The following is a 106,975-nucleotide window of genomic DNA, read 5'->3' as shown; positions in this document are numbered from 1 at the left end:
AATGAGCATGAAATTTTGGCAATTTAATTTGTTCAAGAGTACTTGATTGCATATCATGTTCGCACAGGCTGGAAGTGACTGACAGACCACGGTATGCAACTTGAAATTGGCTGATTCCAGATCCTGTAGCCTTACGACCTGAAATCAAGAATAGGGTCCCTACCCAATTTTTTTTGAGTATAAGATGGACATAATCTGAATTTAAAACATGTTTTCTATGTAAAAATTGAGATATGTAAGAATTACAACTTGGCACGCATAGACATTCCTTCCCCACAGAAAGTTCTTGGTCTTCAAATCACTGTTACTTTCCAGTATTATCTCATTAAAGCTAAGGCTTGCATAGTGCTTCAATGCCATAGTCTACACATTTTTAGGGGGATAGTTTTCCAAAATATTTAACCACAGTAGCATCAATATTTCTAAAAGAATCTATTTAGAAAAGTACTATCTGCCTTAAAAGGTTAACAGTCTGATGGCAAAAGTTTATGAACATAAAATCCCACTTAGAAGCTGAGAGCCATTTTGTGCCTCCTTGGCAATAGGAGATACAGATCACTCAGAAACAGGTATCTAGGGCCTGGTGTGGTGGTGCAGTGGTTAAGGTCCTCGCCTTGCATGCGCGGGATCCCATAGGGGTGCCGGTTCTAATCCCGGCAGCCCTGCTTCCCATCCAGCTCCCTGCCTGTGGCCTGGGAAAGCAGTCGAGGGCAGCCCAAAGCTTTGGGATCCTGCACCCGCATGGGAGACCCGGAAGTGGCTCCTGGCTTTGGATTGGCTCAGCTCCAGCCATTGCGGCTGCCTGGGGAGTGAATCATTAGACAGAAGATCTTCCTCTCTGTCTCTCCTCTCTGTATATCTGCCTTTCCGATAAAAATAAAAGGGCATCTATAAAATAAAAGGGCATCTATAAAAAAAAACCAACAGGTTGCTGCAGTGGTGTAGCAAGCTAACCTGTGTGGTGCCAGCATCCCATGTGGGCGTCAGTTTGTGTCCCAACTGTCCCACTGCCCATCCAGCTTTCTGCTTATGGCCTGAGAAGATAGCAGAGGACGGTTCAAGTCCTTGGGCCCCCGTACCCACGGAGAAGATCTGGAAGAAGCTCTTGACTCCCAGCTCCAGCTGTTGCAGCCATTTGGAGAGTGAACCAGCAGAAGGAAGATCTGCCTGTCCCTCTCTGACTTTCAAGTAAAAATAAATAAATCTGTAGGGGGGGAAAAAACAGGAGAGGTTTCATTTTCATTGAATTCAGTTTCCAGATTCAAAAGCAGGTGTTTTACCTTAAGGCAGGATTTCCTCCTGTGTCCCTTCCAAGGGGCATGTCAAGCATCTGGTCTTCCGGTCCTCCGGTGCACATGCTCTGAGAAATTCAATTCTGTGTGGTCCAAACGTACAATATGCCATATATGTTGAAAACAGTTCCTAAAGATTTTTTTTAAAACACATTGTGGGGAATAATTCCATCTTTCCCATAGAAGGTCCATTCAGATTTCACCATGGCTTTACATTTTCACTTCTTAGAATGCAGTGTGGATTTTCAAGTCATCGTCAATCTGAGGACCATCCCTTCACCTGTAGCCTTAAACATCTGAGACTCCAAGGGTTTTAGCTGTGACACAGTACCCACAAGTGTTGGCTTCCGGCATACACACTTGGGTGGAAATGTGCCACCCACAACAAAGGAGAGAAAAACACCAGACTTTGCAAAACTCTCCTCATTTACCACTAGCCCCACTCATGCAAGTCTCAAGGTGTCTCACTGAAGTACAAGGTTACTGTACCCTTCTATAAGAATATACAGCTAAAGAAAAACTGCATATGCAAATCATACCATATTCATTTTTTTATTTAACTTGGGGTGGAATGGGGACAGCATACATTTTATTTGTACAGTATTTAACAATCACTTAACCAAGGTGGGGTTCGTGGTTTTTTTTTTTTTTTTTTTTTTTAGATTTCTGTTAAATACTTGCAGAAAAAAATAGCAAGTACGATTTGACAGTAGTACAACAACCTGTGCCCAAAAACACTGACAGGAAATACAGAGTAAAGCTAAAGTAAGTGCTTACCAATATCTGAGAGGTAACAAATAGGACATGGGTTGAGACTGCATAAAAAACGTACTGCTGGTTGAATATCTGAGGTAAATGATGTTCAATCAAAATGCTACTTGTATCATTTTGCCCATAGATTGGTAATATTTTACGCACGTTATACCAAATGTTTCTAAAAAGTAATTTTTTCAAAAAGTAAAAAAGAGAAACTTGAAATTATCTATGGTGAAGCTTAAAAAAAAAAAACCTAATCAGTTTATCCCACCTATCATCTGGCCATGGCCTTCTGCTTTTACTTGGTGTAGCTACGTAGGAAGGGGACAGAAGAGATTCACTTCTTAATTTCATGATACAGGATTCTTAGTTTCTAAGTTTTAAACTTTTTTTCTTCCTGATTGTATTTTCAAAACATCAGCATGAGAGTGCAAGTTCATGGGACCAACAATTGTGAGGCACAGTCTCTGTTCTGGACTTGACACGGTACCTGTAATAAACATTCAAACAAGAATCACGTATCACATGCTGAAAACTTCCTAGCATCTAAAATACATACAAGAGCTGCGCAGGGCATAGACTTCAGATAAAGCCGAACACTGGTTACCCCATCGGTCCTATGGCAGTTGATCATAAAGCATTCCCCACAAGGTCTGGGCAAGGTAAAGAGTTAAGAGCAGCAGTTCCAAAAGAGATCAGAAAGGCAAAACACAGGACGAATCATGAGGAGCACCATACACATGAGGAAAAGTTCATGGGGGTCTCAGTTTGCCCCAAACAAATCACCATTTTTCTCATTCTTTGATCTTTTTTTTCCCAGTATCCCTAGTTCAAACTTGCTAATAACTTGCTCACTTGGTACTAACTGTAAACCAAACACTGAATGCCCTGCAAAAGAAAGTTTTAACAAGACTAGGTATCAGGACAGGTAGTCACTGGAACATTCTTATTTTACTGCTTATAAAACGGTTTCTATTCATACAGTTCTCAAAAGGATACAAGTTTCAAAATTGATTAGCTATAAGACTTAAGCATAATACCCAGGATTTCTAAAACCTGTTCCTAACATGAAGAGAAAGCATTTTATGTTCTGAGTAACTGATTTTGTAAAATTTCTCTAGTGCTCACGTACGCCAAACATTCACTATAATACCCCTTGTTGTTTAATTTTTTTACTTTTAAAAAGAGCATCAAATGTTTATAATAGGTAGAAAAGTTGCCACCAGGAGATTAACAATTTTGCATGCTCAATCTTTCCCTTCCTTGATTAATTTTAAAGTGGAAATAACCAAATCAGGAAATTGAGAGGCCAAGTGCTTTTTGAACTGAAGACCTGAATTCATCACTGAAATGAGGGTTCTTAGGAACACAGTAAGAACTTGGGTACATCTGTGACCAGGAACACAGTTCTCTAGGCTGTGTGGCACACCAACCAGAATGTTATTCTTTCCTTCCCTGCTTACAGTCTGTCGACCTATGTGTTGTATATAAATACTGTAATTTATTATTCCCAGAGACTAAGTGCATATTAATATGTAAAATGTAGTGTACTGTGTGGCTAAATAACCATTTGGAAATAACACATTCACAGTGAGATCCTGATAGTGACTTGTAAAAAATTCTTTCATAAAATTAAACTGTGGATTTTTTAGATGTCCTGACAATAGCACATAATACTGGATATTTGTCGGTTGTTGGTGAGCAAGCTAGATGTTTAGGAAATAGCTTTACTTTGGCCTTGTGTAAATTTTAGGAAGAATCCAATTATATATTCTAAATTGACTTCACAACCACTTTGGCACCTGCCTACCATCCACTCCACTTTGTTAGCAAGGATAAGGCAAAAACTACCCTAACGTCAGTTACCGATGAAAGCAGTTCTGGGCAGGAGGCTAGACTGTTACCTATACATTGGTTGCCTGTAAATGTCATTGCATATTTTAAGTTACAGATTTAACTTGTTATCCCTGATTTGTTTCAAAGCAGTAACATCTGAAATCTGTGCTTAAAGTTTAATATCTCTATACTAGATAATTTTTTACATACCACAGACATCAAATATTACTCTGACAAGATGGCACCAAGCAGGAGTATAATGATAAGTTACAAGTCTCACAGCAGAAAGTGAGAGATTTGGGGTAATGACACTTCCTGAGGTGATCCTAAAACAGTGATTAAGAATGTCCCACACACTGTTCAGTGAAAAGAAATACACTACAATTTTACATATATAAATAGGGAAAAATCTATTTTAAAAACAAAAATGAAGAGCTTTCCAGTGTCATAGCTCATGTAAAAAAAATTAAATCATGCCTTAAATTTTCAAAGACTCCCCAAACACAGCAAATTTTTAAAAATACTTAGGAAATAATGCATTCTTTCGGGATCTGGATATAAGATGGAACTTTTAAACTTGAGAGGAAGGGGGAGATGACACCATTTTTTCCTTTCAAAGTACATTACTATTTGCCCCTAAATTACAAGCCAGCACAAGAAAAAGCTAAAACACTGTTTTTACGAATGGCCACATAACATTGGCACTAAGCATAGCTTACCTGTTTTGCTTAAATAACACAGTGAATTTGTAATACCTTGTTACAAAACATGGATTGGTTTATTATTCAAATTTTGTTAGTGTTTTCAATTTTATAATTTAGCAACCGTGGAACTGAGGTATACCTTGTTGAGGGAGGTTAAAGTAATGCGTGGAAGCCTCTTCACTGTACCCCACTTGCTGACTTTGTTTATGTACACAGAACAGCAGCACACTCAACATTCACAAGCTGTGTCATATTGGCATTACAATAGTCATTGATAGAAACAACAACAGCAAATGCAATAAAAACAAGTTACCCTTTTTAAAATCTGAAATGAAGTTTTTGATTTAAAAAAAAAAATAGCAGTAGTTCATTTAAGGAATTAGTGTCTTCTGACAGACATTAAGAAATCTGATGTCAGTTTTCACTCAATTAGCCAGGTCCAAAAGATACTTGATTTGGAGAGGGCCACACTCTTCGCGTGAGCTTTCTCAGAAGCTTTTTTAGAGTTTGCAACTTGTCTTAGTCTCATGTCCTTCACATCTGTGCTGTAGGCAATGCAACATCTCCCAGAACCACATCTTCCAACAAGGGTCTTCTTTATGTTTCCAGGATCCATCCTACTTCGATTCACACAGAAAATAAACTGTAAGCAGTTTCATTAGCTTAGCAGCTCCAGTTCAGAGTCCCATTTCTCAGTGTGTACAGATGGTGTAACCATCATAGACTAGATTCTTTGGGAGGAAAGTCAACATTTGTCACCATCGTGACCACTGTTACAATGTCCTCTGTGGTAATGATATTTGTTAGTCTTTGCATCTGAGTAATTCTTTCACCTACACATCCAGCTGATAACCTGGCTTCTGCATCATGATCCCAACATTCTTCTATCGTTTCACAGAGCATCGCCATTCCCTAAAAGGAGACAGACACTGTCAAACACGACAGCAATTTGTTTTGGGAAAGTAAAGAATTTTGTCAAGAGGCTCAAAAGTTAAAGTTTCAAGACTTAAAACACTGACTTTTCTTGAGTACCATGTACAGGACAATGAAGAAAAACAAAAGGCTCTGGGAACTATCCTAACAAACATTTCTGACCTCTGAAATCCGCAGCAGTCTGTGCAGACACTGCATCATTTGAGTGCCATGCCTTGAACTGAATCCAAAAACAAGGTTAAAAGAAATCTTCCCTTTTACCATTTTCTTAGCTTAACATCAGCTTTTCTATCCTGGATATAAAAGCAATCGTGGAAGGCCATCCTTGAGAATTTTCTATGCATTTTTATCTGTGTTTCTAGTTTTATTTAGAGCAAACTGGCCCAAGTGATTCTGTGCCGTTTCATCCTTCATCTAGTCTAGTTTTAAAGCATGCCTAAGCACTTGAATGTCTTCCACGCCCAAATCAGAGGTGAGGGAAACCAAGTGCTGCATGAGCTTACTTAAACGGCAGTTACTGGAAGGTGGCGATTGGGCAGCCAGGGTGCCCGGCGACCGGGACCAACTGCACAGTCCTTGCACACATGCCTAACTGCTGCACCTAGAACTCCAGCAGAGAAGAGCCTGGCTGAACATCACCCTCTCAGAAACTCCTCCCGGAAGAGAAACATGCAGAGAGAAAAATCATTCCTCTGAAAAATGTTTGATTGGAATTTCAAATAGAAAGCTAGCTCTGTAACTTACAGCATGTTTCTGCCAATAATCTCTTAAAACAGGCCTCTTTTTTTTATGCACAACAACTTCCTGCATGTCTTCAAGAGAAGGATGCTGGCCAATTTCCTCCTCAAATGGCAACATGTACTCATCTACAGGTCCTGAAATGTAAAAAGGAAAAATCATTAAAATCCTCCTGCCTTCCAAAGTAGTACAAACTTTCTAAAATGCACTCTTTCACCTTTTCTAAAGGTGTTCAGATGGCCTAATGACAGAAGGCTGTTTTTACATTGTATTTTCACCAAATTTACGTGACTTTGCATAATGCCCTGAGAGGAAGGCACCCATTCCTTCACTGTAAACAGTGGCGGCTCCAGCTCTGGAGACTTGGGGCCCACCCCTCAAGTCACGTCGACTCTGTGGCATAATTACACCGTGCAGGCCCCACACGAGGCTCTGCTCTCACATCTCCACTGCCCTGCCTCACAAGAGCTGTCCAACACACTTTTTTTAAATCATTCTCTCCAACAGGAGTTTCCAACACATCAGAATGTGCCTTCACAGATACGATTTATTCAACAACAGGATCTTTTCCTTTGGCCTACCTGGATAAGTAAGCAAAAAATATTTAAGGAGTAATAATGTTTGATAGGCACTTTTCCCAACCAGTAATTAGCATATCCTCCAAAGACAATGGTGACATTACCTCTGCTTATAGATTTAACAGCTCAGGAAACATCAGAGCATGGTTAGTGTGGAGTCTGAACCTCTTTCTGGAGTCTGCAATCTCTGCCTTGTTCCTTCTTGACAGACTCAAGTCATCACTAAGCAACATCTGTGACCAGAAGGATTGTATGTGTGCACACAAACTTTGTGCAATACTCTTGATTAAAACAATGAATCCTGAAAGCGTTGTCTAAGTCAACTCTACAGCCTCTGCCAGCCCCTCCAACGACATAGAACACTGGCAAGTCAGGGCACTCAGCCATTGCGTAGTTCACAGGGCAGCTGCACTGGCATTAAGAGGCAGCTTACACAGATCTGCCTCTACACAGATCTGAGTCAATGCTACCAACATTCCAGAAGCCTGGTATGTACCACAAGGCTTGAAAGTTATCAAATGTAACCATTAACAAATGTTAAAACACTAACTTTAGCAATATTATCATACCATCCTAGTACCCCGAGTTTTGACTTAAACAGAAACACCTGACTGCATAAATAAAAATTCCATAATATATGCAAGATATTCAAGAAAAGCCAGCATCTACTCTTGTTCCATAAAACTTCCCTACTGGAGCTGGTGCTGTGGCAGAGCCCTGCAGTGCTACCATATTTGTGCCATTTTGAGTCCTAGCTGCTCCACTCACAATCCAGTCCTTGCTAATGCATGCAAGAAAGCAAAAAAAAGAAAAAGGTCGAAATTCTTTGGGCCCTGTACCCACACAGGAGACCGGGAGGAAACTCTTGCCTCCTGTCTTCATGTTGAACCATCCTTAGCCACTGTCATTGTCTGGGGGAGTAACCATGTATCTATCTCAGCTATTGCTTTCATCCAAAACTATATGGTGAATGCTTCCATATTGGGCACTGACCTTACTCCATAGTTAATTGTCCAGAACGTATTTTATCACCTTAAATAAACAGTATTACTTGAAGGTATCTGTATCCCTAATGACCTGATATAACACAAGTATATTTTAAAGTTCTTTCATTTCCTATTCATCTGCCACCTGGCCTACTTCTAGAAATGTATATAATGAATGTAATGCCTTTTCCACTTTGAGTCAAAACCCCACTCAGGCTATTCCTGCGCTGCTGCAGCGGGACTTCGATGCTGGATCCACTTCTAAGCCACACACCCACTCATGGACGAATCAATGAGTTTCTCAGTATTACACTAAGCAGTTTCTTTAAATATAACCTAACTCAAATTTCATCTTCCAGAGGTAGACTGTGCTAGAAGCTACTGCAGAGCCCAGAAAGTAACATTCTTAGGAACACAGATTATGTCCACTATGCCACTGTAAAAATTCCACACAGTTGGCCCAGTGTGGTAGCCTAGCAAGCCGTCGCCTTGCACACGCCAGCATCCCGTATGGCCGCTGCTTCTAATCCCAGCAGCCCCACTTGCCATCCAGCTCCCTACTTGTGGTCTGGGAAAGCAGTCAAGGATGGCCCAAAGCCTTGGGACCCTGCACCCATGCAGGAGAACCAGAAGAGGCTCTTGGCTTCAGATTGGCTCAGCTCCAGCCACTGCGGCCACCTGGGGAATGATTACTGGAAGGAAGATCTTCCTCTCTATATATCTGATTTTCCAATAAAAAACAAATCTTTTTTTAAAAATTCTACACAGCTTGTTCCTTGGACTTTGACAACTGCAGGAAGCCTTTAGGAAGTTCTATAAAATTATAAAACATATGTCAAGATCATTTACATCTGTTTGAAAGTTCAGTGGTCAGGAAGTTTGCCTTATGATTTTCCCAAGCAGTGCTACATCGCATCAGAGGAAAGAGTAGAGCCTCAAAGCAATAACTAGAGTAACTAGAACACTAGTTGGTCAATGATAAGAACACAGTTTGTGGGTCTACAAGACTGTAATAAACAGCAAATGTTTCTAGGACTTAATCAGGACGTTCACAGAACAAAAACTAGGAACTCTATAACCAAGGTGCTGTGGTAGAGAGCACACTGTGATTTAGGTCAGACCTTCGAAGCTTGAGGAAAGTGGAATGTAACCTGCAGCGTATCCACAAGCATGCTGCCAGTGCTGTGTCTTAGATGACAGCATGTAAATTAACCATAGGTGGATGCCGGCATCGCTGAGTGTGCCAAGGACCACGTCACAGGTCCTTCTCACCATGAGCTCTAGTGGAGAACTGAGAAGACAGGAGCTACACTTGATCCAAAGTATCAGCCCTTTTCTTAGATCTGGATCAGAGTTGAAAATGAGGTTTTCCACCATTTACCAGATGGAAATCAAAGCAACTAAGCTATTTCATTTCTGAGCCTCAATTTCCTCATCTCTTAAATAACCACTGACTACCACCAAAGCTATTGCAGCATGAAGCTGACGAGTATGTGAGGTATCCAGCGAAACACCTGGCAAGGTAAACAATCAAGATACAGGAGTTCTTTTTTTTTCCCCTGTCCCAGCCTCGCTTCCCTGCTGGTAGAATTCTCTACTTCCTTTTGGCATTTTAAAAATTCTTTTTCAAAATTTGGAAATACTATCTTGAAGTGTAATCATTCCTTCTCATACATGAATAGTAGGTACATGTACCTTTTTAAAAATAGATTTTTGCCCTTACCATCTGCAGCAGTACAGCGAGAAGCCAGTTCCCACAGGACTAATCCCATGGCGTACATATCTATCCTCAAAAATGCATCCCTTTGGAAGTTTATAGCACCCTCTAATACCTCTGGAGCCATGTACCTCCGGGTACCAACCTGGAAAAGATGTTGAAAGCAAACAGTACTTATTCATTAGCTTTACAGACTAACATTTAATGATTTTGTAACAGAATCAAAACTAAATGTGGTCTAGTATCAGTGTAAAGTAACTTAAATCATGATTACTAGAACTTAAATCATGACCATGAAATTAACAGTAAGATCTTATCTGGGCATACTTAAAAAATCTGAAATATAGCAGATAACAGATAATATGCTGATACAGCTTGGAACTTTTTTTCTCCTCTTACTGAAAGTCATTGCAAGAACTGAATCATGATTACCTCCTGGGACAAGGATGCAACAGAAGAAAGCTGAATCCTTCAACTGTACCTCTGGAAACTGCTTGAAACATATCATTACAAAAATAAAACCTGTTCTCAGGGAGTCTTGTTCTCTGTTAAAACTAAATATTATAAAATGTTGACAGTGAATGAACCAAGTAAGAGATGGATAAACTTTTAAAATTAAAGAGCTCTATTTGTACAAAATCAGTGTATCTATTTATTCACGAATTCTTCTTAGAGTCCTTTATTTATATCTGTCCTTAACAATTTGGTATTTCTTAGTACTGTAACCATGGTTACTAAGCCAGCACAGCTTTTGGTTGGTGCTTAACAACAGTCATATCTGAAATGTTCTAAATTAAAAAAAAAGTCTTTGTGAGGGAGCTGGGTAAACCAAATCTAACTGAACTTGAGTAAATTTAAGGAACAGTTCAGACAGTGGTACCTCCCAAAAGCTCCATCCATGGGCAGCTGCAATCAAATGCCTCTCTCTAATATATATATATAATAAATATTATACATGTGTGTATGTATATACACATATATATATATACACATACATACACAAACACACACATAGAACAGAACTTTTTAAAATAAGGACAAATCATTAAGACCATACAGTTCAAGTTTAACTCAGATCACTTTAAAGATAGAAAAACAAGCTCTTGCCAGCCTACTTTAACTGCACTAAAACAATTTTTTCTCAAATACTATGGTATGGCTTATCATTTTAGTGTAAAAAAAACACTTTTTTGTTTTTTATAAATCAACAGTAGGCAAGATTTGAATTTCTTCCCCAATATTATAAAAGGTGCAGTATGTAACTCCATTCCTACAGCTGTGGAACTTTGTCGCCCAGAAAATCTAACATAAGGGCCACTGCTACAAGCAATTAGTTCCTCTGACCTCTTCAGGTAACTCAGTCCTGAGAAGTTAAAAGACACATGGATGGAATCCCAAACTTTTTCCCAAATAACAGGAGGTCTCATGAAATATCAAAGGACTAAACAGTCCCCTAAATTTAGCACCATGATGTATTAACCATCATGTGTTCCTAGGCTTCCTACCTCATCTCCATTTCAGCAGTATTTCTCTACAAAGCAATCTCTATTCCCAGATGTCTTACATCATGTTCACTGTCAACTTTTCTACAGCTATAAAAACCACTAACCGGGCCTGGCGCGGTGGCACAGTGGTTAAGGTCCTCACCTTGCACGCCCGGGATGCCATATGGGCCCCGGTTCTATCCCAGCAACCCCGCTTCCCATTCCAGCTCCCTGCCTGTGGCCCGGGAAAGCAGTCGAGGACAGCCCAAAGCTTTGGGACCCTGCACCCCCGTGTGGGAGACCCGGAAGAGGCTCCTGGCTTCTGATCGGCATAGCATTGGCCGTTGCGCTGCGCTCACTTGGGGAGTGAATCATCGGACAGAAGATCTTCCTCTCTGTCTCTCCTCTCTGTATATCCGCCTTTCCAATAAAAAATAATAAAAATAAATCTTTAAAAAAAAAAACACTAACCATTGTTCCAAATTTAAGGAAAAAAAGGAAAATGCACAGAATTAGCTAACCAAATAATATACATGATTCAATTTTGTAGAAATGTCACTTTTCTGGTCAAACTGGTTTAATTTCTTTTTTAAGATTTCTTTATTTTTAATTGGAAAGGCAGATCAGATTTATGAAGAGGAGAGACAGAAAGATCTTCCCTTTGCTGGTTCACTCCCCAAACTGCTGCAATGGCTGGAGCTGAGCTGATCCAAAACCAGGAGCCAGAAGCTTGTTCTGAGTCTCCCATGTGGGTGCAGGGTCCCAAGGCTTTGGACCATCCTCCACTGCTTTCCAAGGGTACAAGCAGGGAGCCGGATGGGAAGCAGGGCCGCCAGGATTAGAAGCGGCAGTCATACGGGATCCTGGCATGTGCAAGGCAAGGCCTTACTCAAGCCATAAGCAAGGACTAGGATAGGAAGTGAAAGCAGCTGGGAATGAACTGCCACATGGGGCCAAGGAGCTTGCAAGGTGACGATCTGGTCACTGAGCCAGGTCAATGACCACACCAAACTGATTTTCTTGAATAAAAGGTGATCTATGCACCTAGTTTCTAAGAATAAATAAACGGATGGTGTTTGTATTGCCTCTCTGACCTTCCTGAAGTTTTCACATCTGAGATCTTTTTGTAGAGTCACTTTTAACTAGTATCAGACACCTCAACCATGGAGTTGTAAAACTCCTATGAAAAACTGAAAGAACTTGAAAAACCACTGCACCTGGGACATTGGTTTAATTGGCTAATCATCCCCCTGCAAATGCCAGGATCCTATATGCACACAGGTTTGTGTCCCAGCTGCTCCACTTCCCATTCAGCTCCCTGTTTATGGCCTGAGAAAGTAGCAGAGGATGGCACAAGGCCTTGGGACCCTGCATCGGCATGAGAAACCTAGAAGTTCAGCTCAGCTCTTGGCCACTGCAGCCATTGAGGAGTGAAGAAGCAACTGAACATCTTTCAGTTTCCTTCTCTCTTTAAATCTGCTTTTCCAATTAAAAACAAATACACAAATCCTTAAAAGAAAAGAAAAAAAGAAAGAAAGAAAAGCCATCAAGCTCATTTAAGAGTTAAGGAATCAAAAGCAAGAAGAGTTGTATGGAAAACTGGGCAAAGGATCTTAAAACACTTCAGCAAGAACAGTAATGGAATAGTCTTTCACTCCTCTTAAAGACATTGAAAGAATCAACAGTTAAAACCACAGAGTACTAAGGACTCCCTAAGAAAGAGGTATATTAAGGGGTTCTGTTTTCTTGTTTGATCAGCATTTTTAAAAAGCATCTCATGGCATTCGTGTGAAGATTGTTTTACCAAGCACTCAATTCCCCCTTAGCTTCCACCACCATGTACAATTCCCTTCATATTTAACACACAACTCCGTCAGACATTATTTAATCACCGCTTCCACAATTTTAGACTATCTCAATTCTGCTATGTCACTCTAAGAAAATGTGAAACTGCTTATTTCTTCTGAAATTTCCCATCACAATCCTTACCTGTCCATGGGTATCACCTGCAGATTTGCCAGCCTCAAACTTTAATGCCAAGCCAAAGTCAGCAATGCACGCTGTCAGATTGTTTTTTAACAGCACATTTTTACTTTTGATGTCCCTTACAAAAGAGAAAAAGTATTCAAATTAAGCTTTTAAATGTTACCTTTTGAAACTTTTTTATTGAAAATGTGAAAATACACATGCTGCAAAGAGCTACTTAAAAGCATAAACCACTGCAAAAGGGTCAGAAGAAGCATGCGAGTCCCACAGAAGCTGAAGCACGAACGCTGCCCACCACAGGGCAGCAGGAGGGAATCCTCCCCATAAGGCAGTTTTCTAAAGACCATGTCATTTGTACGACTCCACCTACCAACCATAAAACTGAATTTTGTTAAAACAATAACAATATTTTGGACTTAACAGTTAAAAACTTCAGCAGGATCAGAAATAAAAAGCCAAAGAATTTTCAAAAACATACCTCAAATTGAGCCTTTTGCCTACTGGCAGACACCTATAGCTTAGAATGGTCCCTTACTATCTTTGCTTTTATATTCATACACCTGGTTGTAAACAGGCATCTCTAGGAATATTAATGAATAGGAAAATTTTTACCATATGCACATACTGCTCTAACTAGATCCTGGGGATCCAAAAACGGTAACTAAAGCAATTAAGCCTCTTTCTCTACATATTCTTGAGGTTACAATTAAAAGCATGTAGTTAAATTCGTGCATACACAAATACCTACACCAAAAATGAGACAGAGGGCCCAGCACGGTAGCCTAGTGGCTAAATCCTCACCTTGCACCCACTGGGATCCCATATGGGCACGGGTTTATGTAGCAGCTGGTCCACTTCCCATCAAGCTGCCTGATCATGGCCTAAGAAAGCAATTGATGACAGCCCAAAGCCTTGCGACCCTACACCCACAAGCCAGAAGACCTGGAGGAAGCTCCTGGCTCCTGGCTCCTGGCTCCTGGCTCCTGGCTCCTGGCTCCTGGCTTCGGATTGGCTCTGCTCCGGCCATTGTGGCCACTTAATGGAGTAAACCATCGGATAGAACATCTTTCTGTATCTCCCTCTCTCTATAAACCTTTTTAGTTTAAAAAAAAAAAATGAGATAGAGGGACAGATTCTAAAAAAAACTCTTGATAAATTTTGTACAAATCAGTTTTAAACTCAAAAGATTTCCAGGGTCTCTCTTCTCTTTCCAAAAGCTATTCAAGGGATCGAAAGGATAGCGTTCCCTTTATGGCTATGGTAGGACAAGAAACAGCCAGCGAAAGTGATTAGACTGTATATTGGAAGATGAAAACAATGGTGGGTGCTTGCTGAGAAATAAGTTATTAAAAGCTTGGATGATCAGAACCCACGTATTAGAAGTGTATTTAAGCAATGCCTCTCAGCAACATCAAACACCACCTGGTGGCATTTATTACACATCTGCTAAGTCACTGCAGTTAGAGCTGACTCTGAAACCAACTATCTTTAAACTGCAGATAACATGCCGAATCCAATGTTCAAGGAATCTATCACTGGTAAATGGAATCCCATATTTAACACAATTGAGCCTAGCACAATTTCTTCACTGAACAACTGTTAAAATGATGTCTCCCTTTACATTATTAGCTCAAGGTGAAAATCATGTATCATTAAAACCACAAGCAAAGATCAAGTCTCTTTTACTTATATCCCCTGATCCCACTGCCATTTTTAAAGTAAATCATGTTTTAAAGCAAAATAAAAATTCTCCCCTGAGATACAGAAAATACACTTTTTTAGAATCCTGCTTTCAAAATGGAGACAAACCCCAAGGACATAAACAACTTCAGTTAAAAGGAATTAAGTTTAAAATGTATTTGTAGAGTATTTTTCATAATGCACATTTGAAAAATTTCTAGAGATCCTTCATACATATATTAAAATAAAACTTCTGCACCAAAATTAATTTCTTTTTTAAAGCCATTTTTCACCAGCTTCTTGTAGCACCCTCACAATTCTTGGCCAGTCTTGAGGTCAATAAAAAAAAAAAAAAAAAGAGAGAGAGAGAAAGAAAATCTGCCTTGATAGTATGACTGAATAACTAGGGAAAAGTAATTTTCACTCCAAAAGTTTAAAATTAACATAACATACCTATGCTAAATTACATTAGAAAACAACAAAAACAACATAAATACAGCTCTACCTGTGAGATATGGCGGGTTTGTGGCCATCTTTTAGGCCAGGTATGTCCTCGTGTAAATATGCCAGTCCTCTTGCCATTGTCTCTGCAATATGACACAATTCGTTCCAAGAGACCACATTAGCCTTGAGGAAGTCTGACAGTGAACCCTAAAAAAAGGAGGGGGAAAAACAAAACAAGCAAGTTAAGCTCTTGACAAAGTTACAGGGATAAGCTAGCTATAAGATCCTGGAAAATGGAATTGCTTTAAAAAAAAAAACATATCTATGCATTTGTCTCATAATACATATTTGAAGAACTTCTTCAAACATAAATAATACACAAATTAACCTTAGTTATGTATGCTTTTTAAAAATTTCTGTACAAAATTGTGTTTTAATTACATTTTCCATAAGCCTTTTTAAGTATACACACGTTTTAGTAATAATCACCTTCTAAGCTAGAGAAAGATCAAAGACTGTGTACATTTCCCGACTTCTTTTCCCATCAGTCTAGATTGATGTTAGGGTTGTGAGACAGAAATATGAAGTTGAAAGAACAGTTTATATAATCAAAACAGATTATGAATCATATGAAAATTATCAAGCATTATCTATACAAAAAATAAGTATTTATAAAAGAGGTAAATTCCTGCACAAGAAACCAGGAAGAAAAGTCAGTATCAATTATATCAGCAGACTGCTCTTGGCCTTTTGGCTAAGATCAAGAGTAATAATATTGGCAGACAGGTTAAAATGGCATCATCTTTGCTCTTCAACTAAGTCATTCTGAAAGAATGACTTACATATTCAAGTTAAATACTAACTGACTATAATAATGTGGTATCTCCAAACTTAAGACTCGAGGTTTGTGTTTCAGCACCAGTTAGGCGGGGCGACTCCGATTTTACTAAAATAAATTAGTAAGCGGCCTCACCTTCTCATGAAACGCAGTGATCAGCCAGAGATCCACATCGACACTGGTGCCCCGTTTTTCGGCACCAATGAACTGAAGTATATTCTCGTGCTTCATCCCTGGCAAACTGTAGACCTCGTATTCATTTTGCCATGACTGTTTATCCTGGAGTTTAAAAAAAGAAAAAACAGTGAGAAGGCAAAGAATAAAGGTTAATAAACCATGTTTGGGAGATTACTCAAATTCCAAAGTAAAACAAAAACCCACGTATTAAAAGACTGTTTAGTCATGCCCTACTTTTTAATGAGCAAAAACTCTTGACAACAGGTGAAAGCTCCATGTTAAATGTCTGTGCTGCTCCAATCCCTCAGAACGGCTTTCTCTGTGTTGGTAGTTTATAAACACAGGAGAATCACAAGTGCTGCGCCGCTCCTCCTGACAACAGCAACATACCACTACTACAAGTTTCAGATTTGAAGTGTCTTGTATTATTATTGAGGATACTATTCCTGAAAAATGGAATTCAGATGGAAGGACTTCACCTAAATCCAAGCAATTTTTTCAAACACACTTTCAAAAATGTGTAACATGCCTTGTTAAGTCAAGGAGAGAGCAAGGAGCATAAACACAATATGACAATGTAGGCACCACATGCTTTAAGCCTACAAGTGGTCAATGTCAGCTACATATCAACTCAGGAGAAATAACGTATTCACTAAGAAAGCCACAAATGCTAAAGAATAGGAATGAGGGACCCAAACTAAGTTTAAATCCTAGCTCTCCCATGAACCTTTAGCAAGTTACATAAACATTATCACGTTTTCTCTTAAAAACCAGGATTTGTAGTGTCTGTCTCAGAAGGCTGTTGTATTACATATATAAAAGGGCAATATAAGTGAGCGAGAATTCCCACAGGTCAAACACATCAACCTAACACAGAAAGCACTCAGTAAAATGTGAGCTGCAATTACTATCACTCTTAAATTAACATTATCCCAAATGTCCATCTACAATGTTAAGATATTGCAGGTACTGAAATAATTCTGCCCTGATCTCATTTACAAATCCTGGCAAAACAAAATAAACTCTTTCAGAGCTATACTGAATTTACTATACTGTACTTTGGAGTTATCTGCATTGCTAACCAAAAAGAAAGGCAATACACCTGCTTCACAGATTCTGTGAGAGAAGCTTCATGGAACGTAAGGATGCTAAAATCTAAGCAGATTTAAGGCAGAAATGGCTTAAATCTTTGGAATACATGACAGTCACAGTCCAGGTGGAGTGCTAGAACCTGCATCAGCTAATCCAGGCACCACCTCAATCGTTAGGAGCTAACATGTGTCTACGCATCAGGGAACAAGAGAAAAGGCACTTCAGAGGAGCACTGGATCAGAATTTATGAGAGCAACAGCCACCTTTGAAAGAAAAGCAATCCAATCCCAAATCAAGTATTTTGAGTCTAGATTGTATGCCTCTGAAATTTTACCAAATAACAACAACAACAAATTACCTATTCAAAGTGCAATGAAAACAAGGCAATCTGGTAATATACCTCTAAATATTATTTCTAAACAAAAACATACTACTCTTTGCTCTTATGTTTACTTCTGCTGAAAATGTAAAGGGGATATTAAAATTTAACCATTAAGAAAATTAGGTTTAACTTAATTGGAATCCTCATCTTGATTCAGCATATCTGTGGATTTCCTACTGGCAAAAGATATCCGTACATGTTCACTCTATGTAATTCCAACACTTCAAACAAGCATAATGATTGGTTTATTAATAATTCCATTTCTCACAAAGAAAGGCAAACCCAAAAGCCAAATGCTTTTCCCAAGTCTAAAAAGAACCACGGTAGAAGATCAGGTCTGTATTTACAGGCTTTCTGATTTAAAAATAATATATCCAGTTCTGTATTTTAGAAACATATATGCAGTTAGGAAAACTGTAGGAAACATACCTGTATTGGAAATATCTTGACAGCCACATATTCATTGAGCAACTGGGCTTTCCAAACACAACCAAATCTTCCCCTTGCCTTTACTTCTAGTAACTGCAGTGGCTTCAAACCTAGTAATGGAGAAGGTGGGGGTGGTCCTGGGTCCTAGAGATAAACAACGATAATTCTGTAAGTAAGCAGAATGTACCACCTATCAATTCTGCAAATGAGGAAGAAAGTCGAGTTACTGAATAATCAACTGACAGAAACAGCAAGCACATGGAAGACATAAGCGTCAGTCTTTCCAGAAGTGAGCTCTCTCCAGCATCACTAAATACCAATTGCAATCACAAGGCAGGCAGCTTGATTTTTTCATAATTACTCTTTTGGTACTACTGCTATATCCTTACAGCAGGAGAAAAGATTCAAAAGGTTTTTGGTTCAGTCTCACTATTTTTTCCTAATATTATTGTCTGAGAACTTTAGAACAGCCCTACTAGTATTTCACTGGTTTGTACTAGTTATAATTCCTTGGAGGACAAGGATTTGAAAATCACCAGAAACAGCAGATCACAGCTGTGATTCAAAGCAGACAAGCTTCAAATTTCAAACTCACTACCTTCTCTAGTGACTATTTCAGTTTGTTTTTCCTTCATTAAACTCAGAAATACGAATAACATTTTTAATCATTCTGCAGCAATGTATAACAAGTACAAAATGCTTCAAAGAAATACACGGTGATAGCCAAACCGCTTTGTTTATTCTAACTATTCAACACAATGACAATTCACCCCTTTTCTCATAATGGTTTCCCAAAATTGCTCTGACATGAAAGTGACTTCTGTTTCTGGGGCTGATGGGCAAATAAAGTACAAATAAAATCCCGAAAAAGAAGTGGTCATCACAGTAGAGAAGAAGATTTGGTGAGTGAAAGAGAAGTAAACTGCTAATGGTTTTCAGGAGCACACATACAGCATGTCAGTAAGAGAACTGAGCACTGCAGGTACAGTCGCAAGGGAGAACTCGCCATGTAAGGCAGAATGGCAATACTTCATTGAGAGCATTCCATCAGTTCATTATCTGCAATTAACGCAAGAAGCCTTTTGGAAGTCTTCCAGTACAGGCCTTGGGAACATCTCAAGAGTTGTTCAGCGAGTACCGTGAGGAGAACTGCAATTTCTGTAGCAAGAACGACAGTGATGAAGAGACTAGCTGGCACCTCAATCGCTTGGGAATGGTATGTGTCACCCTGGATCAACATACCTCCCCAGGCTCACCCCAAGGACCAGTAAGACTTTCTGTGGGCATAATTCAGTCCATGGTGCCACTCTGGAGTTTAAAAAGTTTATGTCTACATTAAGAAGGTCAACAATGACACAATCATTATAAGATACTAAATGATGGGGGAGGGAGTAGTAGTCCCCAGGAGACGGGGGGATGGCGGCAGAAACAACTGTAATTTCTCCTGAACTAGATCTTCAGAAAATGGCAGGAAATTCCCATTTTAAAGCAGTAAGATAAATTTTAAGAATTACTGTGACTCATTTCAGAGATATTTATTTTAAAATCTATGCAAAGTTATTTTCCTTTCAATTGAAAATAAGGAGTCAGTAAAGCTAACATGTTTTCATTTAGCAGACAAGTCAAATAGCAATCTTTTAATTCTTGGTGGGAGAGGGACATAAGAATCTCTGTAGAGTTTTGTTTGTTTTGTTTTAATAAAAAAACACTCTATCTCATTCTTCAATGGATCAGTCCTACCTGTTCTAAGAGACTACTGATTCAGAAATACTGCTTCAAGGAAAGTGGAGATGGGAGAGAGGATTAAAAATCACTTTTCCAGAAGGAAAGAAAACCATTCAGTACTCATGTAAAAATGCAATTACATAACAGCCTTAAGGAATCTTTAGGCTACACATTAAAAGAAAGACTTTTCAAAGCAGGGAGGCCAAAAATTAAATCATACAGGTATGGCCTGAAAGCCGAAGACAAAAATAACCAACAGGTATTACAGCTCTAAACTGAAACACTGTGATGTTTAGTAACTTGTGTATAAATTGATATTCTCTAGATCACACACACACACACTACCTATCCTGTTATTCTACAAGTGCTAACAACATGGATTGATTCAATCTATAAAAATAGGATGTGTCTTAATCCCAATCTCTAAGAAAATGTCAGCTACTGGGCCCAGCGCGGTGGTGCAGTGGTTAAGGACCTCGCCTTGCACGCCCGGGATCCCATATGGGCCCCGGTTCTATCCCAGCAGCCCCGCTTCCCTTCCAGCTCCCTGCTTGTGGCCTGGGAAAGCAGTCGAGGACAGCCCAAAGCTTTGGGACCCTGCACCCGCATGGGAGACCCGGAAGAGGCTCCTGGCTTCGGATGGGCATAGTATCGGCCGTTGCACTCACTTGGGGAGTGAATCATCGGATGGAAGATCTTCCTCTCTGTCTCTCCTCTCTGTATATCCACCTTTCCAATAAAAATAATAATAATAAAAATAAATCTTTAAAAAAAAGAAAATGTCAGCTACTAAAAGTATAATTTCATAAAAAACAACAAAGTTACCATAAGTTTTCAAGGCTCTATTCAGCAAATTCCTAAGCCATCACTGTTTCAGAAACAACTCCTGGATTACCCTCTCAATATAGCAACTATATTCAATATTGTATTGTAGTAATTAAAAGATAGTATTGTCAAAAATTACTTTAAATTCGTAAGCTTTATCAAAAAACAATACTGGCCAATTTTCCAAGAATGAGAGAAAGATCTATCTACAAAAGCACATTCATGCAGAGTGTCAAAGCCTTTAGAAACACACAGTGTTTTTAATGTAATTTGAAGAGGTATTTAGAGGTAACACTTCAATGTCATCTGAGAAACATGTCTTTGCTCTGCTACCCAGAAACTGTTTTTACTGGGATAGTTAGAAGGACTCCAGAATTTCTAAGACCTATACTCAGGCCTCCAGTTCCTTGGCAATATCTCAGTTGCTTTGCAACATTAAAGCAACAGGTATTAGAACATGACCCTGGTTACATTTATTTCTTATTTGCATGTGAAGACCACAGCATTAGAGGATTTTGTGTTGAGAAAACATTTTGGAATGAAAGTGACAGGAAAACAGAGCCTTCACTCCAATGCTACCATCCCATATTGTTACTCTAATCAATAAGGAAGATACGATTCAAGGTGGGGGGCCACTGCAAAGTTACCAGTGACCATTCTACCTCTTCCACAAGCTCCACCTGAAGGCTGAATTCTGCTCTAACTATAGCCTGGAGCCTCCAGAGAGCTCATCAGCGCTCAGTTGCACCTCTGCACCCACTTCCTCCGCCGAAGACAGCAGCAACAGAACTAACCTAAAATACGGAGTTCACATTAAAAGAAAATGCAATGGATCACAAAGCCAACCCATGTTTAAAATCAGTATATACTGGCCTTTAAGTTAATTGCACATTATAAAAATTAGCCAATATGAGCTTTTTAAAGGCTAACAGAGCAATTAGGCATCAATTTCTAATCCTGTAAGATAGCTGTTTGTATCTTCCACCTCAGATAAGTATAAATAATGTTAATAATTCTTTGAAACAAAAAGCTGTTACTATGTCAAATCAATCCTATTTTTAATACTAAAGAGAAGAAAAAAACTTTTATAACACAAATTTGTTAAGTGATATCGGATGCACAGAAAAGTAATAATAACAACAAAAATCTAAGGACAAGATGATTATAAGGCATCCACAAAAGTTCCACAACCATGAGCAAACATCAATGCATCTTACCTCTATCATTATATGAAAGGCATGCTTGTGAAGAAAAAACACAGGCAAAAGAAATTATGATTTATATCCAGAATGAAATGAAAAATGACACATAAGTTACAAAAGTGAAGAAAGAGAATAATGATTTAGCTCTTTAAGATCTTGGTTGTGATCAAATGTATTGTACTTTTAAATATGGATTTGGACAACTTCCCTTAAAAACATAGGAAAGTAGCATAAGAAATCTTGGTTATTACCTACTAGATTAGGGAATAATAAATAAATTCTTGACTCTAACATAACCCAAGTTATATGATCCTATAGACTTGAAGTCAACACATGAACTTACTTATTTTCTGAGAGATGATCTATGTATTTTTTCTCAGATCTAGAGTCTAGAAAATTCAAAAGGCAATTTAACCAAAGACGTGTGTTACATCAGGCTTCTGGTCAGCAGAGGGCAGCATTGCCTTTGATAAAATCAGCTCTGCGCTGAAGAAATTCACAGAAAGCTAGAATAAATCTTTAAGACCACACTTTCTGATAGCTGTTTTTAAGACTGAAACTCTGTAATTTGCTACTTCCTGACCTGCCTCATTCTCTTTTCATGGAGGACAGCAGAATTCTACTGCTGACAAAAATGTTCTTAGTGGCTATTTCATTGTGTACAACATAAATAATGCACCATGGGAAGAAAATAAGATGAGGGAAGAACAAGATCATCAGATTTAAACAGTGACAGACAAGACTTATTTTTAACCTATATACTCAGCCACATCAAGTAAAAAAATGTGTTCAGTGATGATCCTGGGAATGGGCATACATATTCATCATAACTTAAGGCCACTTCAACACTATTAGAGAATAAGATTTTCATTTTCAGTCATCACAAAACAGGTAAAAGCCAAAGCTGAAGATTAACAGAAATCCTGTCACTAGAGTGAAGAAGGCAGGCTAAGAACCCCTCCAACACATGACTTTATTCTCCAGTTTGCAACATTTCTAGAGAACATATAGCACTGACAAGAACTGCCGACTCATTTATCATGCCCCTTGCGCCTTGGTTATTTTTCCTTCCTGATATTTTCCTGTGAGAATGATTCAGGGCTGGGGTAATTCATCCGAATGGCTGAGATGTTCCTACTAGCCAAACTTCAGTACTCCAGAGCAGAATTCATCCCTTAAAACAAATGCAAGCCAACCGAGTGACTAAGGCTTCCCAAGGCTCAAGAATCTCTTTGATCTTGTGAAAATACAGGTGTTTTTGGAGATCAAGATGCCATGGACTAACATCCTGCAAGGAAGTACACCCAAACAGATAAATGCATTACAAGTTTAAAAAAAAATCCTCACTCAATACACTTCTCAGCAAACCAACATTAGAGTAAGCTACCAAGAGAACCGGGATAATCTAGAAGCATCAAAAACAGAGGCCAGTATGCAAACCAAGCAACAAAATAAGCAAGGTCAAGATAAAAAATTTTTTTAAAAAGCACTCACTGAAATAAACACAGTTTTAAAAGTCCAAGCGTATCTCCAGTTAATTTATTTCTCAATATAAACATGAAAATTAGCAAAATGGTCCAATAAAATAAGAGACACCAACAACACTCATCAACAATGAGTAGAATGTGACAAAATAAAGGTCAAAACAAAAACCCAAGAAAAATAAAAATCACAGTCACAGGACAGAATACAAACAACACAGTTTGAATTCACTACATGAAAAATATAACTGAATATTATATACTTTAAATATAGCTAACAATAAAAAGCATTAATGTCATTAGGATTTCAGATAGAAAAATACTTGCTGTTTACCACTAAGGTAGGAAAGAAATTATTGCAAAACATCAGAAAAGAATGGACAGAGGTTCTCATTCATTCATTCATTCATTCATTCACTCATTCGTTCTACTCAGCATATGTTTCCTGCTTGCCTGGTCTATGTTAGGCATTATCTACCTACCTGAGCTCTAATGAAGCTTACAGTTTTGGGAGACCCAACCAATCAATGACTTACAATGATGACTGTATCATAAGTAAGAGTAATTTGGGACCTTGACTATTTGGAAGAGAAACCCGCCTTCTCAAGGGAAGAGGCTCGGGAGAAGAACTAGAAGCCAGCAGAGAAGGTTGGACAAACAGTACTGGCACGTGTTCAGGATTTCTGGCCTACGTGGCCAAGTGGGAAAGTGATTCTGCCTACTGAGAGAAAAGTTTGAGAGACACAATATGGTCCTTGAACAGTAACTGTTTAGAGGCAGGAAAGTGGAGGAATTTAATAGATAAATATAATATTATCTATACTGCAGATCATTCGGGTTTTGTTTACATACTATAAGTAAATACGTACATGCGATATGCATTAAAATTTTCTTTTATTTACTACTTAAACTATGAACGACAGATGGAGTAGCTGACCTTTTATTGCATACTTCATTCAATAGTCTCTTAAGGCCATGAAAAACTAAGGTCTTCAACTGAAGGCTCAAGAAACTGACAAATTCTGAATTTCCTCTTGGTCATCTAATTATATTACCTTCTAAAATATTTTAGAAACGCACATTTTTAAAAACATTATTGCTGGGCCCAGAGCAGTAGCCTAATGGTGGTTGCCTTGCATGCCAGGATCCCACATGGGCACCAGTTTGTGTTCCAGCTGCTCCATGTCCCATCCAGCTCCCTGCTTGTGGCCTGGGAAAGTAGCAGAGGATGGCCCAAAGCCTTGGGACCCTCACCACCTGGGAGACCCGGAAGAAGCTCCTGGCTCCTGGCCTTGGATGAGCTCATCTCCAGCCACTGAGGCCACTTGGGGAGTGAGCCAGTGGATGGAAGATCACTGTCTCTATTTCTCTCTCTCTGTAACTCTGACTTTTCAATAAAAATAAATACTTCTAAAACATTATTGCCAAAGAGAACAGAAATAGAATCCATAAAGAAATAATACAATGTATGTTCAAGGACAAATGTACATGACGTACCAAAGGCAAGATACATAATGGTACTTGAAAAAACAATTAAGGAATAATATGCATCATGAAAAATCTTTTATAAAGAGCTTAAACTTTCTCCACCATAAAAACTTACCCTTGAGTTCCATTTCCTATAAACTGTTTGGAATACCCTAGTACATAAATAAGCTCAATAGCACTGAGAGTATCCTGTCAAAGGCACAGTCAAGATCTACACAATTTTGTTTTCATTCATTTCTGCTTGCTACAACTTCTCCTGTCTTCCTCCTCCTAAAAGCAAAACAAAGACCAAGGCAGTTTAACAATGCTTCTGCACAAGTTACTTAGGTGGTTACTGGCATCTCAGGATAGCCAGCCCTGGAGTAGTAAGTCTAAAGGCATGCCTAATTCTCCTGTCGGCCCAGTGCTCAAGAGCAAGCAGGCTTAGGAAGAGCTATAGAAGAAATTTTAAAATTTACTTGAGCATTTGAATCCTGCAAACCAAGAAGGAAATAAGGGAAAGACCATGTCATATACAAAGCATGATACTACAAAGCTATACATATTTAATATGATTTATATATTTGATCCTCTTATTATATTTTACCTTTTTGTGTATGAATTTTTAAAACTTTGTTTCAGAACTAATTATTAATTAAATAATTTAGTCGGTGGACAATAATCCTTGGCTATGAATGCCCAAGCTTCACGACTCACTAGGAAACTCTAACTTTAGCGATATGGACTTCAATTTTCTTATCCACCAACTGGACTTGATAAAGCAGAAGCTACTACATACAGGTATAAAGCATTTTGTGCATTGTTTGATCCAGTACTCAAAATGAAATAGCTTCTTTCCCTATACTAATTTCAAAGTACTAATTTTAAAAGAATATCAATACAACAGTCTTCATAAAAGTCTTGTTTTTGTGTTTAATTCTGAAGTTGTTGATCTGTTAGCAATAGTGGCTAACACTTCACTGACCAATACTAAACAAGGCCCACACAGCGGGTTCTGTTCCAATCATCCTCTCCCTCCACTCTGCCCAAAACTGTTGAAGCAACTCCTTCCCTCTTTAGCAGCTGCAAAGTCAACCAACCCACCTGGTTTTAGCCTGTTTTAACTGAAGACTAGAAAGTTCCTGTGCCACTATCATGTCCTGTCTAGTGGGAATCAGGTACAAAGCAGGCACTCCACGGCATTAATAAGTAGGTAAGCACAAAAAAATAACAAAACCATTGCAGCCCTTCAACTATAAATAAGCAGCTTTCGTATAGAAATTGACTTTTTCATTCCATTATCTTAAGTTAACGGAAAAAAGAAAACTTAACAGTAATGAAGGAACCAATCTAGGTTAAGATCCAGGAAATAAAGAAAATACAAAAAAAAAAAATAAAATCAAAAATAAAAATCAAACTTACTTCCTCCTATCTACCCTCTCCTTGGTAGAGAAACAAGACAAATTATATTTTCTGATCTTTACACATCAATTCCATTAGCAAATTGGCAGTGCTGGTCCAGTACAGGTCAAACAAAAACTAAAATCAAGATTTAAAATTTTAAACAGAAGTCACTTGTAGAAATAAGATATGTCCATTAATCGAATATATAGCTTTTATTTGTTATCAGTTGTTGACATGGCTCACATTTTCACTTACAACCTTACTCCTTTTCATTTTTGATATGAAATGTTAGCCAATTTCCAAATAGCCATGTCTGAGGTTCTGTATTTCTATTTTAAATATTTGTTTACTTTTGTTGGAAAGGTAGATTTACAGAAAAAAGAAATGACAGAAAAAGATCTTCCATCCACTGGTTCACCCCAGTGGCCACAATGGCTAGAGCCAAGCCAAGCCGAAGGCAATAACCAGGAGTCTGCTCTAGGCCTTTCATGTGGGTGCAGGGTCCCAAGGCTTTGGGCCATCCTCTACTGCTTTTCCAGGGCACAAACAGGGAGCTGGATGGGACATGGAGCAGCCAGGACAAGAACCAGCACCCATATGGGATCCTGGCACTTGCAGGGGGAGGATTAGTCAATTCAGTTATTGTCCCAGGCCCTGAGGCTATTGTATTTGTAAGCAGAATAAATTACCTATGTTCAATGAAGGTAATTTCTAAGGGTAATTTATGACGCTTCTCCCTACAGTTTAGAAGTATTAAGAAAGTTGTAATGTAAATTACTGATACAAAAATAATATACTGCTAGAATAGTACATTCATAGGAGCCTTGTATTATTATTAGGCATGCATCTACCAAAAAAATTGTTCAAGAGTAAGACAGTAGCATTATTTTTTTCCACTTTTTTCTTAAGACAACAGGACTACATCACCACAGTTTAAACATGATAAAATAAAAATTAAAAAACTGTAAACTGTGGGTTCTACCTCTTATAACAAAACCGCCATAAACTTTAAGCTATTAAAATCCTACACTGCACATGTTCATGTGTACTATTTCTACCCAAATTAAAAATCTTTTGGTATTTCATGTGTTTACAAGAGATCCTTCAAATTCAACTGAAAAACATCACCGAGGTAATGAAACAGATTAAAAAACACACTGAGTTTAAAAAACTGTTCTCCAAATACTGTTAAATTAAAAGGAACTAGCTGTACAAATTTTTACAAGGTTATAAAAAAGAAACATTCACATACTCAAACAATGGAGACTGGAGAAAGCGGCCTACGATACATACCAATGTGTAAAAATTTATTTTCAGAAAGTGATAAAGGCATATCAGCAAATCATTCTTCATGCACTTTCAAAAAAATTTGTCTCCATATAAAAAGCATGTGTTTATATCTAGTGGTTTAAGGAGAGTTTTTAAAGAAAGGGAGAAACCAAGAGAAAAATGAGAGTAAGACAAAGTGTTTAAAACTCCAACTACTTAGATCTATAATGTAACTCTCCTGGTATTGTAGTCAGTCTATTTCTATTGTTTCTACGAATCTCAGACTTAGTCTGCAACTATATTTTACCATTACCTTTCTAAATATCCTGCATCACGTCCAGATGAGGAAGCAGCATGTTTTCTTAAACTGCCTTGGGTAAATAATGCTATGCTACATTTTCAGTATCATCTTCATTTTAAATGGGCACAAATACGGACCCTTACAGGGAAACTCCCACAGAGCATTTAGAGGAGGCTTAGATTCTCAGAAGATAGTAATCTGGCACAGCATGAATTAACAACCTATTATTACTTTAATATCAAGGTCAACAGGATCATTTCATATGCCCAACTCAGGTATCCTAAACATCTGAAAGTCTTCAGGCCTTATCAAACCAACACCTAGGTAAAATGTCATGAAGTAACGACCAAAGATGCTGATGTCATTTTTAACAGCATTAATGTTGTAGTACTTAAGGGCTATTTCTATAGCCTTTAAGAATGAACAAGAAGTCAACTTCGTACCTAGTTAAAGGCTGGTCATATCTTTCTCCTAAAATTTAATTTCTAATCAAGTGTTTATTTTTTAATCAGGACAAATATAGATTTTATAAGCAGGAAACTTGACCTCACATGTGGTTATAAAAGCAATGCAAACAGTTTTACTGAAACCACATTAACTCTAACCACAATAAAACTTTTTAATAATAGAGGCCATCAATTCCCTCATATTCATGACTCACTGCCACTGGAAAAACCAGTTTGTATTCAGTTTACTCAGTGGTATTATAAAAGCATCTTCTTACATGTGAAAAGACAGTGTCAGTACAGGCAAAGAAAAGTAATCGAGGTAACACAAATTGATAGAATGCTTCAATCTGCAATTACTGAAAGAACTGAATAATGTCATTATTCTATAAAGCCTCAAATTCTTCAACTTACTTCACATCCTTTAAAAATACGGCCTCTAGTTATCTCCAAGCAAAGTCCTAAAGCAATTAAATGATTTTAAAGGAATCACTGGCCTTGTTATCACCAACTCAAAATCTAACTCCAAGTGCAAAAACCCAACTCAGTAATTCAGCACTTTACAAAATAGCCATTAAATACATATATTACATAAAATATAATAAAAATATGATATAGACCACGTCTTCAAGGGATAAGTTTGGAGAGAGAATGGAACATAGACAAAAATCACAACGAGCCCTTCTCAAATGGAGTTGCTCATCTGAATCACAGCTGGAAATGATTTAAGTACTGTTTCTTCAATTGCTTCAGGACTAGCACTAACACAACCCTGAGTGCATAGGATGAATGGCTTACATTGTGATGGGAAGAAAGAGCTAGAAGACAAAGTATGGAGAAACATTTGCCATGCTACAACCAATGGTTCTTTGCAGTGGATCACAGTTTGGTTCCACGTATTTTGAAGCACGGAAATTCCATTTTTACAAAGTAAAATTGCTGTTCTAGTAACAGCTCAGATGAATAAAGAGAACTAGCAGAAAGAAGATCAACCAGGAAACGCCAGCACCATGGCATAAAGAGTTAAGCCACCACCTGCAATCCTATAATTAGATCCCCACTGATTCACTTTTGATCCAGCTTCCAACTAATGTGTCTGGGGCCAGCATGATGATTCAACTGGCAATCCTCTATCTTCAAGTGCCAGCATCCCATATAGGCACTGGGTTGTATCCCAACTGCTCCACTTCCCATCCAGCTGCTTGCTTATGGTCTGGGAAAGCAACTGGAGGACGGCCCAAAATCTTGGGACTCTGCACCCATGTGGGAGACCAGGAAGGAGTTCCTGGCTTCATATCAGCTCAGCTCAGCTCCAGCTATTGCGGCCATTTGGGAAGAGATGTAGTGGATGGCCATTTGAGGAGTTAACTAGTGGATTGAAAATCAATCTCTTTCTCTCCCTCTCCTCCCACCCCTCCGCCTTTCTCTCTCTCTTATTGTACACAAATCTTAAAAAATAAAATAAAAACATGGTCCTAATACTTGGCCCTCTGTGAAAGACGTGAGAGAGCAGGGTAGAGTTTTTTTACCCTTGGCTTGAGCCTGACCCAGATCTGACTGTTGCAGCCATTTGCGGAATGAACCAAAGGATGGAAGATCCCTCACACTCTTTCTAACTCTGTCTGTCAAATAAAAATAAAAATCATTAAAACAAACAAACAAATCTTAAGGGATGGGGAGGCAGCTAGCAACACTGTGGTAGAGAGCAAGTAAAATTGCTTCAAGTCCCGATGCTCCATTTTGATTCATCTCCCTGCTGAAAACCTGGGAAAACAGCAAAAGAGAGTCCAAGTGGCTGGATCACCATTGGAGACTCGGAAGAAGCTCCTTGCTCTGGGGCCTCAGACCAGCCCAGCTCCATGATCCATTGTGGCCCTTTAGGGGCTGAGTCAGCAGATGGAAGTTCTCTGTCTTTCTCTTCCTATCTCTTCCTTTCTCTCTAACTCAGCCTGTCAAATAAATAAAATTTTTTAAAATAAGGATCATAAAGGCAATCTCATCTTCAAGTATAACAATGCCCTGAATTACAATAGGTATCAATCAGGATGAAAATGTAAGTGATCACAACTTGGTAAATGACAGAGCTAAAAATAGCTGTCACCAAGATACACAAAATGGGGAGAAACTGAAAGCACGTAACAATGGTAGAAGCACAGCAGTTAAGGGTTACAAGGAAATATGAATGGTTTTGATTAAAAAGAAAAAAAAAACTTTTTTCTATACCTTTTACTGTGTGAGATTTATTTTAAGTAAATGTTTTTGATGACTAAGAACCATAAACACAAGATTTCAAAGTACTAATATCTATTATTTCTTCCAGATAAATTAGCAAAATCTGAAAAATTTTAAGCCACTCATTGTCTCAGAGATGCAGAAAACCATCATTTAATAGCCAGAAGCAGCCTAATGATCATGAGACCAATATTCTACAAGCCAACTAATTCAACCAGCCTTTAACCAAAGCTCTAATGAAAAGTTTCCTGAAGAAAAGACAGGACAAATTTTATGTTGCTGTCTGAAAATATTTAAAGCAGGTGGAAGGAAAACATTCTAGAAACCCCTAGCAACAACAGAAGATCTTTTGCTACCAGGGCTTGCAGTATGCAATATTAAGGTGAGAATATGAACAAGTGGTGAAATAGGAACTCACTGTAACTTCAACGTACAACATGTCTCTCCTAACTTCTGCCCTTCAAAAATTCTTGAACAACTTAGCAGGCACTGGCAGCAGCAACCCAGGAATGTTTATCTATAAGTCAATCATATGTTCATAGACCCTATTACTAAATGTACTGTAACAATCTTTCAAACAAAAACTGTATTATGTATTATGTATATGTCCTTCAATCTATGACTTGCTTTTGTCCCATTTAGAACAACGCTAACTTGAAATGATGTGGTTGTTCATTTTACTAGCCACACAAACTATCTAATACTGAAAGGCAGGAAAATAAATGAGCCTACAGAATTGAGACTGCAAAGAAGTGTAATAAATGAGATAAAACACAGAAGCATCTGCTCTCTGAAAGGCACAACAACATAACCAGGAAGAGTGGAAGCCCAGCAGCCAGCGGGCCTTGGTTCGAATCTCAGCTCTGACACTCAGAAGTTCTTCTATGTCTCAACTTCTTTATCTCTGAAATGGGGATTCACAGCCCTATGAGGTGATATTAAATCAATGTTGTGCAGGCCTGCACCTGAGAAGCTTCCAATAGCATGCCAGGCCCTGTTCTACATTTTCAGGCTGGAGTGCAGCCTGAAGTGTACAAGCATACACATACATGTCAGTATATGCCAGGACTGATCTTCATGGCCAATCTCACACCCTGGAAATGCTTCATCAATAAATGTAACTATAGACTGTTATTTTCAAATGAAAGATAAAACTACACCACTTATAACTGGATGGTCACTAAACAGCCATGCAAAGCTTCAGTTTGCATTAATGTCTCATCAGAAAGTGAGATAAAAACACATGATATTGTAATTTTTAGAGACAGCATTCTAAGGTGATAAAAATGGAGCTCCACATTGACTGTAACACTCATTTTCCACAACATAGGCAAAGGGAAAGCAAAAAGGCAAATTTGTCATATTTCTCACAATAAAGCTTCACTATGCCAAGTCACTGAATACAAAATCCATAAACATAGCCCTTATTTTTTCAACAAATACACAGTTCATGTATGCTCATGACAGATGAGTGCAAGTATCAAGTAAATGTGAACAATAATATTAACAACAACAAATATCTAAAACCCACAGAGGTGATGCTCATGGGAGAGGTCTGGTTCTTATTTACAGTAATAAAAGTATCCTTCCTTTTTTGAAAGGCTAAATCCTTGAATTAACTAGCATTTCTAAATAACATGGCCTCGTATATAAGAAATCAAAGCCTTTTGAAAAATGTTTTAGCTTGGCTTTCATTAGTGCAAACCACATAAGGTGACACTGTTATTTTAAAACTCCTTTTTAAAAACTTTAAACGTATTCATAAACATGGTTTCTAGGGCCCAACGTGGTAGCCTACTGACTAAAGGCCTCTCCTTGAATGCACTGAGATCCCATTGGGCGCTGGTTCTAATCCCAGCAGCCCAGCTTCCCATCCAGCTCCCTGCTTGTGGACTGAGAAAGCAGTCAAGGATGGCCCATAGCCTTGGGTGGGGGGACGACCCACAGCCTTGGATCCTGAACCTGCATGAGAGACCTAGAAAAACTCCTGGTTCCTAGCTTTGGATTGCCTTAGCTCTGGCTGTTGTGGCCACTTGAGGAGTGAATCATCGGACGGAAGATCTTCCTCTCTGTCTCTCCTCCTCTCTGTATATCTGACTTTCCAATAAAAATAAAACAAATCTTAAAAAAAAAAAAACATCGTTTCTAGCTATTTTGTATCATATCACAAAACTAGGGTAAGTCAGTACTGAATACTTTCTTTCTCTTCTAAACTTATATATTAAAATATTTTTAAAGTTACCACTGACAGAGGGAAATTGCTATCTAGTCTATGCACATTTGAGACAAACTATACAGGTTTTTCTATGTTAGAATACTTTTCACATATGATGTTTAATAAATCCAAATGTAATTACTAATGTTGCAAGAGTATAAAATATCTGACACAAATATTCAGTGCAGTGTTTAAGACATCACTTGGGCTACTTGCATTCCACATTGGAGTGTCTGGGATCCAGTCCCTTGCAGCTCCACTTCTAATTTCAGGGAACCCTGTGGAAGCCACTCTGACTTGATTACCTGGATCCCTGTCTCCCTAAAGGGAGGCCTTGATTGAGTCCCTGGCTCCCAGATGTCCCGGCCCAGCCCCAGCTGTTGTAATTATTTGTCCAACACCAGTACATGGGAGATTTCATTCTCTGCCCTTTTCTTTCTCTTCCTCCCCCACCCCCTGTTAATGAATAATTTTTTAAGTTAAAAATATTTAACTTCTGCAAAATACAAAGTATATTTAACTAATTTACAGTGCAAGGTGTTCTACCTTTGGGTTTATTTCTCCATATACACATCTTAGAAAGATTAAGGGGATCAATGATTTAATGCTACCAGATTGCTGCAAGTACTAAAAAAAGGTATGTTATGTAAATAAAGCTTAGAGAGAAAGAGTTGTTTTTGTCATTAAATTATAGGACTTCACCATTTTTTTCTGTCAAGTTTTAACCATTAATCCTACTGGTATTAAAGAAACAAAGTTAAACCAAGAGATCCTCAAGGCCAAGGTAATCTGATATTAAAAAGTTAAACACAGTAAAAACTAGAAATTAGACATGACTCAAGCTAGCAAAACCCAAATTTATCAGCTTTCTGCGCATGCAGAATATCAACTACTTCCACGAAAAGGCATTGTTAAACACAGACCAATTATCTACGATGGCCTAGGAGGAAAATTCAATGAATATAATCTATCTTCAGAAATATCTGTGGTAGAACACAGGACAATCAAGTACACTAAAAAAAGTTCAGTCTTCAGTACATATGTGATGGGTGAAGATAAAAAATATAATCCAACTACCAACAACATATGGTAAGAAATGCTGCTCCTCTACTTTTCTTTCCTAAAACAACATTTTGGTTGTATATCTTTCTTAAGGCTTTACCAAATCCCTTTTTTCACTCTTTATTTGGATACCTTTTGGGCCCAACTCTACACGTAAAAGGGGATTTATAGATGGAGGAAAAAAACAAAAAGGGAAGAAACACTTATGCCATCACTTTTTCTCTATCATCAACTACTTTCCAAGAAGTGCAAGTGAGTATTCCACAGTTGTATTAAAATAAAAACTCCCAAAAGCACAGGAATGGGAAACTCCTCATTCTACTAGACTTCACTCCTTAAGAAGTTTGCGATGCAGCAAATTCACAAGTTTACCAAATTAGCTGTTATCCCCGTGACACTAAACATTCAAAAATTTAGTTCAAAAGAAACCGATTTGTATTAATCTAGTTTGTTTCATGAAAATATTATTTCCTAAAAATATAAAGTTTAAAAGGGAACAAAATGCAGGACAATCACTTACTTGAGTTGGAACAAGCACAGGAGGGTAGGCCATTTTGTGACGCCTATACAACCAAAACACGCAAATGACAATGCCCACAATTAACATAAGCGGCACCAAGAAATAGAGCAGGATGCTGTAGTAGGGTGGCTTAGGCGTAACTGGATTTGAAGTGGCTGTAGAAAAAGGAGGGAGAAAACAACTGAGATTTTTTCCTCCAAAATTCTATTTCAGAAGAGAAAACAGAATGAACCAGTTGGAGTAACACATTCTATCATTAATTTTCTACCATTTTTCATTTCCAAACTACAAACTGAACAAAACTACATATTTTCTCTATGAACTTACGCTGAGTCACTTCCATCTCCGGAAAATAAGAAAACTTTTCGTTACACATGTTGCCCTCGCAGCAACAAAAATACACTTCAGGGCTGTCTTTTTTTTCTATACAGTCAGTCCTACAAACAAACAGAGGAATAATAGTTAAATTCCCACTGTGTTGCCCCTATAACAGGTTTTTTCTTCACAGAGATAAAATGAGTTGTTAATATTCAACACTAAAATTTCTATTAATAACCCATGATCAATTTTTTTATATTTCTTTTTACAATTTTATAGGTATAGGGCTTCCTCCCTTCCCCCTTCTGTGCCCCTTCTCTCCATGCACAGTGTCTCCTGTGTTTTGCAGTAAAATAGTCTATCAGGTGTAGTCTTGATTACAACTTTCTGCTATAGAAAGCTTAATATTTTGTTATCCAGGTATATTTAAAACGCCAAAATTGCTTCTAAATCTGTTACTATCATCAAACAAACAAAAAAATGCATCAGTTGATTTTATCACAATCACACTGACTCTTGGAGAGTATAGCTTTAATTTTGTTTTTAATGGAATTCTAAAGTAATCATCATTTTTGTTTCCTTAAGAATTAGGAAAGTTTGAAGAGTAACCTATAAAGCCAATGAAGCAATTTAGTCTAAGATTGCTTTGCTCACAGGAAATACAGCTTTCTCATTTCATGAATGCAGGAACTGAAAACCACACATAAAACTATCTGTCTGGATAACACACATATTTAAATGTGCACACTAAGTGCTACAAGCTCACATTTCTTGGGCAGAAAACATTTCAACACCCGAGCCCCAACCTAGGTTTGGGAATTAATAGTGCTACCAACAGCAGATTTAAATTCCCTGGATGCAATGAGCATAACTGAGACACAGAACAAAGACAAAATAAAAATGTAACAACAATATATAGGATCAATAACCCAAATAAATTAGAATTAGGTCCATTTGAAAAAAAAGGGAGGGGGGGACAGCCTTCTAAATAGAAGTCTCAAAACATAAATGTAAGCTCTAGAACTAGCTCTGCTCAAAAAGCAAGAAAGAGCTATGCCAAATTTTTAATCAACCTTTTAAACATTACAAATAAATATCAGGTGCACGTAAAGATACATCTTACCAATAAAGCAAATTTTTGATGAATATTAGGATAATAAGGTTGAATTCAACTCCCAAGTGAGAAGCTCAAGAAACATGAGGGAGACAGTAGTTGTTAACAGAACGAAATTTTAAAATATAATCTATGACTATACCAATATCTAGTTACCAGAAGATAAAAAGACAAAATGAATGCTAACTGTTAATTTAGAAACAAAAATGCACAAGTTTAAAAACTAATACTTAGAATCACACCTCAAACTGTAGAAAATCAATATAGTTACATACACTAAATCAAGGAAACTACTTGTCACCACCCAATTTCATTATTTTATTATTATCTTTCATATGCTGACTTTTCTTGCAATTTTTGCTTTTTTTATTCTCTTAATAAATTATTTTTCAGCCAAAATCAGAGCATAAAAGCAAAACTTCACATACTTTCAAATTGGCCTTCAACCCCAAAGAAAGCTGCTAAAGTGATTATCACTCCAAGAGAAAGCATCTGCACTACTAATGTACCCCCAGATCTCTAATGCTTTAGCACTGCTTGAATTCCATATAATGAAAATACTGGTTTTACTTCGTTTTCGGTACAGAACAGAAGAGTTCTTTATTTGATCTCAAGCTGACAGCTTTGGTCAAAGATGCCCCTTCAAACTTCATCTCCCCTCTTCCTGAATTTGTTCTATCTCTCATAATATCACGTATCACTTGATAACTACTTCTGCTAGTAAACAGGTTAATCAGAAATGCGGCTAAAATATATAGCCAAACAGGAATAATCCCTGGAAAACTCACAGACTTAGAACTATACGCTCAATACTAAATACATATACCTAAATGACCATTCTCAAGAATAATGTAAATTGTTGTTGGTGTTGTGTTGTGAGTTTTCATCGGAGGGAATGATATTCTGCCAGCTCTATTTTCAGACCAGGGATGGTCTCCCAATGAAACTGTTGAACTTATCTGAACAATAAGAGGCTGGATTCTACGCACGGTACATGCTTGCAATGAGGGAATCATGACTTGTTATGAACTGTACTACTGCAACAATGTGGAGGAATCCAACATGGGGGGAGGGCATGGGGAGTCGTTGGGGGAATCCCAGAGCCTATGAAACTGTATCACAAAATGAAATAAAATACTATTATTAATAATAATAATAATAATAATAATAAATAATTTCTCAACAAAATGGAACTAACTCTCAGGTTTAGTCAATGTATCAGTCACACACAGGTGAAAATAATCAATTGAGGGGCTTGACAAGAGGACCCGCAGGTATCTACAGGTCAGTATATACCACAGCACTTACAGGCCACAAAATGCCCCAGCACCCACCCTAGTGAAAATCTTGTGGCCCAAGCAGTTAAAGTGGGTAGCCCAGTGTTTATGGCTCTCTTCACAAACAGAACCCAGGTAGTCAATAACATGGCCACTGCATTTTATTTCTGAATACAGCAATTTCAACAATGTTTTTTAAATAGAATGTAGCTTTCTATAAGGACTCTGTTCAGATGCAGTTTCCAATGTTAAATTAAAACATTTCTGGAGGTAAAGAGCAAAGGCTTACTATTCTGCAAGAAAAAAAAGGGGGAGGGGAGGGTAAAGAGAAGGTAACAGGATTAATAACTTCTACATATATACAACAAATTTAACAAAAATTAAATACTATGATTTAAGTTTTATTCCACAAGGGCAGAATTTTTAAAAATCAATACTAAAAAATCGTTTGTTCTTTCTCAAAATTGGTATTAAAAAGTATAATCCTAACAACATGGGGAAAGAAGTGATTTTTTTTCTAAAAGTTCTCACTTCTTAGTAGGTTATTTAAAGATATCAACGGTAAATATAAATATGCCATATTTGGGGCCAGTGCAGTGGTGTAACAGTCTAATCCTCCAACTACCAATGCCAGAATCCCATTTGGATGCCAGTTAGTTCATACCCCAGCTGTTCCACTTCCCAACCTGGCTCCCTGCTTATAGCCTAGGAAAGCAGAAGAGCATAGCCCAAGTTCTTGGGTTCCTGTATGCACATGGGAGATCCAGAAGAAGCTCCTGGCTTCTGGCTCCTGGCTCCAGACCAGCCAGCTCTTGCTGTTGTAGCCATGTATGTAGTAAACTAGCATATGGAAGGTTTTCTCTCTTTCTATCTCTCTTTTCCCCCCCTCTCTTTCTGCGTGTGTGTGTGTATTCCTCCCTCTATGTAATTTTGACTTTCAAGGTAAAATAAATTAATCTTTAATATATATTCCATGGGATATATTACAGTGTTCTTCATACTCATTTAAAAAATTTATGTGAAAATCAAGGTATTAATTTTTCTGCTTTAAAAGTAAGAAATGAGATTCACTTAAGATTTTCATAACAAGTAAAATGCATCCTTACCTGTCATAGCAGTTGATATCATCCAGCCAACAACCTTGTTTCACTATTTCAATGGAACCAGAAATATTCTTCCAGGTAGCAAAACAATGCCGCCGCTTATCTTTGTCACCGTAACAGGGTTCAACACCAGTCTGATTAGTTTTGTCTCTCTCCCAATTAGCGTTAAAGAAAAGACACTCCTGAGTTTCTGATCTACCAAGAATAGCACCTATAAGACAAATGACAATACAATATAACTTTATTAGCTCTAAAGTAACAGATTGTCTTATAACACAGCAACTTTAGATATTTCTAAAAACATTTTCAGGTTAAGCTCTGAGTTTTAAGCAGCAGAATAATCCTAATTTTGGGAAGTGACAAAATATTTCCAAAGATTTATCCGCACAACGCCAGTTTCATTTAAGAATATCCTTGATTTAAAAAGCAGGGGGATGTGTTAACTTTATTAAAACACTGAAGTAGACTATTTTCAATATTCTGTAGGAAAAAAGTAGGGACTAAGCAAATGAATCCTGCAGAGTAAAACACAATGACTGCCTCAAGAAAAAGTTCTTATGTAATCAAGCTGTACACTCACAAACCACACTATTTAGACTTAGAGATCTAGCAAACATGTTCTGACAAGTGAACCAAGCGGACCTGTTACTTCAGGTAAAGCAAGAAATAGCATGAACTAGTAATTAATGATAATATGAGAGACTTAAAGCATCAATAAGTATTATGGAAGACATGCCTACAACCAGTATGATACCTTCCTAATATTTAAGAACCCTTTATGAAGTTAGTGAAGATATTAACTATATGATTTTTATAACAATGAAATATGCAAATATTTAGAAGCTCTATATATTTCAGAGAATTAATATTTACCAATTGAACTATGTGTGATGTTACAAAAGCATTCATTGCAAACAAAAAATCAATTCAATCAATGTGTTAATGGATCGATAAATTTCAATGTTACAAAGGACAGAAGTTCATTAAAGGGTTCAGCTGGAGCCGGAGCTGCTGGCGGCTTCCTTCCACCTCTGCAGAGCTAGCTTCACTCTCTTCCATGAGCCCTGGGTTATGCAGACTTGTGCTGGGGCTGTCTGAGCAGACTTAATATCGTGCATGTGTTTCGGTCCAAGGGCAGGTAGGGAGAGGGATTGAGGGCAAGGCCTCTGGCTAGTGTGGTATGCCTGTGGGCAGGACCTGGAATCTTATGCGTGTGATTGTATTCGAGGAAGATGGAGAGGTAAGGTCTCAGACTTGGATGCATGCCAGAGGAGTGGGTCTGAGAACCCATCTATGATCTTGGGTCAAAGGTGTGTAGGCAGAGCTCCAGGCCAGCATGCCACCATACCAGAAGACTGGGCTTGGAAAGACCAGCCTGGGGTGGCAATGTGCTACCATGTGCAGGGAGTATATAATGCTCACAGAAGGGAGTACAGAGATGTGAGGGAGGTAGGGAGGGAGGACTACTAAGGAAGTAGGGTGCAGGTGAGGAATGACTTCTGGGGGATTTTCACTGATGATGCCACTGTATTTGCAGGTAAGCAAGAGAGATGAAACTGAGCAGTTTGAAAGGGGGAAGCCCAAGGACCTTTCTGGGTCAGACTAGTGTACCCATCCAAGTGGGAGACCTGAGTCTGGGCTAGTTCGTATTGACCATCACTAACCACCACCCACCAGTACACACAAAAACTAGGTATGGAGGCCCACCTGGCAGGGCTAGATCACAGTACCTGCCAGTGAGTGTCGAACAGAGGATAGGTCAAGTTAGGCTGGGCCATGACACTGATCTGCATATGAGAGAACAAGGTCTGGGGGCAGATTCTGTCAGGGATATGTGGGTCCACGCCTAAGGAACTGCAATGTCCACTGGTTTGCTTAGGAGCAGGGGATAGTGATGAGCTGAACTAGGCATGGCCATGGAAGCCTCTAACACTCATGGGTACCAGGGTTGGGAATAGGCCAGGCTGGTCCAGGCTACTACACCCACAGGTGCACCCAAGAATAGGGTGCAGGACAGGACTGAACATCCACCAGCTCATACAAAGGTCAGAACAGAGATGACACATTATGCCAGGTAAGGGTCTAGTACCTGCTGGCACATGTGAGATCTGGGTCTGGGAACGAGACTGGTAGGGACCTTGGGGAACTCTCCCGGAGGAACATAGCTCTGCAGGTAAGCATGTGAGTCAGGCCTGGATGTTGGTCAAGCCAAACAAGGTAGCTCCACTCAAAGACAAGCATGTGGGCTGGCTCTGTAGGGGTCAGACCAGGCCGGGCCAAGCCAGTATCAGCCCACTGGCATGTGCAGGAGCCAGGCTGTAGTGCAGGACACCATGGGCTAGGCTATTACACCTACCATTTTGCATGAGCCAAAGATAGGGCAGACTGGGCAGGGCTAGGTTGCAGTACCCACCAGCAAGAGTTGGGACTTAGAGCAGCCTGGGACAGACCAGGCTGCAGCATCCGATGGCAAAGGCCAAGACAGGGAGTGAGCTATGCTGAACTGGTTTGGGGCAACCACTGGCAAGCTCAAGACACTTGGGTGTGAACAGTCCTGGTTGAGGAGCTAAGGGGACACCTAGGCTGGGTTGGGGTCCCATGGTGAGCACAAGAACCGGAATGGGGGTGGCAATCTGGGCTGCGAAGTCCCTCAGCATGGGGTGGACTGGGTCTGGGGTATGCCAGACTGGGCTAGACTCCAGCACTTACTGGTGCTCATGTGAGTCAGGGTGAGGGTAGGATGGGCTGAGCTTAGTCTCAGTACCCAATGAACCATGCAAGAGTTTTGTCAGGATGTGGACCAGGTATGGCCGGGCTGCAGCATCCAAGAGTAAGATCTGGAATGATCTGGGCCAGCTGGATGAAGCTACTGTTCCTGCCATGGCAGGGGGTAGACTAAGTCAGTCTGGGCCTAGGACCCATCTATGTGTGTGAGAGATGGATCCTGCCATTGGGAGGAGACCTGACAGAGAGGAGCTTGGGGAACTCCTCTGTTAGGATACAGTCCTTGCAGATGAGTGCAAGAACCAAGGGAGAGAGCAGCCCAGACCAGGCCAGGTTACAGTATCAACTGGCAAATATGTGGGTCAGGCCTCATGGCAGGCCAGGCAGGGCAAGTTTATAACACCCACTGGCAGATCTGAGAATTAGGACGAGGTGCAGGACAGGCCAGGTCAGGCTTTAACACTAGCCATTTCACATGAGGGCTAGGACTGGGGGCTAGCTAGGCTGCAGCACCCACCAGTACAAGCTGGCACTGAAGACAGACTGGGCTGAGCAAGGATACAACACCCAACGGCTAATGCCAAGGTGAGGCAGGCCATGCTAGACTGAACCACAGCATTCACCAGCACATGTGAGTCTGGCAATGGTGGGGGGCAGGAGGAAGTCTAGCAAGCCCAATCGATGGTGCTGTGGGTGAACACCTAGCTGAGCCACCACCCCCACTGGTGAGCATGAGAACTGGAAGTGGGGCAGACCAGGCTAGGCAAGTCACAATACCTGTTGGCTTACATATGAACTGGATTAAGTGGAGAACCAGGGTGGGCTAAATAAATGTATCCACTGGTACATGCATAAGTCAGAGTACGTGCAGGCTGGTTGGGCTTTGCCGCAGCATCATCTAGCAAGTGCTGGGTCTGGGGGCAAATCCTGCCAAGTTAGTCTGTAGAACCACCTGGAGAGTGCAAGATCCAGGACTGGGAGTGGTCCCAGTAGGGAAACTGTGCACTTCTCTGATGGGTTGTAATTTCTACTGGTAAGCCTGAGAACCAAGGCAGGGAGCCGGCCTAGTTAGACAGGCGATGGTGGCCACCATACAAGTGTGGGCTAAAAGGTGGGGTTACTTGGGCTGAACTAGGCTTCAATGTCCATGGCTACATAGAAGAGCTGAATGGGATATTGAACAGACTGGATAAGTCTGCTACACACACTGACAAACACAGAAACCAGGGCTTAAAGCAGGCCTAGTTTGGGTTACTGGAGGTTGCTCCAACTAGGCTACATGTGCGGTGGGCAGTGCTGGGTGGGCTGCAGCACCCATTGGTTTATATAGGAGACGGGGCTGGAAACAGAACTCACCCAGCAATTATAATTACCAATGTGTGCGTAGGCTGATGTGAGTGATGGACTGAGCTGAACCCTATTGTAAAGCACACACAAGAGTCAGGTCTAGGATTATTTCAGATGAGGTTTCTTTGCGGATCCCCCAACTGAACTGCTGGACTTAGAACTCCAACCATGGGGAGAACTGCAGTATCTGTAATCTGACTGGGGAGTGCATATGTTAGAATTGGACCTCCTCAGTGGCTTAGAAGGAGTAGTGGACGGGTATCCAGATGCACATGGAGGATATGGAAGTCCACTGGGGCCAGCAGAAGACATGTAGTAAAATAGCAGAGGAAGGAGGACAGAACAAATTGGACAACTACCCCAGCTAACCTTTGACGGCAAATATCTGGGCGAATGGAGACTCTAAGGTGGACTATGTCAGCCAAAGCACCTTGGAAAGATTTTCTCATCCTTGGATTGATGAGCTAGACAGCCTTTCAGAACTACCAAAACCACTTCAGCCTAATCCTAGGATCATGTTCCACACTGGGGACCCTGGGATGACATAGTTGTCCGTTCCCCATCCCTGGATACTGAGGCAGTTGAGAGGCTGGGTGTGGCTTCTCCCATTATTTCCCCCCATTCCCCAGGCTCAGGAAAGAAAAAAAATTTTTGGAAACAGTAGTCTGACCCACTTTTCCCTAACCCTCCGCCCTTCCCACCCTGATCAACTTCATAAACATCATCCGAAATAGTTAGAAAGAAACAAAGGTTTCAGATCCTGCACTGAACCTAACTTTCAGGAAATTATATCTTATTTGGAAAAGCAAGAGAGCTAGAATACTCAAAACAATTCTGAAGAAGTAGTAAAAATAATTAACACTCCCAAAATTTAAAGCTCATTATAAAACTGTAGCAATGACACTGTGGTCTTAGCAAGCAGACAGACACTTAAATTGAACACAGAATCAAACACGTAAAAGCCGACTATATTTATAGTCAATTCATATTTTTTAAAAAATGATAGTGTTTAAAAAAAAAAGGTAAATTTATTTCAGAGTGTTGAAGACAGCCTTCAATCCTCTGGTTCACTCCCTCAATGTTTGCAACAGTCAGGGCTGTTGCCAGCTGAAGTCAGGAGCTTGATTCAGGTCTCCTATGTGAATGGTAGGAGCCTACATACTTGGTCCATCTTTCTCTGCTTTCCCAGGCCAATGACCAATGTGCTGCATCAGAAGTAGAGCAGCCAGGACACAACCCAACAAGCAAGCCCCATTCACAGTCTTTTCAACAACTAATGCTAGGAAAACTAGATATTGACATTCAAAATAGGGGCAAAGGGACCAACATTATCCTATTCATGCTATATGTAAAGAAAAAAATGTAAACGTATCACAGAATTAAAAATAAAATCCAACTATTAAACCTCCAAAAGAAAACATGAAAAATTCACGCAACCTTAATTACAAAAAATTTCTGCAAATACCAGCCATATAAATGATAAAGAACTGATAAACTGAACCTCATTAAAATGAAAACTTCTACACTTTTTAAGTGAAAAGGGGAAAGAAGTCACAGACTACAAAAAGATAATCACAGGCTTCCAGAAAATAGCATATTTCAAATATACAAAGACCTCTCAAAATAACAGCACAATATCAAACATTCTTTTTTTTAATTTATTTACTTATTTATTTACTTTATTGGAAAGGCAGATGTACAAAGAGGAGGAGAGACAGAAAGGAAGATCTTCCACCCAATGATTCACTCCCCAAGTGGCCACAACAGCCAGTGCTGCACTGATCCGGAGCCAGGAGCCAGGAACTTCTTTCCGGGTCTCCCACATGGCTGCAGGGTCCCAAGGCTTTGGGCCATACTCTACTGCTTTTCCAGACCACAAACAAGAAGCTGGATGGGAAGTGGAGCTGCCAGGATCAGAACCGGTGCCCATATGGGATCCCGGGCGTTCAAGGAAAGGACCTTAAACATTATGTTATCGCACCGGGCCTATTTATTTATTTGTTTATTTATAATGGGAAGAAGATTCGAACAGATGTTTTGCTGAAGCAGAGCTAAGAACAGAAAAATTCTACATGAAAAGCTACCAGGGAGTAGGGGGGAGTGTTGGAGGGCAGTTACTGTTGTGGCACAGAGGTCTAAGCCACTACTTTCAATACTGGCATCCCATGCAGATTCAGTTTTTCTGCTCCCACAGCTCCACTTCTGTTTCAGCTGCTTACACATGCACTTGGTAATCCAATGAGAGACAGTTCAAGTGCTTGGCTGTTACCTCCATGTGGAAGACTTGATGGAGTCCCTGGCTCCTGGCTTTGCCCTCATCCTACCCTGACATTTGCAGCCATTTGGGCATTGAACCACCAGATGAAGATCTCTCTCCATTTGTCTCTCTGTAACTCTGCCTTTCAAATACATAAATAAATCTCAGGAAAGTTACTTGGGGAAAGCACTGTGCTCTAATGGGTTAACTTGGTACTTGAGACACCAGCATCCCTTTTGGCCTAATTGTTCTACTTCCAATCTTAATTGTTTCACTTCCAATCCAGCTCCCTGCTTTAAAGGTGCCTAGGAAAGCAAAAGACAGACTAATATTTGGGTCCCTACACCCACACAGAAGATACCAAAGCAGGTCCTAGCTCCTGGCTTTGGTTTGGCCCAGGTCTTACTGTTGTGGCCATGTGGAGACTGAACCAGCAGATGGAAGCTCTCCATCTCTTCCTCTTTCTGTGTGTATCTCTGCCTTTCAAATAAATAAATCCATCTTTTAAAACAAAGCTGCTCATCATCATCAAGCATTAGGGAAATACAAACTAAAACTAAAACAAAATACTTATTAGAATGTCTAACAGTGGTCTGGTGTTTGGCACCATGAGTAAATTGCCTAATCACATCCTGGAGTGCCCAATCTGAATTCCACCTGCTCCACTATTGATTCAACAGATTGGTGACTCACGCCCTGGAAGGCATCAGCTAATGGCGCTAACACCTGGATCCCTGTCACACCTGCCACCCACATGGGAAACTCAGACTGAGTTTCTAGGTTGTGGCTTCAGCCCAGCCAAATCCTGGCTGGTGTGGGCATTTGAGGAGCAAATCAGCAAACGGAGGAACTCTTTCTATCCATATCTATGCCTTCTTCTCTCCTTTCCTCCCTCTCCCATTCCTTTCAAACACAATGAATTAAAAAAAAAAAAAAGAAGAGAAGCAAATTACAAATGATATCAAGTGTTGCTAAAAATCCAGACAACACACTTTCATTCTTTGGTGGTGGGGATGCAGAACAGTCCAGCTACCTAAAAAGAAGTCATAATTTGTTATAGTTAAATGTACACCTGACATAATACTCAGCACTCACATTTCTAGATATTCAATAAACAAATGAAAACATAGGCCCATGCAAATATCTGCACAAAGATGTTTACAGTGGCCTTATTTATTAATCCCAAAATTAGAAACAACCCATTGTCCATTACTGATGAATGGATAAGCAAACATCCATGCACTAAGAAAGCATGAAGTACCAGGACTTTCAACAACGCGGATATATCTCAAACCTATTAAGTGAAAAAGAGAGTCAAATGCTGATACACTGATGTTTGCATTTATACGATCCTGGAAAAGGCAAAACTGCAGATACAGAAATATCAGATGTTGCTAGAAGCTGAGGGTGATGGGAAGAGAAGTAAATACAATCAGCATGAGGAATTTTTTGAGATGATGAAAATATGCCACACAAGTTGAGCTGGTTTTATATGACTGCACAAGGTACTTTAAAAAGTTTGTAGACAAATAAAATTTGAAAATAAACACTTCATTGCAAAAATACTTTGAAATTCGTTCACCCATATCCAACTACAATGAGAAGAGGATGCAGAATCTAGCTATCTTCTACTACAATATTCATTAAAGAGAACTTGTAAACATTTCACTAATTCCATTTTGGAAAATATTTTTCATAGAAATCTGATTTACTAACATACAATGGATTTGTTATTGCTATTATAACACAAATTAATATTTTAAGTGTTCTGTCTTCATTTCTAACACAAATGTCAACAGCTACAACCCACATAAGGAAAAGTAAAGCTCTTCTAGGTTCTAAAATCTTAGAATTTATGAAAGTCTGAGAACAACTGTTCCACTAGCAGACCTAATTGTTAGATATTGGTGTCTGTGACCAGTAATGGTGCCATGAAGTCTCTCCCAGCTCTGGAAGAAACAGAATAAAATAATATATAAAAAGCATGCTGGTAATGATGTCAACTATATCCTGAGAGTTGACTCCACATCAACTGTATTCCTAAACTATCTGTATGTGACATTTTCCAAATTTTTCCTTTTTAGAAACCTGTTGAAATTACAAGCAAGCTGTTTCCTCTCCCATTATTAATAAACCCAAAACCAATCACTCACTTCCCCTATTGTAATCTTAAAACAGGGATGGCAAGCTTTCCTCTCCTTAAGACCAGACTGCAAATTTTATAGGCATTGTAAGCGACAGTCTTTTGCAATTCCCCAACTCCTCATGATTATATTTCAATCAAATTTTAATAATGGACACCAAAAAATTGAATTTCATACAACTTTTATATCTTATACCCGTATCATGTTTCTTAAAAAATTTTAACTATTGAAAAATACAAATATCACTCTTAGATCTAGGCTTAGAGTTTCTGTTGTATTTGTTACCCAAAGCTCAAATATTGTACAGTATGATCCCAAGTATGGTAGTACTGTAATAGCAGACCACCCAGAAGTAGGGCCTGGGGGAAGTGATTAGGTCAAGTTCCATCCTCATGAAGGAATTAATGCAAGTATTACAGATGAGAATTTCTCCCCGAGAATGGACTGGTACTCAGCTGAATTCATTTTCTACCACTGTGACACCCTCTGCAATGAGGCTCTGACCAGAGCCAAGGAGATGCCAGCATCACATTCTTCAATCCTTCCAACTGTGAACTAAGTAAACTTCTTTTCTGTATATATAAGCCACACTCAGGTACAATGGAACACCAACACAAGAAAGACTAACACAGTCAGTTCTGGCCCCACAGCTTACATACATGGCCTGCCACGCCCATGTTAAACAACACTCTCACTTCCAACAATCTGGAAAAGTTGACTTTTTCTTTTGGTTATATATCACTGGGCAAGGGAATCTTGTAAATTAATATCCACTTAATTCATGTTTGAAAATTATGTTCAACTTGGAAAAGAAGAGTCCACTGAAGCATCACAACAGCCTTTAAACTAAACAAAACCTGAAACAAAACTGAACTTTGCCTAGAATAGAAGTGCCAAAGAGGTTTCACTTTGGTGTCAACTTACGTACAGTGGCTACCTGGAGCACCATACTAAAAAGAATTTTCAGAATTTTTACAGAAAAGATTTTGTAGAACAGGAGGGAGAGAAACATCAGCATCTTAAATTCATCTCATGTAATACACACAAAAAGATAAACTAGTAGCATTTATTTATGAAAAATATTTCCCAATAATTATTTTTTAATCGTGAACACAAAAAAACTCAACTGCATTTGTATTTGCTGACAATAAAAAAAATCACACTGAATTTATACTATCAGTTACATATAAACTGAAAGTTATATCAGTTACAATTGTCCCAAATATATAACACTCTAATATACACATACAGAATCCATATTATGAAGATTACAAAATTTTGAGGAGGAATTCTAAAGCCTAAATAGTCTGAGAGGCATGCCATTTAATGGACTGGAAGACAATATAATAAAGAAGTCCATTCTTAGGGTCAGAGCTGTGGCATAGCACATTAAAAGTCAGCCCACAATGCCAGCATCCCACACGGGTATGGGTTCAAGTCCTGGGTTGTACCCTTCCAATTCAGCTCCCTGTTAATGGCCTGAGAAAACAGCAGAGGATGGCACAAGTGCTTGGGACTCTGCACCCACACGGGATGACCAAGAAACTGTTCCTGGCTCTCAGCTCTGTGTGTTTGAGTCCCCTTGTCTCCCAAACAAAAATTAAATCTTTTTAAAAGAGATTTATGTATTCTTATTGGAAAGGCAGATTTATTGAGAGAAGGAGAGACATAGAGAAAGATCATCCATCCATTGGTTCACTTCCCAAGTGGCTGCAACAGCTGAGCTGAACTGATCTGAAGCCAGGAGCCAGAAGCTTCTTATGACTCTACCACACAGGCTTTAGCACGTCCTCAACCGCTTTCCCAGGCTACAAGGAGGGAGCTGGAAGGGAGGTGGAACATGTGGGATATGAACCAGCATCCATATAGGATCCTGGTGCATGCAAGGCGAGGATTTAGTCAGTAGGCTACCATGTTGGGCCCAAAAATTTAATATTAGAAATGAAAAATATATCAGTAATCCCCTAAATTGGTAAATAGGTTTGGTGCAGTTCATGTCAAAATCTCAGCAAATTTCTTTGCTGATACAAACAAGATCAAGATTTTCAGATTTTCAAGAAAGAGAAAAAAATTCAGAGATTAAAGAGAGAGACATCACTCTCACTTTCCTGATGTTAAGTTTAAAATGTAGCTGCGGTCATCAGCATGCTAGTAAAGACACTCAAAAGTCAGTAAACCTAATAAAGAATTATGAAACGGATTCACATGAGTCAGCCCAACTGACTACTGATAAATAAGCAAAAGCAAATTCAATAGAAGGCAACTAGCTTTTAAGAACATGGTGGATAAAGGCAGTTCTATCTCCTGTGACACTGCCATTCCATACAGGCATCGGTTCCTTTCCCAGCTGCTCCACTTCCAATCTAGCTCCCTGCTAATGCACCTGGGAAAGCAGCAGAAGATGGTCCAAGTATTTGAGTCCCTGTTACATAAGAGACCCAGGCTGAGTTCCTGGATTTTGGCTTTATCCTGGACCAGACCCAGCCATTGTGGCCATTTGGGGAGTGAATCAGCACATCAAAGACCTTTCTGTCTTTAAAAATGGTGCTGAAGCAACTAAGACATGAATCAAGCAAATACTTCCTGAGCATCCACTCCCTTGTTATATTCCTTGAAAACACCTTCCAAAATAAACAGTATATACATGTACGGGACAAGTGTCAAGCTCTCCCAAAGTACAAGTAAAACCCTAAAAACCCTTTCATCAGAATTCCTCCTTCTCCCAGTTCTCATTACTTGAAAACTTACATCACATAAAATAATATTTTTTAAGGTGTCATTTCTTTTTTACTGAGAGACACAGGGAGCTCCTATCTGCCTACTCACTCCCCAGATCCCTGTAATGACCAGGGCTAGGTCAAGGTCAAAGCCAGGAACCAGGAATGCTATGTGGCAATAACTCAATAAAGTAAATCGCCAGTGTTGTTGAGGAGTCTTCCTTACCAGGAAGCCAGAAATGAATCGAATCTAAGCACTTTAATCTAAACTGGTAGCTTCACCACTGGCTGAATACCTGCCCCCACAGTAAATATATTCATTGCTGCTAACTAGTTGTCTATACCGGGGTACCTCAAAAATTCACAGAAGGGTAGGGAGATGGTATAGAGGTTAAGTCATCGCTTGAGATACCTCCACCACATTATCACAGTACCTGGTTTTGGTCACACTACTCTGCTACCAACCCCAGCTTCCTGCTAATGTATGCCATGGGAGGCAGCAGGTGATGGCTAACAAACCTGGCTCCCAGCTACCCACGAAGCTGGCCTTGGTATGGCCCAGCCTTGGCTGCTAATGGGTAATTGAGGAATGAACCATCAATAGAAGATTTGCTCTTGCTCTAACTTTCAAATACATTTTTTTTAAGTTCGTAGGAGCAAATTAAGAAACAAGTTTGTTATGTGTAAAAATTTTTTAAATCAACCTTTTTTTTTCATGCTATGCCTTTAACCATCAACTTTCTGAAGAGCTGTTATAAGCATAGGTGTGAGATTCTTTTTGCACCAAAACAATATTTAGGGGAAAAGATTATATTTATTTGAAAGGCTATATGTAGAGAGAGAGGCATAGACAAAAAGAGATCTTATATCTGCTGGTTCACTTCTCAAATGTATGCAACAATCAGATGTGGGACAGGCTGAAGCCTGGAACCAGGAACTTAATCCAGGTATCCAAGGCTCCAAGTACTTGAGACAGCACCTGCTATTTCCCCAGGCATATTTTAGTAGGGAGCTGGATCAATGTGGAGCAGACAAGACTCAAACCAACACTCAGATATGGGATGCCCAGAACACAAGCACCAACAGAACCCATTCTGCAACAACACTGCCCCCAAATTAACCTTTTAAGTCCATTTCCCACTCACCCTTTGGAATGCCCATATGCCTTTTTACATGTGAAAATGTAACTAAGTGTTCTCACCAAAAAACATATGTATGTATGATACATTATATACTTCAAAACATATTATATATGCCAAATATACATAATGTTGATTTTTCAATTAAAATTCAAAAAAAAGCAATTAATACCTGCTATACCCACAAGAAACTGAACAAGTAGCAAAGGACTGATCTGATATCTATTCATGTAGGCAAAGGTAACAGGTGATGATAGACTGATGGGCATGCCCTCCATCACACTGTCAGTTTCTTGCTGACAAATGTGTTTTATTTACACTTCAATCACTAATATCTAGCATAATACTTAAAACTCAGAAAGCACTCAATATTTGGTGAATTAAGTAACAAATACCTATTGTCAACCACAGAATCTCTGGATCTAGCTTAATTTAAAACTAACAATTTTTTTTTTTATAATTCTTGCATATGTTACATTCTCTAATAACATTTCCAATAATTTCTCTCTTAGATATCATTTGTCTTCTGGGGAAACATAGGCAGTGGTGGCTGGGTTATGTAACTCTTGCTATGATGGAAACATCTGATCACTAGCATTATGAAGCATACACACATAACCTGCAGCTCTGAATCAAATAAATGCAATACAAATATTCCCAAAAATAACATTAGGTTTAAGACCATCAGTTTTATTTGCACTGCAAACACAAACATTACTTAATGAATGTTAAAATGCAAAAACACAGTGAAAAAACAGCTGAATAAAAACACATCAACTACTAAACTGATCAATGAAATTAAAGGATCACTCACAATTCTGAGTCACTTTATATTTTTTCCGATTAGCTGACAAAGACGTGCGATGAATCTTTCACCTCACAATATCCTTAGGTATGTAACAAACAATAAACAGCAAAAAAAGGAAAAAGACTTGTTTGGGCAATTTCAAAATCTGAGAGTCACTTACTAGAAAAATAATGATACTTGAGACTATCAATAAGCCAGAAAATAAAATGATAGTAGAAGTAGTTCTGCAACTGAATGCTTTCCCCACACTTGCACCTCCCACAGACAACTTTGCCCTCTAAATTAATTAATAAGTTCTGATAATAATAAACTCAACTTTGGTAGAAAATCAAGACTGCTGTGTGGTATTCCAACCACCCAGAAACTTACAAGCTATTACAAATGAATGAGCTACAGGCAATACTCTACATGAGGAATCCACAATTTTCCTCAGTAAGATTTTTTTTAATTCTGACCAAGTTGCAACATACAAACCTTTTAAATAGTTATGTATCACTGAACGACAGGGCTGTGTTCTAAGAAAAGTGTCCGGTGATTTCAACCTTGCACAAATACCGCCCAGGGCACTTGGTATGTACCCTTGTATACAGAGTCTGTGTTATGTAACACATGACTGTATACCTACATGACAATCCAATGGATACTTATTTTTATTGATTGTATGAATATTAAGCACAAGGCAATTTTATTCAAACTTATCATTCACGTTAAACACTATCTTGCTACTCATCCAAGTCCAATTAAAAATTTCTCTAAAACAAATTATTGCAATAAACTATTTGTAATATTTTTTAAAGTTATCATTTAAGACTATTTTTAGAACACAATATCTAAGTAACTCTTTGCCACTGAGTAACATCTAATCTAGTTAAGCTGTTGGTCACCTCCCTTGTCCTCAAAGCCTAGAATGATAAGGAAAGAAAAAGGCTGACGGCAGCAATGGAACCAGAGTATGAGAGACAGAGAAGGAGACGAGCAAAGTATCACACTGACAAACTGCCCTTAGTGGACAGATGTGTCATATTTTCTAAGCATTTTTTGTTTGAAAGGCAGAGTTAAAGAGAGACAGAGAAAAGAAAAAAAAGAAAGGGAACATGGGAGTTGAACCAAAGGTGGAGCAGCAGGACTCAAACTAGCACCTATTTAAAACGGCAGCATCACAGGTGGAAGCTTTACCCACTATACCACAACACTGGCCCCAAAAATGTTATATTCTCTTTTTTTAAGTTTTTTTTTTTTATTGGAAAGGCAGACATACAGAGGGAAGGAGATAAAGAAAGATCTTCCATCTGTTAGTTCACTTCCCAAGTGGCCACAACAGCCAGAGCTGAGCTGAGCTGTAGTCAAGAGCCAGGAGTTTCTTCTGGGTCTCCCGCGTGGGTACAGGGTCCCAAGACTTTGGGCCATGTTCCACTGCTTTCCTAGGCTACAAGCAAGGAGCTGGAAGGGAAGCAGAGCAGCAATGACACAAACCGATGCTCACATGGGATCCTGGGCATGCAAGGCGAGGATTTAACCACTACGCTATCACATCCACCCCAAGAAGCTATATTCGCTAGTACTGGATAAATCAGAATAGATTTGGAAGACATTAAAAGACCACAGTGGGGACAGCTCAGTGGCAGTGCACAGTAATCACTGGTTTGTGTCCCTGCTGCTCCACTGCCGACCCAGCTCACTACTTATGGCCTTGGAAGGCAGCAGAAAATGGACCAAGTCCTTTGGCACCAGCATCTACCTGGGAGACCTGGAAGAAATTCTAGCTCCAGAATTCAGATTGGCTTAGCTTTGGTCATTGCAGCGTATCTGGAGAATGAACCAGCAGATGGAAGATCCTTCTGTCTCTCCTTTGCTCTGCTAATCTGGCTTTAAAATAAAAAATAAATCTTTACACAAAATGTCAAAAAGAGTTTAAGTGATATTTTCAAGATTTATCAGAAACAGTGAGCTGTTTGGAAATGGAAAGAAATTCAGGAAGCCATAATGAGTAAAAACCAGTATGCTCTATAATACACATGCTGACTACAGGCCACAGGTTTCAAAAGCATTGGCAAATTAAAATACAGAGATTAAGTTTTGCTTACTATAATCTCTTATTTCCTCTGAATATAGTAAGAGGCAAAAGTTATTAGCTCTATCAGGTTGAGTGGCTATTTGTAAATGATGATCTTTCTTTCGCCTCCTGACAAAACCATATGGCTTCCTCACATATTCATCCTGTTTTTATGTGGCTCTCTTCTTGATAGTGAGTCTCACTGTCATGAAAAATAAGCTGTCCAGGAGAAGTTAGGTATCTTCAAAGACACAGGAGAAAACTGGTTTTGCCCACAGCCACAAAAACGTGTGAGGTATCTATAAATGCCCAGACCTTAAGATTAAAATTGTTCTACACAGTTCTCTGGCACTCATTCAAAAGACAATTTACATCAAAACAGGTACAAGTAGATACAAGTTTTCTGTTGGTAGATGTTCATCTTTGGAGGGCCAGGAATGGGGGAGGGAGTGGGGTAGGTCACTGAAACTATGGCGAGAGGCCAATCAATGCATCTATCAGAATTAATGAGCTATTTTTAAAAACATGCAAAAGTAAAAAATTACACATAAAATACAGAAGAGTAGGAGATGAAAGGTAAACTACTAAAATCAGAACAAAGCTCCTAACAGATGAAGGAAACACACACACACACACACACACACACACACACACACACACACACACACGTCTTCTAAAAACAACTTACAAGTTTCATTTTAACTAGACAAAAAAAAATTACCCTCATTAGAGATTTTAGTGTCTTATTTGCTGAAGAAGATATGGGCCAGCTTTTTTTAGTCAATCATCAATCTCCAACATATAAGGAGTATAAATGAATCACTTCTGCTTCCTACTATGTGAAATAGCATCCTTGAGGAACTAGCAACATCTAGCGGAAAACTTAAACCAAGGCGGCGGGGAGGGGGGAGGGCATGGTGGGGGGGTGGATGCAAATAACCTCATCAAAGCAATCTCATAAACTAGCCATGGTAGAAAGTTAAATAGCAATATCACTAGATTACAGTTAAAAATGCAAGCTGATAAGTCACCAGGGTATTAGTCACCAACTAACAGAATCACTAAACTATCTCTAATTTCTTTTAAAGATTTATTTCTTTGCTTATTTATTTTAAAAGATTTATTTACAGATTTACAGAGAAAAGGAGAGACAAAGAAAGATCATCCATCACTGGTTCACTTCCCAAATGGCCACAACAGCTAGAGCTGAGCTGATCCGAAGCCAGGAACCAGAAGCTTCTTCCAGATCTGCCATGTGGGTGCAGGGGTTCCAAGGTTTTGGGCCATCCTCTACTGCTTTCCCAGGCCACAGGCAGGGAGCTGGAAGGGAAGTGGAGCAGCTGGGACATGAAGTGGATCCCATACTGGATCCCGCATTTGCAAGGTGAGGAACAACATCTTTTTTTTTCATACTGACAATTATGTTGTTTTAACTAAAACGAAGTATTAAATAAACAAATCAAAACTTATTTATCATTTTTGTGTTACATACTTTCCCACATAGGGGCAGGGACCAAGGACTCGGGCCCACCTCCTTAACTTTCCCAGCTATTATCAAGGAGTTGGTTCAGAAGTGGAAGTGCCAGAACTTGAAATGGTGCCCAGACAAGATGCTGGCACCACAGGCTGAGGTTTAGCTTGCTAGGCCATTGTGCCAGCCCTCAAATATGCTTACATGAAAACTGTAACTCCAGGTAAATATAGAAAGGTACGTTTCTATTAACAAAATTTTTAAAGTTCATTCCTTAAGCTCTTCTCTAAATACAGGTGTTCCACATTAAGGTTTGTGCAATAAAAAATACCAAACTTCATTCAATTACTGAATAAAAAGACATTCATTAGGTTTGCTAAAAAAAAAAAGCCTAAAATAACAAAAAAAAATTTCTTTAAAAAACACAGAAGCCATATGAAGGCATTTGGTCACAGGGCTAACAACTTCAAAGGTAACTAACTACCCATACTCTGAAGGAATAAACCGACATCTGGGTGGGCAAAAACACACTTCTTCAAGTTTGTATTATTTGGTTTGTAGCCCACAACAAAGCACTGACTTCATCATTAGAAACCAAAGAACCCCACTGTGCTAAGTACAAAACGTATGTACAAAGCACCAGGACCCAGGAAAAGCACAAACCATGCACGCTCTGCATGTAGTATCCAAGTGAGTGCCACTTGGGACCACATCAAGATTGCTTTGCTATAATAGGCCAAGAAAGGCTAACAAATTTCCAAACCTTAAACTCCTGTGCCTTTTTGATCATTTAAAAAGCGGAGGTGATCCTAAAAGAAAATCTGCTTTCTTAAACAGATGTAAAATCTACTTATATTTTTTAATCAATGTAAGTAGGCTTCTTTACATTACAGCAGAGAGCTCTTCAATAACTAGAACAAAGCAAAAAAAAAAAAAAAAAAGACTGCAGTACTTTCCCCTTTCCCCACCCCCACCCCTAGCTGTTGATGCACTATGTGGCCAGTACTTTAACACCCAAGTTCTAAACAGAAATAACAAAAAAAAAAAAAAAATCATTTCAAACTATAACCTCAAATCTCCAACCTACAATCAGGGAAAGATGGGGGGGAAAGACAAAAAAAAAATATGATTTCCAAAACAAAACACAGAAGGTAAGAGAGAAGCTCACAAATCTTCAGGTACATCTGAACCTCCGTGAAAGCCTAAAGTTGTCCTGTGAATCAGGAAGGCAACAATGATAACCACATCACACAAGCCCAGGGAAGTTCAAGAACTTATTATCAATGCAGTTAAAACAAAAAAATCAGGAAAAGCCAACTTTTATACTGGAACCGCATTTGGAAGGTAAAATATTAATGAAAATATAAAAACTAAGTGAGATATCCTAAATCGCCATAGGGAAATGCCTACCAGCTGCCACAGCCTGACAGTAACCAAGCAGCAGCCACATCAACGCGTTACTGGTAGACAGCAAGGACACCTTAAAATGTAAACAAACACTATAAAAGCATACATACCAGCCATAAAGAAAACACCGGTTTATACTAGTACTTAATAAAACAATAAAAACCAAGCCTGTCAGATAAAGTTGTATAATTGAAACCAAAAAGAACAGATTAAAAAATTAAAGTCATGAGCAACAAAATCAAAAAATATAAGCTAATTTTTTAAAGGAAGTAGGTGTCATTAGAACAGAAAGATAAACTCATTACTTAAGGCACCTCTTTCTCTTCCCAGGCTGCTAACAGTAAATGGACGCTTTAACTGGTTTCCCAGTGCTTACTTTATCCCATCCAATCAGCTTGTCATGTACAAGTCTGACAAATCCCTAATTAAAGCAAACAAAATCAAGTCACTCCCAACTCAAAAGACATTCAAAGTCTCCCACTGCGCTTAGCTTTAAAATTCAAACTTGCTAATAAATCTTTTAAGGCTTTCTACAATTTGGCTCCTCCTTAGCCTCAACTCATCTAACAAATGAACTCGATTCTCTGAAGACAAACTCTCCCACTCCCTTTTTATTCAGTGTGACAACACAACGGAGTAAAACATTGAGAAAAGTTATGCTATGGTTGAAACACCTGTCTTTCACAAAACCTGTTGAAACAGAACTGGCAATTTAACAGTACTAACAGGTGAGGCTAGATGACCAAGCCATGAACGGCTGCTATTACAGACAGCGCTTTTCGAAGCAGCACTTCCTCTCTCCTGCCCTCCCACCATGTGAGGACCCAAGACCCAAATCAGGTGTTTCACCTTCACCTTGGGCTTTCCAGCCTCACTGACTCACAGGGGGAACAAATTTCTGTTCTTTATACATTACCCAGCCCAACAGCTGCATAAAATCAACAAAGCTGGGGAAAAATATGATTAGTTTATGATATGAGGAAAAAAAGCTGCAGAATATAATTTTTAACTTGCAAGTAGTTCTTAAACCACTAAGAACAAAATTTGATTGCATTAGTAAGTTTTTGAGAGATGATTTGCTCTCTTACTTGCCCAACAACACTGAACCCTACAATAGCATCTTCTCTTGTTAATGCATCTCCATACCTTAAAGAAATATAATCCTCAGAATAATTTTTTAAATGACAAATGCAGCTAACAATTACAGATCCCTAGCATAGTCTATGTAAGAAAGAACAGTCCACACAGCAGCTTCCTTTAAAAAGCTTTCATGCAAGCACTGGCATAGTACTCACATTGGAGGAGTTCACAGTTTTTATTAACTTCACTGACACAACTTTGATTTGAAATGTGACATTTACTTCAATATAAATAATCTGACATTTTACTTTGTCTGAATAACTTTCCTATTTTTTATCATGCTATCATCTATACAAAAAGAAAACCAGGAAGATTCCTGTTTACTAAGCTAAGAGAGAGGAAAATGTTTTGTTTTCAGATATTTGAAAACCTTGGAAAAATAGAAATGAGTAGTAACAGCAAACTGGTTTAAACCCAGTAATGGACTAGAGTTAACAAACTACTATGCCCTTGTTTATGTTCTGTCCAACTGCACAACAGCACACCTGCCCAGGGGTCCAACGTCAGGATGTGTGCCACTGGAGCAGGCACCCAGCCTCTTTTCTAATGTAATATGTGTCTTGAGAAGGGATTTGTGACTTTTGTTAGCCAATCTTGCACAGCATCCCATCATTTCTTCCACATCTTCCCACACAGAAATGTTTACATTTGTCATTCTAAAAGAAAAAAAAAATTCTGTGGAGCTATAACAATTATCTGGGACAATGCCAATCTTGTATATATGAAATATTCATTTGAACCAGAGGAAAAATATTCCTACTACTAGGCCACTGGTAAGTAATAAAACAAAATTCAAAGAAGTTCAAATAATATGGGACTTTACTCCAAATTAGTAGTTACCTTCACAACACAGGAAACTAAGTAAAGCCACAGCTGTTTAGCTTCAGATCCACCCTCAGCATGGATGTCTAGAATAATCCATGTGCGTAGAAGAAAGACTTCAGACACTGCAGCTTAATAGTAATGCTCCTCCCCTTCCTCACTCTCACAGAACTATTGGTGCACTCAAGAGGTTGGAAAGAAGGAACCGATGGAGACCAACGCTGTGGAAAGGACCAGGACAAAAGCAATTGCGTCCATCAGAGCTGTTCTCAGTCAAGCAGCTGGCTGACAAGCAATTTGGATCAACAATTCTCACCGATGGCCTTCGTATCACTGCATCTCCACTGCCAGGTAAGTATTAATCCCTGGCCTTCCACAAAGCCTGAAGACCAACTCCTAATGGCAGTCACACACCCTCTTCCCGTTTATCATTTATACCAGCAAAAACAAGCTTTGCTTTTTGAAAACAAGGAGGCGGGAACAAAGGCAATAAAAGCTAGAGCCCAAAAGGAATTCAGCATTCTACAGCTCTTTAAAATCTCATAAGTCTGATAAAGACCGTAACTGTGATAACAGGTGACAATCATGTCCCTAAGTACCATAAAGTCTTCAGCCATCAATATCAGCATTTTTAAAAAAGAAATAATCAACTTATGGCTATACCTAACACTTAGGAGAGGATCTGATATGCAAATATCTAAGAGAAAAGGAAACAGCACTGGTATAAAGAAAATGAGTTTTATCAAACCAAAGGCTTTTGTTTTTTTTTTGGGGGGGGGAGGTGCTTACTTTGGAAAAAATTATTTTAAACACTTATTCAGCTGGTAATTTCACTATACAATAAAGCAGAAAGTTGAAAAAATTAGAACAATCACAGGAAGAATAGAGATAACTAAACTGAATGAGAAACAGTTAAAAAAAAAACGAACAACAACCAAAAGATCTGTCAACAGGAGTGGAGGCAAGGCCAACATCGTTTCATCGTTTACAAGGTGAGCACCAGTGCCACACAGATGCTTACAGGCAAACAGTACCAGGCACACAATAAAGCTCAACAGTTTTCCTTCACAAGGACACAAAACAATGCCTGTGTATGCCTGTTCTGTCACCCTCACCCTATTTGCCTACAACATAATCTTAAATTTTCTCTAAAGGATGAGGGGTTTCTAGGTCCTAAAACTAATCTAAAAGGGAAGGCTAAGAAGAACACATTGAGAGCCAGCCACCTCCTCTCCTTTTCCATTTGATAAAAATGTTTTGTCAGCTATGATCTGCCAAAAGCAGCTCTGTCACTTCATCTGACATCTCTTTGTATCAGCTTGACTTCCTATGGAAAACACACAAAAACCTATGGAGTTCTGATGCACACTTCTAGAGCCATTTTCAAGCTGGAAGCCTAACGTTCCCAATTTACCAAATAGTCACTATCACTACTTAACAATTCATGCTTCTGGAAGCAACAAGAAACAGACATGTTTTTCCAAAGTGTAGGTCCTGAACTCTCTCTGTTCAAAAATCATCAAAACGCTGATTTGGAGGCCCATTCCACACCTTTTACCAAATTCTCTGGAAGTTTTATTCTTTGTTCAGAACTGCACATTTCATGGGTTGCTTCCCACGATCCCCCTCCACTCCTGGCCATTTCCAGTGAGAAATACAAAAGGACTGTACTAATTTATATGTAGGAATTACATGAAAGTGTTTTGAGCATGAAACATATCTTAATACATGAGTAGATATAAACTAATAGTCTTTTCTCTTTGGAAATGGAGAAAATGGGAGGATGATACTTTGTCTCCAGAACAGTAAATTAATAATTGGGTGGGGCTGTTAGCTCTGAATTGGTAGTTGTATTTGTTGAGGGCAACAGGGATTAACCAATGGAAAACGAGTACTGAAGGAGGCTGATAAACCTTAAAATTAGACCAGATATTAGCTTGTATTCAAAATTACATACAGCTATCCTTAAAGAACCTCAGAGAACTCGTTCCAAAATACCCACATTTGCAGATGCTCAGCCAACTGACTCAGCTGTTAAGTGATTCTTAGGATGACCATATCCCACATCAGGATACTTACATTCAAATCCTGGTTCCATTTCCAATTCAACTTACGCTGATGCCCATGCTAGAAGGCAGCAAATGATAGCTAGAAAACTTGGGTCCCTGCCACTCATTTGGGTGTTCGAGGTTCCCTGCTTCAGCCTGGCCCAGCCCTAGCAGTTGTGGACATTTGGAGTGAACTGGCCAATGAAAATATATATATTTTTCTCTCTCTCTCTGCCCTTAAAACATGAATTTTAAAAAGGTTTAAAGACTTTTAAGTAAATAGAATGATTAAGTGCTTGTAAAAGGATCTAAAAAACATCCCACACATTTTAACTCATCTCTAGACTACTTGCATCTTATAAAGTGTAATTTTAATTGAAATGCTAATTATGCTGTATTGTTTTAGGAATAAAGAAAAAGATTTGCACATATAGAAACCTTTTTTTTTAATATTTCAATCCATGACTAGTTGGAATCTAAAGATGTAGAACACATTTGTGGCTGTGAAGGGCTGACTGTTTTCATCTGGTTTGACAGTCTATAATCCTGTTTAGCTGCCATGCAACTAATAAAAGCAAAAAATGTGAATGGAGATAGGCAAGATAAAAACAAATTGCAATAACTAACACAAAAAAAATCTGGAGCCAAAAACTACTTAAAAGCTGCAATTCACTGAAATTCATCTACCACAAAAATTATTACACATAAGAATCACTGCCCATTAAATACTACAATTTATATCAGTCTGAAGCTTGTTATCTTCCTCTTAAACCTATCTTCACAAAGCTAAAAATATCTCACTTGATCTTTACAGCAGTCCTACAACATGTGAAGGAATAAAAATGGTTATCTCCAGCAACTCCTACTCCAGCGTTGCAATACAATGAGTAGATTTACACTTGAATCAAATCTTAGTCAACCTTTCTAATGGTTTTTCCATTAGATGCAATGCAATATACTTGCTATATACCTGAGCTATAAATAAAACTTCCTTGGCTTTCCCATCCATCAGAGACTGAGCAGGTCTAAGTCACAGCACAAGAGCTAGTACTTTTATGCAGTCCTCAGTGACTACTTTAATCCTGCAAATTCTCAAACAGGGCCTTGAGAAATAATCCAACTCCAAACTAAGTAACAGAAAGACGAAATCATTAGTCCATTATATGGACACCTGTTCTCATTTTCACTATGAATAGCATTCACAAAACAAGACAGAAACTTTTTTTTACCTAATAAGAATTGTGCGAAAGGTTTTCCTCAACTACTAAATCAAGGGGTTGCACCAACCTGAACTCTGAAAATTGTTTTAAGGATAACAGCTCACCCATAGTTGGAACTGCTAAATATATCTTAAAAACAGGATACGATTTCTACCACCACCACCTATACCTACAATGCCATAATACACTGAAACAACAGTATGATGGACTTGTGGCTGTTGCTGAAGTATTGTAATAACACAGGGGAAACAGTGGAGGGAGGAAGGGATAGAGAATGAAGGGGAAATCATGTGCCTATGGAAACCTATGTATCATGAAAAATAATAATAAAAAAGAAAAAAATTCCAATAACAAAAAAGAAAACACATATACATTCTATGTTTTAAAATGACATTCTATGAAAGCAAAGGGTAACTTGTTCCTACCTCTGGACATCCCACACTTATAAACTCCAGCAAGATCACTATATCCAACCCATATAATTTTAAGAAGTACATACTGTTTCTGCCCATTTTATAGATGAAAAAAAATGAGGCTTGGTAGTTCTAACACAGCAATGAATACCACTTTAAGTAATCAGGCCAAGACCGGACTAAAGTTAAAAGCTGAGCTCTTTCCTACACACACATCCTGTGACCAATGTCCTCTTATTCACTGCCTAAGCAATAAATTACGATATGTGGTATTTTGCATAATCTTTCATTTGCTCTTAGGTCACCAAGAACTTTGTCCGGTTTTTGCTTCATAAAAATCAATGATTTACCTGGGACTCTTCCTCTCTACTGGATTAGCATAAATCACCCTCTGAACTCCCTGCTACTGACATTATTTCTCTGCAGTCAATTTTATCTGATGATCTCAATGTTTTCTCCTGGGTGTCATTATGAGTAACTACCTCGCTCTACCAAACTAATGACAGCCTAAGCTAAATAGCCCCTGGTTGGGAAAGATGTTTTTCTTAAAATAATAATCAATTAGTTGACTCTTTCTGCATACTATTAGCCGTCATCAAGTTCTGCCATTTCCCATTCACTGTGGTACTTCTTCTGAATCTGCTGTTCCAGAAATTTCCATCACCTTCTATCAAAGCTGTTGCACAGCAGCTTCTGACTCTTCCCTAGAACTATACACACACCATTTCAAACAGAATCCTTCCTACAAAGCCTACCTTTAAAATTAATGGCTGCTCTTCCTAAGTCTTCACCCATTTTCTTTCTAACAGTTACATTCTACCAAATGCTTTCTCTAGACTTGAGCTTCCCTACAAACTGGCCACTAACCACGCGTGTCTACTGATTCTTAGGAAGAGGACTAACCCAAATTGAGATGTGTCACAAGTATAAAGCATACAATGTATTTCGAAGTTTGTTTAAAAAAAATGTGAGGTAGGTTACATGTTGAATTATTTTGAATATACTGTATTAAACACAGTGTGAAAATTAACTTTTTTGAACTTCTAAGAATGCCACCATTGCAAAAACCAAAAATTCCATTTTATGGCTCAAATTTATAATTTGCTCTTATCTGCTTTGAAGCAATACTCTTGATGCTCCATAACACTTAACTGGCTCAATATCCTTATTAAGATGCTTAGCGAGAGAGGCCTTTTTGGAACATGCCTACTCAACTTGTTTAATCATCCCCACAAAGTTATAACAATTAGTTCATCTGACTGGAAATTTGCAAAACAACGCCTTATCACAAAAAATGTTACATGTGTGCATTTCAAGAAACACATGTTACAATCAAGCTAACATAAATATCTCCAAAGTTAGAAATCTAAGTGAGGTATCAAATAAATGAGCTATTCAAAGTCACATAATCCAACTTGACTACAACTAGTCTTTTATTACACCTGCAAATTATTTTCTGGAACTTTTCTTGTTGCTGTATCTCTAGAGTACTTGAAAGGTACTAGGAGTTATAAAACATGTTATTAAGTCGGGGGCTGGGATAGAACCACTGTAATTTTCAGGAAGATTCATTCAATAGCATCTGCCATAAACCCTGTTTAACCAGGTGACCAGGGGAGAGTGGCAAGTGATTCAGCCTCTTCCTACCACAGTCATCTAGTGATTTTTCTGTTGAAGCAAAATGTCAAACCAAGATTCCTTTAATCATGTGATCCACAAAATGCATCAAGGACAACTTTCCTGAATTTGAAGCAGTGGCCAATAAGTAAAACATTAGAAGTAAATAATTATAATTTGATGCTGTAAGACTGGAAAAGGAGCAGGAGAGAGAGTTGTTGAGAAATGACATTAAGTAGAAAGTGCAGTACAATGCAAACTATCAGGGCTTTAAATCAACTGCAAAACCTGTTTGGTTATCCATGGAGTCAACCTTCTACTTAGATAATAAGAACCTTTTTACATTGAGGCATGTTTTACTTAAAGACTTTACATGGTACATTTAACGTGGAAAAAATACTGCACAACTTCTTGCTCGATGAGAAAAATTGGTAGGTAAGACATGTTTGAGAATTATCCAGATTTTACTGTGGTAGAATACATAAATATCAAAGCATGAGCTCCATGTTTCCCACCCAATTCGGAAAAGGAACTGGGAGGCATGTGATCAGATCTGTCACTACCAGCATCAGAAACAAGCCATCTTCACAAATAAGAGTGGACACTCAGCAAGTTGCTTTTCTCCTACTCATGGAGAAAGACCAATGAACAAATAAAGTTCTAATGAATGTAAATGGGAAGAAGAAACAAAAGAATAAAAAGTTAACAAAATGTCAATTTGAAGAATAAGAAGATAGCAATTTAAGCAACTCTCTTAGTGACCCCAAAAAGCAGGAGGCAAGTTTGCCCTTAAAATGAAATCATACCAGATGGTTAAGATGAGACTTAGTCCTTAGAATATTTATATAATGAGTTTTTCGATGTATATTTCTGCTCAATTCCACGGAAACTGAAAAGATAGTACAAGGCAGAAGAACAGCTGTTCTACACTTTTGCTTGCTAGAACTTACCCAAGACAGACAGCACTGCTTTATACTTCTTTTTTTCACAAAATATTGGTATGTTCAAATTACTTATAATTAGATAGATTACAAAAGTGCAGAGGCACCCAAACGATATAGTCTGTAAATTTTCTTAGCTAAATAAAATCCTGACTTGTGACGTATACCAATATGTCCCTCAGGTGCTTGAAACTTAAGTATTAAAATACAAGGACAATGATTAGCAAGGAGCAAGTTCAGAGCATAGATAATGTAACAATAAATTCAGCACTGAGATTCTAAACTCACTGACATCTAGCCAGCACTGACCAGAAGAAAGGGGAAATTTTGCCTTCCTATCAAATGTTTAATAACATAAGAAACAGCAAGCATTAGGCCCCAGGACTTCTGGCACATGAGGGGAGACACGTCTCCATGCATAAGCTGGGGACACAGGAGAGGACATGGGGGTTTAGGCGACAGCCATACCCAATTGTTCATAGTAAGCAAAACACTAGGCAAACACATACAGGACAGGAGTCTTTCCCACCCTGGAGGAATCCTCTATCCACTCTGAATATCAAACACATCAAAAATTCAGAAATAATTTAAAATAATGTATGTACTCACAGATAAGCAAAGTATGTGAGGGATACGAAGACAGACTAAAAGGGATAAAAAGGATTAATTAGAAAAGCTTCATAGAAGCAGTATATGAAAAAGATTCTAGCTATATTTAGGAAGTATAAAAAGAAGTAGATAAAGAAGGAAAAGGGTACTCAGGGAAAAGAATGGCACATATGCAGAAAGCAGTCTGTACTGAGAAGTAATGAAAAAAGAAACTCATTAAAAGGAAAGAAGGAAAAACCAGGTCTCCTTGAGGAGCCAGTCAGTGGATTAAACTGGAGAATGAAATGAGATAAATCAGGGAAAACAGTTTTTGCAACTAGAAGACTCAGGATAATTATCTGTAACAGAGTCACCGCCTAGTTACTTTATAGCTTTTTAAGCCTACAGGTATAAGGGTGAAGCATAAATCTCCACTATTTAATGGCAACCTCAACCTGGGTGGCCCACAGTGTGCTAGTCAGAGCAAAGAAACGCACAAAGTGTGACCTCAGCTCTGAAGCGGCAAACACTGTAACAAAGAAAACGTTAGAGATGACACATTCAATTCAGCATCCCAGGAAGGTATATTTTACTCAAAGATATCATATAAAAAGGGGGTAGACATACAGAATTCTTTGAGAGTCAAAGGAAATTTTTGATTAAAACACGACCACACAGACTATCAAAGGGAAGAAAGTCAACACTGAATTTGATGCTACAGAATCACTGCTATGACCAAGAGCTGTTGCTGAATGCTGAAAGTTTTCTTACACCTAAGACTTTTCTTCCCTCTACTGAAGCTTTTTTTTTCTTGCTTTAAAACAGACACTTTTTCTCACCCCGCCACACATCCTTCTCTCACACACCTCACACATTTCTCCCTACATTTTCCTCTTACATATCCCATGTATCTTCACATTTCCCACAGACCTTCACACCCCCACACACCCTCCCATACACCCCCAACCATTTCATCAAGTAAAGGCTTGAACATTGAAGCCTTAACTTGCAAATTTGCCATCTCAACCTTATCTTCCAAGCCAGTTCCAATTTCCACAAGGCATTCTCATTGTCCTGCTCTATCTTAATTGATTCCCCCCCCCTCTTGCTTTTCCTTCCCAATTCTTCCCTAAATCACTTTCCCATCTATTTACATGTTAACTTAAGGCTCACTGAAGTTCCATTTGCTTAGTGAAGCTTTCCAGGCTACTGTGTCTTCATTTTCTATGTCCTGGATTCCTTAGTAACTCAGCTGGTATTCAGCTGGTTTCTCATTGCAACTCAGCATTTAAATATAAACTATATTATAACATTTACTGTTGATCTATATATAGATTTCTCTCTTCAACAAGAGCACAAAACACAGGCCGCAGCTTTCTGTTTTCTCTACATTCAGCTGCACAATCAAAGGCACCTCCTTTTGAACGACTGCCACCTTATACACAACTTTCCTTTTGGACGAAATCAGGCCTAATAGTTTTCCACTTACATTCAATCCCTGAATTTCCTTCTCCAACTTCACAATATCATGCTTAAACGCTCCCACTACACACAACACTGAGAGGGTCTTGGGATCATCAACTGGATATTGGCTTAAGGGAATAAGCCAAAGACAAAAATGGACAGCCAGTCCTTCACAAATGATAAACATCAATTTTAACATTTTTATCAATAACCTGGAAAAGCACTGAACAGTAAAACCTTCAGATTTACAAATGTCGACAAGAAGTCCTAAGTAGCAAGTTACCTGGCCAAAGGGGGCAACTTCTCTGGTATATATTTTCTAATATATATAAATACATATTCTCATATATATATGTTAAGAGGTGATTATTAGAGTATTTTTTTAATATTAAAGAAAAATGTCACAAAATCTCAATTAAATGAGAAAACATCTAAATGCCATCAAGGATTGTTTTGATACCTAATAGAAACCACATTTCATAATCTATAGTAAGAAAATCAGGGGTAAAAAAGCATAAACTACTACTAAAAAGTCACACACAAATAAAGACAGGATTATCCACATCTGATACTTCCAAGGATAGAGACCCATTCCTCAAAATTCAAGAACTGAGTCATGAATCTGTAAAGAACTGTCTGTTGCTATGGTCGTCAACCTTCGGGTTGCTCTTCATTCTATCTAATTGACTGAATACCTGTACATTGACTGCTGAATACTCAAACCTCTCCAGTTTAGATCTGCATCTACGACTTACTTGATCTCTCAGAGACAGTACTTTAAACTCACGCTGATGGGGGGGGGGGGACCTGATGTATCTCTTAATCCTACAGTAATCTGAAAGCACTCTTCACTTAAAATGTCTCCTCGGCAGCCTTCAGCATGAAACTAACACTCCTCAGGAAGTTAAGCCCTTCACAATCTGATTCCCAACCCTACAGACCCATCCTCCAGCACTGTTGCATGCCCATAGGTTTCCTGAACTAATTCTAGCTCCTCAACTATGTAACAATTATTCAGCCCCACCCCCTTATAAACTGTTTCTTTCAGCTACTGGTCTCTTTTTATCTCTTTCTACTCAAAGTATGATCCCTGAGCCAATGCCATGACATCTATAGGAGCGTTAGAAATGCAGAACTTCAGGCCCCACTTCAGACTTATCAAATAAAAATCTGCATTACAACATCTCCAAGTGACCCACATGCACATTAAAGTCTGAAAAGCACTGCTTTAATCTCTCATGACCACTACTGATACACAACAGGTACCAGAGAACAGGCCAAATCCAGCACACACCAGTTTCAGAGTTCTTTTGAAATCATTCCCTTAGTGAGTAGAGATCTGTTATTAATTCCTGTTTCACAATCACTTCTCTCCCTCTAGAAGTAATGCTTAATACCATTTTGCTGGCTATGACATTGGATGCATGGACTATACTTCTTACTCCTTGCCTGAGGCCATATAGCTTAAGGCTTTACAGAATTAATTTGTTTATACAGAGCTATCTCAGCACAACGGGGCAAAAACCTTACCTCCACTGCATTCACCTGGTGAACTAATCATCTTTCATGGCCACCTGATGTGTTGCTGCAGGAAACCAGTACCCGATTCCCACCAAATTGAATAAGGCCACCTTTTGCTGTAATCCCAAGACACTCCAAAGTAGATATGAAGTGCTGCCTAATTGCTAGCTTCTCCTCCATCCAGGCTGTGAATTCTCCAGGTAAATACCACAGCTCATTCATCACCACAGTCCCAGAGATGACATATACCTAATGTTTACTGGATGACTAATAAATAAGTCTGGGGCTCAAGAGGGAGATCAAAGTCAAGAGACATACTACTGGACATCTCCTACAGTTAATTAATACTAAAGATGAGAGATAGGATTACTTCAGCAGGAAAGGAGATACAGGGTAAAAAGTCCTAAAGAAAGATTAAACTCAGAAAAGCCACAGAAAAAGGATAAGCAGATGAATATTCAGTTGAAGAGGGAATATAAGCAGAACTGAGATAGTAAGTAGATAAAAGAATTTTAAAAATAAACAACCAGACAATAGCATCAAATTCACAGGAAAGTCAAATTATAACCAAATATAGATAACAAGAACCCTTTAGAAAAGGCAAGTAGAAAACCATTAATCTTTAAGGGAACTGTTTCACTTACTTAAGGCTAACAATGAGTTAAGGAGAGGACAAAAGATAGAGATGTGGAGCCAGATACACAAATGGAGCTCTTTCAAGAGACTGCTCAGTCAGAGGGAGACTCCTTCTTGCTAATCTGTTCAACAAATATTTATTGATTTCTGGCCACCAGGAATGTGGTGATCACATGAGAATCACGATAACTATCCTCTTAGTGTATTTAGCAGCAATAAATTCAAGAAGAAATGAGGCCAAGAAGTATTCAAAAATGATCAATGAAACAAAACATGAAATGCACCCACTGAAATTTTAAAAGACAACCAAAGCCTTAAAAAAAAACTTGGTGTCATTTGGTGCCAGATGCCACTAACTTTAATGACATGTCAAAAAGTTTTATATTACAGTTTTGGAATATGTATTATGTGTAGTGTAAGGTTTTTCTTTCCAACATACCTAGCATGTTAGACACTGACACACTAAGAAGTGTCAATTGTTAGTTAAATTTTAACTAGATGGATTATGGACATATTAGTTTTTCCACAATTCAGTTCCTTTCATTCAAATCAACTACTTGTGGATTTATTATTTGCTTCTACTACTGAAACACAAGTTGTCATCTATAATTCATACTCTTAAAAACACAAAAATAAGAGATTTCTTTTTCTTCCTACTCAGTTTCTACAAGCCAGTTAAAACCTTAATGAAAGTTACAGAAACAAAAAAATGTAAGGCTTGGGAATCAGAAAACGAAAAGTGTGTGTTATCCCACTTTATCATCTGTGTTAATATGAGGATGGGGAAGGAAGCTACAGTCTAAATAAGGCAAATGCTCATACTTACCAAGCTTGTTCTTCCTCATACACCCAGAATGGGCAATAACACTTAGTGAGTAATTAATGACCAGTACATCATTTTCCTGAATGAAAAAGAACATGAATTTCCCTTCTTCTATGTGAGTAAATTTCAATTCAACTTTTCTGAATCAAGGCATACCATTTTAAGATGAATTTACTTTGAACACTGTATTCACTATTCAAATAGTGATTAAAGCAAATGAATTCTGACCTAGTTCTTACTCCAACTCACTGTATAACCTAAAGGAACAGGCTCTGCTTCTCGGTATTCCAACAGCTGTGCACAATTACTTTCATCTCCAAGCTACAACAACCACAAAAAACACAGCAGATCTGCAACACCTCAATTTGATAGCTCAGAATTTTTTACTACATCATACATTTCAAGGGTTGTCAGCAACAGCAGCAGCTGCCATTGGAATAAGGGAAGGGAATCTTAGTAGGTGGAGTTCAAAGAAAGTCACACTACCCTTATCACTGCTAACTCAACAATTTAATATACATTTCAGAACATTCAAGTTATTAAAGAACAGACCTAAACCCTGAAGACCATGATGAGAAACTGGAGCTTTACTTAGTTGTGCAGCCTTAGGCAAATCATTGAGTCTCAGTTTCCTCATCTATAAAATGGGATAGTATTTATCCTGTACAGTGAGTCATGCACTTTATCACTACAACTTAAAAGCACTTAGCCCAAAGCATGCCATAAGTGGTGGTTGCTAATAATGTCAGTTTTAACAAATCGCAATCATTAGTAATATCATTGTTATTCATAATGGTTAGACCAAGACATAACCTGCCAGTTCCAATTCTGACCAAATAAATGTAATAAGGTAAAAATAATATAAAATTCTGGCACATGTGTAATGAGACTGACCTAATTAAGGCTCATTATGAAGACAATTTTAAGCATTCCTAATCAAAAAGCAAAAGTGACTAAGAAAAGCACTTCTGCAGCAATCAAGAGCAGGATTTACCTGCAAATTTCCTTCAGGCAACAATGAACACATGTGGATTTACAGTTGCCATCAGGTTAGCCAAGAAAGAGAAAAGTAACATCTGCCTTAGAATTAAAGCCTACCCTGGTGCTTCCGGTTGTTATATTGCTCCTTCCTGCTCCCTGGGCTCCAACCATGGGTTATTCCAAACTGAGTACACAGAGTTCCTACTGAGTAACCGCCTTTATAAATCACTGTAAACATTCCCTCCACTGAGGGGTGGGTGGTGGCAAAAGAGTTCTCTAAAAGCTGGCAAGACTTTCACAAAGAGCCCTGAACTTAGAAACTTCAGAGTTTTAACTCTAGCTTCACTGACTGGCGATTTCAGGCAACTAATATTAACTCAGGCTATGAATTACCAACCAACCAACCACACACACACACACACACACACACACAAATAATGTCACAAAGGATTGAATGGCAACATACAAGATAACTTAGAAACTTTATGATGCACTAATAAATGGAAGCTATTCTCCCAGAAATGCTGATATCCAGATAAAAAAAGGCAAGATATACTTTAAGAAATTTCACTAATTCCCATAACATATTTATTTCCCTTTACCTTTACCTCAATTTGGAAAGAAGATTCTAAGACCTCCTTATTTTTGAATAAATTCCTGAATGACATGCTATTCCACTCTTTCTGATAGCTGAATCTACTGTAATGTTGAGTTTTAGGTTCACTACATTTTACCTTCCTGAGTCACTTAACAGTTCAAAGCCAGACACTGCTACATAATGGCAAATGGCATTAGCAATTAATATTTGCTGTTTAGAATGCTACACATAAGAAATTCTTCAAAGGCTTTATGTATCAACTCACTGACACAAGTGTATAAGATGGATACCATTATTATCTCCACTTTTCCACATGAGGACCAGGCAGTGTGGTACTAATGCTCTAAACTTACACTGAACATGTAAAAATTAGAGTTAACATGTGAATAGATCCACATAGCAATTATAATACAGAATGGAAATCAATGCCCTGAAAATAACCAATGGACTGGAATATATTAATGTATCTTCAAATGTCACAAATTGAAACTCTTTCCACATGAATGAGTCCCAACCAAGGCTGCGAGACATGGACACATTTGGTTAAGGTTTTTTCATCCTCCCAACCAATTAATCAGGTATCTGCTGTGGTTTTGTCACTACTCTAAGTAAAGAGTAAAAGCACTTCTATCAATCTTCTTTCCAAGACTAATCCAAATCAAGTCAGACAGTATACACAGCATAAAAAAAATCTACCATACTTGTGAATATATGAGAAACAAAGATATTTTTAAAGATAAATATCATGCTTTTTAAGTATTTGGGTAACTAGGGACTAATCCAGTACTGCTTCGGAGGAGCTTTCTCTTAACACAACTTTAAAAAGAATTACTTTCAATTAATGTCTCCAAAGCCCAAGTCATCTACATCTGAAACGCCCAGCAGCAGGCCGTGGGTATGATCAGCCGGGACAGCCTACCCACTGCGGTGACCAGGTGCTCTTTGCCACTTGGCTTTCTCTCCATGTGCCCTATCAGCTAAACACCTGTTCCACTCTTTCTCACTTCCTTGCCATTCCTAGCAGGAGTTAAAAGCCCACTTAGCGGTGAGACATAAAGGAGTAGAAATTGCAGTCCAGAGGGAAACAGGGGAAAGATGAAATCCTTCCTCTCCTACACTCTCCTCCCTCACGCCAGGCCAGTGGCCACAGCCTACCAAGGCAGCTAATGCTCTGGCTCAAGAAAATTAAGAACCTGTCATCCAAGTAGAAGACCTAGACCAAGTTCCTGGCTCTTAGTTTCTGGCCACTGTAGGCAGCTGGTGAGTAAGCCAGCAGGTGGAAGTAGTATTTATTTTTCTCTCTCTGCCTCAAATTGTCACTCAGTGCATATAATCACACACATACATAACTGAAACTTCACAAGAATGGCATCATTTACTGTGTGTGATTCATTCTGGCATTTTCTTTTCTTTTTTTTCTTATTTTGTTAGCTGTAACCAGTAGTTTTAAAAGAAACTACTTTGCCCTCTTCTCTCTTCCTGCCTTTTTCCTTCTAAGTCTTCCTCCCTGACCACATGTGCAAAACTCTTTTTAAGTCGTTACCATTCCAAACGACAAGAGTCCCTAAAACCAGGGTACTGCCTCAGAACAAGACTCGGGAAGTAGAAGAGATCAAGGTAGGAAATCCTTCCAGCCTGGGAAAGAGTTAGTGTTACTTCTCAAAAAGAACACTAAGTCCATTTTCCCTCATTGCCACTGCTATTCCTGGGAAAAAGTTGTATAGTATTGCTGAACTACAATACAAGGAATAAAACAACCTGCGAGTCCTACATACACACACACACACACACACACACACATATGGTCTGAGAACTCATTCAAAGACTGATGGACTGGCTTATTTGAAAAACTAAGCAACAGGGGTAGAAACAAAACTTCCGTCCATTGGTTCACTCCCCAAATTGTTGGAAGAGCCAGAGATGAGCCAGGACAAATCAAGGAACCCACCACTCCATTCACGCCTCCCTGATGTGTGGCAGGGGCCCAAGCCCTTCAGCTATCATCTGCTGCCTGTCCAAGTACCTTGTCAGGAGTGAAAGTAGGGTAGCCAGGACTTTAGCCTGCAGTTTAACCAATGGTGTGGTAAGAGCCCTCGTCTGAAAAATAAGCACATATGACAATGATTCTATGAAAGAATGCCTCCCATGGGGCCAGACATTTTGGCACAGCATGTAAATGGGCACCAGCCTGAGTCCCCGGTGCTCCACTTGATCCAGCTCCCTATTAACAAATCCAGAAAAGCAGCTAAGGATGGTTCAAGTGCTTGGGCCTCTGCACCCTCCAAGGAGGACTGGATGAATCTCCCAGCTTTGACCTGGTCTAGCTCCAGCAGTTGTGGCCATGCTAAGAATGAATGAGAGGCTGGAAGAACTCACCACCCACTTCCCACCCCACCACTCTCAGTAACTCTGCCTTTCAAATAAATAAATTTTAATAATGCCTCCTACATTCCAAAATTTCTTGAGTGCATTTCTCAGTTGGGGGAGGGTGCCACATATATAATGCCCAGGTACCTAGCAGGTCACATCTGGTCTGCAGCCTGGTTTTACATCCCCTGAAAAATGTTTTCTACAAGCTAAACGCCTGAGGGAAAAAAAACAGAAGAATTTTTTGTACCACATGAAAAATTATATGAAATGTAAATTTCAGTGTTCACAAAGTTTTTCTGGAACATTGTAATATTGATTCATTTACATTTTGTGTATAACACTATACACACACACACACACACACACAAAATACTTTACAAAAAAGTTTGCACATCCCTGTACTCAGTGTTTCAAAGTATTCAACATCCATTTCAACTATTTTCTAATATTATGTGCCAGGCCCTAGGGTAGCCACAGTCAGTCACATACAGTCCCTCCCAAAACTACTGATGGAAAGGAAGTTGAAATAAACAAGCAAAAAAGCTCAGAAATATAAAATAATTCGCTTGTTGTAGGAATTAACCAAGGACCCATGTGGCAAAAGATGAGATTAAAGAGGGGCTCTACCATGTGGTATTTTTAGGATCATCATAAGGAATAAACATTCCTCTAATATTTTATATTCACACGATTAGGGAATTTATCCCTTTATTGAGACAAAAAATAAATGGTAGTCATTTAAAAGTAAAAAAAATCCAATTAGCAGTGTTACAGTTTACTTGAAACCTTCCTGCTGTTACCTACTCCTTGAAAAATTTTACTGTATGAATCACAAGTACCTGATTTTACAAAGTTGTAAAAGTTGTATGCGGACTGTGCATTAGACCTGGCAGTTAAGACACTTGCACACCTGCAGCCCGGATCAGGTTCCACTTTTCTGCTCATTTAGCTTGCAGATGCTGAGACGCAGCAGTGACAGCTCAGCTAACCGGGCTCCTGCCACCCACAGCAGAGGTCTGGACTATGCTCCTACTGCAAGCATTTGGGGAGTAAACCAGGGAATGGAACAACTTGTTCTTGCTCTCACTCCTAACTCTCTCTGCCTCTCAAATAAATTAAAATATGCAAACATTCTGTGTGCATGCATGTACGTACAAATGTTGTGTGTATTGACGTTCATTCTCGCTATAAACTTGTAAGGCTGGCAATATAAATTGTACTTCACAGATGAAAACCTAAGGCTATGGAATTTCCCCCAAATTCTCATGGTATATGATGACACAGATTGGCTCAACACCCAAGTTTAATCCCCAGATAAAGTACAGCTGTTTCTATTACACAGTCCAAGAATGAATAACTTTTACTGAATTTGAAGATAAAAGTCCTCAGGTCTGCTTTCTAGAGAAAACCATTCTTGCAAACGATCAGCTACATTTCTACCAACATTAGATTTTATTTCTATTAACTAGCACTTACTGGCAGGCCACAGATGCTTCAGTGGTAGAAAATGTATAATCCGTAACAGACTCAGCGTCTACTGTTCTGTCCTCTGGCTTAGGGGACTAGCTAATTTCCTTCCACATCATGGATAAAAGGCTAGATATCAATTATTAAAATGCTGCTACATCATTGAATAAATACATTGCCAGGCTCAGAAGAAATTACAATTATTGATACAATGCTTAGGCTATGGCAGTAAAAGATCAGATTGATCAAAACCTATCCTGTGATTCAATGGAAAAAAGGTAGGGGACACACCTCACGCCTCTGACCTTAGCCTTTATTTTAACTTCATGCTTCAAAAGTGAAGATCTGCTTGGGTAGTTTATATTCTCACAAGAACAGTTCCCACAGAAGTATGGACAAGAGAAAGCAGCAACTGAGAGCTAGTTAGGCCTTCTCAGCAAACAAATCAGCTCTGTGACCATTTTAACAACAAACAAAAAAATTAGAAATTAATTTATTAGTTCTCTACTCAAATTGGGGGGTGGGGGAAAGCAAGTAAATAAATGTTGCCAGGTAAGACCTGTTATCTAATATCTACATATTTATACAGAACAAAAATGATGGTCAGTGATATTCAATTACTTTTTCTGCTCCTTTTGAAAGGCATTTTACTCTACTCCTGAATGCCTGGTAATCAAATTTCTTTACTACCATTCCCTTTTGTGGAAGTCATTTTCTTAAAACTGCTCTTACTCATTATTTATCAACATTCTCCTAATAATCTTTGCCCTTTTTCCCCAACCCACATCATTGGAAACTGTTCATAAGCAATTTCATGGCAAGTCTTATTTTAAATAAAAAATAATTAGCAAATTCTATTCACTACTCCTAAAGGACGAATTCCCTAACAAGACACACAAAACCTAATAACCAGCCCTTTTGCTTTAAAGATTTATTTATTCTTTTATTTATTTATTGGAAAGGTAGGTCAGATTTACTGAGAGACAGAAAGATCTTCCATCTGCTGGTTTGCTCCTCAAGTGGCCGCAATGGCTGAAGCTGAGCCAATCTGAAGCCAGGAAGCAGGAATTTCTTTCAGGTCTTCAACATGGGTGCAGGAGCTCAAGACTTTTCTCTGCTGCTTTCCAGGACCATAAGTAGGGACCTAGATGGGAAGTGGAGCAGGTAGGATCCCAGCAGTTGCATGGATTTAGCCACTGAGCCAACATGCCAAGGCCAAACAGCTCTTTCTCTAAAACTACTCTAACATAATAATAAAATGGCCTACACTATTTGCAGGGTGAACCGCACGTTTATAGAAGATAGCTTCTGAAATACAGCTACGGTTCCAAAATGGAGGCAAAAGAAAATAGGCAGCCACCATCATTTTTTTTTAACTCAGTATCCATGGTTTCACCTATGTGTTAAAATGCAGTTTTTCCTGGCCAAAGATGCAACTACCAAACTTCTGATGTAAGATCCAGCTGACTGACATGTGCCAAGCATAACTTCCCCACCAATACTACAGAATTGAAATCTTTCCAAAACGATTCAAGCTGAGAGTGGCACAGTGGCAAAACAGACTGATCCTTCACCCGCAGTGCCCACATCCCACATGCATGCCAGTTCACTTCTCAGCTGCTCCACTTTTGATCCAGCTGCCTGCTTATGGCCTGGGAAAGCAGCAGACAACAACTCAAGTCCTTGGGACCCTGACCTCAGACAGCTCAGCTCTGGCCATTGCGGCCTTTCAGAGAGTGAAGCAGCAAGTGGAAGATCTCTCTGTTTCTCCTTCTCTCTATAAATCTGCCCTTCAAATGAAAGAAAAATTGCAAGCTGGCTACCTAGAGTTAGACACTGTACCCCTGAATAAAAGTAATACTTCAAAGTAATAACTATTTGTCCTTTCAGACTTTAAGATCTTAGTAACAACATCCAAATTAAAAAAAAAAAGAAAAAGAAACATCAAATTGCTAAACATTAAGACACAAATAGTTTAAGTTCAACTTCTGAATCATCAACCACACTAATATTACATTTTGCAAACAATATATAAAAAAATAGGTATCTGAAAAGGAATGAAGGTACAATTTCAGAAACAGGGATGCTTAAGAATATAAATTAGCAGACGGACAAAACCTAAAAGTTCAGTAACTTATATGTTTTACATATACTTCAGAGATTTTTGGGGGGTGGAGGACATTATATCCACAGTTCTTATATTTGTAAGCAGCACATTTTTTAAAAACATTGGTGACCAGGAAAAAAAAAATGCTGCAATGGAAAAAACATAATAAGACCAATACATGCAGGCAAGCTTCAAAACACAAAAAAAGTGCAAGCTAGAAGGGATCTGGGACATTCGCTTTAGTTTATATTGATGTAACAGGCTGCTACCCATGGCCTTACCTCTTCAGTCCTGCTATGCTCTGGTGGTGCTACAATGAACAAATCAGAAACATCCTCTTACGTTAGCTTACAATATAGTGGCAAGGACAAGTCACAAGCAGGTAGATAAAGAAAGCAAATAGTTCAGAGATTGTTAATACATGATGTGAGGCAGTTATCCACTCAGCACTCTTACTTCTATCGTAACATATGTCACAATTTGCAATTATTTTATTCATTTCATCCTAACCTTATGACTTCATTCTCCATAAGGGCATAATCATGTCAGCTTGTTCAATGTTGCATTCCAAGCACTTAGAACAAGGACCCAGCAAATGGTTCGATATTTATTTGTTGAATGAATACCTATTTCATCCACATTAATTTAAGTGAAGAGAGGTCTTAATGGTTGTCAAAGCTCAAAGAACAGCCAGTAGGAAAGCAGAAATTTGAATGACCAACTCACTCAAGGTTTAGTCCAAATTGTATCACATTCAAAATACTGATGTCAAACATGAACAATTACACTGAAAAGTTCAAGGGCTTGATACCTAAAAACAGATTTCTCTTTCAAAAGTTTAGTCCTACATGACAAGTTTTAAAACACTCAAGTGAAACTTTCTAAGAAAATCGGCAAATTTGCCAAAAGATAAAATTTATATTACAATATTTCTTTTTCATGCACACTAGAACGAGACTTTCAAGAACTCCTTGTAAAGAATCATCATATCTGGACTTGGCGCAATAATGCAGCAGCTAAAGTCCTCGCCTTGCATACACCAGTATCCCATATGGGCGCAGGTTCTAATCCCGGTAGTCCCGCTTCCCACCCAGCTCCCTGCTTGTGGCCTAGGAAAGCAGTTGAGGATGGCCCAAAGACTTGGGACCCTGCAGCCATGTGGGAGACCCGGAAGAAGCCCCTGGCTCCTTGCTTTGGATTGGCTCAGGTCCAGCCATAGCGGTCACTTGGGGAGCGAACCATCAGAAGAAAGATCTTCCTCTCTGTCTCTCCTCCTCTCTGTATATCTGCCTTTCCAACAAAAATAAATAAATCTTTTTAAAAATCATTATATCTGCATGTTGTAAATATCCCCTGATATCTCTCTGGCATCCTATATTGATATTTCCTTTGTCTGGGTCATGTGATCAGAATATCATTTCACATTAACTGACAAATAATTTAACTGCAAATTTAAAATCTCTGGGCCCGGCGGCATGGCCTAGCGGCTGGCTAAAGTCCTCGCCTCAAACACGCTGGGATCCCATATGGGCGCCAGTTCTAATCCCAGCAGCCCCGCTTCCCATCCAGCTCCCTGCTTGTGGCCTGGGAAAGCAGTTGAGGATGGCCCAAAGCTTTGGGACCATTCACCCGTGTGAGAGACCCGGAAGAAGTTCCTGGATCCTGGCTTCGGACTGGCATAGCATCGACCGTTGCGCTCACTTGGGGAGTGAATCACCGGATGGAAGATCTTCCTCTCTGCCTCTCCTCTTCTCTTTATATCTGACTTTCCAATAAATAAATAAATCTTTAAAAAAAAATTAAAATCTCCCATGAACTGAATCTATACTCAAATTTCTAACATGCTATATCTTATGAAACGAAGCTTTCTCAAGAACTGAATTTTTATTTTTCAAATGTTTTACATTCCACATCTTCTTAAATGAACTTAGATTAAAAACTAACAAATATCCATAACATCTTCTCTGGCATAACTACTGTATTATGTGACAAATTGTTCCATTTAATACATCTTGCTTTACAGATTTAAAAAATTAATCTCAGAGAATCAGCAAGTTGGCAAGGTCTAATAACTTGCCACACCCCTTTCACTTGAATGACTTGGAACAAGCTAGATTTAACACAGTCGTAAAGATGAAAAGAACAGATATCTTACTGTGACCTCATTTACATAAAAGGCAAATTTTAGAATTAGTAATTATAACTAGGAAGAGCTCTCTCTCCACACTTTATAAACAGGCTAACTTACTTTTATTACTATACATATATTTGATTACTATATATATTTGATTACTATATATATATATATATTTGATTATAATCTCTTAGAAGTCAAACATTCTCCCCATGTGTGGCCAGACCTTCCAATCAATACTTTCTCGCTTCACATTTATTTTTTTCAGCAACATTAGGCAATAAAATGACTTCCAGATTGACTACAGGAAACCAAAGAAAAAACTGCTATTATCTAAACCAAAGAAAGGTTTAGGCTCCTCCATGATGAGTACTTACTAAGTCCATAAACGTATCTCAACCTACTTCTACAGAGCAGTATAATTCATGTTAAAGCAAGTACTTCACCCAGATTTCAAAGAGTATAAGCTGGATGATCCCAATATGAATGATTTCTGGAATTACTAGAATGACTATTATTTAAGCACAAATAATGTACTCAGCCACTAATGCTTAAAATTTTTTAACTAGACAGCACAATGGAGACACAGCCATCACACAGAATATCTGCCCCTGTAAGATAGTACTAATATGCTCAAATACACGTTGATTTTTCCAAATCCGTGACTGTGCCATCATTCATGCTTCTCTTCTAAATCTATCTCTATCTGTGAATCTCTTCAGACCTCTATTTTCATCAGGTCCATTATCTCTTAACCATCCTATCCTTCATCTTCAAAGTGTGTTTATGTCCATATCTATGTTTCTCCATCAAGATCTGCAACATCCACTCCTATCCTCCCCTGGTTTAAATTACTTTTCAAGTTCCTTTTCAACTGAACTGATCCCTCTCAACTCTCCTAAATCTTCAAGCAATTATAAAGATCTCTTCAACGAATAAGCTATTCTATAGATTTAGCCAAAATTTCTCCAACCCAATCTTCCTTAGATCATGGTGAAGTTTATTCTCAAATGCTTTCTGCATTCCTGATGATATTTTGTGCTTTCTTCCTTCAAATTAACATAAATATCCTTCTTAGCCACCTAACAGCACTTTTCCCCCTAATTTCAAAATCTGCCTCCTCCATTAAATTTTTCCTAAATGAAAAAAAAAATCCAAACTCCCCCAAATCCAATTTTGTTTCAGTGTCTTCATGTGTGCTTAATTTACCCAGCTAGACCAGCACAGAGAAGACCTCACTCAGGTCAAGTCCACGTTCTCTCCCAGAGCCCTATTTTATCTACATCCTATACCAAGCACACATTTTCTTTTTTGGATTAACTAGTAATCCTATTATTTTTCAGTGCAGTTTTTTAATGCATGTAGTTTTTATTGTACATTTTTACTTAGGATGTTTCTGAAAAACAATCAAGCAGCACTGAGGAAGAACACACAAAGGTGCCACACTGATACACAACACAGGCAGCATCATTCCGGACACTGCAAGTGCTGGCTAGAATAGAGCAGGCAGGCTCCCCATGTGCAGAGGTGAGTACCAAGCGCGTATATGCCATTTAATCTTCCAACTACTCTCCAAGGCAAGCACTAGTAATATGCCCAAGTGCAGATAAGAAAACTGAGGCCCAAAAGTGAAGCAATTTGACCAAGGCTAAGTTATAAAGCCAGAACTTAAACCAAGGAAGTCTATCTCCAGAGTACACATTCTTAACCACATGACAAGAGGCTCGAAAAAACAGGCAAGAACTAAATGATGGACACTGCCCAGCATTCTAAAGCTTTTGATTCAGTCAGTGAAAAGTTTTAAGCAAGAATGGCATATTCAGATTTATTTTTTAATGAGGTCACTCTGGCAGCTGTGTGGATGGATTAGAAAACAGAGGAAGTAGTGACCGGGAACTAGCTCGCCTTAGCTAAAAATGTTAGTATATAACTGAGGTAAGCAAAGTCATACAGAATCCAGACAGTGGCAGCACACGCCAGGCCACCACACACCATGACCACATTCTTGGTCACTATGCATGAACATTTCCTTATTTTCTCCCCTTAAGCCCACCAGTCCAACAACTCATGAACAATATATCTCTTTAGATCCCTTCCTTCAATAAAACCTAACCAACAGATGCACTGAATTTTTGAAAGAGACTAACAGAAATCTTGTTGGAAAATGATGGAAAGTCAATTTCTATCTCTAAGAGTTTTCTTGCCTTCTTTCTCCATACACTATTCCTGGAACTTTCATGTTCAATAATCAATTTGAAATCAATGTTCTGTCTAGACATGACTGTTATAACCTAACAGAATTAAATCTGCCACAGAGGAAGTCTAATGAGGTCCTATCAGTAGCAATAAATATACTCTCAGGTCTGGTTAAATTTTTTGGCCTAAAACAGATGATAAATGAATAATAATAAGGGATACACTTTTAGAGCAATGAAAACTTAAACCTAAATATTAAGAGTGGAATAAGAGCTATTTAAAATTCAAGCTAACAGATTCCAAGAAAGCAACACAATTTGTGTGTGTGTGAACACACGTGTGTGTGTTAAAAAGAGTACAGAGAGTCAGCCCAGAAACCAGCAGATTTTAAAAATATAATAAATAAGGAAAAGCCTATTCACTTAACTATCAAGCACCCTAAATCCACTCAATTCACATTTAAACTACAGGTGAACATCCTTATTAAGCTATCTTGAAACTAAGCAATGACCAGGTTTCCTAGCAGTCTATATTATTTAGAAATCCAACAGGGGTGGGGCATAGAATAAAAACGGGAGACAAATCAAAAAGGAACTAAAATGAAAAAGAACAAAACTATGGTATATTCCAGGACATATAGTAATAAGCAAAGGCATGCCCCAGTACTGACCCCGTTATTATACCTTGCCAAGACTATCTATGATCTTACTGACACTAGGGACAAGTGGCGACAGAAGAGAACTTGAAGAATCACATTTAAATCATTTAAATCAGTTACAAGACACATCAAAGATCAGGGGAAAAAAGGGAACTTAGCAAAACTGCAACAAATAAAACTTAGAATCTGGAGCAGCTTAGACATTACTAAAATCTCAGCCCACTGCACAATGCGTCACCGCACAGGAACAGGGAGTCTGGTGGACTGAAAGGTGACAGTGTCAGTAGTATCACAGGCAGCTCTGAGGAGGTGTGCTACAGCGACCACGTGAGGCTCATTTGCATAGTTTTGTGGGCGTGACTTGAGAATTCTTTTTCTCAATGGTGCAGTGCTGCTTATATTGCTAAAAGTTTTACTGTAATTCTTATCATGGCTGGTTGAGCTAATTTCCAGAAAACTACATTTCAAAACAAACCAGGCACACATTATGGTCAAGATTTAACCTTCAAAAGGATAAAAGTCTTATAACAGACCACAGATTATCACTTAGTATATCCTAAATCAGCTGAGTAGGAACCAAATCCAGCACCTGAATCCCAAGAGATTCATTTAACTAAGAAATCTCTGTAAAAGTTCCTTAAAATTAAAGTTAACTTGACAAAGGAAATAATCATGTTTTTTTAAAAACAAAAAAATCAAACTGATACCCTGAAACCACGCAGGGAATATACTAACAGTGAATACATTCTTCCATGATACTAGGAAAACTTTCAACCACCAAATCTCTCTCTCTCACACACACCATACAGTCCATTGATATCAACAAGGATTAAAAAATACATATCCTTAAAATTATTATGACACAAAGAATACTGGATCAAAAGTAAACACTAAATTTGATACACTGGTATCACTCATCATATCCAAGAATATGTAATTTTCCTGAGTATTCTATCAAGACGACTGGAGGGTTTATACCTAAGTCATAAAGAATATTTTTATTAATATATAACCATATAAATAAGCCACACACCTACTGTGTTTGCCTATCCTAATCATATTCTAATTTCAAAAGATAATAAAAACTTTCAACTCAAGGTCACGTGGAGATCATCGAAATCTCGATGACTGGCAGGGGCTCAGGAGGGGCTCGGAGCTGCTCTCCCCACCACCTCCACACTGCAGACTTCCTCAGCCCAGAGCTCCCGGGTTGGGGCAGACTGTCCTGAGAACTGTAGGACACTTGGCAGAAGCCCTGCTATTATATCTGAATTTAAAACAGTCTGCCTTTAGAAAAAAATATCGTTTACCATCTACCACTTGTTAGCTTGTTCAGAGAGTCTGTACTGCCAACTCTTCCTCCAGCCACACACACTCACTGACAGACACACACAGTATTGCCTGGTTGAATTGAAGAAGATGTAATAGAATCACTCCATTTCCATCTTATTTCAACAAACACAATGACCGTGACTCCACCAGCTCCCATACAATCCAAAGGAATCAGAATTTTTAGCTTACTTCAATGCAACTCAAATGCCATAGCAGCTACATCACACTAGGTAGGATAAATCCAAGTACCAGGACAAGTATTCAACTCATCTTCACATTTTAACAATCTGTGAGAAAAGATACAAATTAACCATGATACTTTCAGAAGAAAAAAAAAACTGAGAAGGAGATTATGTGTTTGGAAATACAATCTGAGGGGGATAAAAGAAATGAAAAAAAAAAAAAAACAATCAAAATCAAAGGGACTCTGAAAGCATGCCAGGATGAGAGCATAACTCTGAATGTTTCCCGTGAACTGCGAGAAGGACATGACACAGTTGGCCACAGGCTGTAAGAACAATCGCCATAATCACGCTCCACAATACATGCCATGAGATAAACTAAAACAAAAAATCAACCTGCACACAGCAAGCACCCACCCTATGTACCTGCGCTAAACTGTGCTTTCTTGCTAGGACCACTTGAGTTGGAATCAAATATCCACAGACGGAAAGCAGGCAACTTGATAAATTTTTTAATTCTCATAAAAATAGCCACCCTCGTGCTTCCAGCATGCCAAATTACAAATTACAAAGAAAAATCAATTAGAACAAACACAATTATCCATTTTTTTGAAAGTGCACTTGATTCATAACAAAGTCCTTATAAAAAGAGACCAAATACTAACAATGTTCATGTAGAGATTCAACCTTTTAAGATAAGTACAACTGTTTTTTCTATAGAAACACAGATTTTAGTTCAAGCAAGGTTATTTCTATTAAAAAAAAAAACCTAGGACAATACTTACATTAGCTTAATATAAATGAAATGGCTACCTACATGCTGTATAGCAGCAATATCATTATCGCCCAAATTCTAATTACTAACCTCCTGACCTGGGGAAAATAACCCTAACAAGAAATTCAGATCTTTTTACTCCCAGACCCAGCAGAGGAAGCAGTTTAGATCTGTAGCTACAACCTGCTTTTCCAGAAGTAATACCTTGCAACTGCTCAAGAATAACCTCCTTTCACCAATTAGTGTGGCTCAGGAGGCTTTGGGAGGAAATCAGGTCCACAATTCCTTGGTCAGTGGCCATGATGCCCCTCTTCCTCAAGGGCAACAGATCAGAAAAGGGAACCTGAGCAAGCCTTCGCCAGCGAGAACCAGAGAGACGGCGGAGCAAGATGAAAAAAGTACAAGGCCAAGTCATCCCACAAAACCAAGAGATTTAATGCTAGCAAGGCCTTCATTCATTTCAGACACACCATTGTTTCGTGTCCTCCGCAAACCATGCACAGAAAGAATCCTTAAGCGTGTTTCTTCTTCCATTTAAACAGACATGATTCTTTTGGTTAATCTCTGGCAATGATCGCCATTTCACAACACATTCAGCCCACCCGGAACTGATCAATACCACTACAGACATAAGACTAGACTCTATCCATTTAATAACCACAAGGAAATGTACCATTCAGCAAAATTCTATACATTACAACAGATTCTATTAGAGGGGGAGGGGTTGGGAAGACACACACACACACACACACACACACACACACACACACACACACCAGAGGTACACAAAGAAAAGACTACCACCCCTCTAATTTCCCTATGGCAAAGGAGATAAAGACATAGCTAGGCAACCTGTCAATTCTTCCTTCCTCCCTTCAGACACACACACACACCACACACACACACACACACACACACACACACGATTCTACTTCACAACCTAGCAAGTGGATATTGAATATTAAGCTGAACAGATTCGCTGTGACTTTGCATCGTTTCATCTGTGGAACTCTCTCTTCTGCCATGTCTGTCTGCACACCTTTGAGCTAGATGCTGCTGCACCCATGTATGGGATTTCAAATACAAAAGACCACTTTCTTCAACCACTGGTTGCAACCATCCAACGTCCTCGCAATACCCACATTTCAAAGGTAACAAGGCCAGGAGAGTCCTGAGCTAAAACCTAGTTTCCTGAGTCTCACACATTTAGTAGCAAATTAAAAAAAAAAAAAAAAAAATTCACACGGGCCGTGCTATACCGAAAACAATGCTTCAATACAAAGCGCATCAGAGAAGTATTCCGTAGGTAAGCAAAATGTGTGCACGCACGCAGCACACAAATGGTGGTCGAAAGCCAGCAGCACATTACCAACGACCCATCCGCTCCAGTCCTGGGTCACAGTCGAGGCTCCAACAACAACAACTACAACTATTTTTAACACCGCTGAACAGCCAAGTTGGAGAAAACGTGAGGGCAGCCCCAGATTACAATGTGGCAGGGTGCATTGTTTCTCGCCAGCGAACATGTAAGCAAGCCACGGGCTAGATCGTGCCAGTCCTCGCTGTAGCCCCAGAGAAAAGACGAAACCCCCCCCCCCCAAAAAAAAACACAGTAAACCACCCCTGTTTAAGGGTTGGCGGGGAGCCTTGCAGTCAGCGGCATTTCGGCATGCTGAAGCTTTGCAGAAATTGTCCCCTTGTGGTATCTGCGGCTTCACTTGCAAGTCAGCCAGCGCTGTCATCCAGCGTTATGGCCACAGACCATGACTTTCTCACTTTCACAACAACACAACACTCCACTGTTATCAGCTGGCCGAGCCGACTCCACACGCAGCAGGATTTCATGGAGGTTTTTCCGGATCCCCAATCAGACCTGGGGGTGGCAGCCGAGGGACTCGGGGGGGTGCGGGCGAGCCTCCCCGCGGCTCGGCGGGAGCTCTCCCACCCGACCACGATCGCGCCGCGCCGCCAACACCTACCTGAAGAACAAGAGATAAGAAAGACGGCGAACGCCAACTTTGCAGCAGCTCCCATTTTCCCGAGGCGCTGGGGAGAGCCGTAGCAAGTTCTCGCTAGATAGCCAGTCCCCTGGGTCTTCCTCGGAGACAAACCTCCTGGTGTAAAATCAACCGTCATAAAACATAGTCGGAAGCCCCGAGCAGGAAAAAAAAAAATAATAATGATAATGTTCACGGTTTAAAAAAAAAAAAGAGAGAGAGAGGAAAAAAGAGCACAACAATAATAATAAAAAAAAATGCACCACGGGAGGGGGGAAAAACCGCCACACACACGCACAGCACACAAAATCAAACAACGAAAAGCAACAACAACAAAAGCGGGTTTAAATCACTGTCAAAATCACTGTCAGCTGCGCTCGCCTCTCGGGTCTCTCGGAACAAAACGCCAGGCTGAGGCTACGAGAAGGCGGCGGCGGCGGCGGCGGCGTCCACTGCCGCCCGGACAGTCCGGCAACCGAGCTGGGTCCGACGTCCGGACCGACCTTCAACCCGGACACCTAAAGTCCGCGGACCACTGGCGACCGGGCTCGTGGTGGCGGCGGCGACCGAGGCAGCAGCGGCGCGGCTCGGGGCGGCAGGAGGCGGCGGCGGCGGCGGCGGCTGCGCTGCAGGCGGCGGCCAAGTTCTGGTCCAGGCTCTGGCTCCGGCTCCGGGCTCCGGGGCCCGGCCGCGTTTTCGGTCTCCTGGCCTCCGCCGGCCCCGCCCCCCAGACTTCCGGTTCCGGCCCGAAGCTGGAAGCCAGGCAGCGGAGGAACGCTCGGCGGCGGCTGTGGCGGCTGTGGCGGCGGCGGCGGTGGCGGCGGCCGGGCGCAGCGCGCGTGCCGGGCCGGGAGCGCGAGGAGATTGTCGGGGAAGCGCGGCGGGCTCGGGGGTGGGAGGGCCGAGAGTGAGGGCGGGGCCGGAGGGATGGCGAGGAGGCGGGGCGGACGGAGGCTCGACGCCGCGAGGCCTCGGCGTCCGGCCTGCTCGGGCGAGGGAAGCCCTCGACAAAGGGGCGCGAGCGGCCTCGCGGTGTCCCCGAAGCTGGGGACGACTGGATGGCACCGGGCACGCACGCGTCCGGCTTCCCGATCGCGGGGGGCCTGAAGAGACAGGGCGGGAGTCCGGCAGGACGCGGACCCGGGCACTGCTCCCTGGGATCCCGCCCAGGGGCGACGCCTCGTCGGCTCCGAGCTTGCCGAGAGCCGGCTCGGCGGAGCCCGCGGATGGCAGCCGGTCCGCCGGGCGCGCGAGCTGCTGTCGGCGCTCCCAGCCCTCGCGCGGCGTGCCACCAATGAGGCTCGCACAGAAGCGTTTTGTCTTTTGAGCTAAAACAGAGAGAGAAAAAAAAAACTCCCGGAGGCAGGGCTGACCACCCGGTCTGGATACCTACGCCAATTATCGCCGTGTGCGATTTCACTCCCTTCCCACCCTGCCTTTCTGCACAAAGCATTGTGCTTGAAACTGTTCTGCACGTAATAGGTTCGTAAATATTCGCCACACGTTGAAGGGGGGGAGAAAAAAAAAACCTGGGGGTTTCGATCGACAGATCTGATAGACCAGTGTTTACGGTTTCAAATTTTAGCTCGTTTAGGGCCTATTTTTACCCCTTAATCCTTGTTGATTGCTTACAAGGTGCTGTCCTAGGCACGGAATGGGATCCAAACTATAAAAATAGGATCCCTACCTCAAGGAGCCCAAGCCCAGGGTATTTACTATATTTGAAGTTGGCTGCAGAACGTAAACGAAAGGCTATTAAAGGTACCAGCTGTGGTGAGCTCCGCGGAGCTTAGATATGTCCTTCCCCCCCCCTTTCTTTCCCATATTCTATCCCAGTACCCAGAAGCATCTAGTACATGATTAATAAATAATTAAACAAATTATTTTAAGGGGTGACTGCCTTTTTTCTTAAATACAGCGCCTTTGCATTTCATGCAGAAATGTTTGGTTTTTAAGTAAGAAACTAATCATGTGGCTAATGCACTTTTTGCTTATGATTTACTGATTCCCACATTTTTTTTTCATAAACCCAAGCCTTCTCACTGGCATTTGGAGTATTTTGCTCTTTTCTTTCTTTAAATGGCTATCTCTGCCTATTAAGTTCATCCTGTAACTATCTGCCCTTTTCTACAACTTGTCAGGGTTATTAATAATCACTGGAGCTCTTTAAGCTCTCTCCAAGATTTCCATTCTCACCTACTGGTACTCAGAATTTGATATGGTGCACAATGCTCTGTAGTTTTCCTGGCTGTGTCAGCTTATCAGAGGAATATATGGGAATTGAGAGTTGTCACTTGTGGTTGTGGACTGAAAGAATGCATTTTAATTTGAAACCACTGAACATTTCAGTTCATTCAGGAGTTTCATGGTGGTTGTACCCTAGATGGGGCCCCACTGTCTTATCTCTGCATCATTGCAATATTTGTGGAATTCCGAAAGCAGTGTAAGTGGAATAACTGGAATAACAAGTAATAGAATTGAAAATATATTCCTTATCTTACCACCCAGATTTGCTGGTGTAAGAATAGAGAACGTGAATATTGTTTCTCTGCGGTATTGGCAGAAAGCTAACAAGTCAAAGTCTCCACTGGAGAGTGTTTCTCCTAGCAGAGTTAATCTCGTGGAAGTTATTAACACCCAGGAACATTAGCGACCCTGTCCCTAAATCTGTTCACCCCACCCTGCGTGTTTTAAGAATTTAAAAGTCAAAAAAGAATGTGTGACTAACTCTCACTGGAGTTCCAAATTTAAAAAAAAAAGAAGTATCTGCAGCTAAACCTGCTAACCAGCTTTCCTCCCTTTTCTCTGGAATGGCCCTTGATTCACAAGCGCAACACCTTCGTAACAATGCAAACTATACAAACTGGGGAACTGAGGAAGGACAAAAGGAGAAATAAAGAGCTAAACAACTTGAGCTAGCACCACTCATTACTCCAACCCAAGACCTAGCCAATGCTGGAATGCCAAGCCAAGAACTTCAATTGAACCTCAAGTTATTCCCAGGTGGAAGAATCTTGCAAAGCCAGTTCCGTCTCCAGATTCAAGTCATGTGTGGGCTGGATGAGGAGACAGGTAAATAAATGACACAAACTGTTTCTGGACTAAAGAAAGATTATCTTTCTGTGCTGCAAACTCAAATAGTGGAAGGCAGGGTGGGCGTTTGGTATGGCAGTTAAGAAATGGCTTAGGATGGCCCTACTCATCAGAACACGCTCAGGGCTTGCACTCTGGAGTCCAACTTCCTGTAGACCTCAGGGGGCGGCAGCTGATGGCCCAGGGAATTGAGTTCTCAAGGAGCAAGATCTGTGCTGAATTCCAGGCTTCTGGCTTTGTCCTGGCTCAGCACTGGCTATTACAGGCTTGAGTCATGAAACAGCAGATAGGAGCGCTCTTGCTAACTGTCTGCCCATAACTTTTTTTAGGAAAATTTAAGCTCAGGCCTGGCAGCATGACTCAATGGCTAAATCATCACCTTGCACGAATTGGGATTCCCTATGAGTGCTGGTTCCTGTCTTGGCTGCTCCACTTCCCATCCAGCTCTCTGCCTGTGACCTGGGAAAGCAATAGAGAGTAGTCTTGGGACCTTGGGACCCAACACCCACGTGAGAAATCCAGAAGAAGCTCCTGGCTCCTGACTTTGGACCACTTCATCTGCACCCATTGCAGCCACTTAGGGTAAATCAGCAGATAAAAGATGTTTCTGTATCTCTCTCTAAATCTGTATTTCCAATAAAAAATAAATAATTCTTAAATGTCTTAACTTGCAGCTCAAAAAAAATTTTTTTAATTTACTTTTTAAGTCAGAAGTAGGCCTAGAAATGGGGCATATGATTGAACTTACCTTTGAAATGGGGTAGTGTGCCATACAATCTGAGGAAATCTGCCTTCGGATAATTTGCTTGCTTTGGTACACATCAACATCCCCATATAAGTAAAATATCAGATCTGGGCCTTCATCTAGAGGAAGAGACTGAGAAGATCATCTATATAAGGGACAGGTTTAAAAAAAAATAGAAACAAAGATTAAAAAGCGGATAGGTTTCACTTAGAACAACAATTTGAAAAATTTTCTTCTTCTCTCCCCTCGCCTTTTTAAAAAAAGATCTGTTTACTTGAAGGGCAGAGTTAGAGAGGGTAGGTGGGGGAAAAGAGAAATTTTCATTCTTCAAGTGGTTGAAGCAGACAGGGCAGGAGCCAGAAGCATCATCCAGAAGCAGCACCCACATGGGTGCATATGCCCAAGAACTTGGGCCTTCTTCCATTGCTTTCCCAGGCACAAAAGAGAAAACTGGACCAAAAGTAGAGCAGTTAAGCCTTGAACCACTGTCCATAGGGAACTCCAGCACTTCAGGCATCAGCTTAACCCGTGTGCTGCAATGCTGGCCCCACAAATTATTTCTACTACCTTCTAGCTGCCACAAAAATCTGTGTTCAGGAGCCATTGTGGTAACATAACAGGCTAATTCTCCGTCCCATATGGGCATCAACATGGCATCTCATGTAGGCCCCAATTCTAGACCACCTGCTCCAATTCTCAGCCAACTCCCTGCTTATTAACTGGGAAAGCAGCAGAAAATGACCCAAGTGCCTGGGAGGCTGCACTACATGGGAGACCTAGAAAGAAGCTCCTGGCTCTGAGCTTCAGCTCTGGATATTGCAGTTATTTGAGGAGTGAACCAGCAGATGGAAGCCTCTTTCTGTCTTTCTCTATAAAATTCTACCCTTTAAATAAATAATACATCTTTTAAAATAAAATTATATTAAGATAGCATAAGTCTTCCTGAAGTGGCATAAGTAATAAATTTATTGTGCCAGTACTTTAATACATATATGGGAAAAGATTTTCCATGTCAAGGAAGGCAGATAAAGATCTACATATCTTTTTACGAATATCCTCCTCTCCCAAAATGCACATGGTGGAAAGAAAACCCTACTTCCTAGCTTTTGCTGCTATTTATTCCTCTCCTGCTTACGTCCAGCCTTTGCACTGTGCTGTGCCAATGGTCACCAAAAGACACATGCTGAGAAGAATAAGGATGTGGGAGTGGATGAAGGGGAAAGCACTAGGGCAAGATATTTTAGAACAGGAGAAAGAAAAGAGATCAGAGAAGCTAGCATGATGTATCCAGCACTTTATGAAAGCTACACCAACTCAGCTAGTAATGTGAATCTCAACACCCAACTGGTTTCTCTGTAATATCTCAGAGGTAACTTTTTCTCCCAGTTACCATCCCCTTCAAAAATTAGATGAAAAAAAAAAAAATAGAATTCCCTCCCCAACCCCACTCTGCAATCCATGTTTATAATCATAAATGTTTAGTCTTCCTGAACAGACTCAAGTCCTCCCCAGACTGAATAGCACCTTCTCAACACTGCTGGCAGAACACCTACTTGGCCCTCAGTAGTTTGGAATTCTGTTGCCCATGACCTGCCCTCCAGCAGCTGGAAATGTGTATGAGGTGGGGAAGAGGAAGTGTTAACTAGAATTAATTATGCTTATGTTTTGTTTGCTTTTAGTAATTCTGCTAAATTGTACTTTCACTTTACCCAAGTCCCATAGATTGGAAGTTCACCATAGAGAATTTGAGAGGTGTTAGACTACAGGAACAGGTATGTAGCTGATTCGTTCGCAGAAACAATGCCTTTCTTCCATTTTGATAAATGTTCAAAATGTTAAGCAAAGCTTTTTGTTACAATCCTGAAACATTCGATAATAAAGATTAATCATTTTCATTACATTGTCCCTGTTTATTTATGGTATTTATTTGCCCAACAATTCTTAGGTACAGGATTTGGACTAGGGTTTTTTCCATTTTTTAATATTATTATTTTCCATGGTACAGTTTTATAGATATAGGAATTCCTCCCTCCCTTGCCCCTTTCTCCCTCTTCATCTTCTTCCTCCCTCCCCATTTTTGCCTTCCACCATTCCTCCCCCCCATATTATCACAGTACTATAGTTTTTTAATAACAGTCACAAGCTTAACATTCTACTATTTAAATTTTGGTTGTATAAGTGATGCATGAAATGGATATAGTCTCTGCCCCCATTGAATTCACAACACCTGATAACGTCAGGAACATGGTGGTAAACAAACAATTCGTAAATGAGAAGGGCTGTATATAAGAGAGATAAAGAGTAGTGGGATTGGAGAAATGGGAAGACCTATTTAGACAGAATGATTCAGGAAAGAATAACAAAGCAAGAAGCATTTAAACTGAAACCTGAAAGGTGGAAATGAGATAGCTTGGGAAAATACAGCGACAAATAAATCATATATACAAAAGCTGTGATATATTTTAAAAATTGAAAATGTTGGTGAGGATGTGGAGAAAGAACATTTATACACTGTTCGTGAACATGTAAATTAGCCACTGTGGAAAACTGTGCAGATATCTTAAAAAAACAAACAAACCTAGAAAAGACTTGTCATGTGATTCAGCAATCCCACTACTAGATATATACCTAGAAAACATGAATAAAATTAATCAAAGAGATGCCTGCATTATTGTGTGTGTGTTTTTTTTTTTTTTACAGCACTGGTTTCCACCATCATGTGCATGGATGAATAAGGAAAATGTGTTATGTGTATATATGTGTATATATGACACTATAGCAAGTGAAACAATCCAGAATTAAAAAGTCAAATACCACATGTTCTTCCTTATATGTGGGAGCTAAAATGAAAACAACCAAAAAGTAAGGAAAAAAAAGATGTCCATGTGTACCAATATCACTGCAAATATTGTTTTATGAAACTTTTTTTTATATCTTTGCCAAGCCAATAGTCAAGAATATTATACTAGTATAGTTTTAATGACATGTGATTATAATTTACCATGTATGGATGAAATGATTTTTGTAGTCATTGTCTGTATTCCCATTAAACTAGGTCTTTTTGCTTTTTACATGTTAATCTTTTTATGCAGTGAAGTATGAAGCATTTTACCGTAGTATAAATCTAACTTGTTACCTGAGAAGTTAAAAGAAAAAAAAAAAAAAAGAGGAGGCAGGGATGGGAAGGAGAAGGGGAATGTCATAGAATCCTTAGAATTGTATCTAATCTGTTAAATATTAATTAAAATAAAATATAAAAACTACCAAAATTTTAAAAAAGAAGTTGAAAGAAGACACAGGAGAGAGGAAAATAAACCATAGATCATGCAAGATCTTTTATACCAAAATAAGGAACTTGGATTTTATTCCAAGTGAAGCATCAAGTCATTGAAAGGCTTTTAAGTTAGGGAATTAGGTGGTCTGGTTTATATTTGAAAGATCACCTTGTGTTATAATAGAGATGGTTGCAACAAAGAGACAGATTGAAAGAGGGCTATAGTAAGTCAGTGTGACCTGATAGGGAAAGAAATGGGCATATTCACAACGTGCTCTTGAGGTGAAGTCCAAGGGTGTGGTGCTAGCATTGCAGCGCAGCGAGTAAACACACAGTCTGTGATGTTGACATACTGTATGTGCACTGGTTTGAGTCCCAGATGCTCCACTTCTAATCCAGACCCCTACTAACAGCCTGGGAAAAACAGCAGAAGATGGACCAAGAACTTGAGCCCCTGCATCCACATAGGAGGCTTTGATTCTGGCTTCAGCCTGGCCCAGTCCTAGGAAGATGGAATATAATTATTTGCTTTATGTCTATGCAAATCAAGCAATATTGGTACCTAGTTTAAGAAACAGACAAAAAAACTAGTGAGACTGTTTTTGTTTGGAATTTTGCCTTGACTGGTGCTGTTATATCTTGAATTCAAACAATTAGATTGTCACTCTTATGACAAATGATAGGTTCAACTTTCTACTTTTTTAAAGGAAATCATAAATTTGGAAAATATTAGAGAATGAAATAATCTATTCAACATTTCAAAAAAAGGTGGAAACATCATAAACTTAGGGTGTGAATGCCCAGTAAGATATTGAGCCAAACCAGAAATCTGGGGAGTCAGTAAAAGAAAAAAAAAATCACAGTACACTATGTAGTATTGTAAGTATGTTATTTTCTGTTTATAATCAAAGGAGAGTGGTGGTAATATTTCAAACTGAGGAAATCCAAGGCTCACAGTACACAGGACTTTAGAAGCTATCCCCTTGGAGCTCCTTCCCAGCACCCACAAGGGGGACCAGACACAGCCCTGGCACTGTCGAGCCATTCCTGTCCCCATCTGTCACATCACGCCACGTGAACTTTCTTCTGCTCAGCAGAGGATCCCACACTCACCGATGCCACGTACTTGTGATCAGATCCGTAACCATTTGTAAGTAAATGTAGCATATACCTCAAGGAATGAGTCCCTGTAACAGTTTTGGAAAACTTTATTATTTTGCATTTTTACTTCAAATATAAATTAAACACTGAAGATTACTGACAAAAGAAAGATATTTAACTGTAAAATTCAAACAAATGAGGCAGCAGCAGAACGGAAATGTGGGATTATAAATGGGTTTTTTTTCTTTCATTTTTGTTTTCCAAAAACTCACAATACACTATATTTGTAAAATGGGGTGGTACAATAGAAGGAAAGATCAAAAATATACTCGAAAGAAATCCGTCTAAATGGGCACAACGCTTAATGAGGAGGAGCTTCAGAGCACAAGATAATTGGGGACTTTTAAGAGGAAGGTGACTGTTCCTTTCCAGTTTATTTTTTAGCAGGAAGAAAAAGGAAACGGAAGCAGAAGGAGGTGTGTTTATAGACTTGAACACTGGAGCATAATGGTAGTCTTAGCTGAGCACTCTTAATTTCTCTGAAATATAAGGCAAAAGTGTTCATCTTAAAGTGAAAGGGGCATGATGAAAATGTGTAGGATAGTCCTGAAATCAGAGAGAGTTTGTAGTGGAATTTTAAAGTTGAGTGTCCAGTAGAAACATGTGTTTTTCTGCTCCTTGTGCTGTGTAGTTATTTTCTACAACACAAAGGCATTGCCCGGCACAAAAATCAGATGATTGCGTTGTTGTGTAGCTGACTTCATTAAGTTAGTGACTTTGAGAAAGACAGGAAAAAGGAAGTTATGGGAATTGTATCAGAGTTATTGGAAGCATGACTCATGGAGTTCGAGTTTGATAATAAGCAAACATGGTCTAGAAGAAACTACTAAAGGTAAAAAAAAAAAAAAAAGTTAATAAGAGCCATGGATTAAGAGACGGATATCGTTACTAGCACCCATTGCATGGGGGCAGATATTTAAGCCAGTGAGCTAAAAGGATCAGAGCCATGGCTGGAGAACAAAAATTAACCAGACTTTGAAGGGGATCTGTGCCAGGCGATGACAGTGATCGCTGATTTATCATGGTGGTGACGGAAGAAATGGTCAGTGGTGATGAGAAGGGCCAGGAATCAGGATATTGAACTATCCAGAGAGTTGAATAGGTCATTCGCAGTACAACGAAATAACCTGTAATGTGAAAGTGCCTAACACTGAGCTGGTAAATAAAAACAATGACTTCCCTACTGTGAAGATATTACTAGAAGGTTATCACTGATATTTCCCAATGTTGACCATAACAAGACAAATTATTTTCAGTGTTTTCTTATACATTCTTTCTAGGCGTTCAACACAATTTTGTGAGGCAGGTAGTTTGACAATGCTATTGCCATTTTGTAGAGAAGAAAAAAATTTTGACTTCCCGAGAAACTGCAAATATGCTAGGAGCATTTATAAGGAGACATACGGTAAAGATAGTCCATTTATTGTACCACATTTTAAATCAAACTCATGTTTGTGAGATAAATTTTGTGTCTTTTATTAAATATTGAAAAGCATTCATTTTAATGTTCTCTTCGAATGGCATCTTTCCTATGTATAAGTAAATTTTAAATTTCTCTGCATGTAAAAAAATTCAATCTTTATTTTCATTCAGAAGTATGTATTGTACAAAGTAAGAAAAGATGCCAGATAAAAGAATGATCTGAATATTTGCTCTTTTTATACAATGGAGACAGCATTTTCTGAGCCAGTATTGAGAAACAATTACTACAAAATTTTAAGATAATTATTATTTAAAAGACTATTTCTAAAGAATGATGAGTAAAGAAAGGAATAGAATAAATGTGAGCTTCACACATTAATGACAGAGAGTAGCATGTGTACATAGTATTTAATGCTCTTTGCATTTAAAAAAATGTTTTTAAAGATTTATTTTTTATTTTTATTACAAAGGCAGATATACAGAGAAGAGAGACAGAGAGGAAGATCTTCCGTCGGATTCACTCCCCAAGTGAGCACAACGGGCCAATACTATGCCGATCCGAAGCCAGGAGCCTCTTCCGGGTCTCCCCCACGGGTGCAGGTTCCCAAAGCTTTGGGCTGTCCTCGACTGCTTTCCCGGGCCACAGGCAGGGAGCTGGAAGGGAAGCGGGGCTGCCGGGATAGAACCGGCGCCCATATGGGATTCCGGAGGTGCAAGGCGAGGACCCTAACCACTGCGTCACCGCGCTGGGCCCGGGAGATTTTAAAACAAAAGCTAGGATAGGTGTTAGGATACGGTAGATAAAGACACCGCATCAGAGCAATGATCTGAGTCCTGGTTCCTCTGCTTCTGATCCAGCTTCCTAACACATGCTGAGACACAGCTTGCCTCCCTGCCATCCGCAGGCCAGCAGGTTGGAGCTCTGGGCTCCTGGCTTTGGCCTAGGAGCCTTGAATTTTGTGACCATTAGTAAGCGGACCAATAGATAAATCAATCTCTCTTTCTTTCTTCCCTTTGTCCTCAGTCTCTTGCTCTGTATTTCAAGTAGATGAAAATAAACTTTTTTTTTTTAAAGCTAATGGGGGAAGAAAGGTGTTTTTCCTACATATTTTTTATTCTTGTTTCTGTTTTCTCAGGCTTAACTATACTGGATTTTCCCACCTGTTTAAGCATGCAAATTTTAAAAAAAGCCACTTAACTACACTTTGTTGTTCTCCATTTTAACTTAGATTTAAGAATTTTAATCAAAGAAGTACTAAGGCTTTAGGGAAAAAATGAATTGTTGAAATGTTTATGGTAAATTTAAGTGGTCATAATATATTTTATTTCTTTATATTCAAATTCAGCTAATATCAGCTGCTCTTACAAATAAATGATAAATTCATCCTATTTTTCAGGTAAGCAAATACAACAATTAAGTGGATTGCCCAAGGTGCACAAATTGAATCGGCAGCACAAGTGGGACTCTACCTTCAAGCTACTGACTCAAACCTCAGTCCAATGATCCATGCTGTTGCTTAAGTAGTAAGTGTATCAATTGTCCCTTCAAGCAGGGAACAGAGCTTGAAATGGAGCATGTCTCATTTGGAGACCCTTGCAACACAGTAAAGAGACCTACTTCTTCTACTTAGTTAGAAACACATGCAAAGCTGTCAAACTTGTCTTTCTGATAACAGGAAACCCGTTACACATTCAAAGAAGTGACTCAAAAATGTATGTCACAAAAAGGCACCAAAATCTATAGTTGTAAACTCAGGAAGATGCTTTGATTTTGGTTTTCAATACTGGCAATAGATCTGGGATATAATCAGCAGTGAATTTGCTCAACCAGATGAGTAATGAGAGACTTTAGCAATCCACGTGTTCTTAGATATTTGGAATAATAAGAGGACAATTGTAATTGTATAAATTTGAGTTAATACTTGACCAAAATGTTTTCCTGCCTCTGTTATTGCATGTTCATCCAGGCGTGCGCACACACACACACACACACACACATTTTAACTCTTCTCTCATGAACTCACCTAAATTATTTAAATTACCTAATCATCTCTCAAAGAACCCACCTCCAAACAATATCACACCAACTATTACAGTTTCAACATCTGAATTTGGGGGGCACAGAAACATTCATTCACAATAGAGAGTACATTATGTTAAGGTGTTGTAAATTTCCTATATGTATCCAAGAAGTGGTGAATGTGCTAATGTAAGGTTTTCCTTGATCTTTCTGTGCTGAACAAGCAGTCGTAGATCGGGGAAGCAGCTTCCCAAACTCAGGACATGGCAACTTAATAATACAAAGAAACATGTTGGAATCTATTAATCAAGGCAACCAATAAAATAAAAATACAGAACTCACAATCCAATAGATGAGACAAGTGAAATAATAAGTATTTGACCCAATAGAAAGAAAGAGACACAAACAGCAACAACAACAAAGACAGATGGCAAGACAGGAAGCATAGCATGCTGTTAAATTTGAATCCAAGCAGATCAATAATTACATTACATTTGTTGAGTTAGTACTCCAATTAAATAACAAGAATGACCAGCGTGAATGAGGAAAACAATGCCCAACCATATGTCATAAGACATGCACTTGAAGTGTGATGACTCTTGGTCGTTGAAAGTAGTATGAAAAATCGGGCCAGTGCTGTAGAGTAGCAAGTTAAGTTTCCATCTGTGCCTGAACATACCATACAGTTGCCAATTCGAGTCCTATCTGCTCTGACTGCAATCCAATTTCCTGGTAATGTACCTGATAAAGCTGTAGAGAATGTTTCAAGTCGTTGGGCCCCCTGCACTTACATGGTAGACCCAGAAGAAGCCCCTACTTCCTGGTTTTGAATTGGCCCAGCTTGGGCCACTGTAGCTATTTTGAGAGCAAACCAGCAGGTGAAAGATTACTGTCTTTCTCTCTTTCCTTTTGTAGCTCTACTGTCAAATAAACCTAAAAAAAAAAAAAAAAAAAAAGATCATAACCAATATCAAATGGAATAGCTTTATTTAATGGTAAGAGATGTTACTAGAGGGGCCCAGTGTGGTGGCGCAGTGGTTAAGGTCCTTGCCTTGCACGCCCGGGATCCCATATGGGCGCCAGTTCTAATCCCGGCTGCCCCACTTCCCATCCAGCTCCCTGCCTGTGGCCTGCATCGACCGTTGTGCTCACTTGGGGAGTGAATCATCGGACGGAAGATCTTACTCTCTGTCTCTCCTCTCTGTATATCCACCTTTCCAATAAAAATAAATCTTAAAAAAAAAGAGATGTTACTAGAGAAAAATCATTGTATTTCATAAAGGATCAATAAGATTTTAAACTTAAATGTAAAGGTACTTAATAATGTAGCATGAAAACATAAAGAAAGATATTAAGGAAACAAAGGAATACACAGCCTAAGCGCCATAGTGGGATACTATTTTAACACTTATTCCCATAATTTATGGTAAAGAACACTATAGCTAACAGCAAGAGAACATGAACATTCTTCAAATTCGCATGGAACATTACCCCAGTTATGGAACATTAACCCAAATCAACCACATTCTGGACCATAAAACAAGTATCAATAAATCCATATTCCTATGATCAGAAAGGAATTAAGGTAAAGTTAACTGAACAATAAACGAAAAAATCTCTAGTGTTAGGAAATTATCCATAAACTTAGATGGTCCTAATCATGGTAGAAATTTGAATAGGAGTTCCAAGTCATTTTGAATTCTATGATAGCAAGAAATGTGAAAAATTTAAGCTAGTGTTTACAATTCACTCACACAGCGGAAAATGTATGATAATACGTGAAGTTAGCATATACTGTTGACAGTCAATACAGTTTTCATATCAAGATTCCATGAAAGAAAAACCAAGAGATTAAATTTAAGGAAAATAGAGGAAATTAAAAGATAGGGGAAAAAGTCAGAATCAGTGAAATTCAGTATACAATAGAAAAAATTTTAAAACTTTCTTTTCTTAATTGATCAATAAAATCGACACTATCCTAGCCAATTTGGTGAAGAAAACAATCAACATTATCAATAAAGGTAAAACGTGACAATGGTCACCTAGAGAATTTTAAGGTTTGAACACTTCTCTTTTCATTTCAGTTCATAAGATTAGTTAATCCTTGATAAAAAATCTGACAGACATGCCAAGAAAAGAATATTAAACCCATAAACCACCAGAGTGTAGTAAACCAACCCCAGTGGCTTTTAGTTTTAGACTAAGAAAGAACAATAATTTTTACTATCAATGCTGTTATTCAACTTATGCTAGCTGCATTTTTAAGTTTCCTAATAAAGATTAGAGAAGAAGAAATAAAACTACTCTTATTCAGACATCCTAACTGTAACACATCAAGAATTTGAAAAAATACTCAAATTGCTGGAGTTGAAAAAAAGTAAGTTTAGCAAAGTCCATGGATTAAAAAGCAATTTTTAATTTAATTTATTTTTAAAATATGTATCTTCTTATTGGAAAGGCAGATTTACACAGAGAAGGAGAGACAAAGATCTTCCATCTGCTATTTCACTTTACAACTCTTACAGAATTTGTTTACCAGTCCTAACAGGTTTTTTTAATGTAATCTCCAGGATTTTTTTTTTCATTTAAGATTAATTGATTTTTATTGGAAAGTTAGATATACAGAGAGGAGGAGAGACAGAGAGGAAGATCTTCTATCCAGCCCTGTCCTCCCCATCCCCTCAAGTGCTGCACATTGGAGCACCTGCAACTACTGTTCGAATGAGCACTTAGAACAGCTGCTATTTGCTTTCAAATTGTTTATGCTAGTATATTAAAACACAGTTTATTTTTTATGTTGACTATATCTTATACTCAAACTCATTTTTTGTATTAGTATTGAGAAATTGTGTGTTGGGGGAGGTGCAAAACCTCACATTCTTTGTGATTTTCTGTATGAGAACAGGCTACTTGCAGCCAAAAATTCTTCTTCTTTCCCTATAATCCTTTTGTATTCTAACATTTTTTTCTTGCCCAGGCGCTTTGATTAGACTCTCCAACAAATGTGAAAAAAATTGGGAGGAAAGAGAAGTTTACCTTACTCCTGATACCGGTGAGGAAACAGTCTTTCACAATTTTCACACACCCTTTATCAGGTGGAGGAAGTTTCATTCTCTGCCGGTCCTTTAGAGTATTTTTTTCATGAAGGAATATTGAATTTTCTCAATGCTCTTCTAGCATTTAAAAAATAATAGTGGTTTTTGTCCTTTATTCTATTAATTTGATATATTGTATTATTTGATTTTGTTTCTTTTTAAAAAACTTGCTTTTTATGTATTCCTATATGAAGATGCCTAGCATCACCACTGGCATCACATTGATACCTTTGTTATATGTTTGTTAACTTCACGTGAATGAAAGTTCACTAATTTTTTTCCTTTTCTCCCCGTGGTGGTCTGTACTCAAGGGGATGCATTATGGAAATGTAGCAAAACTTAATATATTCATAGGTGGAAACAGAAGTAAGTTCTCATGCATGCACTATAAGGATGGACTCAAAATGAAATGACTGATAATCTCCTACATTGTTGGGAGTCGCCTCAGTGACAGCATGATGGACTTGTGAAAATTCACGAAAGAGACCCATTGTAAGACTGGAGGGGAGGAAACAGGGGAGGGGAGAAAATCTAAGGAGGGGGAAGGGTGACCCCAGTGCCTATTAAATTGTATCATAAAACATTAAAAAAAAAAGCAGGTCTGGTAATACAGCCAAACCTACAAAAGAGAAATAAATTTCTGGCTTGAAATAAGTTTCATCTCCATGTAGGAAGACATATTCTATGATCATTTGGATCACATTTAGAATCATCAATCAGTTCTAGCTCTGCAAATAACTAAAAATGTTGGAGTTTGGTAATTTTCTTCTGTTAGCACTTTTGTAATTTACTGGCTAATAAAATGTGTAACTTAAAAAAAATTTTGCTTATTATATTTATGTGAAATACAGACAGAAAAAAAGAGATCTCCCATCCCCAAAAGGCCACATTGGCTGAGGTGGGTGAGACCAAAGCATGGAGCCTGGAATCTGCAACATAGCTGGCAGAGGTCTCAGCACTGGGCCATTGTTTTCAGGCACGATAGTAGTAGGGAACTGGATCAGAAGTAGAGCAACTGAGACAAGGATCAACATGCCAACATCCAGGTGGCAGCTTAATGTGCTGTACCATAATGCTAGTGATGCACTGATTTTTTTGAGTGTCAATCAGGGATAAACCTGATTTGGTTATGGTATGTAATCATGTTTATATGTTACAGAATTTGATTTACTAATTTTTTGAGGATTTTTGCATCTATGTTTTACAATAGTATTAACCTGTGGTTTGGTGTCAGATTAGTACTGGCCTTGTAGAATGATTTCATAAGTTTTGAATTTTCAGAAGAGCTTGTGTGAAACTGGTATTAATTCTTAGTCGGCATCATAGATTTCACTAGTGAGACATATAAATCTGAATTGGTGGGAAGTTCGTAACTCCGAATTCAGTCTTTTGTTACAGGCCTATTGGCACTTTCTGTTTCATTTTGAATCAGAGTCAGTAATTTGTCTTTCTAGCAATTTGTCCACTTTCTCTTCTGTATTTAATATGATGGCATACAATGATCCAAACATTGGTATAACTGTTTTTATTTTTGTAAAATGTTAGTTATGGGTTATTTCCTGCTCCTCTGATTTTAGTAATTTGAATCTTACAGGTTTGTTTCATTTTGTTTTCTGGCAAAAGGATCACTGATTTTGTTGAGATTTTTAGAGAGCCAGCTTCTGATTTTGCGTTGTCTTTGTTTTTCTGTTTTGTTTCAGTTATTTCCCCTCCAATGTCTTTGATTTTCTTTCTGCTCACTTCAGATTTAATTTTCTTTTTTTCTTCTAATTTCCTAAAGTAGAAAGTTAGATTGCTGGTATAATATCATCATTCTTCTTTTCAAAGATATACTAACTTGCAGTTGTAAGTTTCTTTCTGAATACTGCTTTTATTACATGGTATAAGTTGTTTATGAATTTCCAAATTTTCCTTCAGTCTTCATTGCTCCTTTCAATTTGTGTGGCTGAAAGAGAGTATTTGTCTGATTTTAATCACTTACAATATATTAAGTCTTGTTCTCTGGACAACACAGTTTAGGAAGAAAACTTACTCTGTATGTGCTCGAGAAGAATGGGAATTGCACAGTTTTGGGTGAAATGCTCTATATTCACCTGTGAGGTCTAACTTGACCTACCCTATTCTGGTTCTTTGTTTCCTTGTTAGTTTTCTCTTTTTGTTATATCTGTTATTTATTATGGGCTATTGATATTTACAACTACTATTTTTGAACTATTTATTTCAATCCTTTATGCTTTTATTTCATGTATTTTGGAACTCTAAATGTCTGGCTATTCTGATGGATTTATCCATTTAATGTTATGAAATGCCCTTCTTTGCTTTGAGTAGTCATTTTTGAGTGAAAGTATGTACAAATACAATGTTTGTGCACCTATCTAGATACCATTTGGTTGCCAGTCCTCAAGTTATAGTAACCCAAGATACTTCTACCAATCTTTTATTTTTAACCTCTTTGTTATTGAGGTTATATAAATTTCCTATGTACAACATTTCATTGATCATATTTGCTAAAATTCGTTTTGTTAACTATTGTTCCTTGATAGAAACACTTTATCGATTCACACTTAATGGCATCTGATAAAGTATGATTTGCATCTGCCATGTTTTGCTCTCTGCATGTCTCATGATTTTGTTCCTCCATCATACCTGCTTGTATATTGTATGTATTCTAGTATACAATTTAGATTTGCTTATTCTTTCCTATGTCGTATTATTTTAAATTATGTTCACAGTGGTTACCTTGGAGATTGCAACTAAAAGGTTAACTTGAAATAAGCTGGTTCAGGTTAATTCTAACTTAATTTCAATTACATGCAAAAATCTTTGCTCTAATATAGCTACTTCCATCTTCCCTCTTTTATGGTATGGTTACTACACAAACTAGTTTTATACATTAACTTATATCAACACAGTTTTATGATTATTGTTTTATGCAGATAGCTTTTGAATCATAGAGGGAAAATATTAAAAAAAATCAATTTTCACTGTCTCATGACAGATTATCTAAGTTTGATTCTTTTTTTTTTTTTTAAAGATTTATTTATTTTTATTACAAAGTCAAATATACAGAGAGGAGGAGAGACAGAGGAAGATTTTCCGTCCGGTGATTCACTCCTCAAGTGACCGCAATGGCCGGTGCTGAACCGATCCGAACCCAAGATCCGGGTACTTCATTCCAGGTCTCCCACACGGGTGCAGGGTCCCAAAGCTTTGGACCATCCTCAACTGCTTTCCCGGGCCACAAGCAGGGAGCTGGATGGGAAGCGGGGCTGCCGGGATTAGAACCGGCGCCCATATGGGACCCTGGGCGTTCAAGGCAAGGACTTTAGCCACTAGATCACGCTGCCGCCGCCGGGCCCCTAAGTTTGATTCTATATTCATTATACTTTGGGATTAATTTGGTAGATCTATAGATTATCTATTTTTTCAAATTAACAAGTATTTTACCAAGTTCTTTTTTTTTCAGATAATTTTTGAGTACCTTTCTTTTCTTTCTGAGCTTTCATTTTGCATATGTTCATTCTCTTGATGGTGTGTCATCGGTCTCTGAGATTCTGCTTATCTGACTTCACTTTTGTCAGAATGAAACAATTTCAGTTAAGCATTCTGCAAGTTTGCCTAATCTTTTGCCAACTCGGATCTATATGTTGTGCTTCTTGGGTGAATTTTTCATTTCACTTACATTTTCAAACTATGAATTTTCTTTTTTAAAAAGGAATTATTTATTTTTATTGAAATGGCAGATTTGCAGAGAGAAAAAAGTCTTCCATCCACAGATTCGCTCCCCAGGTGGCAGCAATCAGCAGAGCTGGATCTTTTGGGTTTCCCACACGGGTGCAGGGTCCCAAGCTCTAGGTTATCCTCCACTGCTTTCCCAGACCATAAGTAAGGAGCTGGATGGGAACTGGAAGAGCTGGGCCAGGAATTGGCACCATATGGGATGCTGGTGCATGCAGGTAGAGGATTAGTCTGTTGAGCCATCATGCCAACCTTATGAATTTTTAATACAGTTCTTAAAAAAATACCTTTTACCTTGTGGACATTCTCCATCTGCTGAGCTGGCTTTCTCATCCTTTCTTTTAATTCCTTAGTAACGATTTTCTTTAATTTTTTTTTAGGAGCTTGTTTATGGTCTCTGTGTACCAACCTCCACATCTGGGATCCTGCAGGGGAAGTTTTTGTTAACTACTGGCTCACACTTTCACTTCACTCAACCCCCATTCCACTGTTGGGCTATATTTCCCATGTTTTATAAGTTTCCATTGTTGTTGGAAATTTTCGTATAACATTCTGTGGCAATTTCAGAAATCAGAAAATCGGAATTTCTTCCTGCAGGGTTTAATATTGTTGTTAGTCTTTTTTTTTTCTTTTTTGTATTGTAACTTTTTTTTGTTCCAGTTTTCTGACATTTCTATTTTTAATTCCATGTGACCCCTAAAATCTCTGGTTGTAATAGTGCCCAGCTAATGATTGCTGAAAGATTTCCTTAAATGCCTTGAAACTGTAAATTTCCCAGGTTTTGCCCCAGAGGCTGTGTTTGTGTTGTTGTTTGGGCATGTTTTCAGTGCTCTGGCATTTTATTACCCTGCCTTAACCTTCACTTCCTGCTAGCACAGTGCCTCAAGTTGTGCTAGAGGTGAAAGAATAGAGCATTCCAGCTCCCAGAAGGAATGTGTTGGAGCTTTTCCAGGTATAAGGTGCACCTCTCTCTCCGTCTCTAGATTTTTTTTTTATGTTGTTTTGGCCTATCTCTGAATTGTCTCAAAGGCTATTCAGCCTTATACAGGTAGGATGTTAAGCAATTGCTACCGGGTGCTTTTAACAAACGCCCTGGGTATAGAGCTCTCCTGACTCGGTGAATGGTAAGTCAGTGAAGGTGAACAGTTTTGTGAGTGGAGCTTTGTCCCTGAGTTGTCAGATAGAGCATTAGTGACAACTCACTGAGCAGTTCTGGGGAACTCCAAGTGTGTCCTGCTCTACTCCAGTGCTTGCTTGTTTCTTGGGTGTTTCTCACACACCGTGGTGCCTGCAAGGCTGTTGATTTCATGCCTAACACGTCATTGGATCGAAATAGGGCAAATGAAAGTGTTGTAAAGTTCACTGTGCTTACTAAAACTGAGATGTTATTTAATTAGTGTTGTTGACATTGCTACAAATCTGGTTTAATTCCAGACTTTTGAAAAAGTTAACTTTGACCATTTTTCCTAGTTTTCCTACTGCTTTTCTGCAGTAAAGATTTTCAGAAATCTTTAGTCTGCAACCCAGAAATGCTATTTTGATATTTTCTTAAGGTGAAATAATAGTCGGTAAACAACAAAAATAATAAACAATTGCTTTCTGCAACACCATTGATGAATTTAGGAAAATATATCAAGCCACAGAAGCCAATGACAAAATAATAGACTATGTGATTTCATTTATGTGAACTTCCTAAATAGTAGTCGGAAGAGAATGCTAACTGGGGTGGGGCATGACAGAATGTTCTACGATGTGGGTAATTCTCCATATTGACCTGAATGGCTTTTACAGGTATATTGGCACATTAAAATTGCTTGAGCAATATATACACTTTGTCGACTTTACTATGTCAATATGTAGTATCATACAAAACTTCAAAATCAAATAAAAATACATGGTCACCTTTAAGGCCTGTCTTTCATTCTTGGATTTGTTCTATGGCAAATCTTTTGGGCAATGAGCAAAATATATATATTTTAAGATCTGTTTCGTTTTTGAAGGAGAGACAGAGAGAAAGATCTCATGTTGGCTCACTTCCAAAATACCCATGATGGTCAGAGCTGAGCTGGTCCAATGCCAGGAGCTGGAACCTTCTGGGTTTCCCACATGGATGCAGGGTTTCAAGGCTTTGGGCCATCCTCTACTGCTTTCCTGGGTTATAAGCAGGAGCGGGATGGAAGTGGAGCAGCTGGGACACGAACTGACACCCATATGGGAAGCTAGCACTTGGAGATGGAGGTTAAGCCGCAGCATCGGTCCCACGATCTCGTATTTTGTAAGAGGTTCATGTGTGCCACTGAAGCATAAGAATGTTTTG

At 39.0% G+C, this 106,975-nt stretch overlaps 1 protein-coding gene across 3 annotated transcripts; it reads right to left on the bottom strand.

The window, feature by feature from the left end:
- Positions 1-2,418: 2,418 nt before the first annotated feature.
- ACVR2A (activin A receptor type 2A) lies at positions 2,419-86,871 on the bottom strand. 3 transcript variants are annotated; one of them, XM_040971545.1, is made up of 12 exons: positions 86,614-86,871; positions 86,093-86,227; positions 38,017-38,224; positions 34,529-34,638; positions 34,202-34,356; positions 18,053-18,196; positions 16,108-16,251; positions 15,196-15,341; positions 13,014-13,128; positions 9,547-9,685; positions 6,266-6,396; positions 2,419-5,500 (listed from the first exon to the last, which is right to left on the bottom strand). In XM_040971545.1, exons 2-12 carry the CDS (start codon positions 86,145-86,147, stop codon positions 5,306-5,308), a joined length of 1,542 nt encoding a protein of 513 aa, XP_040827479.1. In that variant the 5' UTR covers positions 86,148-86,227; positions 86,614-86,871; the 3' UTR covers positions 2,419-5,305. The 3 variants fall into 3 exon arrangements, with proteins under 3 accessions (XP_040827479.1, XP_040827480.1, XP_040827478.1); XM_040971546.1 differs by lacking the exon at positions 86,093-86,227 and having other exon boundaries at positions 38,017-38,161; XM_040971544.1 differs by having other exon boundaries at positions 86,093-86,621.
- Between the last annotated feature and the right edge of the window lie 20,104 nt (positions 86,872-106,975).

The sequence above is a fragment of the Ochotona curzoniae genome, unplaced genomic scaffold, assembly GCF_017591425.1.
Source record: "Ochotona curzoniae isolate NIBS_2020 unplaced genomic scaffold, NIBS_Ocur_1.0 contig_2210, whole genome shotgun sequence".
Classification (NCBI taxonomy): Eukaryota; Metazoa; Chordata; class Mammalia; order Lagomorpha; family Ochotonidae; genus Ochotona; species Ochotona curzoniae.
Note: the sequence above shows the minus strand (reverse complement) of the source record. Positions and strands in the feature narration are given on the sequence as shown.

Bases quoted from the DNA above. Each gene is read 5' to 3' on its own strand.
- ACVR2A (XM_040971544.1), bottom strand. From the start codon at position 86,249: ATGACGGTTGATTTTACACCAGGAGGTTTGTCTCCGAGGAAGACCCAG. The intron at 38,225-86,092 runs GTAGGTGTTGGC...TTTGTCTTATAG, and splicing joins TCTTATCTCTTGTTCTTCAG to GTGCTATTCTTGGTAGATCA. The intron at 6,397-9,546 runs GTAAGGGCAAAA...TTTACATTTCAG, and splicing joins TCGCTGTACTGCTGCAGATG to GACCTGTAGATGAGTACATG.